Below are 122,402 nucleotides of genomic sequence, written 5' to 3' on the forward strand. Positions count from 1 at the left end.
TAATAAAGCCGTTTTCTTTTTCCTCTCCCTTTGTGGGAGGTCTTTGGGGTTGGACAAAGATTTTGCTTCAGCCATTTCTACCCTCTCCCACAGAGAGGACAAGGATGACCTGTCCAAGGTCTGCAGGAGGCCAGAGGTGGGGGAGGGAGGGAGAGTACTAAGGGGAGGGCAGCAGTCCCCCCACCAAGGTCACCCCCTGCTGGATAAGGAGCCTGGGTGTCACTGGGATGAAGCAGCTCAATCCATCCCAGACCTGCTATGCAGCAGCTGTTGGCCACTGCAGCCCCAGCTGGTGACACCCCAGCCTGCCTTCCTCCCACGGCTCTCACCCTGACCTCGCCTGCTCCTCCTTCTGCATCAATTGTTCACCTTCTTTTGTTTCCCCTTGGGGACTCCTTGCCTGCTCTGCATATAGAGCCTGTGTCATCCACCCACTGTGGAGGTTTGTGGATTCCATTTTCTGTCCCCTAAGTTCCCTTTGTCCACACAGTGAACCTCATTCATCTGAACCCCATTTGTGACACTTTCAAAAATCACTCTTCTAGGCAAAGACTTTGCTTTTTCCCTATGAAGAAAGATTCTGTCAAGTAAATTTGTCAACAAATTGAATTGACTGATTTTTTTTTTTTTTTTTTTGGTTGTGCTGGGGATTAAACCCAGGGCCTTGTGCTTGACAACCAAGCACTCTACCAACTGAGCTGTATCCCCAGCCCAAATTGGCTGATTCTTTTTGAGTAGTTAGCATCTCCACATGCTGGGTTGGTGAATGAGGATTGTTGTTTCTCTCCTCCTTCCTCATCCTGCTGCTCAAGGTGAATCCACAGAGGCCAGGCCCACCATGCCCCGCGCTCCGCTCTGCTTGGGCCAGGGCTGGCTGACTGCCTAGGGGGCAGGCTTGCAGATGCAATTTGATTTAAGGCTCTGGACTTTAATTTTCAACACTGATACTCTTAGAATCACCCGGGGAGCTTTAAAAAGGCTACATGCTGATGTGCAGTTCCCCCATCCAGAGTCCCCACCTTCTCTGATGCACAGGGGTGGCAGGGCTGCATCTGTCTTCAAAACCCCCAGCAGTTCTAAGGCATTGAAGGTGAGAGCCTCTGTCACCTCTGTCAGGGGCTCCCTGTGAATTCAGGGTCCTCCAAGTGGGGGCTGCAATGTCAAGGCTGCTGTACCCAGCCTTCTCATTATAGTACTTGGTGATCTTTAAAAAAAAAAAAAAATCATCCATTCTGATTTTATTGGGCTGGGCTGAGACCTGGACACCGGGAGCCTGTAAAGCAAGACTGTGTGAGGTTCACTGGGATGTGGAAGAGCCCTGACTACCCAGGATTCAAATTGGACCTGGGTAAATTTGAACAGGTTAATTGACCTCTCTGAGCCTCTGCATTCTCATTTACAATACTGGAATGGTTTTACCCACCTTGAAGGGTTGAGTGCAGTTGGCATCTCCTACCAGAACAGCCTGGTTAAAAATGTGCAAATTAGCCATCAGTAATTAACTATGTTACCAACAAAAATTCAGTTCTTAATAATGAAAAGGGGTCATGGAATCAATGATGCCAGAGCTGGCCTGTCCTCCATGCTTCTCTGACAAGTACCCTCACTGCAGCTCTTTCCCTCGTCTCACAAATTCCTGTTTTGGAAGGCTGGCTCCTTTGAATCAAATCGTAGTTAATTAAACCCTCCCTGAAACTCACTAGGGGAACTCTGGGCATAGATTTAAAGTTCTGCATGCTAGACCTGATTGTAAAGAAATGAGTTCTTTTCCGTTAGAAATAATCACACTTGTGTTGTGGTACGAAGCAACTAAGCTTAATGCAGTATGAAGAAACTGCATCTCAATGTCAGATCACACAGATTCAAGGTCATTTGTGAGCATTTGACCGATATCTTTCACCTCTTCCAGGCTCTGGGTGCTCAACTAAACTTCAGATCATGATGCCAAAAGATGGGTGGGTGGCAATGGCTTTGTGGCCACAGCTCAAGCCTGCGACCAATCTCAGCAGGCAGAAGGATGCAGTTTCCCAGCAGTGAGAGGAGAGGGATTCATGAAAAGAACATCCTTTTCCCAAGTGGGCCTTCCCATCACACTTTCTGCACCTGCTGTTGGTGCAGCACTCTGCCACAAGGTAAAGATAAGACAGATAGGGATTCCTCCCCACCTGCCTGCCCTCAAGGACTGGGGCTGGGAAGTTTGGGTAAGTGTGTGACTCTAACATGCACTAGAGATGCAGATGTCCATCTGGGGGTCAGGAAGGCTTACTAGAGAAAGTAGCATGTTTCCCTGTGCATGGAGAAAGAATTTGGGTAATGGGACATGAAATGCCCTTCCAATATCAAGGATGCCGAGGAAGCAGGCAGGAGGCAGTTCCTGGAGAACTTGGATTAATTTTAGGATATTCCTAAAAGCTAAGTTACAGCTGAGAGTTGTGCATATGATAAGGCCTTTGGTAGACATTGCTCACATGTCTATCAAAAAATGCTCCAGTGTACACTTTACCAGGTAGTTAGATGCCCACAGCCTTGATTTGCAAATGTGAAAGTGGGAGGAGCAAGCACTGCTGAGTTGGAGCATTTACCGGTCCTGGGCTGAAGTGGGCTGTGGAGATGAAGCACACATTCCTGCTGTTGGGAAGCCCAATCTGCTGGGATAGACAGTCCATAGCCCAGAGGTGTGGGCAGCCCCAGGGCTCCCCTGAAAGTTACAAGCAAGGTTTTTAGCAGGACAATCTGTTCTTTCTCTCTCTCTCTGAGAACTCATTCACCCCCATGGAATTATTCACAAGTTTCCACCTGGTCTCTTTAAATTCCCTGAGTCTCCAAAGAGCAACTAAATGTCCTGGCTGTACATTGGTGACTGCGCCGTCTGTCATGTTCTTGTCCCAGCCACTTTTTTTTTTAGAATTGGAGAAATTTTCAGGGTGTGTGGTGACCTGCCCAGTCCCTAGCTCCCAGCAAGTGGCTTAGGCCTACTTTGGCAGGCCCTAGGGGGGAAAGCCATTCCTGGGAGTCCCATGGGGACCCCTTGTAGTGAACATTCAAAGCCTTAAAACATGTGATAAGCTGTTGATGAGCTTTAGAGACGATCCTTAGGAAATGAGCATGAATATTTGCAGGAAATAAGCATGAATAATCTACAAGATTGTGCATCAGAGCTTTGAGAGGAAAGCAGAAGATCATGGAGAATGATCTAAATTCTCAACCCTAGGGATTGGTTAAATAATATATGGCATATTCATACGATGCAGGCGTTACGAGTTACATCGGGGAAGAATATTTAGTGACATGAAAAGAAACTTGAGACAACTGCAACGTAATATGTACTCTATGATCCTATTTCTGGTAGGAAAAAAATATGTATACAGAGAGATAAGGAGATGAGAGAAAAGGTGTGAATCGAAACATAAAAGATTCATGATTTTAGGGTAGAGGAATTACAAGAAATTTGAATGATCTTCTCTGGATGTTTTCTACAAGAAAAGTTCATTGCTCATCTGTCAGAGTAAAAGATACTTTATTTTTCACAGCAACACCTCCCAGGCACAGGACAATGATTCCCACCTAAGACATGAATAGGTAAGGACTCGGGGTGGGGGCCACATGCCAGCAGCAAGCCTCCTCCAGGAGAGAGCAGCTCCTGGCTGCTGGGACAGGCTGGTCACCCTCCTCCTCAGGGTGCCACGCAGCAACCCCAGTCCTTATGTAACTGCACTGCAGGAGAGATGCCCTTGGCAGCCCCAGCTCTGGGCAGACGGATCTTCCAACTCCTCAGCTCCATTACAGACCATAATGGGACAAACCAGAATTCAGGCCCGATGGTTGCATAAAAGCAGGAAGGATGATTTTTTTTCCCCTGGCTGCTGCGTTCCACTCAGCTGAGCAGGCACATTGGAATTCCTTCCCTGCTGACTTCTCAGCCTGTGCAAAACAGGCCCTGTCTCGTGCTTCCAAAGCTCCCACTCTGATGAATAATTAACACTTGCACAGAGTTTTACTTGTAACAACCCAAATGGGGTGCTACTGTAATGCTCCTGTTACCAGTGAGGAGATAGAGGCAGAGCTCAGGCAGCACACCCAATGTCACCTGCTAACCAACAGCAGAGCCAGGATTCGACCCAGGCAGTGCAGCCCTGCAGCCTGCCCTTAGAGACATCATGCCATGCAGCCCCTCTCTGGCTGACAATTTCCATTACAGTCAGGTTACCATGGTGATTTCAAGTTTGACCTGAAAGACTGTGAATTTGTCCAGGGTACGAATTATGTCCTTCACATTTATGGGACCACACAGGACCTTCCCAGGGACTTGAACCCTGGGTACCCACAGTCCATCTTCTTTATTGCTCCAATAGCAGGGGAAGTAAGTGAATCCTGTTGTAAAGGAGCTACTAGAAAGAAGCTCTTCTGCAGGTGATGTTGAGACTGGGGAAGCCTCTGGATGTGTTAGGTCAGCTTTCTGGAGGGCTCAGGGCTTCTTGATGCTTCTCCAGAGCATCTTTCCAAATGTCTATTGAGCCCTGGTTCCTGGATCCAGCTCTACAAAGGATCCAACAGGCAAGGGAGACCAGGTGGGAGAAAGAGCATGCGGCAAGAGGGGGAGGCTGCTACAGTTGACTTCTTGGCTGTTATTCTTCCCTTGGAGCTTCCAGGCTGGATTCCAACCCAGGATGGGAGAGGCTGTTACCAAGTCTGGGTAAATCAGTGCAGACATATAAACAGGGGTTATCTCAGCGTGGTGGAACTAGAGATGACTTTGTTCGTGGCTTTGCTTCTCTGCCTTTTCTAATTTTCTGCAATGAAAATGATTATTTGGGCAAATTAATTAAAGGAAGGAAAAAGTCACAATTCTTGGGCTGTCTTTGCAGGACTTTTTTTCCAACCTGGGTAGCCCACTAAGCTCCAAGGTGCCCTCTATTGCATGCACCTTCCTCAGAGCCCCACTTGATCTCCACACCAGCAAATTCCCATCCCCATTCTCTTCTTTACTTCCCTCTACTGCAGACTAACTGCTCAGAACCTTGCAGATTACAGAGTGTTCCATGGGTCCAAGTCTGCTGGCCCTGACCACCCTGTTTTAAGAGGAACCATCTTTCTTGTTTTTACAGAAGATTCCTGGAAACCATACTTCATCCTTGGTAAGGCACCTGGACTTCAGCCCCATTAACTGCAGAACATCTGCAATCAGAAGTTCTAAACAACCATGTTCCCAACAAACATCTTTGTCTTTCCTTTTCCTGTCCCCTCCACATTTAGCCACCCCCTTAACTCTCTGTCTTACCAGCAGCACTAGCATTGAGTTCTCGGGGGAAAGTTAATGGCAGTATGACTGGGCTTTCCTCTGCAGCTGATCATTCAGCTGTCAGGACGGATGCTTTCTTCAAAATGCATTTTTCAAAAGGCATTTAGAGTCTGTTTTCTCTTGCTATAACTAAACACAGAGACTGGGTAATTTATACAGAATAAAGGTTTATTCAGCCAATGGTTCTGGCAGCTGAGGATCTGCATCTGATGAGGGCCTTTTGACTGGTAGGGACAGTGCAGAGTTCCAGGGTAGTGCAGGGCAGCAAATGTCAGAAAGTCACTTACAAGTGATGGAGTCAAACTGGCTTTTGTAACAATGTGTTCTCAAGACAATGAATTAACCCAGTAATCTGCTGATCAACTCATGAATAGACGGAGCCATTCGTGAGGGCAGAGACTTCATGATCTAATCATCTCTTGACTGTCCACCAGATCCCATCCTCCCAATGGGGATTAAGTTTTGGCTTTAATTTTGGTGGGGGCATTCAGCCGTGACAGGATCTCTTTTTCCTCTGTCTCCCCTCTGCCCCTCTAAAAACTGCTTGGCCCACAGCTGAGGCCAGGACTATATTCCCCTTGTTTTTGCACCTCTAGGATCTGGCATAGTACCAGCACATAGAGTACTCTTGATGTATGCTTCTTGGTTCAGTGAATGAATATTAAACAAATGGGTGGAGAAATTATTCTTTATAATTTATCATCTTGATTTTAGTTTTACCCCTGGCAAAGTATTTGATACTTCTCTCCAGTTGACTCTTCCAAAATGGTGACCTGACCTTTGCTCTTTTCGGCTTGACAACTCAGCCTGCAGTGCTGATGCTTTCTGTTGGCTTGGGTTTTTTTCTGAGTGTGGTGGGCATCTTCTTCTGTGACTGATTATGGTCAGGGGCCCACTCTGTTCATGCCTTCCTGCTATTGAGTGGTCTCCTGTCACGGTAACCCTGGACTTGATCATGACTCATCTTGGTCAATGGGAAATTGCAGACATAATGGTGGCAGAGACTTAAAAACTGCTTACACGTTGGGATTTTTTTTTTTTTTTTTTTTTTTTTTTTTTTGCTGATCTTTGGAACCCAATACCTGTCACCATGGAAACAAACCCAGGCTAGCCCAGTTACCCTCATCATCTCAGCTGACTGCCAGCCAACCACCAGACATATGAATAAGGCCATATTGCTGACCTATAAAATTATGAGCTAAATAAATGATCACTGCCTCAAGATTTGGGGCTAGTTGGTGATATAGCTCATGATTCTTCAAGACTGTGTTTGCTGCCTGGAGAAAGATGCTATGCAGACCAACTTCTAAAACTTCCCAGGTCCAGTTTTGGACATCCTGATATGGGTATAAAAAACATTTATTAAAAATTTCAGTTTATTTTGTATTATTTTGTTTAAGAAGGCTCATAGTAGGGGTGGGGGAAGGGTGGGGAAGGAGACAAGAAAAAAGACCAGAGGAAAGGGGAGAAGGCATCACAACATTACATAACCAGCACAGATCCCTCTTGGGGAACTCCCCCAGAGCCCAGCCAGGAGAGCAGCCAGCCTGAAGCACCAGCCTTGTCCAAGGGTCCACCTGGTTCCCTCCCCTTCTTGTTCCCTTACAAATGCACAAATACCCCACAGCAAGACTGGCCAGGACCAGGGAGTGGACTGGAACTGTTGTGTCCTAAAGATGAGGCACTGGCTGTCTCGTTTTCCCAATGCCCACCAACCCTAGCAGTTAATCAACCTGTGGAACTAATGCACAGCCAACCTGACTGACATGCCCAGAGGTCAACCCCCAGCCCCTGCCTCCTCAGCTAGCCCTGAACCCTGGGCACCAAGTGAACTAACTCAGCCCAAGGGAGAAGTGAGCAAAGTCTTGTGCTTGGGGAGCTTTGTTTTCATCACTGAGCCCTTAGAAAGGGGGATCTCTGGAATCCTCGTCCATCCTTGTCTGCCAAGAAGGCCTATTGGAATCTCATAGCCTGCACCAGAATCAGTCAAGTAAAGCAAAATGAAGTGAAAGTCAGTTTTTTAGATTGTTGATTAAATACAATGGATCCTTTGTTAATGAACAAAGCCTTCAGGCAGAACTGGAGAAAACTGAGAAACAGGAGACCCAGGAGTGGTGAGTGCTCACCAAGAGGGGTGTGGCCTTCTGGAGGCCAGCTGACTCCTGACGGGCTGTCTGTCCATCTGGACAGCTGGCTGGCCTGGCTCCCTGGCCCCGTGCTACCTGTCAAGTGGCAGCCTTTATCATGACTGTCAGAAGCTCATTAACACAAAGTTCCTGTCGTATTTTGCTGGGTGTTTATTTTATAGATTTTTATTGAGGACTTACTATGTGCCAGGCGCTACTAAAAGCTAAAAATACAAACATTCACTCAAAGCTTCATTCAGTAGTTTATAGAGCCCATGAAGGCCCTGCACTGGGACCAGACAGGCATGGTTCTCACCCTTGGGGAACTCACGTTCTTATGAATGAGCTAAAAAAGGAAATAAATTAGATCCTGGAACAGAAAAATGGATATTAGGAAAACACTGAAGGATCCTAAATAAAGTATGGACTCCACTTAATAATAATGTACCAATATTGGCTCATTAATTGGGACAAATGTACCATACTAATGGGAGATGCTAATCAGAGAAACTGGGGCAGGTATATGAGAACTCTCTATGCTATCTGTATATACTATCTTAATAACTTTTCTTATACAGATAGTATACTTATCTGTATACTATCTTTATAACTTTTCTTAAAGTTTAAAATATTCTAAAAATAAACATTTTTTTAAAAAGATAACAGGGTGTTGTGGTGTACACCTGTAGTCCCAGACACTTTGGAGGCTAAGGGGGTAGGATCACTTGAACCCAGGAGTTTGAGATTGGCCTGGGCAACATGGCAAGTCCCTGTATTTTTTTAATTTCTGTTTTTAGTTGTAGATGGACATATCTTTATTTTTATTTGTTTATTTTTACATGGTGCTGGGGATTGAATCCAGGGCCTCATGCGTGTGAGGCAAGTACTCTACCACTGTGCTACAATCCCAGCCCACAAGTCCTCATCTTTAAAAAACAAACAAAAAGAAGAAGAAGAAGAAGAAGAAGAAGAAGAAGAAGAAGAAGAAGAAGAAGAAGAAGAGAAGAAGAAAACAGGATAAATTAGTAATTATAATTGATTGGTCAATTATAGCCTTTACTTGGTGTTATGTAGAATAAACGGAGTACTCTAATAGCTGATAACAGGGAGAACATCTGTCATTAGCAGACAGAACTCAGACCATTCCTGCATCGTGCACCTGACAGATGTCTATGGAGCACCTGCTTTGCATCAGGTACCATGTCAAACTGGTAATAGTAAGATGAATGAGATATGGTCTTTGCTCTTGAGGAGCTGTCCCCTAATAGGCTACATAGATACCAAAAGAGCCAATCCTGCAGAAACACACACACACACACACACACACACACACACATCTTAATTTTGGAAAATCCAGACCCACTATTTGACTGAATTATCTAGCTACTTTTTAGTCCTGTTGGTAAGCCAGTGTAGACCCCACCTTGGTGTGGGTCAAATGGTATATTTCTTACATAAGCTGCTGTTTGAGGTTACCTAAATTAAAATCTTCACCTGCCTTTCTTCTACTTTTATAGGTAATCACCTGTCACTCCACAAAGCCTGGGGATCTCTGAGGTGACCTTCAGACTCTGGTGCACCTTATGGCTGATGCCCATAACTCTCCATTGTTATTGGCTCAGAAGGGCAGAAGTCACTTCCACTGAGAATGGTGGCAGCTAGGAATATTTTTTGGTATCTGGATAAGCAAAATATTATGTGAAATGAAGTCAGGCTTGGTGAGAAAAGTGTAGACTCTGACCAAGCTCTACCCCTAACTGTTGGTGCCATCCCTTGACCACTTGGAATCTCAGGGTCACATAGGTAACATCAAAATAAGATGTGGGTAGATCAAATGAGATCATGATAAGTGCTTTGAAAAATAAAAAGAATTATTCAAATTCAAAGTGCTGAATTACTTTTGTAAAATTTGTGAAGGTTGTCAGCAAAAAGAATTTCAAAGTTTTGCTGCTTAATATTTTAAGTCAAGTTGATCAGAAGTGCCATAATACATCAGAGTTGAGTAGAACAAGCACATTTTTTTTGTATTCAATGATAGATAACAGAGACCAGGCACAGTGGGGACTTGAAAGTCTGATATAATTCTGTCAGTTGGAAGTCAAGAGGTAGATCTGGGTGAGACTCTCTGAAAACTTCTTTGGGACTTCCAATAAAACACGAGGGCAGGAGGGGCATGACATCCCTCTATCCACTCTCTCCTGTGAAAATGTCCCCTTTTCCCCTTTTCCTATCTTTTTGGGAGGGTACAGAGATTGAACTCAGGGGCACTCAACCATTGAGCCACATACCCAGCCCTATTTTGTATATTATTTATAGACAGGGTCTCACTGAGTTGCTTAGCGCCTCACTTTTGCAGAGGCTGGCTTTGAACTTGCCATCCTCCTGTCTCAGCCTTCCAACCTCTGGGATCAAATGCGTGTGCCACTGCACCTAGTTTCCTATCCCTTTTGATAAAATAATGCTGGCTAGTCTGAGCAACATATTTGAAGTCTTTCTAGCATGATCACAAGAACCAGTAACTGAGGGTGGCTGCCTCAGCTCTGAGCTGGCCCTTGCTCCATAACACCCAAGAGCCATGTCTCTCACTCTAACAAATGCGGGGAACCCCTCTCCACTGTCACTGGTTCATAACTGCATCACTTCCTGACAGGTGTTAAGGGATCACCCATTACACATCAGGCATTGTAAGACCAGGACCTCCCTTGATCCACCTCAGCCTCAGGAGAAGAATTCTGGTCTAAATCAGCCATGACGATCATGCCAATGATAGACTGCTCTACAAGGGGGTATATGTCCCAGTTCTGGCCAATGAGAAATCAGGAAAAGTCTGACTTTCCTGCCCTGACTTAAAGAACTTCAAGAAGAGAAAACTTACTGCCTCTGCCTTGCCTTTTCTACTGGTGTGAGGACATGAGGCTGCAAGGGTAGCATCCCTCTTGCAATTGTGAGGCCACAAATGCAAGGACACAAGGGAAACAAGATCAGAAGGAGGAAGATTCTTGATGATGCCACTGTGCTATATACCCACCCACCTCCTGACTCCTGGGGAGAAGAGATAACCAAATGCTGTTAATGCTTAAACCACTGTTACTTGCAGACAATTGCATATGCAAATTGGGGCAATCACTAAGGAATGTAACTTGGCAATATATTTCTATTTTGAATGTGTGTACCTTTTGACTAGATAATTCTACTTATCAGAATTTCTCCCACAGATATACTCACATAATGTTGTAATTAATATATTTAAATATACTTACTTGAGCACTGTGTATGTAACAATATGGTTAAATAGATTATGTTGCATCCCTAAAATGGAATAATACTGACTTCAAAAAGGTAGGCACAGGTCTATGAATACTGGTAAGAAATTATATTCTAGATACATTATGGGAAAGAAGTAAGATTAATAATGGTTGAAGCTGGATGATGGGCACGCGGAGATTTGTTATGCCATTTTTCTTATAAATGTATTATGGAGATTTGAAAATTTCCAATATAAAAAAAACAACTAAAGATAAGGGGCAGAAACAGTAGTAGGAATAGAATAGAATGACATCATTTGTGTAGTTTTTTTTTTTTTAAAGCAAATACATATATACAACTGGGTGAGAGAGATTTTGTAGTTCATTATCTACAGCTTACTTTTCTGTATGTTTAAACTTTTCATTTAAAAATATGTTTGAAAAATGAAATACTTGTAGTAAGCACTGGGCTATGAACTGGGAAGACAGCAGTGAACTAGGAAGACCCCCCACTTCATGGAACAATCTTTGGGGAACTTGTTTCTATTAGGGAGTCTCAAATGCAATAGGACTGTTGCCTCCAGGACCTGTGGGATCCTGTCTCTCCTGTACCCTGCACATCATTGCATATGCAAATTGCACATAATCACTACCCTACCAATGGCCTTGAATTTAGAGGAATTCCCAAACAGTGGTACACTAACTAACTTATGTCAAAAATTAGCTGTGTGGTGGGTGAAGCCTTGAGGTTCAGTTCAGCAAAATTTTCTGGGTACTCAGTGTGTGAATGGCATTGTAAAGGTGCCAGGACTTCAGAAGTGATGATCAATTCCTGTCCTCCACTTATGACCAAGCAGAGGAGATGGAAAGGGAACCCAGCCGGCCAGGGGGAAGGGAGTGGGCAGGAAAAAAAAAAAAAAAAAACCAGGACAGGCCTCTTCAATGATGGAGAGAAAGCCCAGCCATAAGGGGAGATTCTGCAGGGAAAAGGGATGGAGAAGCAATCAGGTGATACAGAGGCTGGTGCAAACAAAAGTCTGGAGGAGCCACCCATGTTGGATGTGTGGTCCCTAGTTAGGGGTTGACAAACTTCTTCTTTGAAGGTTTCAAATGGCAAACATTTTAGGTTTCAGAAAACCAAAAGGCAAAATCCAGGATATTTTTCTCTCTTACAGAAGAGAAAAAAAAGCTCCACAATTTTTGTTGGCAATTTTTGAAACAATTTCCTAATGTCAGAACTACTATTCTTCCCCCCACAGACCACCACCAACCATTCCTAGCTCAAGTGCTGTAGGCGTGATCGCGTGGTCATTCACATCTTCCCATCTACCGTGATCAGGGGTTCTTAGCCGGATGGTTTGCTCTCAGCGCTCTCTGCTGTGGAAACAGCATGGGCCTGGTCCGTTTGTTTGCACCTGAGTCCCTGGCTCATCTCTACTCCTTACCAGATGAGAGTTTTAAAGGACGTCACTAACCTCTCTGGACCTGGTTCCTCACCCTGAAGCCCTAGGACGACACCAGTCTACTCACAGGCTGCTGTGAGGAAAACATGGCCACGTTTGGAGCACCCTTCTTGGTAATCAGGAATACTTCTCTGAGGATGGAGGCTCTTGGTGCGTTCAGAGCATCCCCAAGACCTCAGTGTCTGAGCTATTCGGAGCATGGAACTACTACGTGTAGTCTTGGAAGCAGACTCCTCATGCCTACAGGACGTGAGGTTCCCGGGATGCCAACTGAATCCAACCAGACCTGCGCCAAGGAACCGGGTTCTGTGCGCGCCACAGCAGGAGTGGGCGAGGTCAGCACTCCCTCCCCAGATTCCGAGTAGGGACGCTGGCTACACCGCGGGCCGCTCCCTCTAACCCCGGGAGTGAAGTGTCGTCGGGGCTGAGAGCCGGGGGGAACAGGGGCCCGCGGAAGTCCAGCTCACCCCGCCGATGGCTGCTGGGGTCCTTGCGGTCTGCAAGACTAGCGGGGACGCAGCCCCAGCCCCCAACCTGCTCCAGAGAGCCACCCCTCCCGGGAGCATTCTAGCTGCTAGAAAAAGACGGTCCCAAAAGACTGATCCTTGCGCCACAGGAGCTTCTGGCGGGACTTCGAGGATTTCTCATTCCTGACAACTGCCCCCAAACTTTCAGGACACATCCGAGGGTGCCCGTGGTGTCAGGCGCAGCCGAGGGTCGCCCTCGAGGTCCGGTAAAGCGCGCACCGAGGCCGGGAGCTCGCAGCCGCCGGGCCTTAGCTGCCCCGTGGGGCGGGGCGGGAACTGGCACTCGGGGTGCGCCAGGGCCTGCGGGGCAATTGCGCAAGTTGTGCTGGGGCAGCTATAAGAGAGGCGGGCAGGCATGGAGCCCCGCAGGAATCCCCGGCGCCAGCAGCTGCGAGGTAAGGCCCCCGATGTACTCCTTTCTCCTCCACTGGTCTTTCTTGGCAGACCCCAGCACCACTCTGGACACCCGGGAAACTGAGGCAGGCAGGAGGCAGGACGGATGGCTTGGTTCTGGACTACATAGCTCTACACCGAGTTTTAGCCAGAATAAAGGTGGCTGGGAGCTGGGGAGGGCTGGATTCGGTGGTGAGTTGTACCGGTGCCCACAAGGCAGGAATCTGTCCTTGCATAGTTAGCAGAGCCAAGAAACCATGAGCAGATCCTCTAAGGTCAGGGCGCCCTATCTCTATCTGAAAGTAACAAAGTTGCGGGTAAAGACTTTCGATTTCTGAACTCTGCAGGTAAGAATTTGGGCCTCAGGGCTGGCGGTGTAGTTCAGTGGTCCAGGGTTGCCTAGCATGCACAGCATGGGTTGGGGGAGAGAGAAAGAGAGAAGATAGGGCCTTATTTTCCAGAAAGCGTCCTGACTTCTGAATGGGAGGGGTTGCATGAGGCCTGGTTTAGGACTAGAACTAGGCAGAATAAAGGGGGATAGAAAAACTATCCCAAACAACGCAAATTTTCAGAGAAATTGTGTCAGGTCTCACTGCATCTGTTTTCAAAGCCATGCAAATTCCTTTCTTCACGGTGGATACGATGAGGGGTACCTGGAGGTCGGAACAGCAGGTCCTGGAAAAGGCCTGTCACCTGCAAATTTTTCACTGTTAAACATTGCTAGCCAGAAAAGGTAAATACACACGATTGACAGGCAGGCTCCAGGGGAGGCCCACCAGGTCCACCCACAGCCTTCCTCCCCTTTAGGCTTGATTTAGACTTCACCATGGGTGTGGTTGCCTTTGCACTCCGGTTTCTGTGGCTTAGAGATGGTGGTGCATTGGAAAAGTGACTCTTTAAATACAGTTAGAGCCAAGGAGACCAGTGGCCTGTTTGTCATGTGTGAATAGCTGCTTTGGAGAGGACAAGATGATTCATTGTTGTTGGGAAGATGGTCTTCAGGGCAGGGGGCAGAGGCAGGGACTTGGCTGTACCATTCCTGGAGAGTGAGCTCTCTGAGTACCCTTTGCAGGGTAGGATTGCCATCTGGCAGCTCCAGTTGTGTTTGTTTTGTTGAGTTCTGAGGTGGCAGCAGTCAGCTGGGATTGGGATAGTATTCCCAACCTAATTCCCACCAGCAAGGTCTGTGGAACCAAACTTCAATGAGGGAGGTTTCTAATAACGTTGTTGTTCCCATTGGAACACCCTTAGAAACAAAAAAGCAATATTGATCATTTATCGCATTAGGCAGGGAGAAAAGGCAAGGAAAAAAAAAAGATGCTTTTCAGCTTTCTTTTTCAAACAACTGAAGACATTAGGCTGAGGGGAACATTTCCATGTTGGCCAAAGGAGCATCCTTCTCATATTTTGTACATTTTATACCCAAAATAACTCTTCTTGGTATCTGGGGAAAATATTTTCCTCCCCCTCTGTTCTAGGAAATAGCTCCAAGTGCCAAGGACAGAGCCAGGGAGGTTGCAATGAATTCCTGCCATCAGCCCCAGGCAGATGCCTTGCATGCTGGGTGGTGTGACATGTGAGGCACAGAGGTGCCACCTAGGAGAACACTCCACACAGAGCCCAGGTCTTTGTCCAGCCCTAGCTTGGATGCCCCAGGGGAGCATGGGAGCCAGGAAGGGAGAAGAGGCTCCAGGGAGATGAAGTTCCTGTGGGGTGTATATCCCTGAGCAACATCTGTGTGATTTAAAGGAAAATCTCTGGCAGCCAGTAGGTCAGCAGACCCCCTCCCTACAGGGAGAAGATACTAGCTGTCCCAGCTCCAGTCGTCAGAGAGCCTTAAAATTCTTCTCGGTTCATATGGTTGTCTCAGAGAAACAGAAAGAGAGGTTATTTCTGCTTTAAAATGGCTCACCCAGTGTCCAGATCCACAGAATCCTTTGCTTGTGTGACAACAGATGCTCCTTGCTCCTCAGCAAATTGATGTTCCCCTCTCTCCTGCTCAGTTTGTTAGCTCTCTGGAAATGAATCTATAATCAGTGCCCATGCTGACATTTCACCCACACCACAGAAGATTTAGTCCCCATCTGTGCACACATTGTGTTTGTGCTCTGGTGTACCACAGAGCTCCGCAGGGAAGCCACAGAGAAGACAGGAGGGCAGAACAGAGGTCTCTGGCAAGGGCAGAACGCCCAGAGTGCAGGGGCGGGAGCCAGGTGGTGCACAAGTCTGCGGCTGGGAGCGCTGAGGTACTACAGTCCAGGTGGAATAGAACTGAGGAAGCTGAAAGACATCAGGACCTATATGGGTCTGCGAAACATGTAGGAGGTGCAGGAAGCAGACCAAGGTGTCTGAGAAAGGGAGACCTGGACACTGAAGCATCTGTCTTTATTTAGAAGGTGTTTCTGCTGGGCAAAAGTGAATTCTAATATGGGAGCAGGTGAGCTTTCATGGAGGCAGGCTAACCTGGTTACCCAACCAAGATCAGGGAGCGGAAACATTTCATTTATTCATTCAACAAATATTTAACAACACCTGCTCCATGCCGGGCCCTTGGTGGATGCTGGAACAAGTGCAGGCGTCACTAATTGATCATGGCACCCTCTTTCTATGACTCTGGCAGGAGCTTCAGATTCCCCTCTTACAGTGCTCCAGGGAGCCACCAAAAATTGATCAGAGTTGACACAGAAGTTAAATCCCATTTTCTATCTCTGATGGGATCAGATCTAAGGGTAGCTCCTGATGTACGGGAATAATATAACCCCCTCATCCATACCCTAGCTACTGGTTAAGTATGTTAGCATGATTCCTCAAATGAAGCCTTTGGTTGCAAGAAGAGAAAATTGCTCTTGCTAGCTCAGTGATTTTTCAAATTGCATATTGTGGCCAATATTTGAAAAATAAACTGAAATGCTCAAGAGTTTGTCACCCAGAGTAAGGGAAAATTTTATTTTTTGACACTGATTTCATATATATTTATATGTCTCCTAAGTGAAAAATATATTCAGAAAAGTTGAAAGCTACTCAAATGTGTTAGCCCACTTTTATTACTACAACAAAATACCTGAGACTAGGTAACTTTGTGAAGAAAAGAGATTTATTTATCTCAGTTTTGGAAACTCTAGGGCATGGCACTGGCATAAGCTCAGCACCAGTGAGGGCCCTCTTGGCTGTGTCACATCATGGTGGATGGCAATGGCAGAAGCATGTGCAAAAAGAAGAGATCACATCTCAAAACAGAAAGTCAGAGATAGACTGGGTTCCCACAATTTCTTCCAAGAGTGTGCACTTAATTGACCTAAGGACTTCCCAACAGACCCCATCTCTTAGAGGTTCTACACCACCTCCCAGTACCATTACTTTGAGGACCAAGCTCTCGACATATGAACCTTAAAGGACAAACTACGTCCATACCATAGTATCACCCCCAAGTATACATGGAAAAGAGTGTCTTACACTGGAGCCTAAGGGCAGAGAGGGCCACCAAGCCTCATAAGGATCCAGAACCAAAATTGTCAGGAACCAAAAAGAAAAATCAGAAGGTATCCATACAGTGACTCTAGTTCACCTCTCAGTAGAGTGTAGACTCTGCTCTTTCTCAGCTCCTCCATGTCCCTGAGTCCAAATGTGACTCCCCTAGGACTTCTGAGCCCTCAACAGAGACAAACTGAGCTCTCTGAAGCCCTCTAAATTTCTGGGAGAGAAACTGCTCAGCCTGATCATGGGTTGGAGGAGAAGGATGAGGAAAGTGGGGAGAGAAGAGCTTCTTAGTCTCTTGCCTCCCATTGGTCAGGCAGTTGTAGCCACTGGGACTGCAGTGTAAATGCAAACACGGCACCTGGGATCGGATCGTGTGCGAGCACGTGTGCGCATGTGTGTTTTCTCAGGTAATTCAGATCCCCAGCAGAACCCCACTACATGTGGAATCAAGCCCCCAAAGTCTAACTCTTCAACTTCACACATTCCACCCTTCTAGCAATTCTTCCAAACCCACCATGATTTTCCTGAAGTCTTCAATGTGGTCTGCTATGCCCCTGTTTTAGACAGTTTTTTTTTTTTTCCTGCTGTGACCAAGAGACCTGACATAAATAATTAGAGGAGGAAAAGTTTATTTTGGGGCTCACAGTTTCAAAGGTCTCCATCCATAGACAGCTGGTTTCATTGCTCTGGGCCTGGCAAACGGCATAGCAGAGGAAAGCAGCTCAGGATGTGGCATCAGAACACAGAGAAAGAGAGACTCCCCTCACCTTGAACAAAATATACATCCCAAAGGCATGTCCTCAATGACCCACCTCCTCCAGCTGCACCTTACCCACCTACAATTACCACCCGTTAATCCCTACCAGAGGATTAATGCACTGACCAGGTTAAGGCTCTCAATACCCAATCCTTTCACATATCAGCTTTCTTGCTTTGTCTCACACATGAACTTCTCGGGGACATCTCCTATCTAAACCATAACAACCTCTCCTCTTTCCTCTGAGAACTCCCTGTCCTTCAGGTAACTCTGTTCACGTGTTGCCTTCTTTGCAAAGTTCTCCTCACTCCTCCCACCAGGAGTCACCTCTTCCCCTCTCTGCCTCATACTCTGTGCTCCTTGCCTCATAACCTCCACCAGGTTGTTACCATGAGTCATCCAAGCCTCTGTCTGTCTGTTCCACTGGACTCTGGACAACTTGAAGGACCCAAATCCAATCTCTCTGTCCTTTGTCTTTTCCCCATCCTCAACTCCCTTCCAAATTGGAGTTATGAAGAAAGGGTAGAAGGAAGGGTGGGAGGGAAGAATAAAAGAAGGACCCACAAGGAAATTTTGTACAGGGGAAGGCTTAGAGGAGCCAAAGGTTTTTCCTCATAATTCACAGCAAATGCTGAATTAGTATTTAGTATTTCTAATTATTTATAACACATTTGTAACAAAGTAATTGTATGTATTTATGAGTGCAGTGACATTTCAACTCATACATAATGTACAATGATCAGGTCAGGGTAACTGACAAATCTGTCACCTCAGACCCCTCTCTATCAATTCTTTGTGTGGACAACATTCAGTATGTTCAATATTGATTATTAGGTACTTTAAAGTATTTAACTAATTATGGTTATAGTTATCCTATTGAGCATATGAACATAGAACATTAGAAGTCATTCCTCCTTTCCATTTGTATCTCTGGACTCATTAACCATCCTTTATCCCCCTCACCACATCCTTCCCAGGGTCTGGAAACCATTATTCCATTCTCTACTTCTTTGAGATTAACTTAGTATAATGTCCTCCAGTAGCTTCCATGTTGACACTATTCACAGAATTCCATTCTTTTTTTTTTTTTTTTTACTAAATAACATTCCACTATGTATATATACCACATATTTTTTCACATTTTTATGGTACATTATATTTTTATATATGATGGGATTTTCTGTTACATATTTGTTCATGCACAAAACATAACAATATGATTTGGCCATTATCACTCCCAGCACTTCCTCTTCACCACATTTTCTTTATCTATTCATCCATCAATAGTCACATAGATTGAATCCATGTATTGGCTGTTGTGAATAGTACTGCAATAAACATGGGAGTGCAGATGTCTCCTTTACACACTGATTTCATTCTCTTTGGATATACACTCAGTAGCAGGATGGCTAGGGCATAAGGTGATTCTATTTCTAGTTTTTTAAAAAAAATTTTTAGTTCTCAATGGATCTTTATTTATATATATATGCGGTGCTAAGAATCAAACCCTGTGCCTCACACATGCCAGGCAAGTGCTCTACCATTGAGCTACAACCCCAGCCCTATTTCTAGTTTTTTGAGGAGCCTTCATGCTGTGTTACATAATAGCTGTATTAATTTACCTTTCCACCATTTTCTTTTCTCTGCATTCTCCCCAGAATTAGGTGAGGTTTTGTTTGTTTGGTTTTTTTTTGTCTTTTTGGCAATAACCATTCTTACTGGGATGAGATGGTAGCTCCTTATGGTTTTCATTTGGTTTCCCTGGTGATCAGCCATGTTGAACACTTTTTCATATATTTGTTGGTCAAGCAATATCTGAATTTAATTCACACTAGCATGCAAAAGACTATCTGAGAGAAGGGTGCAAAAACTCTGATGGCTGGAGAAGACTATGCTGGACCCTGGCTAATCTCTGGCACTTTAAACAGGAGAGATAGGCAAAAGAGTCTGGAGAACTCAAGGCTGGCAGCCTCCACCAGCGAATGTCTCTGACCCAGTGCTCCCTTTTCCCCTGCTGCTGTCATCAGAAGGTGGTGGGAAGACCTGACCTTGGCTCAGATGACCCTTCTGCCCGGAACCAGAGAAGCAGCCCAACTCTGCCACCCCTCCCCACCTTGACATGGAGGCCCCTATTGGGTCTGCCTCAGCCCCTGGGATGGAGGGAAGATAAGGAAGCACACCATCTGGAGGTCACCAACCTCTTATTTGCAGAGAGTGGGGTGGAGGGTGGCTGGAGCCCTGTAGAACTGCTCTGGGGGGATGGGAAAGGGAGGCACTCAAAGAGGAGTAGGCAACCCAGGACCCTGGGAAAGTCAGAAAGGGGAAACTGGTGGGCTGATGGTGTGGTCATGAGCCCCTCCTGCTGGCCACTAGCCTGTTGACTGTGCTCACATTTCATCTTCTGGTGCTGTCTCTGGGGCTGTTTTCTTCTCCGGTGCACCATGAAGGGCAAGGTGGTAGAGATAATGGGAGTCGCAGGGCCTTAATGGAAGGAGAAGGAAGGCAGTCTGCAGGAAAGCTAGCTAGTGAGAAGGCTGGGTATGACAGAGGAGTGGGTGGTGAGGGAGAGGCAGAGAGGAGGACCGTATCTGAGAACAGGCCCATCGCCCACCCTGGCCTATCTACTCCCTGCCCTCCTGGGAACGGCTCCCTCTTTTCTCCAGAATTCTCAAACTAGAAGAGCACAGGTCCTGCTTTAACTGTCCCCAGAAGTAAACAGTCAGAGCGCTATATTTCAACATTTCAGAAGTTCATCTTTCATCTCTTATAATATGACAGCTCCAGAATGTTCAAGCCTACTTTGGAAACTTCTAGAGGGCCCATAGTTGACCTTTCTCCCTGCCCACCGAATCCCTCAGCTCCCTCCCTCCACACATTCCTGTGCAGCTCCTGTGGTTACACCCACAGCCATTCTAAGCTTAGATGTTGGGTTCCAACGGGCTGCTGTGGAGGCTACCTGATGTCCCAGCAGTATCAGCAGATCAACATGTCCCAGATCTCCTCTTTCCCAAACTTCTCCATGTGTCCCTCCCACTTTCTATCTGGTACCATCTTTCTAGTCACTGGGGCTGAAACATTTGTTTCTCAGTTCTGGGGAGGAAAGAGCAACCTTCCTGCTTGGCTCTCACCCCCTTCCCAATCCCAGACCACTCTGCCCCCTCCTCCCTGGCACCCTCTGGAGCCAGCTGGGGACACCCATTTCTTAGCCGCCCCCCTGCCTGGTGTTTTTCAGTCTCTGCCAGGACTGTCTCTCTCCTTCATCTTCACAAACCCAGTTCCACCTATTCTCAGGGCCCTTAGCAAATGGCACTTCTTCCCCAAGACCTCACAATTCCTTCTGAAATAGCAATGATAATAGCTAACATATATTGGGTTTGGCTACATGCCAGGCACAGAGTTAGCACTTTATATGCATTATCTCATGTCAGCCACATTACAGCCACAGGGGGAATTATGATTGATGCCATCCCCATTTTATAACTAAAGAGACTGAATCTCAGAGAGATGAGCTAACTTTCTGCAAAATCTATATATTCTGACTCAAAAGTAGTTTTGAACTGTAGATTTATAAATTTCAGTTCTTCTTTGCATTGCAACTAATTATTCAAATTCTCAAACCAGAAGAGCACAGTTTTGTTTTTAAAATTGTTAATCAAAAATATATGAAAGTAGTTGGCAAAGTCAAAAGTGTGATAACTACCTATGGTGTGATACACTACCTGGGCTTCCTGAGCACTGTTACATGACACTTCTACTTATATTTATTGGCCAGAATTTAGCTTCATAGCCATGGCTACTGGGGGAAGCCAGGAAGTATAGGATTTATTCTTATGTTTACACTCTAAGACTTTGTAGATTCTACAACTGGCAAAGAAGGAAAACTAGACACTGGGGACAACCAGCAGCCTCCACTGCAAGGTTATGTGTGCTGTGTGTTGTGCACAACACGAGTGCTTGCCACCACTCTGATCTCAATGACCTGTTATCACTTGCTCTGCAGCCCCCTGGCTGTTCCCGAGCCTGTTCCCCATCTTAGGCAGACTCCTCAGCAACAGCTCCTCCTCTCCATTCAAGGAAAACTGCAGTTTATTCTCAGCATCCACTGAAGCATATTACCAGTGGTGATTAGGGAGGCTTGTAACCTGTTTTCCATTCAGGTATGAGAGGGTGGCCATCATGTGAGAATGGCTGTGATGTGACCAGGGTTAATCTGGTAATAAATTTACTCAGGAAGGAGGTGTCATCAACACAGGAATCTTAGAAAAGAATGCACCTCAATCTTGTGCTACAGGGGGGAACCCTGAAATAGTAGGTCCCCTGTTGAGATGGGCCACATGCTTGATTCAGAGTTGGCTACAGGTGCTATTGCCCTAGCAGTTCAAGCCCTGTCCCGGAATTACAATCATTTTGGGGCAGTTGACATTTCCTGCCCCATCCCAAGTCAGACACACACCGTGTGCAGGGGCATCACTGGCTCATCTCTTTTACCCTTCTGAGCCAGGTGGTGAAGTTAACTCCATTTTCTGTCAGAAGCAGTTGCTTTGGGATGTTACATTTCTCACCTGGAGACACACAACGAATAGTGGAGGAGTGGGCTGTTGAAACCTGGAGGCCTGACTCCACTATAGCCTCCTCCTTTTGCGAGGGTGTTAAGGATTAGCACTATCACAGTCCCCCACTTACCTGTGGGGGTTATGTTCCAAGACTCCCATTAGTTACCTGAATCTGCAGACAATACTAAGTTTTTCTCTATATGCCCTGCAGCACTGCCACACAGTTCCAGAGTTTATTTGTCCTTCCATATTTTTTTTGCCTCCTTGGCATACTACTTTTACTATTTGGGTTTTTATTAAATTAAATTATGGTTAAACATTTGTGACACTATGGCAGTTGATCTGATAATTGAGACCACTACTAAATGACTAATGGGTGGGTAACATATACAGTGTGAGTACACTGGACAAAGGGATGATTCACATCCCAGGTGGGTTGGAGGAGGTAATGCAAAATTTCACCACACCACTCAGAATGGCACAATTAAAAGCTTATGAATTGTTCATTTCTGGAATTTGCCATTTAATATTTTTGGACCATGGTTCATTGTGGTTAACTTAAACCTTGGAAAGCAAAATCATGGGTAAGGGGCACGTATTTAACTCTGTTCCATAAACATCCTGGCTCTGCCACTAACCAATGTGGCTTTGGGCAGGTTGTCTTGTCTTCCTGAACCTCATTTTTTTTCTCTTCTGTAAAATTCAGATTTGGAAAAAAATACACATATTTGAGCATTATAGATAATATATAAAGACTGTTTTTATTATATTGCTAGAAAATGAATTATACTAATATTGCCACCTATGGACAGAAAATGCATTACTTGTTTTCATCAAGACCCCAATGAGAAAGAATGCACAGAGCAGAGATTAATGTTTCCAGAATCTTTATCCTAATTTTAACTTACATTTTATTAGTATTTCAGGCTCATACACACATACTTAGCATGGATCATTGACTATAAACTTGCATGCATTTAACTTGATTACGTTTTGCCTCATGTATCCCATTAAAACTCTGCTGCTTGATCAAGGACCTGCATATTATTAATTTTAGAATTAATAGTTCCATGGCTTTGAAAGTTTCAAGCATTCTGGGTAAAGGAGCCATATTCTATTCTATCCTGCCCCTGTCTTTACTCAGATGAGCTCCTGGCCACCTGTGACCATTACGTTATACTCTTATGCCTTCTCAGTCTTTAATACTCAGCCCAAGGCAACACCCCTCCCAAGGAGGACCCTTTGGGCTCCTGACATTTTTTTTTTTTGCTCCCCTTTCAAAGCTCTGTACTCCTGTACTGGAATGGCCTGTAGACTTTTTGTCTCTTCTATTAAACTATGAAACACTGCAGGGCAGAGGGCATTGGTGGTTCACCTGATTCCTTGGTGCCTCGCCCTGCATCTGACTTGTTAGTACATGGCAAAGCGGTGCTGGGTGGATTCCCAGGCTCCCAGTAGGAGAGAAAGGAAGTAATAAAGCTTGCAATAAAGGCCATTGCAGATGACAGCAGGCTGCTGTGAGAGTAATAGGGAGGACAAGGCAGTAACATCATCTCTAATAATAGGGTAGTGAAAAAGTGCGCCTCACAACCACTTCCAGCTCTTTCACATGCATTATCTAATTTGATCCTCATAAAAACCTGGAAATAGGTATTTTATAGGGATGAAGGTAGAGTTTTGAGTGGTTAGACCGTGTGCCTAAAGTTATACAGTGAGTAAAGGACTGGATTCAAACCAGAACTTAACAGTCTGTTCTCGTCCCCTTAAAGCTCCACATCCATTGGATCACAGCCGGGCTCTCTGCTTGTGGTCTTCAGGACACGTCATTGTGGTTTTATTGACTAGGCAATAATCGTCTTCCCAAGGGGATGCATGTCATTAATAAAGGTCTAGATAATGAATTGTCTTTGACTTTGACGGTAGCCAGGGCAGAAAGTAAATCTCATTTTCACCCACATCCGGCAATGTGGTTGGGAGCAGGGCAGGTGCGTGTGTTCTGAGACACCCGCTCTAGCAATGTGTGGTTCTCTGTTTGCAGGCCCAAGAAGCACATCCTGGGGAGGAAAATGCGCTGTGGACGCCTGTGCCAGTTCCTGTGGCTTTGGCCCTATCTGTCTTATGTTCAAGCTGTGCCCATCCGAAAAGTCCAGGATGACACCAAAACCCTCATCAAGACTATTGTCACCAGGATCAATGACATTTCACACACGGTAGGGAAGGGTAGGGGGGACAAAGAAGAACTGTGGTCAGCCCAGAGCTGGCTCCTACTGGGACTGGAACCAGATAGTTCAAGAAACATTTGTTGAGCATCTTCTAAATGCCAGACACCTACTAGAAGTTAGGAAGATTTGAAAGCTCAGGATGCCCATTCTTTCTGGTTGTTTCTCTTGGCCCCTCTGCCTGCTGGGATTCAGGGATGAGTGGTTCTAATTCTAAACCACTTTAAGAGCATTTAACTTTGCCCTGTGGTTTCATTAAAAAATTATAGGATTCTCTGGTACTAAGAGGTCACCTGGGTTTATTTTCACTGTAACATGGGGGAATCCCAGACCTCAGACTTTGGCAGTGATAGCCTTAATTCCTCCCTCCCTCTTCCTCTCCTCTCTGCATCTGTTTCTGCAGCCCTCCCTCTCCTTCTTTCTTGACTCCCTTTCTTTGAATCCTAGTGCCCAGGACCAGAGGAACTCATAAATGTCCTTGTATCTTGTTGACAGGGACCAGACACTAGCAGCATCCCTGTGGGGCCTTGCCCCTTCTCCAGATGTGCTTATCACTAGGGTTCTTAGAGTTTCAGTTGCAGCCTCTCCCCATCTGCTTTCAAGGCCACATGAGGTGGGATTTTGGTTGTTCACCTTCAGCCCTCTATGTAATTGTCAACAGCTGTCACTGTCCACCTTGGTCTTTTCTCTGGGGTCCAACAGACTAGGCCTTCAGCTGTTTCCCAGATGAGTCTGTATCGGAATAGGAAGACTAAGTGTGAATCTTCACATATCTGTCCTCCATCTGCAAGACCCTAAGTGAGTTCCTTGGTGTCTTTCATCATCTGTACAATAGGAACCTCATGCAGTCACCTCCAGGTTGTTGTAAGACTCAAACTAGTTAAGGAAAGTGCAAGCACCCCTGTCTGGAGCCATTTGGAGGTTTCCATATCTTTTGGCCATGGTGGGTGTTTAACAGTGGCCTTGGTAGTCAGGGAGAAGTGGCTTCTGGCAGTTAGGCCAGAAGCAGAGATAGCTCAGAATTAGACAGAGTCTTGGTCATTTCATAGAGAAAATCCCTTAAGTCTCCTTCTTTCAAAATAGTCAATTAGCAAGGTTGCACATGAGAGGTGAAGAGTGTCCCAACTTGGGTGGTGTCTAGAGCAAGTTGTGGGTCACCAGGATGGGGAGAGCCCTTCCTCGAAGCTAGAATCACTGACACAAAGGAGAAGAATGGGTTGTAACCTTGACTCCTAAGAAGGGGGAACCTGAACAAGAGGGAGCAATCTGCTGGGGTGAAAGAGAATGAGGGCAGCAGGGAAAGGAGTACTTATAGAGGACCTATGATGTCTAGGAAGAAACCCAACTAAATAAAAAATAGGAAGGCATGGCTGGTCTTCACAGAACCTATTTGGAGAAAAGAATGACCTGAGAAGATAAGTCAGAAGTAGAAGGTAGGGTGATTGGATATGAGTCCAGGAAACTGGCTTAGAGACTCACTGTCACCTGGGCCCGGGAAATAAATGCCTGGATCAGGAAGGTGAGGAAGGGGGAAAGGAGGCAACCCAGAGAATGAGCCTCCACTTTCCTGGGGCAGTGGAGGGTGGTGCAGAATGGTTGTTCCGCCCTCTTACTGAGCACTTGCCCTCCCTCTTCCTCCTACACAGCAGTCGGTGTCCTCCAAGCAGAGGGTCACTGGTTTGGACTTCATTCCTGGGCTTCACCCTGTCCTGAGTTTGTCCAAAATGGACCAGACATTGGCAGTCTACCAACAGATCCTCACCAGTCTGCCTTCCCAAAATGTGATGCAAATATCTAATGACCTGGAGAACCTCCGGGACCTTCTCCGCCTGCTGGCTTCCTCCAAGAGCTGCCCTCTGCCCCAGACCAGTGGTCTGGAGACTCTAGAGAGCCTGGATGGTGTCCTGGAAGCCTCTCTCTATTCCACGGAGGTAGTGGCTCTGAGCAGGCTGCAAGGGTCTCTACAGGGGATGCTGAGGCAGCTGGACTTCAGCCCCAGATGCTGAAGCCTTGAGCGCTGCTCTTCCCCCAAGGAGCATGGAGAAGGAAGAAACCTTGGCTTCCAGGTGACTGGAGGAGAAGAGAGCTTTGTATGGACATCCTTTATCCAGGACTCTGTCCATGTCTCTCACTCCTCTAATCCACCCTTCCAAAGGCGAAGACTCCACGTTGCTTGAAACCAAAGATATATATACATATGATTCCTCGCTCACTGAAAGGGGGTCCATCCAGCAGAATGGATTGTTGCTGTGATTCTCGCCAAATTCTTCAGCCATCGACCAGAGTCATCCTGTCCTCTCCCCATTCCATCTCCCTCTCTGCTTGCTTCAGGGCAACCCAGGGTGATTTTAGGAGTGGGGTGGGCAGAGCCTCTGGATCTTTTCAGAACAAGTTTCTATTTGAGAATTCTAGGGAGCACCATGAAGGCTACGTCCACACACAGCTAGAAACTCCCAAGCAACACACGTTGGAAGAACTTATTTATTGATTATGTATTTTACTCTGAATGGATGTAAAGCAAAGCACCAGCTTTTCCATGCTTTGGGGTCAGCAGGGGCTGCAGATACCCCTGGGATGTTGTTTCCAATCCCATCCATGAGTCTGGCTGAGGCAAACCCACTTTGAGTGACTAGAAGGTTGGGATTGTCTAAGCAAGAGTCAGCCGGGTGGTTCTCAAGTTAGTTCTGTAGTGACTGCTTTTGTTTCTATTGTGAATGACTTTATAGTATAGTGTTTGCAATGACATAGCCCTAAGGGCTGGGTTATTTTAAAAAGAAGATGAATTTCATCAAGTGTAATGTGAATCGTATGTACCCCAGGGTGGGGGATGTGTTAGGAACAGGGTAGGATCCAGATGTATTTTCTGAATAACATTTGTGTGGTAGGCTTTTGGGAAAGGGTAAAGTTATCTTGTTTTCTACAACCACCTAAGGTGGTTTCAATGCAAAGAACAAAGGAGATGACTTCTAAAGGGGGATTGTGAGGTTTTCTAGGCACCCATGGAGGAGGGTGCTGAAGGAGAAGGCCATTTGTTGGGGTAGTGATGAGCTCAGGGAGTGAGGGTCCCACACTTATGACAGTGTGTCACTGGTGTGGCCCTTTAAGTATTCCAGGGTTGATCCCACACTGGATTTATAACATGGCAGTGTCCTTATTGTGGGTTGCATATCAAATTGTGGTTCTCATCTGATTGGTTCATCCAAAGCAAGGCCATGTTTTCCACCCATTCTGTGGGGATTTTTAGTCCAGTGGGAAAGTAAAATCCTTTAGCAGATGGTCCTAAGCCCTGGGACTTCTGAGTTAGTGCCAGGGCCCCTGGCCAGACTGTAGGACTGCCCTTCAGCTGGAGGTCACGTTCAGGCAGATGAACAAGGAGGCTTGGGTTTTTCCACCACCCTGCCACAGTGTCACCGTCACATTGTTAGTAGTGATTCTGCCCAAGGAAACTTGAATCAAAGCAATACACTTTAGACTGAGTGCCTGCTTGGTGCTCAGTTCTGACTGGTGCTGTGGGCTAGAGAGCTCACCAAATAAACGTAAAAATCAGGGACTTGCATCCCCATGCTAAAACCCCACTCACCATGTGCCAAGGTGGATGCCTCACCAAGGTGGCACCCAACAGCTGAAAGCACAGTGCTGCCTTCAGCAGGTGGAAGTGGCATGAGCTGAGGGTTACAGTGCTCAGGAAACCCTGTTCGCACTCTGTAGCATTTATATACTTTTTAGATCGCGTTAGCCTCTATTGCTGCATAGTACATTCTGTTAATGCAGGATAACTAAAACTGCAAAAATAAGAAAATACAGGTTGAGTATCCCTTATCCAAAATGCTTGGTGCCAGAAGTGTTTGGATTTTGGATTTTTTTTCTCATTATTGGAATATCCGCATATACATGATGAGTTATCTTGGGTATGGGAACCAAATGTACACATATAATTCATTTCTATTTCATAAATACCTTATACACACAGTTTGAAGGTAATTTATCCCATATTTTTAATAATCATGTGCATGAAATGAAGTTTCATGCTGTGGAATTTTCCACTCATGGCAACATGTCATCATTCAAGACATTTTGGAGTTTGGAGCATTTCAGCTCTTGGATTTTCAGATAAGGGATGCTTACCCTGTACCCAAGACTATCACAGCCAACATGCAGAAGACCAGGCCTAGAGCCCAGCCTCTGATTCCTAGTGTACCTCAAGCCAGGTACGCTCTGTGGAGATGAACTGGAGCAAAGGGAGACCACTAGTTCTCCCTGGAAGAGAGGGACTTGGGGGTGGATTTTGAAGGAGATGAGGAATGTGAATTACCTGTCAGAGGAAGCTGTTTGTTGGAAGTTTGGTGGGTGGAGATGCAGAGGTGAAAGTGTGAGCTTCGAGTGAAAGCAAAAGGCAGAGAAAGAAGAGATGGGAGGGAAAAGGACACGTTGAGTAGGCCCTGAGGAGCACAGGAGTTGGGTATTAGAGCCGAGTTTCGGGTTCTGGAGCAGATGCTGTGTGGTGGCCAGGGTCAGTCCTGCTCTGAGGATGGTGGCAGGTCACCTCACCCACCTCATCAGGATGTCTTGAGGCTTGCTCACAAACCTGGCACAGTGGCTTCCAGAACGCGAAACTTCCCAAATGCAAATGGTTGTCTTTTTTTCTTTTTAACAATAAAATTTTTGTTTTGTTTTAAAGTTTTTTTTTCAAATAAATTAACTTTGCCCCCTGGCCTTTGTTTTCTGTTGCCTGTAGTGGAGGGGCTTCGGGAGAGCTGTTTGTGTGTGACAGGGCAAGGCCTGGCTGGCGTCCAGCCATCACTGGGGTCAGCTCCACCCGGGCTTGGCCACAGTCAGCCGCCAGTTATTCAGGCGAAAGGATTACCCTGAAGCCCAGAGCTGGCAAATGAGCACATTCTGCACCAGAAGCAGTGCAGTTCTCCAAACCAGCCCTGGGAAACAGTTAATTGTTAAAAAAAAAAAAAAAAAAAAAAACAGAACAATAAAAATCTAAGCAAACAATTTTTTAAAAAATGCAGACAAATGACAGACACATCCAGGAGTAGAAAACGTGAACATGGGCACATGGCAGGCACAGAGCAGTCATCCCTGCTGCTAATGCAGGACCTGATAGGTTCCATCCAATTCCTGGGGGGGGGGTGTTGGGGGGCTGGCCTGTCAAAGGCAGTCATCATGGGCAATTTAAAGACCACTCCTGGGGCCAAAAACTGTTGCTGGTATCTCTGGGGCTTAAATGAGATAATGACCCAGTATCGGATCCAGATTTAAGTGAAATTTCTTTCCTTTTCCATCACAATTAGCAACAGGTTTAACTGTCAGTGTGCCTACCAGGAAGAACATGGATGTCAACTTCCCTACCGTAAGCAGACCACAGCTATCTTAATCAGCTTAGGCTGCTGAAACTAAATTCCACTGACTGGAGGGTGTGAACGACAGACATTTCTTTCTCATAGTTCTGGAGGCTGGAAATCCAAATTAGGGTTCCAGCACAGTTGGGTTCTGGTGAGGGCCCTCTGCTGAACAGCAGGCTGAATCCCCACACAGAAGAAAGAGAGTAAGAGGGCTTCTGGGGGTGGGGGCTTCCCTATTATAAAGGTCTAATCCCACTGATAGGGCTCCACTCCCAGAGACCCCAACCTCCTAATGCCATCACTTTGGGGGTTAGAATCTCAACATATGAGTTTTAGGGGGACACAAACATTCAGTCAATTGTACCTATACTATACCTTGAAGGGAGAAGGAAGAGAGGCCCAAGCTCCTGAGAGAGGAGAGAACACAGAAAGAGATCGTCACATGAGGTCACTTGGCAGTTCAAAGAAGTGGCTGCACTTCACTCTTCCTTGGGCATTCCCTCCCTCCTGTGTGATGGCAAAGTTAGCCCCCAGCATCTCCAGGTTTTGGGGATCCTCAGTGCCCAGGATCATGAGAGAAGAGCCTCTCTTTCTCAGTCAGTAGTGCCAGTGAACATTGTAAGGAGGGTTCTTTCTAGCCAGACCTGCGTTATCCCCACCCGTGTTGTCCAGGACAGGGCAATCCTGTGGGACTCTCACTGGCTGAGAATGGGCAAGCAAGGGTCTCTCCATGAGATACCCAGAAAAACTGATAATAAAACAAAATTTCAAAAAACAAATGAAACCCATCATAACATCTCATGCTCCCTATAGTCCCATGACATGACTTTGCTTGGGAAGACCTTGAGACCCATCTCCCATTCCTGGGAGTCCCTGTTGCTGCCGACCTAGGTTAGTCCCCTCTGGGCCATAGGCTAGCCCAGGAGGCACTGGGACTCACACCCTGGTAGACTGGTTCAACAGCCAGGTCCTGAGCCATTGCCACAAGTAAGTTTCTGGATCTGTGTTCTTGTCCTGGAAGGGAAGGCCACTGGAGAATGGGCTTTTATGGTTCTTCTATCCTGTGAAGAGATTAGAGATGTCCCAGAGGTGGCATCTCAGGGAGAAAGGCATCTGGATGCCAAAATATCGAAGAGTGCAGTGGCACTATCTAAGGGTGAGGAGCTGAGCTAAGTCTTCATCATCTCAAGGGACCTAGAAATGTGCAGGTGTCATGATCTGCCCACCTTTGCCTATCTGAGGTAGGTTCAGGGATTGGGGACCATGTGTCTGCCCTTGGAAAAACACTTAGGAAAGGCCAAACCAGCTTTTTCTAAGCAGTCACAAGCCTGAGTGGTCCCACCGAGAATGACTCAGGAAGCCACCCTCAGTAAGGGGCCCCCAGAACAGAGGCCTGGGAGTATTGTCCTAGCTTCTGTGGCAGGAACAGTTCAGGCTCAAAATGGAGGGCCTGTTCTTCCAATTCTCCTTCCAGATCCTTTTCCAACCTTGGGCTTTCTCTCTGTTTCCCCCTCGGGCAGCAGGTCACATCTGCCAAATAGCTGACAGAGTCTGAAGGCAGCACCTGGCCATGTTTAAACTTCAAAGGAATAACTTTGCTTTTGCAGAGCCTAGTGAGAAAAAAGCCAGTCAACCCAGCAGGACCTTTTCAGTAGATCCCACCCCAGAAGCTTCCTGCATAAGAAGGGAAGGCCACTGGAGAACGGGCTGTTATGGTTCTTGCTCAAATGTCTTTCCCACACAATCAGTGGTAGAAGCAACCAACCAACCAAGAAAGGTGCATCCCATTAGAGTAATTTGCTCCAGACTTTTAATGTCACAATCTGAGTCTAGTAACGTCAGACCCACATAATTGTCCTGGGGTGAGTCCACTGGTATACTGTTGTTATCAGCCCACAGCGTCCAATTAAGAGTGCAAAGAAGGATGACAGAGTCCCCCAGGCCCAGGCCTCACCTCAAACACAGCTCCACAACTCTCACCAGAGTACTTGATGCTTAGGCCTCATTTTGTCATCTGCACAATGGGACAGATCTCTAGATTGGATGATGTTTGGGAAACTATTAGCCTGATGACTGGTATACAGAAAGCACTCAATAAAGCATGTGATTGTTTTTATTATTAACAAATCAGGGAAGTAAAGGGCATGGGAATCACTGTAGCAGAAGCTTTGGATGCCCTGGTTAACCTAGGGCACTTAGCAGCTGTGACCCTCTGTTCCTCTTCATAGCCCTCCTGTAGCATCAAACCACCTACCCTACCATGCAGTCTGAAAGGTGGGAACAGGTATCACTGAGTGGGGAATGGGGGGTCTGTGGGTAAATGCTCAGTGTCCCACTCTTCACAGGGGCAGTCATGAGGGTGCCATCTGCATAGGACTGAGGCCCTGGAGCCCACCCCAGGAACCAGATCAATGAGGCACTTTTTACCGGCTCTTCCCCCTTCCTGCCTCACTCTCCCGGGTCCTCATTCCTGCTTCTTAGGGACACCTCCCAGACAAACCTCCTGCCCTTGTTTCAAGTTCTGTTCTTGGAGGAGCCCAAAGTCAGGCAACTGAAAAGAAGGTGGATACTCACAGAATTGCAAAGCAAGGCTCCAGAGAAATTTAGGAGCTTCAGACTGAGCTCAGTAAAAGTCCCCTGGACCATTCCCAGGAACAAGACTAAGAGAGAAAGGTAAAAGCGTCCTTAGGAAGAAGAGACTTCCACCACTTCAGAGAGGCACCTCTGACCCAGAAAAAAAGCAAGGATAAGGACAGGATCTACAGAGAGGAAGAGGTTTAAGGCTCATAAAGGAAGAGGGGTAGAGTTAAACAGAGAGTTAAACACCACCTCATGACAACCAGTTGGGTAGAGTCCAACACAGTCCAGGCCCTCCCTCCATCTTGATTTGGTGACCAAAAGAATTAAGAATTGTCTAACATGCCTGTAATTTAGCATGAAAGCAAATTCTGCAAGAAGCCTGAGAATGATCCGAAGGTTAAACTTCTTATTTGAATTCTTCTCACTGTTAACTTCCTTAGCAAACCTCTTCATTTTGAGATCACAAGTATAGGTCCAAACAAGCTGCAAAATGTTGACAACTTTGAGTCAATGAGGAAAATCTGGATGTGAATTCCATTTTAGATGATGATAAGGAATTATTATTATTTTTTACTTTATTAATATTATTATCATTTTTGTACCAGGGATTGAACCTGGGGCATGTAACCATTGAGCCACATCCCCATCACCCCCCACCTTTTAAAAAAAATTTTCATAGTTGTAGATGGACAGAATGCCTTTATTTTATTTATTTTTATCTGGTGTTAAGAACTGAACCCACTGTCTCACACATGCTAGGCAAGTGCTCTGCCACTATACTACAGCCTCAGCCCCCAATTCCATATATATGTATATAATTTAGACACAGGGTCTTGCTGAGTTGCTTAGCGCCTTGCTAACTTACTGAGGCTGGCTTTGAACTTGAGATCCTCCTGCCTCAGCCTCCCAAGCTGCTGGAATTACAGGTGTATGCCACCGTGCCCAGTAATAAGGAATTATTTTTCATTTTATTAGGTATGATGATAGCATAGTGGTTAATTATTTTTGTTTTCTTATTCATTATTGATGCAAACTAAAATACTTTAGAGTGAAATGGCATGATGTCTGGGGTTTAAATACTTCAAAAAAGTATATATTCTTAATAAATATAAGTTCTAAATATATATATATTCAAAAAATATATATATATAGTCTAAATATTATAAAATATATATATTTGTAGATATAGAAATTCAAGAGAGCAAGTGTTGATAATTGTTAAAGCTGGACAGTGGGTCCTGGAAGTCTATTATACAAGGCCCTACTTTTGTGTAAAGCTTTCAGAATAAACATTTTTTGGAGGGTTCAAGACAGTACAGCCCCTCCACTGCCTGGACATTCTGCATTCCTGGGAAGGAAGGGGGGTGGAGGGAAGAGGGAGAATGGGAATATGATGTGGAGCCGAGTTGTATTTAACTTCACATTTGATTTCACTGCCTGGCAGATGTCCCAGGGCCTTGGGGGGACGGCAGACTGTCAGTGTGGGTGTGAAACAGTGAACCAAAACAGAGATTTAGCAAACCAAACAATGAGAGAGTGGTAAGAGCCAGCTGCAAGATGCTGGGGAGGCAGGCCAGAAGCTCCTAGAAAAAAGCCAGGGGAGCAACTATGAGGGCCTGGAGCTCTGCCCCATCCCCTCTGGGCCTCAGGCCTCCTCCCAGTGCCCCATAGAAGCCAACTACCCACCCCAAGGGGGATCATGGGGCCCCTACTTTACAGCATGCCTCCCTGTTTATCCCTCCCTATTAAATCTGCTGCATAGGGAGAGAAGTCCTCAGACCATTTATGAAGGAAAATGGAATTCCTGTTTCCTTTTCTCTTAGGTTATTGAGGCACCTTAGCCCCACCTTCAAAACCTCACCCTTTATGATCTGGCTTAAATCTGGAACAAGCTGGTCCCCATTCCTCCCCTTGCTTTCTTCAGCCCCCTCCTAGTGCCAGAAGTGGGCCACTATTTTCACCTACACTCCACCCAATAAAGAGAACTCTCCAGAATTCTGGGGATTCACAAACTGTAGAATGAGATAGGCCAAGGGACCTAACCAGAAGGTGTGCAAAATATCCCACTTTGGGCTTCCCCCCAGTCAGCCTGTGCCAGACCCCTAGCACGGAAGGCTGCTGAGTCACAGGTGGTACCTCTCTGTCCAAGGTCAGTGTCATCTCAGACAAACATCCTCAAGAAATATCACAGATCAGAAAACCAACCCTGAAGTTGAGATGATTAACCTTCCTCTCTTCCTTCCGTCATTGTTTTCTTTTTTTGCATGATCCTCAGGACACCCCAACCCTCACAGCTTCACCTTTTCTGTGTATGAAATGTGTGTATTTTTCTAAGGGAGAACTATCAGGTGCAGCATGAGCCATAGGGTAATAAAGCCTCCCTACTGTGGGCTTGGACAGTCAAAGGAGGGGATGAACCTCTCTCTCCCATAAGCTTAGACTTTGTGTGACCCAAAGTCTGGAATGGATCAGCACTTATCTGAATCCAGCAATTATCTGAGAATTGTTGAGCAGTCCAGGAACCCCTGCATGCTTCAGGAAGGAGGTACTTATAATCCTTCTTACTCTTGGTGGAGCATGGCAGGGGTGTTATTATTCATCTTATTTATTGGATAATGGGATAGAGACTTGCAGGTCTCACAAGACATGCCCAAAACTCACATCTGAGGATTAGAACCTGAGCCCTCTGACTTGCCATACTCAGTTTATAAATAAATATATGCATAAATTTATATAGATAGATATGTATCAGTTTTTACCCACCCCATCCCTGCCCCAAACGCACTCACACTGATTTCTAGCTGTCTTCTGTTTGCCAGTCCCTCCCCACCTTTCTTATCAGAGGCAGAGCCATCAGGAAAAGCACGTGCTGGTCATGTTGAAGGCTAATGTTGAGGGCTGGGACACACACAATAAGTGGACACCTGAACCACTGTCTCTGGGGCTCGACCCCAGGTTTGCCTCCCTCCCCACTATCCCCCCAGTATTGCCCCCGCCACGCATCACCCAACCTGCTACCTCTCTTGGGCAAAGAGCTCTTTAAATCATAGTCATCACCTTACTCCTCATCCACCCTCCCTCATATCCATATATTTTACTTTCATATCTGTCTATTAATATTTCCCTCTCCCTCCCTACCTCACCCACCAGCATGTAGGCTCCCAGCGGGCACAGTTGTCTTTTTGGCCTGCTTTGTTCTCCTCCAGATCCACAGCATCTAGACCAGATCCTGGCACACAGTAGGTAAAAAATAAATATCTGTCAATTTGGATGGGTGTCTGACTTCAAAAGCAGAATGCCCATGTACCCTCCGCATTGGAGCTGTTAAGTTTAGAAGCAAAAGCAGCAGCATGAGAGGAGATAGGCCGTCTGTCCACTTAGATGATCCCAGGGCAGATACAGTTGCCAAAGCCTTGTCATGTGTACAAGATTGCAGGAGGTTTGGGAATCAACAGCAGAAGGCAAAGTCTGGCTTCATCTCTCAATTGGAGTTGCCCTGCGATGGAAGGGCTGGAGGTGGCCTGCCTCTGTGATGGCTCCCACACCTGAGCCATGACCCACCACCTTAGGTAGTCTCCTCCCACCCTGACTGTGGCTTGGCTCTGTGAAGCTTTGCCCAATGGACAATGGCAAACAATACATCAGCAAAGGCCAGAAAAGTGCTTCTGTGTGGAGGTTTGTCCTTTCTTGCTGCTGGGAAGGCTTCAGCCACCACATAAACAAGCCTAGGGTAGCCTCCAAGAGGATGAGCAGCCATATGAAGAGAGGCCCCAGCCATCCTGGCTGGGTTACTCATGTTTTAGTCCATATTTTCTGACGCTTTAGTGTCTTGCGACCTTCTTGACACGTGAGCTACTGAGCATCCTGGGGCAGGCCTTGGAGAGGTTAGCTGATTCCCAGAGACAGCAAAGAACTTAAAGGGAAACACACCTTTCAATGAAAATCAATCAATCCAGAGTCTACACAACCATCTCTCCTATTGGGCTTTTACACACAGGACCACTATCCCCTGTCCTAATTACCTCAGGGCCAGGTACCAGACAGCTAGAGACAGCTCCCCTGTGCCAGAGCCCACTAAAATTATTCACACAAGCCCATGGTACACCTTCTTGCCCTGACTTGTCTCTCCTACATGGTTAATCCAGGGCTCAAATCATGTCAACTAGGATCACCCTCTCAGTTTTACTCCCTTCAGCATTAGTTTTATTCTTAGGTGGTGGTAAAAGTAACCACCAAAGACTCCAGGCATATATCTTCCAGTTTGACAACTTTCCAGGAAAGAGAACCTCTCCTTCCTAATTGTGCCCATAAAAGTCCCAGAGCAGACTCTCATTGGCCTAGTTTGGATCACATGCCTCTTGCTGAACCAATCACTGTGGCCAGGAAAATGCAGTACTCTGGTCAGATTTTAGTCAAACCAGGGAAAATGTCAATCTCACTTGGAATGAGAATATGGATAAGTAATTTCCAAAAGGAAAAGATGCTTCTTTTACCAAGATGAAGGGAGATATGAGTTCAGTCTGGATTTCTTCCTGAGGCAGGGAGAAATTTCAACTCTTTCCTAGCATACTGAGAACCAAATCCAGCACTGATTGGCTCTAAACTTCAACCATACAGCATTAAATATAAAAATAATATTCGACCCTAAGCTTAGAAAAGGGTGGAGTGATTGTCCTTGGTTCCAACAACTGCTTCTGATGAGAATGAAGAATACTTTTGTTATTGGCTACACTGGAGTGGGCCCTGATATCAAATCAAATTGTCATTGTTCTTGGGGTTATTTTATTGATCTTTCTGCTTTGTCTAGGGTCACTCTTTTCCACTAGGAAAATTGGTTCTTTTTTTTCCTCCCTTATAATGGGGCTTGTGTTGCTGGCACTTTATGTTGTCAGGGATGGCTATTCTAGTTGCTTTACAATAGGCATGATGATTATAATGATCCCTTACAGAGGAACAGCACTTTGCCATCTATAAAGGACTTTCACTACATTATTATATTTGATCCCCACAATAATCAGGGTGGAGGAAAGCAAATAGTATTATACTCACTTTCTATAGATATGGGAGCAGACTCAGAGAGGTTAAGCAACTGGCTAAAGGTGACAGAGCTATGTTGCCTCGGGCAGCAGGAAGAACACTGGCAAATAATAAGCAGGCATTTATTCAAAGCTTTATTTATTTAACAAGATTAGGCTTTACTGCAAAACTGATTCAGTTTAACTCCCAGTTGCACTTCTTATTGTGGTACACAAACTACAGTAACCCAGAAAGACAAAACACAAACACTGGGCCACTAAACGCCATGACTAGAGTCCAGCTCAGCATGTCAGCACTTGGTAACCCAAGCAGGTCCAAGAGCTGCAGCCTCATCCTGGCCCCCTGGATAGCAGCAGTTCTAGCTTGTGACAAGCACCCAGGAGTCCACTCTGCAGGTCCAGACCTGCTGTGGCACTGCTTCACCCCCCCTCAGCTCCTTCTCTCCTACCCTTTGGGAGTGGGTCTGGGGCTTTGTCATGGGAGGGAGGGGATGAACCTGGTAAAGCCTGGAGGGCTGAGGAGATTTCAAGTCCCGAACAATATACTAGAGCTTCCCTCACAGGGATTCTCATCTCTCACCCACCTCCTCGCCTGTATCCTCTGTGTTCAGCTCCCACACTGAAAAGCCAGCTCAGGGAGATGGCTAGAGGCCTCCTTAGTTTCCACACCACTCATGTGATCTACTGTTACCAAGGAAAAGAAGAGAGCTGTGGTCGCCAGTGGAGACAATAGCTCCACCACAATAGCTCCTCTGGGAAAGTGGGAATCCCCTCCTCTTTCTTCACCATCCTAGAAACCTGCAGTCAGTCATCTCTCATCCAGACACCACCTGCGTCCTGAACAATCAAGTTAACAAGTTTAGTGGCACCCCACACACAAGGTTAGTGAGCCCCACACAGAGGAAAGAAGTCCCTGTTCTTCCAGCCCTGTCCCTAGGACCCTTTGTATTGGTCCTGGGTTCCCGCAGGATGGATTATCCAGCCCCAGAGCACTCTGGGAGCCCAGCTGAGTTGGCCCTAGCCCCCAAGCAGGCATTAGCAGGCCAGAGCTCCCTCCCAGCATTGTCTGAGGTGAATGACAGGCCCTGCTAAACCCCGCCCTTTCCAGCCCAGGCAGAGGCCTCCCTAGATGGTCAGGTTATATGTGGCTGGGAGGAGGCTTCTATTCTGGAAGTTGTCTCCAGGCAGTGGAGAAAAACAGAAGATGCCAGAAACTCATCCATCTGATAGGATTTGTTTTCTCCCCAGAGGAGAAAAACCAAATCATACCTTCTCCCAGTTGGAATAACTACAATTACCCCCCACCCCAGAAGTGGGAAAGGAATGCCAGGACTAATCAAATGACATCAGTCTGGAAACCCAGTGCATCCCAGCGCCAATCTTTTTTGAAAAGCCCCATATGGGAAGCTACAAATTCAATTTGTCTTGTCTAGGGGAAAAATGAGTTTTAAATATGTTGAATCAAAAATGATATCTTATGTACCAGACATTAGTGATCCAGAACAATTGCCTTGGGAGAAAAATTACCCTGAAAATGCTAAGTATTCAGGTTACCAAAGAACCGGGAATTTGGGCAGCAGTCCAAGCACAGAAAGTCCACACCGGACACTGCATGTCCCTGACTGGGCCCAGAAGGACCTGGTGCCTCAGACAGAGCCCTAGTTTCTGAGGGATAGTCTCAGCAGTTTCCCTCAGGGAATCCCCTGTTTGCCCCCAGAGGACCTGCAGCTTTGATATCCTTCTGCTGGACAGGGTTGTCACAACCTAAAGAATTTGGGTATTTCCTGGGGAGCTCACATAGCCACATGGGTGGAGTGTTGGTGAGCCAGAAAAGGGGCCAGATTCCACCAATTTCCAAAGCCTGGCAGACACCACTGTTGCTGAAAAGTTGGTTTACAAATCTTGGAGGGAACTGATTATTCTACTCCAAGACAAGTGGGGAAGGGGGTTCACAACCTGGGACTGAATGTAGGAAGGTCTGGGTTCAAATCCCAGCTCTACTAGTAGCTGGCTAGTGCCTCGGGTATTGACAAGTCCCTTCCTCTCGTTAGTCCTAATCCTTAGTTTATAAAAACAAGGAATTGAATTTAAATAGCTTCCATGGTCTCTTGAATCTGTAGAGCATGGTGATTAAAAGTACGGTCTTTCAAATCAGCCTGCATGGGTTTGAATCCCACCTCTGCCACTTTTAAACTCTGTGATCTTGAACAAGTAACTTGGCCTGTCTGCCTCCACTTTCTATTTTGTAGCATAAAGAGCATATTATCTATCTCATAGTCTTGTGGAAGGATAAGATAAATTAACATGAAAAAAGACTTTGAATAGCTCCCAGTACATGGCTATTATTATTTATTAAGCAACTACTTGATATAGTATATCAGGCCCTGTAGTAGGCACCATAGATTTCAAAAACATGATTCAGTTGGCTTGCATCTATAGTCCCAGCTACTGGGGAAGCTGAAGCAGGAGGATTGCTTGAGCAATCAAGGCCAGTCTGGGCAATATAAAGACGTTCTGTCAATAAAAAAAAAAAGAAAAAAGAAAAACAGAAATAATTTAGACAGCCATGTTATTGTCTCCTAGAAAAAAATGTGTCCCAGAAAGCCCCTCTTGTCTGGTCACATCCCCAAGGGTGGTGGGCTTCCTGGCCTTCGACCTCTGGTATGGGTCTGGGCATGGAGCAAGTCCCCCCCCCCCCCCCCCCGCAGAACTCGAGAAGCATACACCAGCTGCCTAATTTCTCTGTTGTTTTTTCCTTCTCTTCTTCTTTCCTGCTTTTCTCCTCCTGATTCCACTTGAAGTCTAACTTCAAAGAGAATAGAAATAAATAAAATCTTTGGCAAAAAGAGGCTTTCCTCCTCCTCCTTCACCCTTTTTTCTCTCTAATTTTCTCCTTGGTCTCCACTGCCTCATAATTGCATCACTCTGTCTCACCACCCCACTCCATTTGCCCTGTTTGGGGAGCTACAAGATCCCTTGGTGCCTCTCTGCCCTCCTAAGAACACACTCTGGCCTCACTCTTCCTAGAACCGGATGCAGCCATAATCTCCTTGGCTAGTGAGGACACTGGCTGCGGGAACATGCAGCTTTGTTTTCCCTGGGGGTGGGGTGGGGGCTGGAGAAATTGCTCAGTTTCTGTGCAGTCAGTGGGGAAGGTAATCGGGAGTTATCTGGGTGCTGCCACATCCAGATGTGTCCCCAGCCCAGGAGGGAAGACAAGCAGCTGCTGTTTCAGGGGCCAGCTGTGGCTGATGGGGGTCAGGGAGGGGGCTTGGGAGAGGAATGAGGCACTGGCACAGAATGGACAGCCCCCAAGGGGTTCTGAGCAGCCTCCTGGAGGTCTGAGGTTTCCCAGCCTAGACTGCCCAGGAGGGCTGGCTGACGGATGCCTCTAATAGACATGTTGAGGAGCTGGCAGGCCAAGTGTTTTTGCCCAAATGCACACTGGCTGTTTGAGGAATTCTCAGATCCCTTCCTGGGGCTTAGATTATGAAAAATACTTCTAGAGGAATCCGGGGGCCTCCCTTGCCACTATGCTCATCCTTGGGCATCCAGAGAATGAAGATGTGGGGCGGGGAGAATGGAAGCCCTGTGGCCAATCCTGGCAGGTCCTGGGTAGGGCTCATTAAAATAGCATATGTGAGGAACTGGGGTAAAGATTCTTGATTAGCATATTTCTTGAGTGCCTAGTATGTGCCATGTGTTATGCAAGGCAAAATTTTAGGCATCCTGACAAATAGAGGGAGGGAGAACTTGGAGGGTGGTACCTGATGTCCTGAGGTCAGGATACCTGGAGTGGGGCATCACCTACCTGGCCCAGCTCTCCTCAAGGGTGGGCTTCTGTGCTGCCTGGAGGATGTGAAACAGGGATGGGGACCTTGGGTCACCACTGGCCACACCTGCTTGTGCCAGCCTCTCTACCTTCATCCCTCCTCCCATACCTAGAGTGTGCTTGCTGCTGAGGTTGATAGGATCACTGTGCAAACAGCTGTTAAAATAAGATAACATTTCATGAGGTTAAACAGAAGACAAGGGACCTTTAATGTAGGGGGGCCAGTTGGGGTTTCTTTGTGCTTCTCACGTTTTTTGACCTCATGCCCCAAAGGGCCAAGCTTTGAAAAGGTAGTTTCAGAGCCATCTGAAATGGGCTAGATGGGAACCAGGACCTGGGCAGGAGAGGCTGTGGTTCTCTGGCGCACATTTGCCAGTCCTTTAAACTGACTTAACTTCGATTTGTGCCCAGCACCCGGTGGCTACCCAATCCAAGGGGGCCCATCCTTGGCTCCCTCTAACAGAACATGTGTAGGGCCACGGAACTTTACGACGCCCAAGGGCTTCCGCCGCCAGTGGGCGCTAGGACAAAAAGCCCTGCCTCATTTTCCAAGAGAGCGAACTGCGCTCGGTCCCGCTGTCGGACCACCTGGTTTCGGGACACCTGACGTTTCCCCCTCCCAGGGCGGCTGCAGGAGAGACTGCAAGCGAGGTCTGAGGCTCAACGAGTCAAGACTTTCCCGCTGAGCTCTGGGTGAGGAACACTTCGAAAGGGAGAGTTAACAAACCCCCCAAAAGAACGCCAGACACTAATGAATGATCTTGGTGAAATGTGTTCGTTTCTTTGGGCTTCTGATTTCCCCTCTTAAAAATCCACATCCTGCACTCCATGGCTTAGGTCTATTCTAGATTTACTATTCTGTGGTTCCATAAATAAACATGTCAAGTGGGAGATCACCTGATCAAGTTATCCAGCAGCCACGAAGATTTGCTTCTGAGCCCACATGGCAATGTAACGAGTTTGGAAAGCAAGTTTCATGCCAAGTGCCTACCCACTATTACCGGTCGTGGCTATAGGGAGTGCTGTGCTGAGCCTGAAGTCTTGTCAGGTAAAGGGTTAAAAGCTGGTATCCGAGGAAGCAGCCTGGGCTCTCTCACAGCAGGGGCTCAGCTGCTTAACAGCTGTATGACCTTAGGCAAGTGACTCAACCTCTCTGAGCTGGGGGTCAGTCCTGGGAATGGAAGCGATAATGCATGTAAAATCCTTTCATGGCTCCCCGACGCAAAGTCGGCTCCTCTGTGAGCGGTGTGTAGACAGGGCTGCTTGGGGTGGGGACGGGCGAAGGAGGGCCAGCTCCAGGACTTATCCATCCACGTTATTTTGTTCCTTGGAGCCCACCGATCATCCCAGCTGCCTGCCCAGTTTCTTCCAGAAAAGGGAAATAGGATTCCCACAAGGATAGATTCGAATCACAGGAAACACCTGACCCCCGAGTCATCACGAAGTCGCTGAGTGGCTTTCTGTCCTGGAAGGAATTTACCATTACAGGACGTGACTTTGTGCCCCACCCCCTATCCGGAGTCCCTTTCTTAGCCAAAGGGCGGGACAGGAGCCCGGGATGGCAGCCGCCTCTCTGGTACCGGTCTTCCACCCGGGATTCCTGCCCACAGCCTAGGCATGCAGGCAAGCACAGCCGCTGTCTATGCCAGGTCCTCCTGGCACCAAACCCCCAGCTGCCTTCCTGGGAATGGGGAGACAATTCCACCCTTTTAGCAAATTTCTCTTTATTGTTGTTGATTTTGTCAGTTGGCCTTTTCCCGCTTTCTCTTTTCTTTCTACCAAGTCAGCAATGAGAGCCCAGAGAAGCAGATGAATGGAAGATGTGTCCCCAGGTTCACTCGCTGGCGTCCCAATTTGCCTAGCAGTGGGGACCCCACTTCCGGGTCTCTTCTCTGCCAAGTAACATAAATTTCCACCAGAGGACAAGGTAAAAGGGCACTGGTGGGGGAGGGATGAGCTGTGGTGGTCACTAGGAACCCACCTTTCTACCTTTAGCCCTCCTCCTTTCAGAACCCCAGCTCACTGTACCTGGATGACTCCGGCCCCTTTGACAAGTGCTTTACATTTAGCTCATTTCATTCTCACTACCATTCTGTGAGTAGGTCCTATTATTATCCTACACTATTATTAGAAGTCAAACCAAGCAATACTAATATAATAACAATAAAAGTATAGCAAACCAGTAATTTTTTAACAGAGCATTAAGATTTGAAGGGAATATTTGGAAGGTCTCTGCCCACAAAAATATCACCCTACACTCAGGTCTTCAAAATCCACCAGTCATGATTTCTTCCTTTGAATTAATTGCTGTTTTAGTTAACTTTGCATCCTTGTGACCAAAATACCTGACAATAATAACTTAGAGGAGGAAAAGTTTATTTGAGGCTCTTGGTTTCAGAGGTTTCAGTCCATAGAAGGCCAAGTCTATTGCTCTAGACCCAATATAAGGCAGCATATCACCAGGGGAGGGCCAGTGGAGGAAAGCTGTTTAACTTCAAGTATCCAAGAAGCAGAAGAGGGGGAAGGAGCCACAGGGAATAAGCACCTGTCCAGGAAACACCCCCATAACCCACCTCCTTTAGCCTTGTGACATCTGCCTTCAGTTACCACCCAGTCAGTCCATTCAAACTATAATGGACTGATTAGATTGCACTCCCAGCAATCCAATCATTTTACCTCTGAACATTCCTGCATTAACACATGAGCTTTTGGGAGATACCTCATATTCAAACCATAACAATCAGTGCTCTCTGTCAGACTTGAACAGACAAGTCTAACTGCCTGGACTTAAATAAAAGTATTACCATGCAATATTAGCAATATACTTGTACTAAAATTTTATTTGTTATTTATCTGGGTCATACTTGTACTAAAAATGAAAATTATTCTTTACCTGACATTCAGATTTAATTTGGTGACCTCTTTATTTGCTAATTCTATTAATCCTGGCCCTGTGGTCCCCACACTGAGTTTCATCAGTGGCCTGGAGTTCAGACTACTCAGAGGGACCCAAGGGGACAGATCCAGGAGGTACCAGCAGGCCTTGGTCCACCAGGGCCTTGGGAATAAACAGTTGCCCTGAGAAGGCTACCAAGGAGACGACACAGAGGAAAACCCCAGTATGTGAGAGACAAGGAAATAAGAATAAGAAATCAGGAGCCAATCAGAAGAGAAGGGGAGCTTCAGCGGGGAACGTCTGGAGAGCATGGCAGGAGGAGCTATTGGAACACCACTGGGGATCAGGCAGATAGGATTCAGGAGAGGCAAGGCACCACCGGAGAGCCTGAAGAGGAAACCTCCTGCACTGTTGGCTGGACTGAAGAGAGATGGGAGTGGATTGAGGAGGGGAAGTAGAGTAGGGGAAGGCAGAAATTGATTTTTGGAACAAGTTTGTGAAAGGAGAGAAGTGATTCAGGGTAGAAGCTGACAGGGAGATGGGACTGAGGGCTGGAGGGAAAGAAATTTGTTTCAATTCTGAGAGCCTAGAGAGAAGAAGGATGACCATTGAGCTGAGGCTTCTAAGGAAGTGGGTGGAGCCAAAATCCAGAGCACCATTTGCCTGGCCTCAGGAAGGAGAAGGGATGGGGGCCTTCCTTTGTAGCCAGAGAGAAAAGGAAAAGATTGGGCTGAGGCCAGTGGATGCTGGGTTTGTAGACTCAAAGATGAGGAAAAGGAATTCTCATGTGGCTCCTATTTTGTCACTGAAGCATGGCACACGGTCAAATACTAAGGCTGTAGGCAGAACTGGAGAGACTGACCAAGCATATGTCAAAACCTGCCCAAAGAACCAGTTGCTACATTTCCAAAAATTTGGTGAACCAGTTGTTAAACATAGCTATTAAAAATTAAATTAACACCAGGCATGGCAGCCTGTAATCTCAGTGACTTGGGAGGCTGAGGCAGGAGAATCAAAAGCTTGAGGCTAGCCTCAGCAATTTAGCAAGACCCTGCTAAAAAAAAAAAAAGAAAGAAAGAAACAGTTCAATCCCCAGTACCAAAATAAATAAATAAATAAATAAATAAATTTTAAAAATTAAATTAAAATTAGCTGTGAGGGTTAGTGCTTTTAATTACACCTATTTGAAAAGCTGAAGCAGGAGAATCACAAGTTCAAGGCTATCTGAGGCAACTTAGTGAGAGTCTATCATAAATATTTTTTTTAAATGTTTTTAAAGGACTGTGGATGTAATTAATGGTAAAGCCTCCCTGGATTCAGTCCCCAGTACCAGGGGGGAAAAGTTAGAACATATGTGACTGAGTTGTGACAATAATACAAAAATAATTTAATAAAAAAATGATAGCCTTTTAAACAAATGGTGGTAGAAAAATTGTACATCACCAAAATTAAAAAGTTTTGCTCTGTGAAAGACATTGTTTAAAGAATAAGAAGACAAGCTACAGACTGGGAGAAAATATATGCAAACCACAAATCTAACAAAAGACTAGTAGCTATAAAATATCAAGAACTCCTAAAACCCAGCAGTGAAAAATGAACAACCCAATTAGAAAATGGGCAAAAGACATGAATAGACTTTTCACTGAAGAAGATAGGCAGATGGCAAGTAGCACATGAAAAGATGTTCAACATCCTTAGTCATTAGGAAAATACGTAGTGAGACATCACCACACACCTATGTATATGACTGAAATAAAAGGCAATGACAAAAAGAAATACTGAGGAGGATACAGAAAAACAGGATCACTCATACATTGCTAATGACAATGCAAAATGTTTGAAATGGTTAGGTCATTCTGGAAAAAAGTATGGCAGTCTTTTATAAAGTCAAACATGTGCTTATGACCTAGACATTTATCCAAGAGAGTAAAAATTTATGTTCACACAAAAACCTATACATGAGTGGTAATAGCAGCTTTATTTGTAATATCAACAATTGGAAAAAATCAGATATTCTTCAGTGGGTAAATGGTTAAATTGTGATCCATCCACACTATGAAAAACAACTCAGTCAGTAAAAATAAATGAATGAATAAATGAATGAATGAACTAAATACTGATAAGTGCACCTATTTGAATGATTCTCCAGGGCATTGTGCTGAGTGAAAAAAAATCAATCCTAAAAGATCACATACTGTATGATTTCATTTATATAACACCCTTGAAGTGGCACGATTATAGAAGTAGAGAACAGCTAAGTGGTTGCTAGCATTAGGGATGGAATGAGGAAAGAAGGTGGGTGTAGCTTTGAAAGTGCTCAGGAAGGATTCCTGTGGTGATGGAAATGTATCTTTTTTTACCCCCAAAGCTGTACATCAAACCCAGAGCCTCATGCATGCTAGGCAAACACTCTACCACTGAGCTACATCTCCAGCCCCCAGTGTTCTATGTCAGTGTCAATGTCTTGATTGCAGTACTGTACTACCAATGTACAAGACATTATCACTGGTTGAAACTGGACAGATGTATATAGTATCTCTGTATTATTTCTTATATATCCTTGTGAATTGACAATTCTCTCAAAATTAAAAGTTTAATAAAATATACATTCAGAAAAATCTATATTGTATAGTTCCATTTACAAAACGTTCTCAAAATATCAAAATTATAGAGGTAAACAGATTACTGGCTGTCAATAGGTAGAGGAGAAGTGGAGAGTAGTGGCTGCAGTTATAAAAGAACATCAGGAGGGATTCTTGTCATGGAACTATTCTGTATCTTGACTGAGATGGTCACATGAATCTACATATGTGATAAGAATGCTTAAAATTAAAGATATACACACAGAAAGACATGCACAAATCTCTACATGTAAAGCTGATAAAATCTGAGCAATGAGATGAAGTGCATCAATGTCAATTTCTGGTTGTGATATGGTACCCTAAGATATAATGATTGGATGAAGGGTAAAAGAATCTCTGTATTGGGCTGGGGCTTAGCTCAGTGGCTGAACACATGCCTAGCATGTGCAAGGCACTGGGTTTGATCCTCAGCACCACATAAAAATAAACAAATAAAATAAAGGCATTTTGGCCATCTACAACTACAAAAAATTTTTTTTAAAGAATCTCTGTATTATTTCTTACAAATGCATATGAATATACAATTAGAACAAAAGCTAAATCACATAAAATTACAAAATTTACAGTTAAAAATTAACAGTAAAAAAATAATTTCTTCATAACTTAATTGTTTCACTACAACCTATGCTTTTTTTTTTGTACTGGGAATTTAACCCAGGGGCACTTTATCACTGAGCTTCATCCCCAGCTCTTATTTTATTTTTTATTTTAAGACAGGTCTCGCTAAGTTGCTGAGGCTGGCCTTGAACTTGCAGCCCTCCTGCCTCAGTTTCCCAAGTCACTGGGATTATAGGCACAAACTGATATCTTGGTAGTCTAAAGTAGACCACAGAGTATCTATATCATTAGAATGGACAAACACTACAAATCAGAAATTTCCTCACCTCCTCAGAGCTTCTTGTTAACCATCTTCCAGCATACCACTGGCTGGCCCACTAGTTAGAGTCTGAAATCTTTGAGGACAAAAGCAAGAGCTAAAGCAGGAATAAGGGGTGGAGACCTTGACTTTATAGGACTAGTCTGCCTAGTATTATGGAAAACCACTGGTGTTTTTTGAGAATTGGAATTTTTCCAGGTGCCTATGAGGGAAAACCAATGGGGAAGAAGAGCTTAGGATGTAAGAGTTAATGCTTAAAACTGGAACATAGAATTTGAGCTGGGAGGAACACAGAGGCAGTGGGATCTGAGGGATGAAAACAGTATGTAGGAGTTCATGGGCTGAAATCCCAAAGAGCTTGAGAATGGTGTGTCATGGGTATTGAGCTAGCAAGGCAAAAGGTCTTCTATAAGGAGCACCAGCACTGAATGTGTTATTTTGGCAGGTGAGGGTGTGCTCCGCTGATCCAAGTCTCCAAGATGGCCTTGGAAATGGGTTGAAATGGATGCAAGAAAAGGGCCCTAAAGATGAGGATTCAAGGATGCCAGTCAGGAACCAGGAGGCAGATGGGCCATTTCCAGGGAGGCTGATATCTCCTGGGGTTGTGTCAGCACTTGGTAGAACCTCAGTTCTACTTGGGGTAGAGAGAACTGGAAAGGGGAAAAGGGAGAATGGAGGAGGGGAAGAGGGAGGGAGAGAGAGGGACCAAGGAAAAAAAGTAAGAAAAGCATTTATTTTTATCAGAGACAAGAAAGGGAAACTAATGCATAAAGCTGGAGAGAGTTTGGGGGCATCACCTGGTGATATTAAATGTCTCTATTTTAATCAAAAAGGCTTAAAAGACTCAATTGAGAATCTAAAAAACCTCAGGGACCAGACTACATTCCTGTCTTTGCAATTCTTAAACCATCAAAAGAGTCTGAAATTATCGAACTTTCGAAGAATATATCCCAAACCACAGGATAAAGGTTACACAAGAAAATGAAGAGTGGCCAGGACGGTCCTCTCAGTTCATAGGGATCAATCTTGATGACAGTCCTCCACAGCTACCAGACCAGAGTGGCTAATTCCTGGGCTAGTCAGAGAAAGGAGGCTTCACAGGCAATGGGGGCGTCAACCAGAGGCAGCAGGGGAACCAGATCTCAACTAGAAAAGTCTGATTTTTCCTCCAAGGACCTGAATGAGGATCCAGGAAATTCCCTCACTCACACCCCAGGGAGCAAAAAGATAGTTGACCTTTTTTCCAGTTGCAGAAGCTGGATCTTTTCTTAATCCAATGTGATTTTGCTCTGTGTCTCACATATAGTAGATGCTCAGTAAATGTTTATAGAATTAAATGGAATTGATGAGAAAAAAGAAGGAAGAAGTGAAAGAGAGGGAAAGAAAAAGAAAAATGATTTTGATTTAATCAATAGGTTGGGAACTTGATGTTTTCCTTGAAGTCAGATTCTAAACTTGAAGATAGAAAAGGAAGGGATATTTGTACAATTAACTAATAGTGGGCTTTCTGGGCTCAGCAAATGGTGTTCTGATCTCTTGGTGGAGAATAAGTGGGAAGGGCCTTCCTTTGCTCCTCAAAGGATCCCAGCATCTACCTCCACCTGGCTGGGCAGGTGGATAGAGCCACCTTGCATACAGCCATCCTCAGTTGCCTCAGAACCTCATGAGCATTTTCTAACAAGATGTTTTTGTTTCGACCAACACAGCCTTTGAAGGTAGAGATTATGGTTGTGTCCAGTGTAAAACTCAGCACCTTTGGGATCAGAGAAGCCCCAGGGTGACCCCCCTGGAGGTGGACCTGGGCCCATCGCCTCACAGCAGCCCATTGCAAAGCCTAGACTCAATTCACAATGCATCACCCTCTTCATCTCATCTACCTGACATTTTGCAGCCACTGATCCCTTTGGACAAACACCTACCCTGTCTGGTCACAAAAGTAGTGCCAAATCACTTCCTTGTTCTGTAGGTAGAGGCGGGCATGGAAAAATCCTAGACTCCACTTTGAAAAGAACTTCAATTTGGGGGCAAAGGAGGGGTGGAGGAAGGAGAGATGTATAGGAAATGATTCAGAAACAGCTGAACTTTGAAAAATGGAAGAAAAATTTCTCAGGCGCTGCAGAATAGCACATTTTTTAAATGAAGCTGTGCCAAGGGACTGAAAAATTGCTTATGAGTGGAGGACATCGGCTCAGGGAGCAGGAAACTGACAGGACAGACAGAAGAACTGCTGGGAGGACAGTTTGTTCAGAGGCGGCAAAGGAAAACCAGAGCACATTCTTAATCACTGAATTGCAGGAGGTCACTAAATTCCATGGCTACTAACTAATATAACCACTAAATATGACCGTTCCAAATATGACAGCTACTGAAAACTCTGGCCACTAAACACCACTGCAACTAAATACTATGGTCACTAAATACTACAGATACTAAATATTACAGGCACTAAATACTAGAGACAGGAAATACTGCAGCCATTAATACTGTAGCAACTTAACCCTACACCTCAGACATTAAAATACTAGTATTATTACTTCAGTAGACCATGTCTAAGGAAAATCAATAATGTTTATTAACAGAATAGCAGTCTTGGGTCCCTGAATTTTCCTCTTGTGCCCATTGTCTGGGTAGCCAGAGGAGAATGACAGGAGCCTGGCAGCCAATTGGGGCAGGAAGGAGAGGGAAAAGGAAAGCAATATTAATTTCACTTCCTTGAGAGACCAGAGCCTCCCTCTCCTTCCTGGGCCTAGGGAGGTTCAGAAATGCTTCCTCTGATCATAAGTCTACATATAACGGGCCTGGCAGCCAGATCACAACTCCCCAGCCCCAGGGTTGGGACTGGGCCAAAATGATCTTGTTCTAATCCCCACCCCAATCTTTCTTGAAGAGGGATGAAATTCCTTTTGACTGTTTCTTTGGCTTACAAAACCTGATAGCAATGGATCCCCAGGGAGGCAGCCAGTCCAGTGTGGGAAATGGATGTTGGAGATAGAAATGAGAAAGGATTCCAGAAAGAGGTGATTTCTAAGGTAAGAACCAGCCAGGAGAAGGAAGAAGAAAGCAGACATTCTGAAGAGAAGGCAAGAAAGGGAGAAACAACATGTGAGTAGCAAAAACTATAAGAGTTTTCTGTTGCTGAGGCCTGAAGTTTTGAGTTAGAGAGGTGGGCAAAGTTTGGACATAAGGGAGGCTCTCAGTATATGGGGCTAAAGCTGAGCCTTTACCCTGTAGTAGATGGGAGCTACCCAGAAGATTAAGAATAGGAGGGGGTGACATGCATTAGGAAGATAATCCTGGTCGTAGATGGAGTTTGAGAATGCCAGTGTAGATAATCATGGCACCTGCCCAGGGCAAGGAGATTGCAGCTCTGACAAATGGGTAGTGGCAACAGGCAGGGTGAAGAGGGGAGTTATTAATTTGTATTAATTTATTAATAATCCTCAGAAATTATTTAGTAGGTAAAATTGGCAGGGCTTTGTAAGTAACATGTTGTAGAAGTGAGGGTAAAGGAGAAGTCTATGGCAAGCTTGTAAGTATCTAGACTGGATGACTTGGTAGATTATGGTGCCACAAACTGGGACAGATGATTCAGGAAAGAAATCACTTCACTTATCTCTATTCCTGATAAAAAACCCTCCCTAAAATATGGCCTTAAACAAAAAATTATTATTTCTTCTGACTCTATGAACCAAGAACTGGGCAGGGCTCAGGTGATTCTGCTCCACAAGGCTTGGCCTCAGGATCATTTGCTTGGTTACTATACAGTTACTGGCTGGGTTGGAAGGTCCCTGTTTCACAAGCCTACCACCTTGGTACTCCTTCACATGGTCCTTTCTCTCCATGTTCTCCCACCATGTTGGTCTTAAGATAGATGAACTTCACTGGGGTGAAAGAGCATGTATTCTAAAAATCAAAGGCGAGATTCTATCTTCCAAGTCCCAGCTTCAGAAATTACACAAAGTCACTTCTGCCACATTCTTGGCTAAAAGAAATCCCAGAGCCAGCCATATTTGAGAAAAGGGGAAACAGGTGCCGTTTCTGAATGGAAAGAGTAGAAAAGAATTTGTGGCCATCTTCAACCCAAGACAGCAGGTGTAATCACTGAATGTTGTGGTGTGCCACCCAGAGTCCCCTTCAAGATGGAGGCATGCATTTCTCTGACAGTGTTGGCAACTCATAGATGGGTCTCTCTCCCCTAAGTTAATACCCCTCTCTAAGGGCTGCCCCCATCCAATGACTGGTGAACATGGAGCTGTTCCAGAGCCCACAAGCCCTTATTGACATAATCGTCATGACAATTCATGACAACTCTGAAGGGCCATCCCAGCTCTGGAGCTCTGGGCTTGGCTGATGGAAGGTTGCAACTGCATTGCAGTGCCATTTCTCCTACTTTGCCGGTACCACTGCCGACACTGCTCCCAAGAGTCCTTCCTACTCACCTGCACTCACAGCTCTGCCTTGAAGTGTTTCCCAGAACATGACTTCAGCCAAGGGGCTGAGCTCTGATGAGCCATGGAGTGGCTAAGGTGGCACCAGAAACAGAATTGAGGCCTTCTGCAAGTAGCAGGATTTGTAAGCTGAAGTTCAAGGGCAAGGTCTGGGCCTTGTTGCGGTAGAAAGAATGGGAGGGTTAGGAAACTGAGCTGACACCCACATGAACATTTCCTTAACTATTCCATTAATGTTAATCATGAGGTTGTCTCCAGTTTTCATTGTTTTAAATACAAATATTGCAATGCCTATCTTGACTTTTTTTTTAATCCATAGTTCTGACTGCTTTTTTTTAGGATAGATTTTGAGCAGTGAAATGATGAATTAAAGAATAGGACCCTTCTTGAAGATATCAGAATGTTCCAAGTCCCCATTTTACAACACAGTTTACACAGCATTCTCCATCAGCCAAATTCCCTCAATTTATAAGAGGCCTGATTTAGGTAAGGTCATTGATTCAGCCGAAGAGTTAATTATTCATTTGAATTGGTTTGTGCAAAAGGCTCCAGAGAGCCTACAAGAATAAATTGAAAAGCTATTAGAACTAACAGGCGAATTTAATAAAGTGGCTGGATGCAAAATTCAATAGCTTCCTTATCAACTAGCAATAACCAATTAGAAAATATAATGGGGGTGAGTGGATGGAGGACCTGAGATAGCAAAAACAGCAACAAAAATACTAGGATTCACTGTATGAACAAGGTAGAAACCTATATCTTTAAAAAAAATTTCAATGTTGGAAACCCATGAAATAATTAGATGGAAAAGCATGCCATGTTCCTAAATGGGACGATGGAATATGCTGCAGAGCTACTTGTAGACTGAGCACAGTCCAATTAAAAGAACAAGAGATTTGCTGTCTTGTTGTTAATCACGTCACAATTATTTTAAAGTTTACTCAGAAGAAATGTTATACCAGAATAGCTGAAAATAAATTCAAAGATAAATAAGGAGAAACTTTATTTTATCAGATATTAAATATACAACGAAGCAAAATAATGACAATAGTGTAGCTGTGATACAGTAATTGGCAGACATGTCAGTCATACTTACCAGCAGAAATTAGTGCACAAGCATCTGGTGGCCAATGAAGAGAGAATTAAAATCCTGTGAGATGAGATGGCATTATTTGATAAATGGAGTAGAAATACTTGGTTAACAATTTGGAGGGAGAATTATACCTTCTCTCAACACATCCAAATACATAAATTCCAGGTGGATAAGAGATAAATGTTGTCATGGGTTGGATTGTGTCCCTCCAAAAACAAACAAACAAAAAGATATGTTGAAGTCCTAACCCAGCACCTCAGAATAGTAATTAATTAAGCTAAAATGTGGTCATCCTCCCTAATCCAGTATATCTAGTGTCTTTTAAAAGATGATGTATGAAGACAGAGGCAGAGACTGAAGTTATCCTCTGTCAAAAACAAGCTGAGAAGACTGGAGTTGTGGCTCGGTGGTACAGCGCTCACTGGCACGTGTAAGGCCCTGGGTTCGATCCTCAGCACCACATAAAAATAAATAAATAGAGTCAAGGTATTGCATCCAACTACAACTAAAAATTAAAATTAAACAAAAAAAAAAGATTTAGGGCTGGGGTTGTGGCTCAGAGGTAGACCACTCGCCTACCATGCATGAGACACTGGGTTTGATTCTCAGCACCATATAAAAATAAAATAAAGATATTATTATAACTAAAAATAAACAAAAAAGAAAATCTTTTTAAAAAAGTTTAAAACAACAACAGCAACAAAATAAATACATAAATAAATAAACAAGCTGAGAAACATCTGGGGCCATTAGAAGCTGGAGAAGGCAAGGAAGAATCCTTCCCTGCAGGTTTCAGAAGAAACAGTCCTGCTCATAGGAAACTTCTGATCTCCAGAACTGTAGACAGTTTCTGTTGTTGCAAGCCATTCAATTTGTGGCATTTAAATATAGCAGCCTTAGAAAACTAATATAAATATAATAACTTTAGAACCATCTTAAAAATTCAAAGAAAATATAGGTGAAAAAGATATATACTTTCAAAAGCAGTAAGTGTTTTATAAGCATAAAAGTAATGAAAAATTCAAAGGGAAAAATAAATACTTTTTATATGAAAAACATTTCAAAATAGCTTTACCATACTGAAAAGGTAAACATTAGACTGGGAAGTTTAAATGGCATAAAATGACAGGTCACTATTCCTATACAAGGAGAACTTTAAAACCTCAACAAAAAATTCAGTGAGAACACAATCTGACAATTTACAGAATATACATGGCAACAAACATAAAAAGTATTCAACCTCACTAGTGATTAAATTCATATGAATAAAAGGTGATAATTTTTGCCTTTCCCATGAGAATATTTTATGAAATAGTTCTTAATCCTGACCAGGGTGCAGTAAAAGTTGTAAACTGCCTCCCATGGTCCTGTTCAAAGTATAAATTTCTACATTGTTTTAAATAAATATATTTTTCAGTTTTTGATGGACATTTATTTATTTAGGTATGTGTTTATTTATTTATTTGTAGTGCTGAGGATTGAACTCAGTGCCTCACACATGCTAGGCAAATGCTATACCACTGAGTCACAACCCCAGCCCCAAATTTCTACTTTTTAAAGAATATAGTCAGATACTTTGAACAGAGACTAAATAATCTATAACACTGACTCAATAATTCTCCTTCTAAGAATCTATTTTAAGGAAACAATAAGAAATTTAAGCAAATATTTATCTACAAAGATGTTCCTCATTGTATTATTTTTTAAATGATAAATTACAGCTCAATGTCCAGCAATAGAGAAATCAGTATATTTACCTAATGTGAGGTTATACAAAAATTGAAGGTAGTGATTTCAATGTATTTAACAACAGGGAAAATATCCACAATAAAAATGTAAAATTAGAGTTCATTATTATATGCAAATTATTATAAAATTCTTATACAATACATACCTTCAGGAGAAGGAAGGGTTAAAATAAGCCAAGGTATTTATATTTTTCTCTGGATAGCAGAGGGGTTTTAATTATTTTTATTCTGATAAAATTCATATAACAACCTGCCATTTTAACAATTTAAGTATATAATTTAGTAATATTATGTACATTCACAATATTGTAAAATCATCACTAGCATGATTTTTCAGAAAATTTTAATCTTCCAGAATTTTTCATCTTTCCATAAGGAAACTCCATATCCATTAACCAATAACTCCCCATTTCTCTTTATCCTTGATTTCTGATTACCTCTGCTATACTTTCTATCACTATGAATTTGTCTATTCTAGCTATTTTGTATGATTAGAATCATCCAATATTTTCCTTTTGTGTATGGCTTATTTCACTTAGCATAGTGTTTTCAAGATTTGTCCATATTGTGGCATGTATCAGAATTTTACTCCTTTTTTATGACTGAATAATATTCCATTGCTTATAATTACATGCCACATTTTATTTATCCATTCATCTATTGATGCACAATTGGGGCTATTGTGAATCATGCCATAAACATTAGTGTACAAGTATGTTCAAATCCCTGCTTTCCGTTCCTTGGGGTATATACCAAGGTTGAAAATTGCTGGATCATATAAAAATTCTATGCTTTAATTTTTTGCAAATAGTTGGTTTTAATTTTTAAAATTTTTCTTTTGCATTTTTAAGTTTTCTCTGTTGAGCATGTATAATTATAATTTTTGTGTGTGGTATTGGCGATTATAGCTAGGGACACTGTTTGAGACAGGGTCTTGTTAAGTTGCCCAGGCTGGCCTTGAATTTGATACTCCTGCCTCAGTCTCCTAAGTTGCTGAGATTACAGGCACATGCTACTATAATACCCAGCTATTATTTCTACAATCAGAAAAAAATGAATATATATATTTTCAAATGCTTCCCATTGTTTTTCTTTCTTCTTTCTACATAGAAGCAGTATTCCCTCAGAGCCAAATAAAGGATCACTCAGTATTTTCCCTCTAACTGAGAGCAAGGGCTGCACGTGCAGAAAATGACTATTTTTAAATGTACCTGGGATTTATTCTAATCAGGTACAGCAAGATGGCGGACACAGAGACAATCGAGTCTCTTAAAAGAAGAATTTATTCCTTATGGATCAAGAAGAGGGGACATGCCATGTCATGCAGGGCCACACCTGGAAGCACTAGGGCTGGTCTAGATGGAGTGAGGGAAAGCACCAACCAGCCTTCACTGTGGTTTCCACGAGCCAGTGTCAACAGACTGTAGATTGACTAGTCTGTATAATTACAGCAGGGTCTGGGTGACCAGGTAGTCCCTGCTGCCCAGTACCTACCCCTGGAGTGATTCAGGTCTGGAAAAATATTAGCTTGGTATGAGAGAGTGAGATAAAAGAGGTGGTTGAGGATATGGGCTCTGTATTGATTGGTTTGCATAGAAATTAACTAGTCCTGAGAGGGGCAGTCTCCCAGGATCAGAAAGATCCCAGGATAGCAAAGCATCATAAATAACAACACAAATACATGATTGGAATAATGACACATATACACTTTTCCTTTCCAGCAGTTTGTAATAACAAAGGTTGGAAATCAGTGGAATTTCTACCTTATAAGAAGCTGGTTAACTAAATGATGGTAACTTGATACAATTTATCAAGTTATGCAGCCACGGAAAAGGATGAAGTCCAAGAAATGTTGTAAAAAGGGAAAAACATGAAGTCACATATCCTCCGCTATCTGCACTTCTGTGTGTGTGAATGCCATGACTACTTCTGTAAGGACAAACAAGAAACCCTAATAGGGCACTTCCAGAGAAGAGAGCCCAGGTGAGGAGGGAGATAATTTCTGTATCTTTTCAATTTCATGCCATGTAAATGTATTGCCTATTTCCAAAAGAATTATATTAAGATTTTTTTTTAAAGGAAAGGAAAAATAAAGAAGATCAGAAGCCCTGTTATGGGTTGAATTGTGTCCCCCAAAGACATGTATCGAAGTCTTAACTTTCGGTACCTAGGAATGTGATCTGATTTGGAAACAGGATCTTTGCAGGTGTAATCAAGTTAAGATGAGGTCATTAGGGTGGCCTTGGTGACCTTATTAAGAGAATAATTTGGAAATGAACAGGGAGAACATCATGTGAAACACAGACACGGAGAGAAGACAATCACGTGTCAGATTAGGCAGAGACTGGACTGATGCAACCACAAGCCAAGCAATGCTAAGAACTTCTGGCAGAGGCTGGGAGTGGTGCCATGTTCCTGCAGTTCCATACTTGAGAAGTTGAGGCAGGAGGATCACCTGATCCCAGGACTTTGGGTCAACCTGGGCAACATAGCAAGACCCCGTCTCAAAAGGGAGGTGGGCTTCTGGAGGCAAGAGCATGTGCCTAGCATGTGTGAGGCCCTGGGTTTTATCCATAGCAACACACACACACACACACAAATTGCTTGCAAAACCCAGACATTAGAAAAGGCAAAGAACAGATTCTTCCTCATAGCACTAGGAAGGACCACTTTGTGACTGGGTACAGTGACACATGCCTGTAATCCCATATGCTCAGGAGGCTGAGGCAGGAAGATTGAGTTCAAAGCCAGCCTCAGCAACTTAGTGAAACCCTAAGAAACTCAACGAGATCCTGTCTTTAAACAAAATATAAAAAAGAGGCTGAGGATATGGCTCAGTGGTTGAGCACCACTAGGTTCAATCCCTGGTACCAAAACAAACAAACAAAAACACAGAAGGACCTCATTGTTACCTATGTCATAGCAAAATAATATAGGTGCTTTCTTAGCTTTCCTTACAAGCCCTGTTTTCTTCTTGTAACCCTGGTAGAGGCTTCTGAAGTACATTTGATGTCTCCTCTCTTCTACGACTGGTTTTCATAATGAAGTTCAAGCTGGAGACAGTCTGTGCAGATGAACCCTAAGGACCACACAGCCCCTTCCAACTAGAAGCTCCAGTCTGTGTGTTCATCCCTACCTCTCCTCCAAGGGCTCTGGGCAGGGCAGGGTTAGAACTAGACATGAGCCAAATGTAGGGGTGAGTCGGCACTTCGTTGCTGGAATGTGAACTCCAAGACAGCAGGACAGATTCTGTTCTGTGCTCTGCAACTCCCAGAGGAGCACTGGCACGAGGAGGTGCTTAGTTCATACTGGCAAGTGAACAAAGGAATGGTCTGTCTTGAGTCTGACTTTTTTTCTTCTTCTTTTTTTTTGTAATGCTAGGGAATGAATCCAGGGTTTTGCACATTTGCATGTGCTAGACAAGTGCTCCACCACTGAGCTACACTCCCAGTCTGAGCCCATATGGACAGCACCTACCTTCTGCCCTATAGTAAGGATTCAGAGTATTAACACCCCTGAGCCCTTCCACGATGCCTAGAACCCAGTGTGAATCCACCAAGTGGCAGTGGTTAATACTGTGTCCTGTTTTGGCAGAGAAGGCTGTTTCCTTATAGCAAAATTGGCAAGTGGGCTTCATTTCACATGCCAACTCTGGCTGTGTTGAAGGACTGCCAAGGTCCCGGCTGGGCTGGGTGGCAGAGAGTGTCATGATTAATTAGCAATGTTTGCCCTGGCAAGGAGAAAGGAGGATGACTGGGGGGCCAGCACCTTATAACACCTCACCCCAAGGGCCTGCTTGCATGGCCCAGCTGTTTCTCATGGAAATAACAAACATGGAGAAATGACATGCTCTCCTCTCCCTGCAGTGGCCCTGGGAGCAGAGCCTCAAGCCATATGTTCCTGGTCTCCTGTAAAGGCTGAAGATAGGGCCACCCTTGTCTCTGGCTGTTTCTCCCCAAGGGTGGGTTTTCTCAGCATGGGCAGAAGAGGGTAGAAATCAGCCAATCATCCTGCAGTGGTCAGTCATTCTCTCTCGCCTTTCCTGTAATTCACTCAGGGCACTGGGGGCGAATGTCATCAGAGACCTTTCTTTCCATACTCCCCAGATACTCTGGTCCCCACAACCTGTTTTCCAGGTTCTTTTACAGTGGTTACTTCACTTGGTGCTTGCTAACAATTTTGTGATGTAGGCTTAATGGCCTCTATTTCACAGATGAATGAAGAAGACTAGCAGGGCCGAATGATTGGTCCAAGGTTACACCCTGACTCTTACACCCTGACTTTTACCTATGTCCCTGGAGATGTGGGCTGTGAAGATGCATAGAGGATGAGTCTCCATTCCACTGGCAGCCCCCTCCCTGCCTATCCTACCAGCTTTAAAAAACCTGGCTGTCTTCTTCCCCTACAGAACTTGAGATCTCTTGGGGGAGCCTTGGCCTTTCTCTTATTTTCCCACTTTTCTTGCTTATACTTCAGAAGCCGCTCAGATATACTTACTGTCCCCTAGGAAAGGATAGGGATCCCTGCCAAGAGCAGTGTCAGCTGGACGCAGTAGCACATGCCTGTAATCCTAGCTGCTCAGGAGGCTGAGGCAGTAGGATCATGAGTTCAAAGTCAGCCTCAGCAACTTAATGAGGCCCTAAGCAACTCAGAGAGACCCTGTCTCTAAATAAAATATTTTAAAAGCTGGGGTTGTGGCTCAGTGGTTAAGCACCCCTGGGTTCAATTCCTGGTACAAAAAATAATGAACTAAATAAAATAGCCAGGGTCACCAAATGACTCAAAAAGCTAGAAACTCTAAGGCAGGTCCCTGGGAACCATGGGGGCCCTACCTTGGGTCTGGCCCAGTATGCAGCACCCCAACCTGAACATTTAGGCAAAATGACTGGGTGCTCAGCCCCCTACTGGAGCTTCCCCTGGAGACCACTCTCACTGCATTAGTTTTAAGTGCCTGCTACCTAACCAAGTATGATGGGGTCGGGGGAGAGTGAAGGGAAGACCTCCTACAGGAAAGACAGGTCCAGAAACAGACTTCAAATGGCTCTGCTAAAGGACCTTAGCCTATTATTATCCCTAGTCCCTGGACACGTCCATGTTCCAGATGTGGGAAAATGTGTAATGTGCCAGGGCAAGACAGGCAGTGAGTTGCCTGTCACTAAAGGTCTGCAAATAGAGGGAAAAAGACCTCTGGCATTTTCAGAGATTTCCTTCTGTGCTCTTCATCTGGCCTCTGGACATGGGATAGAGATAAGCATTTTATTTATTGAGATAATCTATAGCATATGCCTGACACACAGTAAGCAGAGTAATTAGTTAGTGGATACTACTAAATATTTTTGAATTTATAACAACCATCTTCTTGAATGTGGAAAGAGAGCAGAGACAAGCAGTTCTTCCAAGAACCTGTCCCCTTCCTTGGGACTTACTCCAGTGACTGGTTGCCAGCAGCACCCACATGCAGCTGGGTCAGGCAGGAGGGCCAGGGTCCAACTGGTCAGTGCTGGCAGCTGTCCTGCAGACAGGATGAAGGGTATGTGATTCCCTGAGCAGCCACTTCAATCCTAATGTCCCTTTAATAGCCCTTGTCAAATTGCCATGGCTCTCCCTAGAGATTTTCCTGACTATGGAAAACAGCCATTATATGACCTCCAGGGGAATGGAAATGTCTGCAGATTTTGGATTCCGGGAAAGGCAGTTATAGAAGCAAGTGAGGCCAAGTCACCCCTGCCATGTCCTAGCAAGTCTGTCGCAAAGAAAATCTCAAAATAAATGTATTCAGGGCTCAAATTCTCTTTTGACCTATATGTATGTATATGAGTGCATTTGACTTTTGGTAGCACAGGAGAAAGAGAGAGGGAAAAAACTCTGAAAATGTGTGACTGGTTTCTTTTGCCCTAGGGGAGAGGGGAAAGGAGCTGGCCAAGCAAAATGTTTAATTTTAAGTTAATAATTTGTCATAAAAACCTTGCACTGTGGGGGTTGTAGCTCCATGGCAGAATGCTTGCCTAGCACTGGGTTCAATCCTTAGCACCACATAAAATAAACAAATATAATAGAGACGTGCTGTCAAAAAAGAAAGAGCCAGGCACAGTGGCACACACCTATAATCCAGCAGCTCGGGAGGCTGAGGCGGGAGAATTGTTGAGTTCAAAGCCAGCCTCAACAACTTAGCGAGGCCCTAAGGAACTCAGTGAGACCCTGACTCTAAATAAAATACGAAATATGGCTAGGGATGTGGCTCAGTGTTCCAGTGGCCCTGAGTTCAATCAAGAAGAAGAAGGAAGAAACGAAGGAAACACTTATAATCTTAAAAAAACAAAAACAAAAACTTTGCATTATTACATGAGGGAAATTTTCAAAGATTTCACCATCCAAAGACTGTGAGAATGAAATGCTCTTTTTCTCCCTACCTAATTTGAAAAAGAGAAACCATTTCTTTACCCTAAAAACACTTGGGGTACCTAGCAAAAGTGTTTTCCAATACAAGCTATTCCTTAAATAACCCCAGGGAACAGCATGCCAAGCCAGGCAGGAGCCCTTTTCTGGTCCTAACTCATAAGGGCAAGGGATTCTGGGAGAGATTCTAGACTTTCCTGCATCCTATTAAATTGGCTCTAACATGGATAGGTTGTGTTTGCCCCTCAATGACTTTTGCTAGGTTTGATGTAAAGCTCACGGAGATAAAAGATATTCAAAGGGCTTATTATTTATATTTCTTGTTTTTCAGTGCTTGGGATAGACCCCCAGGGCCTCACACATGCTAGGCAATGCTCTACCACTGAGCAACAGAACAATTTTGAAGGGACGGTAAGAAAGTCTGGAAGATTGAGTAGAACACTACTTGGGTGACTTAAAAAGAGAAATGGGAACAGTCCATAGCAGTGAGCTGGCTATTCCCAGAATCAGTGTGAGCAGGAGAAAAAAAGGTTTTACAGCACTAGTGTGCTGACTATTTAACAATAGGCTCTCTAGAATAAAATATGTTTGCGTGTCATTGATAAAAAGGATGTGTGAGGATGAGGCAAGAGGATCAATCACAAGCTTGAGGCCTGCCTCAGCAACTTAGCAAGACCCTGTCTCAAAATAAGAAAGGAGTAGCTCAGTGGTAGAGTACCCCTGAGTTCAATTCCCACTACCAAAAATAAATACATACATACATACATACTCAATAGAGAAAATTTGAAAATGCAGAAAAAATTTAAAAATTAAAAAACCAACCACTGCACAAAAAATTAAACACAGAAATACCATACGCAATGTTCTTTATTGTAATTATAGAATAATAATACACTCAATTGTTTGGAATTACTTTTGTTGATTATATATGTGCCAACTCTTGTATCCGTAGGGAACCTGTAGCTGCAATTCAACGTGACTTAACATAGACTACAGATAAATTTTGTATTACTATTGGATTCTGCACCCACCCAAGTCTCATTAAATGGAAATGAGTTGTTAATCAGCTGTAGGACATGTGGAATGGTCTGAGTTAAATCACCTTCTGACAGAAGCTTCCAACCCATCGATAGGCTCAGAACCAGGAGTACCATCCAGATGGACTCAGCTACTATCCTGAGAAATGTGAGCCTACAGGGTCCTTGCTAACATTGGGAGGTTTCTCCTCTCACTGGTGAGGAAGGCCACTTTGGGCCTTCAGAAGCATACTGTTGGGGCCAAAGCACTCTGCCTCACAGAGCTGTTCTTCACTTTATTTGTGTTGCCTACCTCTGAAGTAACACAAGCCTGCTCTGTTTCCCAGACCCCTGCTGCCAACACCCTGCTGTGATGTCCTTGGGCTAGACCAGAGTGCCCTTAAAAGTATCTTATTAGAAAAGTGTATCTTGGCTGGGGTTATGGCTCAGTGGTAGAGTACTTGCCTTGTATGCATGGGGCACTGGGTTTGATCCTTAGCACCACATAAATAAATAAAATAAAGGTATTTAAAAAACAAATAAATATATTGTGTCCACAATAAATATTAAAAAAAAAAAAGAAAGGTGCATCTTAATCCCATCCTCTTATAAATAGCATAGGAAGATAGGATCTTCCACACTAAGGACCAGAATATAAAGATAACATGTTTCCTGCAGGGGCATCTAAAGGGAAAGCTTTATCGAAAACATGACTTGTGAGTCTTTTCAACTATAAAGTACATGCAGACAATGGAGTGTAAGACCCAGGGGAGAGGAAAAAGAGAAGGAAGAGTTGGGAAGACAGGCTAAGAGAGGGACACTTGAGTCAGTTTCTTACCGCTGTTTCCTGCATTCAGCCTCCACCATCCAGCCCTGTGCATAAGGGCTGGGAGTCTCTTGATGGCAAAAGGACAGGAAGGGGAGTTCTAGCCACCAAGGCAGATTAAACAACATGTGAGGGAGTTACTGGTGGATTAAGGCCCAGACAATAGTGAAGGAGAGAAGAGAAAATGGTACAGGAGAGTGAGAGAACTGATATTTTTTATGTATCTAATATAAAATGAATGAGACTGAGCAAGAAAGAAAAGAGAAAGAGAAAATACATAAAATAAGGACAGGTTGGGGAGCAATCACTGCAACAGATGAGTGGGGACATCATTTACCTTTATTATCTTCAATAACCAATCACTAAGGACCATGTGCCAGGCCCTGGAGCTGAACTACAGGGAGAAAATTCTTACCATCAAGGGGTTCACAATCTCCCTAGGAAGGCAAGACCTAGAGATATGACAAAATCATACCAAAGTTGAAGTATAGCCATATGCCACAGTAGCCTACATTGTCAAGCGAGAGGAAGCCAACCAGTAAGTATGCCAGCAACTTAGAGGGATCACAATGCCCTAGGATGCTTGAGATCCCCAGGGAAGATGAATGATGGATGGCATTTGAGTAGAGAGCAGAGGCAAAGAAATTGTTAAGACTGGCATAGACGAGGCATAGCAGAAAGGATATAGATCTATATTCAAGGTACTGTGACCGGCAATTTATTATTATTATTCACTTTTTATTGGCCTTCACTGTATCATCTCAGGAGATGACTCCATTGCCCTTCATAAGCCCAGCTAAGCCCTAGAACAGACAGTCTTTAGAGAGTTCAGCAGTATTACACGAACTACTACTATGGGTAAATCAATGTTGAGTGTTGCAGGGTATATAGCAAAGCATAAAATATAGATCCTGCCCTCAAACACAGAAAGGACTTTCCTTCTATCAATTGTTCAGTGAAAGAGACTCTGGGGCAGCTTTGCAGCAGTATAGGCTCATTTCTGATAAAAAGGCAGTGGACTCTGGGCACATCCTCTGTTTGGGGATGGTCCAATAAGTCTTTTAGTAACTCAGCAGTTTTCTTCTCAGAATTGGTTCCAGGCTGGGTCCAATCATCTTCTTATTGTACTCCTTCATGAATAGAGAAGCTTGTCTGCAGCCAATTACCAGTTCAGAATCAGAAGCCAATGTAACCACACACTACACCTATGTCACCCCATGTTTGGGCTGCTGAATAACACCCCATTTAACAAGGGATCTCAGACTTTGCAAACAATTCTGGAAAGAAAAGGTAGCAAAACAAGAAAAGAATCAAAACAAGGCAACACATGTAGACAACTTCCAAATTGGTCAACTTTGGGCAAAGGGAAATTTGGAAATCTCTATTTGGCCTGAGAGAAATCTCATCCTGGCCCTTAAAGTACCAGTTAGAAGTGAGTTGAAAATCAGAGTTGAGCATCACCAGAGGCAAAATGAAATACAAACTTTGTCTTAGCACCCCAAAGTCCAACAATATGGCCATCTCCATGAAGAAGCAGTTTTTGGAAAAGTTACAGGGACTTTCAAAGTTATCTGGGATGAGTTGCTCTTTAGATGACAGAACTGGCAGGTGATGTCAATCATTGTACAAATAGTGGGATATTAAGCAGAGAACTGGCTACTTAGGTTAGCTGGAGAGCTGAAACTGCAGATTCTGGAGAGTCAGTACTCGCTGTCGTGACTCCCTGCCTCTTCAGGCAATGGAAGGCCAAATGTATAATAAAAAGAGGATCTCCGGAGCCTTCAAAGTTTTTGACTCTGAATTACTTCTCTCTCCTTCCCTTCATCCTGCCCTCCATCCTTTCTTTTCTTTTTTATGCAGTACTACAGGGGATTGAACTCAAGGGTACTCTACCACTGAGAGAGATCCCCAGCCTTTTTTATTTTGAGACAGGGTCTAAGTTGCCAGTTTGACCTTGAACTAATTACAATCCTCCTGCCTCAGTCTCCCAATATCTGGGATTACACTTCTTTTCAAGACAAAATAATACCAAAGTTGAAGTATAGCCATATGCCACATAATGATGGACTGCACATACAATAGTAGTACCATAAGACCATATCATTGAGGGCTGGGGTTGTGGCTCAGTGGTAGAGTTTTCACCTAGAATGTGTGAGGTACTGGGTTCACTCCTCAATACCACATAAAAATAAATAAATAAAACAAAGGTATTATGTCTACAACTAAAAAAAAGAAAAAAAAAAGACTGCATTATCTAGTAACATTATGGCCATCTTAGTCTGTTGAGTACACTCTGTGATGTTTGCATAATGATAAAATTGACTAACTAAGCAGGTCTTGGAATGTGTCCCAGTTTTTCAGTGACACCTGACTGTATTTCAAAGAAATAATCACATGCTCTAACTTTGTTACAGAGGACACCACAATTCTCATTCTACAACAGTTGAAGCACATTCCTTGCCCCAGGCCCAACTCCAAAAGAAGAATAAAGCAGATTCCTCAAGAACTACCAACTAATCAAGGTTGGGGAAGGAGGACAAGGCAAAGAAATAGCTGCACACTATCTTAAGATTCTTTATTTGGAAGTCTTATCTCTGAGCCAAGCTACTGTATAATTAAGCAGGGAAATACCACCAAAACTTGATCATTTTGACTGATGGCCTTAATCTTCAAAATGAACAAAAATGTTTACTGTTATTAGTAACCAAGTAGTCTATAACTCAACGTATATGTTAGTTCAGAAAACCCCATTCCTAGGCTGGGGCCATAGCTCAGTGGCAGAGCACTTGCCTATAGCACGTGTGAGGCAGTGGGTTTGATCCTCAGCACCACATAAAAATAAATAAATAAAATAAAGGCATTGTGTCCATCTACAATTAAAAAAAAATAATGAAAACCCCATTTCCTGAAACATCAGGCTCCGAAGTGAAGTAGAAGTGAATTCAAATCTCAAGGGGTCAATGGCTAACCAAAGAATCCATGGGAAGGTGTCTCAAAGGAGGACACCATATATGAAGCCCAGTTGTTGAGAAACCAGACGATTTATCCTCATATCTCTCTTGAAAGAATTGTGCAATAATAACTTTCCAAGCAACTGACTGATGCTCTAACACACTGAGTTGCTAAAGCTGTTAGAAGAAATATCTGGATCTAACTAAATCTGGCAATGTTACCTGAAAGAATGCCATTTTTTTCTATTCTAAATGTTAAGATATATTATATTTAAATGTTAGGGATATTTGTACAGTGGGGAGAAAGTGTCTAGCAAACAGAGTTACTGAAAAGAGATCAAATGATAGGCAGGTTGTGGCTACTTTCATAGCCTTAATAAAAAGTACCTTACTTCTTCCCACATCTAGGACAGGTATGTTGACAGGCTACTGCAAGAATGTTCAAATCTCCCCCAGTCACAATGTCTAAAGGTAACTCTGGAGATAGCACCTGTCCTTCTAGTTTCTCCAAAAGGTCTAAATATTTTTCAAGGCCTTTTTCATCTATCTCTAAATGAACCAAATGAATTTAGAGTATTCATTATTTTCCCAAGATACTGCCTTGAAACAGCCCTATCCCTAGTTCAGCAATAGTTCTGTGAAAGCATCATTTATGGCACTGGATTGGACTAGGGAATCAAAAACTCTGGCTTATGTTCCCAACTTTTTCTCTTCTCTTGTGAGTACCATTTCTTTCTTTCCTGATTTTTTTTTTCAATTAATAAACACTTCTTGATACCTAATAAATGCCAGCGTCAGGACTAGGTGCTGTTTCTGTAGGTGCTGTCTCTCTAGAAGCAAATAAGATAAACTCCCTCTCACAAAGTTAATATTCTAATTGGGGAGAAAAAAGTTTTCCAGTTAGAGGGAACACAGACACAAAGGCTCTGAGGTGGCTGAGTCAAGAGAACTGAAGGCAGGCCTGTGTGGCCAAAAATAAACCGAAGGGAGAAGGAAGAATAAACAAAGATAAGGTAGGAGAGGGAATAGAGCTGTATTGCCTGTTATCACTCTAATCAAAGTAAGATGAGAAACTACAGCAGAGTTTTAAACAGGGGCTAAGCCACTTCAAGGACCAGAGTTAATGAGGACTGAGTATATGCAAAACACTGGGCAGAGAAGAATGTCAGATAGTCTCTAGAAAAAAGGCCTCAGGCACCAGGGCCATATTTTCAGGTCATCTTGGGGTCAAATATCAATGATCTGACCAGTCCTTACCATCTCCTTTAGCATAACTCTGGCAATGCAGTCCCCAGACAGTATCCTAGACATACCACATCTATATCTGGACTGGATGGATTCACACACCTGACAGCTATGTAAAAAAATTCTTCCTCATGCTGAGCCAAAATCTGATTTTTTGTGGCTTTCACTCATCTGCTTCTATATACCCTTCTTGGTTTTCCTCATTCTATCATCCCCCAAGAATTTTCTTCTCAGGCAGGCCAATATACTTTCCTTTATCAACTCATTCATTGTCTTTTTTGACTTTTTACTATGAAAAATTTCAAAATGTTTATACAAGCAGAAAGAATAGTGTAACAAATCTCCATTTACCCATGACCAGCTTCAACAACAATTAACTCATGACCATTTCTGCTTCCATGTGGCATTCTGGTTTCTTTCACCTACTTGGTCATTACATTTGTCCTGCATGTATGAACTGGCCAGCTCAGAGTACTAGCAGCTCCTTCACCTGAGACCTTACATGTTTACTATTAAGACAGCCCAATGGTCCCTTTGCACACGTCAGGGCCAGACTGCTGCTTTCTAACATGAATTCAATTGACTCCCACCCTCTCACCAGAAGTTATGCAATGGGATTTTAGACCCCAGCTCAGTTTGTCTCCAGTGATTTTCATCTTTCAGACTCAGCCCACTACTCATGCCATCAGGATCCTTGTGGACCTTGACTCTAATATTTCAGCCCCCAGCCCCTACCCTTTCTTTAGAAAAGAGAGAGAAGGAATATGAATATTATAAGAATGAAACAGAGGGCTGGGGATGTGGCTCAAGCGGTAGCACGCTAGTCTGGCATGCGCACAGCGCTGTGTTTGATCCTCAGCACCACATAAAATAAAGATGTTGTGTCCACCAAAAACTAAAAAATAAATATTAAAAAATTCTCTCACTTTCTTCTCTCTCTCTCTCTCTCTTAAAAAAAAATGAAATAGAGGGGCTGGAGTTGTAGCTCAGTGGTAAAGCGCCTACTTCACACGTGTGAGGCACTGGGTTCGATTCTCAGCACTATATAAAAATAAGTAAATAAAATAAAGGTCCATCAACAACTAAAAATAAAAAAAAATTAAGAATGAAGGAAGAATTTAGAGCAGCAAAGGATCAGAGAGAATAGTTAGTTAAACCCTTATTCTACAGGTGAAGAAACTAAGACCCCCCAAAGAATCCACAGGGTGATGGTACTTAGCCTTAGAGGGACCTGGGCTTCATGTTCACTGTTTTTTCTACCACAGCTACTAGCTCTGAGTCCCCAGCAAGAGCTTCATGACAGAAATGCAGGTCATCACTGGCCAAGCGAGTGTCTCTAGCCACAGCAAACTGATCTCTAATCAGCTATCAGCCATTACCCTTTCATAATAGTAGACACTTAGCAGGTGCTGCTCTGTGCCTGGCCCATTGCCCTCAACTGCTTTCCAATTCAAGTGTCTCCACCTTGCATCGATTACATCAACAATTTTATTTTTTTCTGTTTTTACTTAGTCAACTCCTGCAGCATACAGTTCTATAGAGCTGAACTAGTTAGGAATGTCAAAAATGTTAATAAATAATAAAGGTTTAATATTAGAAATGAGACATAGTCTGTTATTCAAAGAATCACACAATATTTCATTTAGAGGATGTTAACAAATTATACATTTTAAAAACTCAGTGCTCCAGAATGCTTTTTTACAATTGATTCCATTTGAGAAGTAGAATAAAAATGGACAATAATAGACACAACTTCACACAATAATCTGGCTAATATTGCAAGAATCATCATGATGTTTTTCAGATATTTCTTTGTGGCTAACTAGCCACACACTGGAGGATGAACCAAAGTTCAGATGTGCACAGTCCAGGGAGCCTCCTAACAGAGTGGGTGCTCTCAGGGGTCTTCTTTCCCTCAGTGAAAGACATGGGCATGGGCCTAGGGTTTACCAGAAAGGTACATGCCTGACTTCTTACCCAGTCTGCTAGCAGCATCAACTGTCAAACCATTTGCTCCTTTTTGCAAGAGGTGCTCCTGTAGAAGGTCCCAATAATTTCCGCTTATACTGTTCAACCAACTGGTTAAAGTGGACTTCTGTCTTATTTTCCTTAGCTTTTTTCCTAGGTACCTACAAAGTAAAGGAAAGAAGACATAAGATAATCAGTTTCAAACACTAAATATCACCTTACCTTTAAGTCAACGAAGAGAGAAAATAAGGTGCTATAGAGATCACACCCCTCCAAGAAGAGACAGACCTTCAGAGAGAGACCCTTAAAGAGAAAAGCTCAAAAGGAATCATCCATTGGTCCATCCATCAGAGCAACAGCACATGGGAGCAGAGCTTGCTGAAAGTCTTGGAGCCTCTCCCATTCTAGCTCCCATTCACTCACTTTAACCTCAACACATTTCAGAGTATGGACACTCTTGCTTGCTCCAGTCCTCACCAAGAATACCACCTGGGCTGGAGTTGTGGCTCAGTGATAAAGTGCTTGCCTCGTATGTGTGAGGCACTGGGTTTGATTCTCAACAGCACATATAAATAAATAAGTAAAATAAAGATCCATCAACAACTAAAAAAAATATATTAAAAAAAAAAAGAATACACCACTTAAGGATTTTCAGAAATAGATCTCTAATATCATGTGATATAGCCAGAAATTTCCCAGAAACAGATTTCTTAGGTAGGATGGGAAATTAATGCTTCCTTTACCTTAAAAGAAATGGAATAGGGAAGGTAGAAAAAAAATTTTGACCTCAAATGTTCAAGAACACAGGATGAGTATTTTCTACTAAAAGGAATTAAGGCTCCTTAGAAAAATGGCTAATGCCAGGACTAGGAAAAAGCATATAAGACATATAAGGTCATGTCAGATGGACTCAGAAGCCAATATGAAGGGGCTTCTTTTGGCCTATGACAGGACAAGCATGATAATAGCATTGGACTGAAACACATCAAATAAATGGAAACCAAGAATTCCAAAATACTAAAAAATTCTTATTGGTTGCCATAGGAAGTTGGTAGGGCAACAGCTTATTACTCTGCAAACCAATACACAGAGAAAATTAAAAAGTGAGCATTTACCCTGCCTTTCTCATACAAACGGTATTTGGTGGTAACCCCCAAATTTTTTTGCCTACAATTTGCAATGCAAAAGGGTTGAATGAACTATAAAATCATTTTTCTGCAACCCATAATGAAATAATGGGTCTAAATAGCACTCAGCTAAAACCATAGATAAAAGGTTGTTGGGAGGGCTGGAAATGTGGCTCAAGTGGTAGTGCACTTGCCTAGCATGCGTGAGGCACTGGGTTCGATTCTCAGCACCACATAAATGTAAAATAAAGATATTGTGTCCACCTAAAAAAACTAAAAAAAGAATATTGAAAAAAAAAAAAAAGGTTGGTGGGAAACTTTCTAAATCGAGGTAGATAATTTTTACATCTACTGACCAAGATCCACATCACTAAAAAAGGGCAACCAAGTATGATGTCTGTGATGCAAGGAAGCATACAGCACCACCCATGAAATACCCTTGTCAAGAAAACTGAACTTGAGCTCTTGGGTTTCCTCAGCAGAAGGGAGATGACAAAGGGAATGTCATCATTTGGCAAGGGCAATAATACACACATTGTGCCACCACTGGAGCTCTAAGGCCTGCCACCTTTAGAAGTCAACCTGTTGCAAATGTAGCTATCCTGCCAAGAGCAAGAGAAAGTATAACTGGCGTGCCAAGACCAAAAGATAAAACAGCACCAGGACTGGTCTAATGAGGCACCTAAGAATTTTATACCACAGATTCAGGCATGGATTCTGTGAAGGAACAACTCCTAAACCCAAGAGGTCAGCTGTTGTAGCATCCAGTTCATTTTGAGAGTTTCAACAATTAACCATCCAATAAATGTTCTGTTTTGTTTTTTTTTTTTTTAAAAAAAGAAAACTGAATTTGAGCTACTATTCCTATCAATTGAAAGGCAATATGTGGTGTCATAGGGACAAGTTCAGTGATATCACAAAGTGGCTAAACTCAAAATCAATTATATTTTAGGGCAAATGACCTAGATTCTCCAAAAAATTAACAGCATGGAAAAAAAGGGCATGGAAAGAAAGAAGGCTACTATAGAATAAAAGAAGACTGAAGAAATACAAAACCCAAAGGTAATATATGAACTTTGATGGATCCTGACCAAGGCTATCCAAGCATTAAAAAATATTTTTGAGACAATTAGGGAAATTTTGATATGGGCTATGCATTAAATGATATTAAGAAGTTTTTATTAATTTCAGTAGATGTGACAGTGCTGTAGTCCTATGCAATTGCAATCCAGAATACATTTGCTCAACTAACCCCGGTATGAGAGCGCTGCCAGCCTGGGAGACTCATCAAAAAGTGTGTACCCTGAAGAACTCACCTGCTTGGAAGATAACTGCTTTTTCTCTTGCTTCCACTGGTTTTTCTGAGTCTTTGGCTTCTTGGGAGGGAGGGACTTCACTTTACCTTTGTCCCGCAACCTGAAATAAGACGTCCAATTAAATATCACCCTGAGTCCTTCCTCTAATTGGTATTCCTGGGCTCTCTTGAGTCCCAGAGATAAATTCCTTTTTTATTCAAACTCTTTCTAGGCCCAGGATAAGTTGAATCACTCTAAAATGGGATTCTGGAACAGATGATCCTAAGGATCAACATTTGTGTACTTATCAGGTTTTGTTGTTGTTTAAATCCTGGGAATGACAAAGACCTTCATTACTTACTAAATATTTTATAAAAATCTACATTTACACATAGCACTAATCTGGCACCCCAAACAGAAGTTACAGGTGAGCTTCAAGTATATGGCTTCAGCTGACAGAACTAGCCATCTGGACAGGAGGAAGCTCTTCAAAAGAGAAAAATGGCATAAAAGCCTGCCCTGGAAGGCTCCTCTGAGGCTCTCTCTGCCATTTGATCCAAGAGTAACTTCTCTGCTGGTGTAGAAAAACTTGTGTGTTAATCCCATGTGGAACCAGCATAGCACTAAAAATCCCTTTCATCCAAACAAATGTCACAGAAGGGAAAAGAGCTGCACAAAAACAAATGTGCCCAGAGTTGCCCTGTTCCATGCCACCCTCCTGCATCTCACCTAATTTTGGGGCCTCGGTGCGAGGGAAGCACCAGGACCTTTCTTCTCTTCTTTCCATCAGGCAGCTCCACCTGCTCCACTTCAGCCTTGGTCTGGAACCCTGACCATGAGGTAGAGCCTGACTTTCCCTTCTGGGCTGGGGGTTTCTTGCTTCGTTCCTGTGTGTGAGTCTGGGCTGCCTTCTGTTGCTTGTCTTTTCCAGGCTCTTTTGGCTCCTTTTGGGGCTTATTGGTTGCAGGCTTCAAACTCATTTTTTGCTGCATAAAACAAGAAACTGCCATCTGGTTTCTGGATAAGGTTTGTTCGCTGGAAATACTCAGCAGAAGTGGAGCTTTATGTGATTTTGGTGAAAGAAGGGGAATTCTTTCCCCACACAGTTGGAGACTATAGAAAAATAAATACAAGCAGTTCACAAGCCCTACTATAGTAATAGATAGTTACTGGATGGGGGACACAAAACAACCATTACCCTTCCCATAACACAGAAACAGGCATAGAGTAACTTGCCCAAGACTCAAAAGCCAGTGATGAGTACAAAATGGGTAACACACATGAAAGAGGAATACCAAGAGAAGAAAGCAAGCAACAAAAGAAATATTTTAAGTAGTAAAGGCTAAGGATTTTTAAAAAGTAAGAACAGACATAAAACCACAGATTTAGGAGCTAAGAAAAAAACAAATACCCCAAAACCCATACCTAGGCATATCATAGTCAAATTGTAAAAAACTGAAGACAAGACCTTGAAAGAAACAAAAAGAAAAAAATCTTATCTCTAGAGGAATAAGGGTAGATTACACTAAACACTGAATTTCTCTCCAGAAATCATGTAAACAAGAAAAGAGTAAAGTGGGGTATTCAAAATTCTGAGGGAAAATAATCACCAACCTAGAATTATGTATCTAACAAAATAATCTTTAGAAGTGAAGGAGAAATAAAGACTTTCTGAGGAAATTTGTTACCGGGAGACCTACCTTGTAAGAAACGCTAAACAAATTTCTTCAGAGAGAAGGAAAATGACACAAGTCAGAAACTCAGATCTAGATAAAGGAAGAGCATTAGAGAAGACATAAAGGAAGTGAAGAAGAAAAAAGATGCTATGGCTTCAAAGGAAGACATAAGGAATGTTACAGATTTATTTGTAATTAAGTCAAAGAAAAAGAAGATTCAAGAAAAATAATGTAACAATAGGAGTTTGCTATTATGCCCTTTCACCTTAAAATATCCAGATAAGTACAGTTACAACCAACACTGATTATATGCCAGTCTATTTCTAAATAGTGAAGCTATAGATATAACAAAATAAATGGAGATTAGAGACGCATACACAAATAAAGCAAAGTAAAAAACAAAGTCATTTAAGAAAGTTAAAGTAATGAGGACTTATCTGAGAGGTGGAAGAACATAACTCATTTGATCTGAATATGGAAATAAAAAGTATCTGTTTTGAGTTAAGGCTGAAAGGGGCATTTTTACACAGAAAGAGTAGTATGAACATAAGGGCAAAGAACAATGTGAAAAAACAAAGCCAGCAGCTTAAGAGTCATTAATCAAGCAATGGCTAAAGGCATTAAATAATTCTATCATGTGTAATAACAAAATTAACCTGAACAATAGCCAGATCCCAAGTTCTCCAACCCAGAGTCACTGTCTTAACCACTAAAATTGCTCATCTCTTAGTCATGCTCTTGGTAGAACCACAAAGACTATGAATATTCACTATATATACAAGTTAAGGTATGATACTGATAAGAGCTATAAGAGGAAGATGGGCAGGAGAATGACAATGCAGTAAGGTAGGCAATGACAAGTGTCATCTCATTTAATCCTCACAGCCAAGTAAGGCAGATATTGTCAACCCATTTTACAAAATGAGATTCTGAGTGATAATAACTTACCAAGGAATATATAGTAAGAAAGAAGCAAATCTCTATCTTTCATTTACCATGCTAGATTAAAAATAGTTCTAAAGAGACTGGGGTATAGCTCAGTTAGTAGAGTACTTGCCTCATATGCACAAGGCCCTGAGTTCAATCCCTAGCACCACAAAAAAAAAAAAAAAAAAAAAAAAGTTCTAAAACCAGCAGGCATCATGTTTTTGGAGCTATCTAAGAAAAAAGAATTCTAGAAGGGACACTGAAACCTACATTAATGTAAAACCATAACAACATCCATTACGTTTGACATGTCCCACACAAACCTATACACAAACTATTGACTGCTTCCTCCATCCTCCCTTTATCTATGGAGCTATTACAAGACAGCCAGCAGAGGAGAAAATGGCCTAAAGAGCCTTAGGGAACTGAAACTGAAGGGTGAATAACCTTAATTGGGCTGAGAATTGCTCTAAGGGAGCAGAAACACAAACTGAAGAAATTTTAAGTTTAAATAACTGTCCTTATAAAAAATATTAAGTTTTTTTTTACCAGACTGCGCTGGATCCTTAGTTCCTTTATTTTAAGTTTCCTTCGATCTTCCAAAGAGAACTCCACTATTGGTCTCTGTGACAGAAAGAGATAAGAACAACATTCATTAAACTTTTTTGGGGGGGTGGGGTGGGTGGAGTGGGGTGCTGGGGATTGAACCCAGTGCAAATTTAGACTTTGATCTGTGAGTAAGTACCCCCACAAACCAGAGATTACTACTCACTTGCTCTACTTAAAGGTAAGGAGCCAGTCTGCAAGCAGTCTATCCAGTTTAGAGCTCCTTATAATCATTTTACTACCTGGAATAACCACTCATATCTCCTCCTCCACCCCATCCACTAGCTATTCTTTTCCACAGGTGGCTCCAAGGAAACAAGTCTCTCTGAAGAATGAGGCTTACCTTTTGAGTCCCAAAGATTTCTGGATTGTTGTTGATGTGGCGGAGGGCTCTCAGAGCATGCTCGTGCTCCTGGAACTCTGCAAAGGCATAGCCCAGGGACTGGCCCTTCGTTTTTCCATGAACTCCTTTAAGGTCTCGCATCACTCTACACTATGAGTAGAATGAGAAAAAGAAACTGCAATTACTTAATGATAAGCCTTGCCTGACATAAACTGCTTTAACAAAATCAATAAGAAATGAGCTTATGGCCTGGGAATATGGATCAGTACAGTGCTTGTTTAGCATGAAGGCAGAGTTTCCCCAGCAAAACACACAAAAAAGAAGAAAATCAGTTTATAAAAAGAGAATCTTCATTTATGCCTCCATCACAAAAAACATACTAAAATAATATTTCTAAGTGTCCATCTAATTAGAATACACCCACTGAGAGCAGATTATTTTCCTGCTTACTAAGAATTTATAGACATCAACACAGACCCACAAATAAGCACATAAATACAATAAAACTTGCCAAGGCAAGTTTATAGCAGTTAACTATTCACAATATATACAAGCTGAGAGGCATATGACACTCTACACTGAATAACAATTTATCACTGTGGATGGAAAACTGTCCATTGATCTCATCACTAAAGCAAGGCCCAGGAAGGGACTTATTGAAAGAAGGAGGGAAGGCCAGTGGCTTTGGGTGAGAAAGACATTTCTGGTATGAGAGCAAGCCTTCCAACTTCTAGACTCAGAAACACAGAAAGAAGTTTCAGCTCTCTGCTCAAAATCAGATCCTCTCTGGCATGATTTTTCCCTAAATTCTTAAGCAAGATGTGGTAAGTACTGGACCACTGAGGTATGGTAGGATATAATGAGAAAACTGATCATTTATATTCAATTACTCCTGAAAGCTGTCATTCCCTTTCAACAGAGAAGTCTAAGTATTGGGAACACATGGAGTCTATATTTGATTTTTGTTCAGTATCCACTGTGTGTCAAGATACTACTGTGTGCACCAGTGGGGAATCAAGAGAAGTATACAATGAGTTCCTGTCCTTAAGATGCTTAATGTCTTACTGAGTCACTATACTTATATAAACCAAAGAATAAAGAGAAAAATCCAATATAATGCACACATTATAGAATACAGAGATTTTGCTACGTTCTCACAGGTTTTAAATATATAGACACTAAGTATTGTGGAAGTTGATGTGAGGTTACTGGCATGGACTCTAAACCAGTAACACTTCTAGCAGTTTTACTAGGAATGTTGGTGAGATATATGCTGATATATTCACACTTTCTCACATCATTTCCCAATATCAACAAACATTTTAAAGAGGATTTCAGTGCTTAAAACAGTTTATGGTGATAAAACAGAGCAAAGCAAACCCCAAATATTGGCTGTGGTACTTTTAAAATAAATACTAATGAAAAATTATTATGTGCTATACCAAGGATTGGGGATAATAACAGTAGCTCTCGAAGAGTTCAGTCTGGTTTTTCAGGCCAGTGTTAACAGTAAGTCCTATGAAAGAGACACAGAGGAGAGGATTCAGCACTCATGTGGAGTTGAACCAAGACCTAGCATGAACTATTGAAGACATGCATGGCCCCTCTGCTCAACATGGGGTACTAGGGGCTCTTTTCATTGAGTAAGACCCTAAGTAGAAATAAAATGCTCTTCTAAAGAGCAAAGCACAAAAATTATTTTCTCTGCAAGAAAATTCACATTACAGCACCCAGTATAATGCTGAGTACATAGCAGGCATTTAATAAATGCTTGCTAAATTAATTCAAGAGGATAGAGACTTCCTCACATTCTGCTGTAATTTGGTCAGATGGAAGACAGTTCTCATAAGACAGACAAAACAAAAATGACTGCTGAATCCAGTGTTACATGCTGACACTATGTTAAAAAGAAAATCTGTTAATATGTCAGAATCCTAGCCAGAAATACACAGTTAATAAACCCAGGATGAGAATGGAAGTTCTGAATGCATGGGGCAACTCTCACCTCCTTGATGCGCACCCCCTTCTCCCCTCTAGTGGCATTCAGCAGCAGTTTCCTGAGCCATTTGTCATCCACAGCCTTTGGGAGATTGTGCAGGCAAAGCCTGGTCCGGGAAACAAAGATATTCTGGTCCTTGAGTTTCTGATGTTTCAGTAGTTCAAACTAAAAAAATTACAAATTGTTAACAGTAGAACCCATCCTTTAAAAAGGCAGACATAAATTCTATAGATGGAAAGAACCATGATCCTCATCCCAAAATCACATATAGAAAAAGAAAGAAAACTAACAACCTTAAAGCCTTTTAATAACCAACACAAGAAAAGAAAGGTTTAAGGAGGTTAGACAGTGGGTAGGTAGTGGAAAGATCATGGGCTCTGGAATCAGATCTGAACTAGAAAGCTGTCCAACTGCAGAAAAAACATGAAATTTTTCAAGACTCAATTTTTCATTCACAAAATGGAACTGCAGATAAAATATAGTCTGTCACTCGGCACTAACATGAGACCAAAATTAGATTACTTACACACACACATACAAATCCCTGTTTCAAAATATTGCCCAGAGCAAAAAGAATGAATATTGTGGCTAATGTCTATGCCTAGTGCTCATCTACCCACTAACTCAAACTAATTATCTGGAGCTTCCTTCCAAAAAGAAATAGGACTCATTTAAAGCATAGAAGAGTATCTTGACTCAACTCTGCCACTCTGAGGCAAAGACACATCCACGACCACAAAATCAAATTCTGCTCTAGCGGCAATTCCCTCAACTACACTGCCAGAAACAGCGGTTCCCTGGGTGACCTGCCTATGAAACAAAATGAAGGATGACATTTTTCTTCTAATTTGTTTTTTTAAACTAGGTTAATAGGATAAAAAGCTCTCGTTAATTTTTTCTCTTTTATCAAGTCTTCTCAGTCCTGCTGCTCCTTGTTTGGTAAAGGTATATACAAATTGCAAAATAAACAAATACTCTGAAAATGAATACTAAAGGGACATCTGAAGAGGCTATCATGTCTAAGTTCAACAGACTATTTTTCTCCCAGGAAAAGCTGTGCCTGCTGTGAATTTATAATTACTACACATAATCCAGTGAACTTTTCACTGGATTTAGAGCTAATTTTCAAAATTAGCTCTAAAATTCAATATGTCATTATTGCATTTTAGTCAGAAAAGGGCACACCATGTTCCCTCAAATACCAAGATTTCTTGATGTTCACTACAAAAGAAACTGAACACTAGTATAAAACCTGTGCACACTGCAAAAAAAAAAAAAAAAAAAAAAAAAAAAAACAATGTTTCTGGTTGTCATTATATCCTTACCTCTGTTCATTATTTCCCAAACTTTAAGGTTTCACAGTTAATGCTGTTAACGGTTATGCTTTTTCTTGGGGGGGGCGCAGTTTATAGGAGATTGAACCTAGAGGCTCTAAACCACATCCCCAGCCCTTTTTTGAGATGGGATATTGCTAAATTGCTAGGGCTGGCCTTGAACTTGTGATCCTCCTGCCTTAGCCTCCGGAGCTTCTGGAATGACAGGCATGTGCCATAACATCAGCTATCAGTTAACAGTGGAAACTTCTATAATATAGAATTTTACTACAACAATTTTATAAACTGGAGTTATCACCCCTTCCCTACTGACATCTTAGCCGCTCCTTCCAAACCCACATCTCCTCCCTATCCTAATACTCTAACCTATATAGCTCTTCCTTTCTGAAGCTACTCTACATTTACAATTATACAGAGTCCTAGCCTTTACATGTCTACTGCATGATCCAGCAGTGTGCTTCTTAGCAGATGCTTACTGATGAAAAACTAGGAAAACAAAAATAAGATTCAGTTATTATAGTGGCATATAATACTGCATCTAATAATTGTTTTTGACCAACTTTAAACCATGGAGCCTTAAAAGTAGGCTGGTGCCTAATCTGCTTACCCGTTCTCGTTTGGCCATATCAGCAGCACTCACACCCTCAGCTGCCTTCGTCCCAGCACGGATCACTGCAGAAAGAGGAAAAAAGGCCAAGATATCACCAAGGGAATTTTCACTGAGCAACAGGAGGAATGTGATTTGAATGATGCAAACTCTGTACAGGGCCCAGAGGACTGTGCTGGCCAGAACATGTTATCATTTGGTCAGGTCCAAAAATAGGCTACAGGGCTAAGTTCTGGACTTAGAGCTACTCTTAAGGACTAAAACTCTCAATATTTGTGACTTTGTTCTCTTCCTTTTCTCCCTTCAAAGAAGTTTCATATATAGGCACAATACTAACTGAAAAACCTGGAGAAAGTCCTGAAAATAAGTACAATGTAAGGACTATGAATGTACCACCTGTAACCAGCCCCTTAAACTTAGCTGCCTCTCATGTACCAGGGGCCATCACTCAGCACTGAGATAAGTCAGACTAGAGAACACACCCATTGTTACAGAGGTCTAGGATCAAAGGCTAAGAGCCTAACATTACTAGTTGAGACTATGCAGGAAGCAGGCTGATAAATACCATGTGACCTAGAAAAAAGGACTTTTTTTTAACTTATGCTAATTTCTGGTTACCTTCCTGACATTAAGGAAAGGTACTAGATGCCCACTTTAAATCCATGAATAATCCAAAAGAGCAATTAGTCAAAATTTTCAACACCTCTTGTTAAAAATGATGATAAGGGGGGCTGGGGATGTGGCTCAAGCGGTAGCACACTAGCCTGGCATGTGCGGGGCGCTGGGTTCGATCCTCAGCACCACATAAAAAAATAAAAAGATGTTGTGTCCACCGAAAACTAAAAAATAAATATTAAAAAAAAAATTCTCTCTCTTTCTCTCTCAAAAGCAATGATGACAAGGGGTTAGGGATATAGCTCACTGGCACAGTGCTTGCCTAGCATGTGTAAGACTCAATTCCTGGGTTCAATTCCTAACATCTAAAAAAATAAAAGAAATGATGTCAAGAATCAAAGATAGTTTTAAGTTTTTCCTCCCTCTTTGCCTTGCCAATCTTCCATCAAGAAAGTCTAAAGGCCAGGTGCAGTGGTGCACATGTATAATCCCAGTGGTCTGGAGGCTGAGGCAGGAGGATCGTGAGTTCAAAGCCTGCCCAGCAAAAGCGAGACACCAAGAAATTCAGTGAGACCCTGTCTCTAAATAAAATACAAAATAGGAGTGGGGATGTGGCTCAGTGGTTGAGTATCCCTGAGTTCAATCCCCAGTACAAAAAAAAAACAAACCCATCTAAAGGCAATCAGGCAGAAAAAAGAATGGGATCAGTTAATTTAAAAATTGGGTGAAGTTTTTCTATCAGAAAGCCACAACTAGTAAGGTGGAATGACAATACAATTAAGAAGAATTTTTTTTTTTTTTTAATGTGCACTAAAATACAATTGTTGGATTATGTCATGGCATGGAGCCAGCTACTCAGAAGCCTAGTTCACATCTCCTTTCCACTACTCACAGCCTTCTCGGGCCAAGTAGAGGTTCCGGGTTCCAGTTGGCTTCTTCACCTTCTTTGTCTGAAGCTTTGCAGCCTCATCACGGGTCACAGCCAAGTCAACCTTGAGCTGCCGGCCATCCAGCTTAAGGCCACCACCCTGTAAAAGATTGTAACCCTCTCTTCAAATATACAACAAGCAGAAACTAAGCACCTGACAAGGAACACCAAAGAAAGGGAATCAGAAAACCCCAATTATATTGTGGAAATCAAGTCCCAGGATGTTTCATCCCAGCTGTCCACAAGTGGATCCCTGACTCTCATATCTAGTATATTTAGTATAATATACTAATATTTAGTATACCTAAATATTTAGTATAGCTAAGCAAAAGGTCATGTGTGTATTAAGGGCAGTCAACAGTAATGGATTTACTTTAGGGGAGATGATTAATTCCAAAGTAGGCCAAAATAGAGTAAAATGATCTGCAATCAGGTTAATTTTTAGTATTCTAAAGAAAGTTAGTAAAATGGTAGTAACTAGAAAATATAAGGGATAACGGCAATACAGGATAACTTTATCTCAAAACAATATATACTTGGTTACATAACACAGAGAAAACTGTCAATCATCCACACACTTTCTCAAATATGTATTCCACTTCACAGATTGTCTTAATATCTTCATGTCACATCATGTCATCAGCCTAGGATAGAGGCCACATAGACAGCAATTGATAAACATTAGAGAAATTATTATACCTGTTTCCTTGCCCAAGAAATAGGGATAATATTCCTATTTACCTCATGGGGCTGACACAATGATTAAATAAGGTAATGCATGTAAAGTTCAGTGCCTAACACGCACCAAGTGCTAGTTTATCAGCAGCAACATCATTAACAAAAATAATGAAACTTTGTGTAAACACCAGATCTTACCCCTAGGAGTCACTCTCTCCTACATTATGGGGTAAAAGAAAAGCTTTCCTTACCTCAGTCTCTGGAGAAGCAGCTGCAAGGCATTTCTGAGCTGCTTCTTGAGTCATGAACTGGGCAAATGCACAACCTGCACAAAGACACAAAATTAAATGAAATCACAAACTCCCATAGCCCACCAGTAAACCAAAGACAATAATGCAAATGGCCACAGCCTGGCACAAAAAGGAAGGAAGTAGTAGCATCCATTTATTAAGTACCAAGAGGCAGTGAAGGTCAAAATCGAATGAGAGCACATCTACTCCTCTCAATAAAATTTTATTACTCCCTTCATCTTCTTTAACGTATCTTAGAACTTTAGTCTCAACACTTTTCTCCTTAATAATATCCACATAAAATAATAGAGAAATTTCAGGCAAATATTTAACTCAGCTGTACTTACTGAGAGCCTATCAGAGGACTAAAAGATGAAGCAGGAACCACTTAGCCCTGAAATTAATTACATCTCACTGTCTCAGTCACTTGAGAGGCATCAGATCTACCTCCTGGGGTGAAAAAGGCCTCCATTACATGAATATCCCAAGAAACCAGAATCCAGAAGCTCAATTCTTGGTTTATGCTCTAGAATCACCATAAAGTACTTTCATTGGATAGACGAAGGGTCATCAGCCCAAATTTCTACTATTGACACAAAGCAGCTTTTTATAAGCAAAGAAAGAAAAAGAAAAAGAAGAGATATAGTTGTTATATTTTGTTAGCACTTTTTAAACTTTAAATATTCTCCATATATGAAAACACTCCCATATTTCCTAGAACTACTGGGGCATTATCTTCTGCCTGTGACAGGAATAAATGGTAGCAAACTAACTGAAAGGACACAAATGGCAAGCCAACTCAAGGGTCACCATTCATTGAGGCTGTCTGCCTGCTCCAGACAAGGCTGATTGCTCCTACTTCTGTGTCCCCACCCGCTCCTGTCCTCCACTCATCTCTCTCTTACAGCATTGGTCAGGTGGTATCTTCCCAAACACAGTGAACATCTCAGGACTAAGAACCACCACCATAGTGTAGGTATGAATAAATACCCAACAAAATAACAAACACAGTTGGACCTCTGCATCACGAGTTCCACATCAGTGGAGTCAACTGACCAAGAAACGAAAATATTTGGGGGGAAAAATGTCTATACTGAACACAGACTTTTTTGCTTGCTGTTCCCTAAATAATAAAGTTTAACAACTATTCACATTATATTAGGTATTACAACTAAACTATAGATAATTTACAAAATACAGAGGATGCAAATACTACAATATACAGATTGTATGCAAAGACTACATCATTTTTTTTAGAGCGAGAGAAAGAGAATTTTTTAATATTTATTTTTTAGTTTTTGGTGGACACAACATCTTTATTTTATTTTTATGTGGTGCTGAGGATCAAACCCAGTGCCCCGCGCATGCCAGGCGAGCGCGCTACCACTTGAGCCACATCCCCAGCCCCAATGTCATTTTTTTAATAAGAAACTTAAGTAGCTACAGATTCTGGTATACGCCATGGTCCTAAAACTAATCCCCCATGGGTACTATAGAACAAGTATAATAAAAGAAAGAAATACAGAGGGAAAGATTTGTAACAGGCATATTGACCTAACCAACCAATTTAAAGAAAATGAGTATTTTCTCTCTCTCTCTCTCTCTCTCACTTAACCACTGGCCACATCATCAGCCACCCCCACCCTTTTTTTATATTTTGAGACAGAGTCTCATTAAGTTGCTCAGGGCCTTGCTAAGTTGCTGAAGCTGGCTTTGAATGTGCAATCCTCAGCTTTCCAAGCCACTGGGATTACAAGTGTGTGTCACTACACCTGACAGTACTTCTCTCTTTAAAAAAATTTTTTTTGTAGTTATAGATAGACAGAATGCCTTTACTTTTACGTTTATTTTTATGTGGTGCTAAAGATTGAAGCCAGTACCTCACACATCGTAGGCAAGCACTATGCCACTGAGCTATAGACCCAGCCCAGTACTTCTCCCTTAATAAGGATTTTATCATTAAAATTTCCTGGGTCAGTTCTGGGTTCAGTCTTAACATTTCAGATAATATTTACAGATAATAATATTTAGCTCTTCTAGGCAATGAAATGGCATGCTGAGGGGGATACACTGCAGGAGGAGCACAAGTTTGCCTGAGTAGGCAAAACAGATGTCAGAAAAATTTAATGAGAGTTAAGAAAAGATAATACATTACGAAAAAAAATTAAAATTATGCTTTTAAGATCATTAATCCTGTTAACTTTAATAGCCCATGCCGCAGTCTGGCTGGGCACAAAATAACCGAGCCGCCACACAACCTTGTAGTTTCAAAACAGGAACTCCTTTATTCTCCGCACTCCCACAAACACCACGCATGCGGCCTTCTCCCGGGACACACCACACACACACACACACACACACACACACACACACACCACACCAACCGGAAATCCCTCCTCAGGCACTTCCCCAACCAATGAGAACTCTCTGGGAATCCCCAGGAGAACTCCAAAGTAGCAGGGCAAGGTGGACAGCAGGGGTCTAATATACAACTGAATATACAGCTTAACATAACCATTATCATCTCAATGGCATGCTGGCATCACCTCTCAACCACTCCCTCACAATCTCAACCACTACTTCTGGCAAAAATGCCATGGCTCTCAGCATCTCCCCCCTTCTGTTTAATTAAACACCAAGCTGTGGCTTAGGGACCGTGCCTGTTAGGCTTTCCAATACTACATATGGTTCTTACCGGTCATCGGATGAGCTGATCTCAAGACGTCAGCCTCCTGTCTTAGGTTGGTACCACTGCAATTGGATCTTACCCGTCACTGACTACCGGTCCAGCATATAGCCATACTTGTGGATAGGCCTATGCACCAGTGGGGGGATGAGGTTCTTTGCCTCACCTCTGTTGGCCCCCAAATTTTAGACCATCACTAGCAGAAGGGAGGAGGATGCAGAACGCCACGACACCAAGCCAAATGACAGCTCCTTTGGAAAAATTGTACCACCGGTGACACCATCAGCAAAGATACTCCAGCACTACCACAATTCGCTGCACCAACAGATAGTTCACAATGCATACTATGTGCTTCCTTCAGAGTACTATGGTCCTTTGAAAACTTTGCTGCTAAAATCACTAGATGTTCAGCCAATATCTGCCTCAGCTGCTTACATTTTGGGTGAAATACATCGAGATAAAAATGATGCAGTTTTGCCTCTTGTACGATTGCTGCTGCACCATCATAATCTTGTTCCTTTTGTCACAGCAGTGGTGGAATTAAACTTGAAGGATATCCAAGATGCAAACACAGTTTTTAGAGGAAACTCTGGCTACCCGATGTCTGGATGAGATGATGAAAATAGTGGGAGGGCACTACCTGAAAGTAATCTTAAAATCTACTCTAGATGAGATATGTGAATCCTCAAAATCCTGTGAAATTGATCCTATTAAATTGAAAGAGGGAGATAATGTAGAAAACAATAAGGAAAATCTGCGTTACTATGTGGACAAGTTATTTAGTACAATTATAAGATCAAGTATGAGCTGCCCCACTGTAATGTGTGATCTTTTATTCTCTAGGGCAAAAGGCTACTCAGAGATTTCCTAATGACCCTCATGTTCAGTACTCTGCAGTGAGCAGCTTTGTATTTCTTCGTTTCTTTGCTGTAGCTGTAGTATCACCTCATACTTTTCATTTGCGACCTCGTCATCCAGATGCACAGACAATTAGGACATTAACTCTCATCTCAAAAACCATTCAAACTTTGGGAAGCTGGGGGAGCCTTTCCAAAAGCAAGTCAAGTTTCGAAGAGACATTCATGTGTGAATTTTTCAAAATGTTTCAAGAAGAAGGATATATTATAGCAGTTAAAAAGTTCTTGGATGAAATTTCATCGACTGAAATTAAAGAGTCCAGTGGTACAAGCGAGCGTGTGCACCTGAAAAAAGATGAAATGAATAAAAGAGCTCACAAAGAACTCAAAAAAGAATTTCAAGAAACGGTGGTTCTGCTTAACCAGCAGGGAGCTCACCTACCACAAACAGCCAGGCAAAAATGCTTTGTGTCATTCCAACTCGGCTATGGCTCTCAGCACGCCCAAAAGACATATAGTAAATCAAATGTAAACTACATTCTGAAAATATCAACCCAATATACTAGTGCACTCAAGAAGGGGTAAAAGATATTGAATATCATAAAAGTAAAGCAATATCATACCCATATTTGGAATATTCTAAGTAACTCTAGCTGCCCATTTTTAGAAAAACACTGGCAATGAAGAAGGTCCAAGAAGAATAACTGAATATTAGGCAGAAGACACCTAAGTGGTTATTATAGTTGAACCCATTCATTTTACAGATTAAAAGAAAAAAATAAAGCCCACAGTAGTTAAATGATTTGCCCAAAATCACCCAGATTGGATGGGGGTAAGGGGCAGGAATCACCCAACTCATCTGTGGCATGGTTGGGATTATATTCCTAATCTCCAGAAGGCTGTTTAGTTCTGACATATTTATATTTCTTTTTCTGAGTAAAAGTTTAAAAAATGATAGTCTTATCAATTTGGAAAATAAGGTTTAGACTACATATTCTTAATCTATGGATAATTTCTAAAGAGCCCACACCCTCAGAAGTAGCATTTTTCTGGAGAGTTTCTATCTTTTGCTAGATCTCAAAGGAATCCAGTGCTTTAGAAGAACAAATGCAATCCAAGAAGACAAAGATCAGAATGGGATGAAAATTCTTATTTAACAGTGATATACTACAATAAGAGGTTTAACCTTTGGAGCACAACATAATTTCAGGGGAAAAAAAAAATCTCAGGCAGCACTCCTGCTACATAGTTTTCTTTCTGACTGTTGCCATGCAACAAAGTTTCTCTGTCAGCTTCCATTTCTAACAAAAGAAGGGGCGCTGTACTTTCAAGCAATGTGGAATGATAAATACCTATGAGATGTTATCATTTTTGAAATTCAAAGGAGAACAACAAATGGAATTCATTACCCTAAAGTAAATAAGCAAGGGCTTAAAAAGCTTATATAAAATTATGGCTGGCAGCACCATTAAAGCTACTGTTTGACATCATGGAAGATAACTTCAGAACATCCCTGGGCTTAAGGAAGCCAGAGGCAGAACAGACTGTGGACACCTCAGAATGGTACACATAATGCCTTCATGTGACCAGTCAACATCCATGGCAATGGCCAGCTGGTGGCAAATACCTTTAGAATGTTCTGTGTCTGGATGCAAGACAATGCGGACATATTTAAGATCTCCAAATTGCTGGAGGAGCTCTCCAAGTTCTTCTTCCTCTGAGTCAAAGGACAGGTTTCTATGAAGACAACCAGAAGGTCACAAGAAAGGTCAATTACAAAGTGAGATCTGTGTTCCACTACAAAGTAAATGAATTAGACATTTATAGGGGGAAAGAGGGAGGGAGAGAAGGAGGGGGTGGGGAGAGAGGAGCAGAGAAGGGGAGAAGGTCTGGGCCCTTGCCTCTAGTGCCGCTCTGGCAGTTTCCTCACTTGTGTGAATGAGAGGCTCAGAGAATTGCTTTTGTCCATGGGGAAAAAAAAAAAATGAACACAACTGCTCACAACCACTCTTCCTTGTTCAGAAATAGCACCAATACAGAAGGGGTGGACTCCAATAATCAGGCTTCTGCAATATGACTCTGCCCTTGGTCCCAAGGGACTTTCTTATATCAATCAGATTCTCTAGCAGAGTATGAAACTTAAATAGACATATACAAAGACTTGAATTCTATTCAAAATAGCAGTATCCCAACGAAGACTTCCAAGGTACTAGAAATCTTCTACAAAGTGACCTAGGTGGTGGTTGTACAAATATATACATGTGAAAATTTTCACTTACTAGTAATGTACTTTACATAACATGTTATACGTATTCAAAAAAAAAAAAAAAAAGGCAGGGTTGCTATAGAAAAGACCCATAGACGCCAGCAGCAGGGTCCTAGAATTACCCAGATTCTCATCAGCTTCTTGAGGTCCACTCTTTGACAACTTTGATTCTATAAGCCACCTTGTGTTTATCCCACAAACTCTCTTTTTCACTCAGGATGGCCAAAATGAGTTTCTCTTACTACAACCAAAGTTTCTCTTACTACAGCAGTCTAGTGAGAAAAAGTTCTGTCCCTCTCACCCCAGATTAGACAGTTTTTTTCTTTTGTGTTTCTATAAAATCTAGGTTTCTATTAAAATTCTATAAAAGTCAAAAATCCTTCATAATAACAGAAACAGAAATATAATAAAGTGTACTAGCTAAGTGCAAAAAAATAAATAATTACATGTTTAGCATCTCTAACCCAAATACCAATTAACTTTCTGAGCACTGACATGATGCTCAAAAACTTCTGGACTCTGAATTTTGGACTTTTGGATTAGAGACAGACACTAAACTGGTAAAATGTATGCAAATATTCTAAAATCTGAAAAACTCAAATCTTTTTTAACACTTCTGGTTCTGTGCATTTTAGATGAGGAATACTCAACCTGTACTTATTTCTTCTGATGGAATTACAAATGCTGGAAGATTCTGTTCTCCTAAATTTTGATATACTATAAAGATTCCTCATCTCTCCAGCTATGCACATCCTTCCAGGGTTATGAAAAATAGCTCCTAGTAATTGCAACAATTTTACTTTGCTTATACTCAATAAATAACCCCATAACTAATTCTAGTTTATGGGATAATCAGATAAATAGAAGTTTTCTATAATAAGACATATAGAGGATATATCTATATTATTTCTTCTAATTTGCTTCATCATGTATATCCAACCCTTTACATCCTATTTCACCCCTTTATTTCCCTAAGTTATTAACTAAAACACATACAGAAAAGTAACGGAATCCTTGGTATTGAGGTCACAGGCTTCTGAATGTAACTTTTCTCCTTTCTGTAATACAAAATTATTTACATGGAAGTTCCAAATTTTGCAGTTTAAAAAAATGGAAAAACTATGGAAAGATATAATAGTAACATAAGTTACTATTAAACAAGAAATGGGAAATAGCCTGTTTTGGCCAAACTCATCTTTGTAAAAATATTTATGTGGGCATCTGTAGGGATGATTTCTGAGTAGTGATTAAGGTTTAATTTTCTTTTCTACCTGCTCATGTATTTGCCAAATATTCTACAATGAACATATAAGTTACCTATATAACAAAAACAATATTAAAATACTATACAGGAGAATAAAATACATACTTCTAAAAATAGACCCAAATGAGCCTAGTGCACCAGAACTAAGGAAAGGACTAAAAGACATGCTTGAGGTGAACTGAAGATATCCTGAACTATAAAAACATCAATCTACTGTTGGTAGGGCTGAAATAGCAACAACAAATGTGCAATAAGACCAAATTCTACCCTCATCCCACACCACCACGTTTTCTTGGAAACAGCATGTCTTACTTACTCTGGACACTGCTTTAAAAGGTAAGGTAGTATGGAGAGAAAAATCATTTGTGACAGGTGTGTCACCCCAGTACTCCCTCTAAAACAAAGGCCAGAACCAAGATGTTCCTAACAGTTGAGATGCTAATTTGTTCCAAATAATGCCACCCAAATTACAAAGAATGAAATCTAAAGAGGACAAAATATCCGGACCCCTGCCACTCCTTACTTTCTGCTTTATAGTTCTGATTCTCCTGTATGTCCCATTGTTTGGACATTCCCAGAATCAGATGTGATGTGCTAATGGTCTTACAGCATGTAACTTTCTGGGCTTGGTAACATGAATACTGCCCAAAGGAAGCAAGCACAGGAGGGAGCAGGATGGGAGGGAAAGATGGAATGGAGGAGAAAGAAAAAAGAGAGGTAAAAAGAAGAAGTGGGGAGAAGAGTTGGGTAAGTGGGAGAAGAGAGAGGGAAAAAAAGGAAGAGAGGAAATCTGTCAAGGCAATGAAAACAACAGTTCTCTAGGTAGAAAGCATACCTGATAAAAACAGTTTTGCCTTCACTCACATCAGAGGGTAATTTCCTCTTCTTTTTCTTTGAGACATGTATATCTAAGGTAAAAAGAAAAATGAGTAGTGATTAAGGTTTAATTTTAAAAGACTATACAGGTGCAAGCCATATAAAAAAGGGCTAACTTCTTAAATATGCAAAGATCTTGCATAAATTAATAAAAAAATTTAAAGGTGAACAAAAGATATGCAGCTAAATATATGAAAAGATGCTCAAACTCAAAATTAAGGAAAAATATAGCAAAGGGGCAGGGATGTAGCTCAATGGTAGAGCATGTGTTTAGCATGTACAATGCCCTGGGTTTAATCTCCAACACAAGAAAAGAGAAGAGAAACTGCACAAGAAATGAAAGACTACTTTCACCCACAGATTGGCAAAACCAAAAAGACATGGAATCCATTGTAGTGCAGATGTGAGAAAAATACATTCCTATATAAGGCTGTGATAATGTACATTTTCTGGAAATATAAAACATGTAGGATCTTTTTCTTTTTTAAAATAATTTTTAGATGTTGATGTACCTTTATTATTTATTTATTTATATGTGGTGCTGAGGATAGAACTCAGTGCCTCACACATGCTAGGCAAGTGTGCTCTGCCAGTGAGCCACAACCCCAGTCCCAAACATGTAGGATCTTTAAGGAGAAAACATACACATAAACATGTTATATTTTGTGTGTGTGTGTGTGTGTGTGTGTGTGTGTGTGTGAGAGAGAGAGAGAGAGAGAGAGAGAGAGAGAGAGAGAGAGAGAATGTACGTGTTTTTGCTTATAACTATGTTAAAATGTTCTCTAGATCCATAAGAAACATAACACTGGTTGTCTCGGGGGGTGTACCCTGAGAGGCTGGGGATCTAGATATAAGGGATATTCAATACTTATTTTGAAGAATAAACATATATACTTGTGTGTACACAGGAAATTTCCAGACAATTCTACAACAACAGTTGTTACTTTGGAGAATTATTAGGAGGACTGATGAAGAACTTTACTTTCCACATTATACTCTTCTATACTGTATTTTCTGGCTTGCTCTCATTATCATAGGTTAGTCCTGTAAGTTTTTCAGGTGAAAGAATGGTCAGAGACAGCTGAATCTGGGATGTAGGACGCAGAGTCTCATGGTCCTTTCAGTGTTAAAGTTTCAATTCTAAAGAGGCTACCATTCCAACCTCATAGAAAATCTTGTTTCCTCTGATTTCTCATATGGTCAAATCAATATGGAAGTCAAAGAGCTGAATAAAAATGTCCAACTAGACAAGCCAAAGGTCCAGTTCTTGGTCATTTCTTTTTCTATAATGACTTGCCTTCCTCAATAAATGAGTTAACTCTCAATCAAGGTAGCAATAGAGATTTGTAACAGTTTTATAAAATGCTTGCAGAGGTCCTTAACATGTACTGAACTGTGCCCCTCCAAAATTCATACACTGAAGCCCTAATACCCAATGTGATTGTATTGGGAAATAGGGACTTTGGGGAGTTGATTAAAGCTAAGTGAGGACATTCAATAGATTTAATGTCCTTATAAGAAGTGGAAGAAAGACCAGAACTCATTTTCTCTCTCCCCACATTTAAGCACACAGGGAAAGGCTATATGAGGCCACAGTGAGATGGCAGCACTTTACAAGCCAGGAAGAGAACCTCTCCGGGGACTAAATCAGTCAGAACCTTGATCTGGAACTTGTGAGAAAATAAATCTCATGTTTAAGCTTCCCAGTCTATGGTACTTTGTCATGGCAGCCTGAGTTCATTACTCAATCATTTATCCCATCTCAACTCAAAAAAAGGTTGTTTGACACCACTTTGGTATTGACATGCAATATATCCTATTTATCCAGTTATTTATTCAATTTGGACAATGAAGACTTTAGTATCTCAGTATTAAACTAGGTTTTAAATTGCCCAGGAAAGAGTCTTAATCCTCAAACACCACTTTAAATTCATTTTAAAAACAAACAAAAATTAAATGTCAAGCAAAAAAAAACCTTAAAAAGAAAGGAACATAAAGGTTTCCTTTTCCGCATTTAAACATAAATTTGGTTGAACAACTTAGGGTCCTATTTAAAGAGACCGGGGCAGAAATTAACTAAATTAATTAAATAACTTATTATTTATGAAGATCCAAGCAAACCTTCATCCTCTTTTTCTTCAGCACTGCTATCACTCTGTGCCAATCCCTCTCCACCATCAATGCTATCTCTTTCCTCCAGGTCACTGTCCTCATCAGAGTGGTCTTCCTCACTACTTTCTTCGGGAGCTGCTCTCTTGACTGCTCTGCAATGACATAGTTCAGACCTAAGGATCTGAGTTGTTTCATGGCTATTCCACTTCATTATGCACGTCAATTTTAGGAAGACAGGAAAATTCTCCCTCTCAGGGACAATCCTGTATCTTCCTCTATTGTCTCAGAACAGGCTCACTGCTTACCTCTTCTGAATTTGCACATGATTGGTCATTTTTGATTCTTTATTCTCCTCCTCCTCCTCCTCTTCTTCTTCTTCTTCCTCATCATCATTATCATCATCATTATTGTCATTGTCTTCATCATCGTCGTTGTCGTCATCATCATGATCATCATCTTCTTCTTCTTCCTCTTCCACCTTGCTATTCTTTTTTTTAGTTGATTCCTGACATTTAGGTTTATGACTCTTCTCCTCATCTATGGAGGAAGGTAAATAAAGTTAGGAGTTTCTCTAATAGCCAAAACAAGGTTGTTTTAACTGGAGCAACGAATACTCCAAGTTCCTAGTTCTTTGGTTTTTCAGAATTTCATAGATTTTTCTTGACTGTATGGTAGGCCATTCATAACTACTGGTTCCACATTCAACTAAACATAGATCAAAACTATACTTTTTTTCTCTGTAATCATTCTCAAAACAATTCAGTATAACATCTATTTACATAGCACTACACTGTACTGAGTATTAAAAGTAGTCTGGAAATTATTTATAATACATGGGAGGATACTGTAGAATCCATGCAAACCTACACCATTTTATAAAAGAAACTTCAACATCCCAGAATTTTGGTATCTGAGGGGGATCCTGGAACCAATCCCCCATAGGTACCAAGAGACAATTATATATAAGAAGTGAAGCTATGAGGAAGGAAAAAAAGAAAAAGAAAAACAAAACACTCATCAACCAGATTTCTCTAGAGTTTGTCTCATCTTCAGAAGCCTGAAGGTTAACCTGCCCTAGAATTAGAGAACAGCAGTTCAGCCTCTCCGTAAAGCCCACTACTTATACGCTATACCCAGCACAACGATCACTCAGAGGACCAAGCATAAACTTCAATCTCAGTGAGATCTATTCTGAGACCCTGGTGGCTCAAAACCCAACTATTCTCTAAATGAAATTCAAGTTTCAAGTTTCTCTATTCTGAACGTTTCATCATTCCCATGAAAAGTTGGGAAAAGAGAGCAAGTACAGGGAACAATAAACTTGGGCCCTTCCTCACCCATGTCCATACCCCATGAGTGGGCTTAGAACTAAAAAGATCTTATTTTGGTATCAAATCACCAGATGGTCTGATATGAAGTGACACAAAGCCCTGGGCTCATTTCTGAGCCTAAGGAACTCAGAGTTTTTCCTGAATGCTCTGTTTTGGTTTTTGTTTTTGTTTTTTTGTTTTTTTTTTGCCTACTCTTGTGCTTTTGATGTCTCCAGCCCAATATTCTCACTCTGACAAGCAGTTTCCTTTATATTTTTAGCATAAACACAAGAGTTTTTTTCACAATCTCATCCAGGATATCCAACCCTCCTATCCAATGCCTTACCTGGGGCAGAAACAGTCTTTGTATCTTTATATTTATCTTTTGCCACGGCCCAGTCCACTGCCACTGTCCGCCCTGTCAAATAGGAAAGTGGCATCAGCAAGGCTTTCCTCCTCCTTAATATCCCTACTCCTGTATGTGACTTTCAACCCATGAAAGACAGTAATGGAACCAGTGGAGACAAGGAAACACCAATTCAGAAATGACTGAACTTTAGCTGCTCTTTTTAATTCTTAAAACATTTAACAATTACAAATTTTGCCTATCACAGGTACCACACCTTAGTAAAGATGAAGGAGAAAAAAAATGAAGAATTAGAACGTTGTTTCCAGTTAAATCAGCAAGTAGCAAAACAGGCATTCTGGACTAATGGGCACCTTACTCAAAAGCTAGAAAATCTCTTAGGCACAGTACCTGAGTAGCCTCAGTGAGTTTAATAGCCCATGAATGCTGAATAGTAGTCACAACCAAGAGGAGGAATCTAGATACCAACCTGCATCTATCAGTGATTATTTCCAGGATATTCTTCATTAAAAATTTAAGAGGGTACTCACACCAAATAAAGACAAGAATCCTAGCATATATTCTGTCAAGTTTAACCTCAAGATCAAGCACTAGAAATATTTTACCAAAACAGCTAGTAGTGACTCTCCACAGTGCAAACATCTTTTAAAAAACTGTTGAAAGTGGGTTACTGTGCTAATTCACCCAAATACCAGAAATATCTGGGTCATGGTATGGTTATAGAAAACTTACCTTTTATCTCTTTCATGTTCATTCCTTTGAGAGCTTTTCCTGCTTCTAGGAGATTTCTGAACTGAACAAAAGCAAAACCACGCATCTTTCCATCTATATAAAATGTACAAAAAATTTAGAGGCAGCAGTGCGGAGCCACAAAGCACTAAGGAGATCAGAGCAACCTGGGCTGACAAAATGGCCCAAATCCCAACAACCAGACAGGTAGACCCTTCCCAAAGGCAATAATTTATATTCTCTTGTTAAGTGAACCCTGACTCATGCTTGAGGAGAGCCAAGAAGTCAAAAGCAAAAGTAACTAATCTTCTAAAATTAATCCTAATCTAATTAAAAACCATAGAGGGACTAGCACTATTACTTGGGTTTTCATTACTTGCCAAGTCCTGTGTCAGACATTTCATAAATAGCCTAATCATCATATTCAATTCCCAGTACCACCAAAAAAAGGAAAAAAATACAAAATAAAAAGGGTTTAGCAAATTAGTAAGATCTTATCTCAAAATAAAAAATAAAAAGGGCAGAGGATCTAACTCAGTATAGAGGACCCCTAGGTTCAATCCCCAATACCATTTAAAAAAAAAGAAAAAGAAAAAGTATAGAGGACCCATGATATACATCTAGGATTGATAAAGAGTAAGACATGAAGCTTGTATTTCTGGTTCAAGGCAATATGGAAAAAGACATCAGATGAAGATTGATATTAGTACCTGGCTTCCTTGGGATATTTACTTCCAGAACAGCTCCAAATTGAGCAAATATTGTTTTCAAGTCATCTTCTGAACACTATAGCAAAAAGTGAAGAAAGAAAAATAAGAAATTTATCTCATCAAATAAACATGAAGCTGTCGGGAGCCATTCTCACACGTGACTGGGTAACTCCCGGTTAGGGTCTGAGGTGCTCTGGCTGTGTCGGAGCTTTCCCGGCCCTCTCCTGTTGAGAGAACCTGTCCATGTGGGGGTGTGACTGACCACTGACCCCGGAGGCCCAATCACTGACCCTGACCTTGGAGTGCCGCCCCCCCTTCAACCTTCATTGGATGGAATTATCCCCTGAATTTCTTGTTCCCCAATAAAAGACTACTCCCTGGCGTGCTCACTCTCTCTCTCTCTCTCCTGCTAGCCCTGAGTAATCCTTGCTGCCCTGCCGGGCGGTTAGAGATGGAAACCAGAGAGGGGAGCTGTCTTGGACCTGGTCATAGAAAAAGGTAACTGAGTCTGTGTGTTTATTTCGATCTCACTAGCTAACTTTTATGCCAAGAGCCTCATTAATGAAACCATTGCACTGGCCGCATGGTGGATGAAGCATTGACTACAAAGATCATTCATTAAGAATAATATCAATATTTTTATTTTATTTCTTTTTCACTTCTGAAACTAGGTTATCAAAATAATTCTGAATTGATGACATCTTACTTTGTATCCAAGGGGCCAAAAAGGCAGATGTCAGAGAATTTTTCCACTCTCCTTCATAGCAGATTTCCCAAAAAGGAGGGCATCTTACCATTCAATGTCCTTAAAAGTTATTGTTAATACAGGCCTATTTTTTCAAGTTAGTAGGCTAAGGTTCATTCCCAGGAGGAATTAAGCCAAATTATACCATCCTGTAAGGAGCTCTACCAGTGAGCATGCCTTGGCTCCAACTGCCTCCAGAACACATACAGCAACCCACTTTCTACATTTTCAGAAGGTATTTGCACTAAGTTAAGTTCTTTATCACTTACCTTAAAACTCAGGTTCCGAATAATTAATCTGGCTTTCTTATCTGCCACTCTGGCTTTCTTAGGCTTCAGTTCCTTCTTTGGGGACTCCGAATTTTCTAAAAATATAAAAGGCATGGAATAACTCTAAGCTCCAAAACTAATCACTTCTAGGTTAGACATCACAGGGCAAAAGCTATTAGTAACAGATGGCATTTACCACAATGTTAAGCATGATATTAACCAGGAACACCAGATTTTCCAAGCTGAGGGGGAAGCAAAGGACTCAAATGAATATCAAAATACACCAGGTGATTCTGGATATCAAAAATAAATTCAAGGAGCTCTAAGTTCTAAAGACTACCCAAGGTTGCTATGCCTCTTTCATTTTCATAGTGCTGCTCTCCAACCTGGGGGAAACTCCAGAAATTACCAGAATTACTAGAAATTCACCATTTTTCTTCTTTTCCTTGGACTTATTCCTTAGTTTTTTCTTGGCAACAGTCACATTGATCTTGCAACCTTCAAACATAGTAATCTCCTTGAGGGCCCTCTGAACATCTTCTGGCATGGAAAAAGTGACATAGCCAAAGCCTCGACACACTTTACTCCCTGGAACAAGAAAAAAAGTGAGTAGGGTGAATAGGACAGAAAATCATAAGCCAAGAACATTAATAAGTAAATCCTCAAAGGCTTAAGCTACTCCATCTGTGTACAATATGTCAAAATGCATTCTACTGTCAGTATAACTAATTAGAAACAAATTTTTAAAAATAATAAATTGCAGTTAACATACCAAAAAAAAAAAAAAAAGGCTTACACTAGCAGAAACCTTGTGATCAGTTTACCAAATGTCTCAGGAAAGAAAGATACAAGGCTGGCATCTATGAGTCCTTCCCCACTTTCTCAGAAACTGTTAGGTTTCTTCTTCTTTTCTAAGTTGGTATCTTGCCATTAGTTCCTGTTTTCCCCCTTTCCTGATAATCTTAAGAGTATGAAAGATCTGCTGGGCATGGTGGCACATGCCTGTAATCCCAGCTACTCAGGAGTCTGAGGAAGGATGACTACAAGTTCAAGGATTGACTCAAAATACAAAATAAAGAGGCTGGGGATATAGCTCAGTTGGTAGAGTGCTTGCCTAGCATGTACAAGGCCCTGGGTTCGATCCCCAGAACCATCAAAAAATTAATTAATTAATTTAAAGGGCTTAGCAAGACCTTGTCTCAAAATACAAAATAAAAACGGCTGGGGATCTAACACAGTGTAGAGGACCCTTGGGTTCAATCCCCAGTAGTATTAAAAAAAAAAAAAAAAAAAGATTTGGAGGACCCATGATATACATTAGGTCCCCAAAGAACTCAATATCAAATAGGAAGAAAGATCACCAAGGAAGGTAGGAAATGTAAGTACGGTAACTTTGAAAATCAGAATATAAGACTGCAGTCCCTGTTTAGAATAAGTCAGCAACAGGGCCAGGGATGTAGCTCAGTAGTAAAGTGCATGCCTAGAATAGATGAACAACAAATGCCTAAGGCCCTGACAAAAGAACCTCAAACAATAAACACTGCTCTGCAGATATTATTACCATTATTACAAATGCCTTAGCTATTCAGTATCAAATAAAACCTTTAATGCAAATTAGGTTCAGCAAGTTCCTTTTCCCAAAGAATAATCTGAGACAGAGGAAAGCATTCATTTTAAAAAAAATTCCAGTCAAACCTACACAAGACCCACTAATGAATAATAATCTGCAGTTTAAGAAACATTAATATATAGCACTCTCATTCTCTTATTCACTTATATCAATCTTAGATTAACAAAAGAACCAGGCAGTTGCCATGACTTTGAACAACAATTAGAGCCATGTTGACAATCATAACTATAATTTCTGTTATTAACAGAACAGAAGTTAAAGTATTACATATTTTGGGTAACACAGGATGCCTATCTCAGTGTTCCTTGTCAGTCTAAGAGAGAGAAAGGAATGTTCCTATAATTAAAACCCTTATAATTCTCATTCTAATACATGCCATCCATGCACCTAGGAGACATCAAACAGAAGATGAAGTATACAGCAACATTCCACAAGTCAGTAAATCTCTTCAGTGGCTCAAGTCAAAAACCTTGGAGTCAGATCTAACTTCCTGACTCCTTTTTCTCATACTCCATATATTATCCATCAGCAAATCCTTTCAGTCTTTCCTTCAAAAATGTCCATATTCCAACCACCTATTCTCACCTCCACTATTACCATCTAAGTCCAACATCATGATCTTTCACCTTGATTATTCCAAGAGCCTACTAATGGTCTCTTTGCTTCTGTCCTATTCTCCAATAGTCTATTTGCAACACAGTAGTCAGAAGAATATTTCAAAATGTAAACCAGATCAGTTTCTGCTCTCTGCTTAAAACCAATGGCTTCCCATAGCACAGCAAAAGCCAAAATCCTTGCAATGACCTAAAAGGTCCTATATGACCTGGTATTCTGTATTTCATCTCCTAATCCTTTTGCTTCAATTATTTCAGTCACCCTGCCCTCCTTGCTACTTCTCCCATATACCAGGCACACTCCTGCTTCAGTATGCTTGAGCTTGCTGTTTTTTCTTCTTTGGAATATTCTTCCCCAAAAGACATAAAGCTCACTCTCTTCACCCTGTCTATATGGGCTCTTCTCCCCTGAAACCCCCTGATTGTACACAGACTCCCTGTCCCACTTCTCTTAGTTTTCTTCTTAGCATTTACCCCCACATCACAATATAGTTGGATTATTTGTTTTTTGGATGTCTTCCACACTATAAAGATATAAGAACAAGGACTTCTGGTTTGTTGTGCACTGCTGTACCCCCAGAACCTATAATACTGCCCTAGCAACAGTAGCTATTCAATAAGCACTTGATGAATAAAGGCAAAAATAACTATCATACTGACTAAAAGCTCAAAGTCTGATGATCAAATTCTGGGTCTACTATTTATTAGATGTATGAACTTAAACCAAAGTTAGTATATTTCCTAAGTCCTATTCCTGTATGTAAAACAGGAATAAAATTCTTCACCCACTAAGATTTTTGAGAAAATTAAACGAGAACATGTATCAAACTCAGCACTGTCACTTGGCAATCAGTCTTTACTTTTACTTTACTGGGGACTGAACCCAGGGGCATTTTACCATAGAACTACAACCACAGCTTTTTTGTTTATTTATTTATTTTATTTTGAGTTGCTTAGTGCCTTATAAGTTGCTGAGGCTGGCCTAAAACTTGTGATCCTCCTGCCCCAGCCTCCCCAGTCGCTGGGATTACAGGTCTGTGCCACTGCACCCTGCAAAAACAGTGTTTTTAATAAAGCATGGGCAAGGCTTAAAAGTCCACTGACTGCCACCGGGTGTGGTGGTGCTTGCCTGTAATCCCAGGGTTTCAGGAGGCTGAGGCAGAAGTTTAATAAATTCGAAGGTAGCCTCAGTAACTTAAAGAAACTGGGGGGGGGGGGGGGGGGGAGGGTTAAAAGGCTGAGAATATAGCTCAGTGGTAAAGCGTCCCTGGGTTCAATCCAAAGTACCAAAAGGGGAAAAAAAAGTTTGCTATTTTCATTATTACCAAATAAGATCACGAACATAAATGTGCATAATATAAACTGAAAGCGCTACAGAAACCTAAAACGAGGCTCTGACTTTCATAAACCGATCCTATAGGCCCGTCTAAAGCCCATTCAGTTTGAAAAAGAAACTCAATTCCTAGTGCATTCTCTCAGGGGCGTATAAAGAATAATTTAGCTCCCCGAAATTTGAAAAGGTGTCCTCGAAGAGATCGCGTCCCCAGGAAAACCCCAGCCCTCTCCTAGACCGTCCCGCCCCCTACCTTTCTCAGTCACCACGAAGCACTGCTTCACCGGGCCCACCTGACTGAACAGTTCTTCCAGCTGCTCGCTGCGGGCTGAGGGCGGGAGGCGACCCACAAACAAGGTCAGCCCGGCCATGAGACCGGGAAAACTAGGGTCGTGAGGCCAAGAGCGAACACGGCCACAGTACTCCGGTGGTAAAGACCGGCTGGAGTACGACAACCACGCCGACTTGCCAGGCGATCCCGGAAGTGCTCTTCACTCAAATGACTCCGGCGCGGAAAGCCTAGTGGGACGGGGAAGAAACGTTCCGGAATGAAAAAATAGTGACGCCCCGGGGGTGGAGATTTTGAGCGAGGCTCCACCCTCTGTCTCAATACCGATCCCTCCACCGTTGGAAAACTTATCAATAGTTTACTCTTTCTGAAAATCTCACCTCCCGAAAATCTATCCCAATTCATCAAGATAGGCAAGAAAGGCAGGTTTGCTCTAGGCCTTATCCGGGATCTATCATATAACGAATGTTTTAAAATATTTTCTGAAGAGTCTCCACAGATTTCCAGTTTACGCGCTTAAACTGCAGGCAGAACGCACACAGATGTACACCATTCGGACAATTCTCAAATTCTCAGAGAATATGAGACTAATATCATCTCGGCTTCACTGACAAAGTGTAGCTACTAAAGTATGCATACATACAGATGGTTTATGATTTGGACCTGGAATGTGACCCAAATGCTCATGTGTTGAAGGCATGAAGGCTTGGTCGCCAGTGAAGCAATGTTCCGAGGTCGGATTTTGGGGCAGTAATTGAATAATGTGGGCTCTGACATCATCAGTGGATTAATGCATTGATGTATTCATAATTTGAATGGACTTTTGGGGAGTGGTGGAAACTGAAGGAGGTGGAACCTAGTTGGAGGTAGTGGATATAGTCCTTGGGGGACTATATATTGTCCCCACCTTCCCTCCTTTCCCTTCCTCTTCCTTTATCTTCTTTTCCTCTGCCATGATGTTCTGATGTACCTCATCCCCAAACAATTAAGCCTAACGACCACAGACTGACATCTCTGAAACTTGAAACTATGAGCCAAAAATAAATTTTCTCCTCTAAGTTGTTTTTCTCAAGTACTTTGTCACAGTGACAAAAAGCTAACTAACACAGTACACAATTATGCTTTCAATAAATACTGAGCTCCCACTATGTGCCAGGCATTAGGGATAAAGTCAGGGAGTTAAAAAAAAAAAAAAAAAAAAAAAAAAAAAACAAGGTCCCTGCCCTATAGAAAATAATCTAGTGAGAGAGACAGATATTACTCAAAAAATCTTACAAATATATGACAGCATGTACAGTGCAAGATCATATCAGAACAAACCCAAAGCAAACAAAGCACCTGACTTATGTGTACAGATTTAGAACTCAGTTCCAATCAGAGACAGGGGATTTTCCCCCAGGTCAGTTTATCAGACAGATCTAAGTTTGAGAGATCTAACTGTGCAGGAGAAGATCTGGATGCTCCTGGGTCCTGAAACACAAAGAGTATTTGCCATACACTAGGCTCAGGAACTGACCTGTATGCAAGACCACGGCATCTGCAGAACACTTAGCTGCAAAAAATACCAAAGCACTTTCTAAATCATTGCTTTTAAATTATGGTAGCATAATAGGTAGAAAATGCAGAAAGGATAAAAGGTAGAGCGAAAAGTAAGTTTCCTTTTCTCTTCAAGCCCTATCTACTCTCAATACATTTAAGGATGGATGTATGACTGGTTGGTAGTGTGAGGGGAAAGGGAAATTCTGAATATCAGATTTATGAAGCCCTAGCTCCAAGTAAGTATTATGTGCTTAAAAAAAAAAAAAAAACACAACAGAGTTCTTTTTAGACACATAACTCAGGAGAGGGAGCACTGAAATACAAAACAGATTGTTAAGGTTACTAGGTTAATCCTACCTAGGATAAAGAGAGCCAAATAGATGAGGGAAATGAACTGGATTGCTTGCACAATGTTGTTTTGAGATTCCACATTCCTACCTGTTCTTTCTCTTTCCCTTCTGCACCCTTCACCTTAAAACCACAATTCCATCACCAAGGACTAAAATGCAAGCTTCAGGGCCCCAGCTGTGGTGAGGCCTTCCTAGTCTTGGCCGCAATATGTACAGAGGAAAAGGTTGTTCCAATATCTCTGCAATATTCTCTACTAATACTATTTGAAATACTTTGGATCCAAGTTTTTCTTAAAGAACGAAAACAAACCGTTTCCCTATGCCCATCAGGGGGCAGCAGCTACCCACAGTGTAGGGTTCTGTGCCCCTCAGAGAGGACAACTGTGTAGTTGACCCTTTCTACCCTCCCAGTAGTTCAGACCTGTGTCCCATCTATTTTCTCACTTCCCTCGTATCCATTCATATAAGGGAGGGCACATTGTTCTTCAATCAGAAATATTTGCTCATCCATCTCCTCAGGACACACGCAGCGTTCTTTATTAAATAGTAAGAGTCTTGGAACCCTGCAACGTGGCTTCCAGGGGAAATAAACTGCCGGCCTGCCCCTCATCCATCACTGTGCAGGAACCTGGAAAGGAGGTAAGAGAGGCTGGGCTCTTCTCAGCCTCTCCCAAGCCCCATCCCTCTGATTCTGCTACTCCTTGTAAACCAAACCTTCTGTAGTGCCAAGTCATTCTTGTTCTTCACAGTTAACACAACAGTAATTAATTACTGCTGCTTTTTTGATTATTTATGTGATTAGTTGTTCACTGTCTCTTTCTTCAAAAGAACTGCAACTTCATAAAATCAGGGCTGGTGTCCTCCTCATTCACTTCTCTATCCTCAGCACCTATCATATTTTAAACATTCAATAAATGTTTTAAGAGAATGAATGGAGGTGAATTTGTCTCTCAGTCTTCCTCAGTACCAAGATTTGGAACTGCAGATGTATGCACTGGGATTTACCTGGACTCCTGAGAAACCTGTTTTGGGTATGGGATAAGGCATGAGACAAAAGGGAAGAGCTGTCTAACCAAAGTCTTGGCCTCTTTTTGAACTCAAAGGGCTCGGGTAACTCTTACTGAGGAAAATCAACAGTGTTGGAGCTGGTGAGCACCAAGCTGTACTCCCTCCCCAACTCCTTCCCCACCAGCCCCATTCAGTTTCTGGACAGAAAAGAAATGTGTGTGCGGGGTGGGGGACAGAGAGATTGGAGTTATCCAGGGCTTGACTACTCTGTTGGTGTGTGTGTGCATGAACCCAAGGGCCCTCAATAGGGAGGGTCAGAAAGAGCAGCTGGCAAGGATTAGAATGAGGAAGAGATGGCAAAAAGAAACTGCATGTGAGCAGAGGCAGATAGAAGGGAAAGTGGAGAAGAAAAGGAGCAATTGCTCAGAGCAGCAAGCACTCCTTGCATGACACAATGCAGCACTGATGCTGAGCCTGCTACAGCCACTATGACACCAGTGAGAAATGCCTGTAATTAGGAGCCTGGCAGTTCTCTGGGCTTCAGCCCAGAGTGACGATGCAGCAAGAATTTCTGAGCCATGCTGAGCCAGGTGATGGAGGAGACATGGTCAGAACCATTCCAGGCCCATCCCTCAGCCTTGCCTGTACCATCCACCTCCCATTTCTCTTCGCTACCCTCTCTCCCCCCAGACATCGCTGGCTCCCTTCCTTCCTCTGAGATCTGAGGCCCTGGATGCTTCTCTCAACCAAGACAGATCATCATCTGCAAGGAGAGCAGTACTTGAATTCCCCCACTAGTGCTTGGGACTTGGTCTGGCCAAGGGCCCCAGCTGCCCTGGGCTTCCCTGCCTGCTTCTCTTTTGGCTCCTAGCCTCCCATCTCTAAGCCTCAGCAGCTGATGGTAAGAATTGGAAGGAAAACCACTGGAGTTCCTGTTTTACCACTTTGAGCCTGTGTGTGCCCCTACAGGTCTCCCTGCGATGGCAGGACATCTGCCAAAACACTGTCAGATTTTCATTTTGAAACCTAATCCAACACTCTGCTTTTGTGCCATTCTAAATCACTGAATTTTAGCCAAATGACAAATGTACACTATCTAGAGCTCCCAGCCAAATGCTCCAGGCAAGGGAGGGATTACTGAGGACCTGGTGGGCGGATGTGTTTGTGGCTCTCTGCACTGTGAATTCTGCTTTGGGTGCTGGGCTGGGGCTGAGGCAGGGGAAGAGGCAGGCAGTGGAAGACAGGCTTTTTCCGGGGAGAATCTGTGCCTATAGGGGATGACAGATCTGCAGGGGAGTGGGTAAGGTGGTTGTGAGCCCAGTTTCAAAGAAGCCCTCTTGGTGGGTAAAGAAGGCAGTTTTCTCTTTGTGAATCCCAGGCTGTTTGACAGTGGTTGGGGGACTGCTGGGGATTCTGGCTGGGGGTGATCAGGCCCTTTTACATGTGTATCAATGTTTCCATGAAGGACTTTATCCCTAGTCCCTAGCCAGTAGTTCACTAAGCCCCAAAGCCAGGCTCCTAGGAATCCAGGCATTTCCACCAAGACTGAGAGTTCCTCCCCAACCTCTGAGGACTACATTTTTATCCCTATGAAAAACCACTTCTCAGAGAGTCAGAAGGATCTTCAAGGGACAGCTCCCAGGACCCCCACTCATCCCAGCCATGGGATAAAATTCTTTTTTCTTACGTGAAGGTGCCTGGTTCTGAGGCAGACGCACCTCACTTCCACTTCTGGTAGAACCACTGCTTCTGTAGTGCCATTTAAGTTTTTCCAAGAAGGTCAGAACTTTCTCCTCTGAAAATATTTTATTGATAAATTAACTCTGAAAGTGTTTATCTCCCACCAAACTGCTATAAGGTCTCCAGGATGGGCCATGGACCCTTCTGTGAGGAAGGGTCTGATGGAGAACAGGGAGTCTCACTCTCCACAGAGATGGGGTTTCTGGGCATGGCAAAGGAGGGTATGGGGCAGAGGCAGGGCCCCAGGTTTTCTGAGGACAGTTCCTCTCACTCAGCACCAGAGTGGGAAGTAGTGGTCAGAGGTGGAGCACCTTGGAGCTTTATTGCTGGCACAGGCCAAGGATAGTGAGATTCCTGCTGGCCTAAAATTACAGCTGAGGGCATCTGAGCCCATGGCTCCAGAGAAGATGGCACTGAGTCCCAATCAACAGAGCCTGGCTGCTGACCCACCCACCCCCTGGAGGAGGAAGGAAGCAGGGGAGCTATCTGACCCAGGCAGGATTGGGGAAAAGGTTACAGTGTGCAGGTCTTGGCCACAACAGGCACCACAAAGGGGCCCATGGGCAGGGCGGCGAAGTGGCTGCCCCTTCACAGGTCTATGGTGTCGCTCCCCACGCTCAGCTCGTCGATCTGTCGGCAGGCATCCAGGAACTGTTCTTGCAGTAAAACCTCCTCGGCCTGCAGCTCAGGAGCAGGCTCTGGGGAGTCGCGGGAGGGTGGGGACAAGGCCTGGTAGGATCCGGAAGCAGGGAGACTGGGGCTGCTTCCTGAGGGCCGCGGAGGACTGAGGACGCAAACCAGTGGGCAGCGCAGGGGCCTATCGGGGCTGGAACATAGCAGCATGGACGAGCTGTCCCGGGAGAGTCCACACAGAGAACCCGAGGAGGCGCTGCTGCCGGCGGGCCAGGCCCCAGGAGAGGGGAGCTCCGGAGGCGCCGGGGAACTGGGGGTCTCCTCCGACTTTCCACTGGGCCCGGTCCCTATCTTGGTCCCTAGCGAGGCTGTGCGATAGAGGCCGAGCCCAGGCAGAGCTTCCCCGAAGGCAGGGCCCTGGAAGAGACCGGGAGCCAGCAGCGCCTCGCTGCAGAGGGCCTCCTCGATGCTGCGCCGCAGGTTGATTGGGGAGGGCGGGCGGAAGTCTACGGTGCAATCGCTGCAAGGGGAAGAGGCGGGGGACTGGGCCGAGTTGGCCGCGGTGCCTTTGAAGCCCCGGCAGCCACCTCCCTGGAGTAAGAGGTCTGGGCCTGGCCCTGCCAGGGCGCACAACTGAAGCAACTCGGCGTCACCACGTGCGATGGCGCTACCCAGAGGCTCCTTGTCTGGGGGCCCAGTGACCCAGCCCCCCGGCAGGAGCGGAGCCGCATGGCCCGGGGACAATCGGAAGAGCTTAGCCCAGCAGCGCGGAGGCACGCGGGGACTGCAGAGCGCGGGGTAAAGTCCCAGCAGCGCCAGCGGGAGTGCGACACCCACCTCGCCCAGGCGCAGGCCTAGCTGGAAGGCCCACCAGGGCCAAGGCCCCTCTAGGCCAGGTTGGCCTCCATAACCTAGGGCGTGAAGAACCTCGTAGCCTTGCAGGGCTCCGCTCAACAGCCCGAAAGTGCCAGCCACCGGGGCAGTGCGCGCCGCGCGCCGCCAGGACTCACGGGGGGCGAAAGGGCTGCGCGCCTGCGGGACAGGGGTAGATCCCTTGAAGCCAGATCCTCCCAGGGGCGCTCCAGCCCGCCGCCGCCGACCTCGCCAGCAGGAGAGCGCCAGCAGGAGCCCTGAAAGGAGCGCGGCAAGGAAGGCGTGCAGCCCGCGCGAGGCGAGCCGCAGGGGCCGCAGCGGGCGATGCGCGGCGCTGCCCAGCGCGGCGGCGGCCGACAGCCCCAGCCCCAGAAGCAACAGCGCGGCCAATCCGGCGGGGCACCGCGGCGGGCGAGGCCGAGCCAGAAGCAGGCAGGCCAGCCCCAAGCCAGCTGCCAGGCAGGGCAGAGGAAGGTCCTGCAGCAGCAGCCAGGCCAGCGCAGGCAGCCGGTCCCGGTGCCCATAGGCGTCGTAGAAGAGTGGAAAAGCCCGCGTGGTCCCCGCAGAGAACAGCAGCAGGTCCAGCAACGCCAGGCAGGGGGCGCCAGGCGGGCAGCGCCAAGGCAAGAGGGCCAAAGCCAGTAGTGCTAGCAAGGCCACCAGGCCAAAGAGAGCGCCTGCCCCATACACATGGGCCTCCCAGGCCAGCCCCCAGTGAGCCCTGGCTTCTGTCCAGTCGGCCTCCAGGGTCAGGAAGAAGAGAGGCAGCGGGGAGGCAGGAGGCTGCATCTTGTGATCAGGTAACTCTCCCACACTGCAGGACTCTGGCCCACATTCTGGCTGCACTGAAGGGTTCCCAAGGCTGGCAGGAGATGGGTCATCAGAGGTGGGGATGGTGGGGTCTGTGGGCAAAGAACGTTTTTCTGAGGCAATTGTATAGTCCCACCCTCCACCCACAGACCTCAACCAGATGCCTGAATACCAGTTCAAGAGTCCATCAAAACACCCAGGATGCCATCTTGTATAACAGATTAGAATAAACAAGTAATTTAAAAAACACCCCGGATATCCTTGTTCTATAGAGGAGACTCTAGGACTTCTTGGTCTCACATCCTCCCCTCCCCCATTCCAACCCCTCAGGCTGAAGCTTCCTCATCCTTTCCCCTTTCCCTCTCTTTTGTTTATTTTCCTCCAACAATCTTTGATTCTACTGGGGGAAAAAAAGTGTTTGTTTGTTTCTTTAAGAAGTTACAGAACTTTACTACAACTGGAAGGAATAGTGGATGCCCCCTCTAGTACAAATCCCCCATCAGAAAGGAAATTTTATGATAACAAAGATTTTTTTTTTGTTCCCTGTGCTCACATCTGAATCTACATGCCTAAATGGTTTGTGGCATCTATTTGACAGTGGGCAGATATCCATTGAATAAATGAATTCTCATTTGCCAGATAAAGATACTGAGGTTCTGTAGAGAGATAAAATGATTTGTCCAAGGTCAAAGAATGGCAATGACAAAAGAGATGATGTACTACTAGAATCCAGACCTGAGCACCAATCTGAGCCCCTTTCCACTCCAAAGCCTCTTCATAATTCTTGTCTGCTTATCTCTTGTTTTGCACCCCTTACTCCTAATTCCTACCTTGGTGGTAGGAGATACTTCTGACCTTTTCAGGTATTCTCCCATGTTCTCATTTCAAGGAACCTACACACATACACACACAGAGCAGGGGAAGAGAAAAGACTCTCTTGTCCCCAGCACCTTGAGGAAAACACTATTCTTATTACTACCCTTCCTGCCAACTATACCTCAATCCTCAGCCTACCCATGGCTGTGGCCCCACAAAGCCATTGGTCTAAGACTCAATATAGATGGCCCTTTGGTTCTCTGCCTTTTATAGAAGGTGACATTGAGTTGGACTACCCTGGGTCTCAAACTCCCAGAAAGGAGCAACTGGGGAGTTGATAGCAGGATAAGATGCCATCTGAATAAGTGAATTCCTCTGGGTCCAACATCTTCCCACATCTCTCAACAGACAGAAAGTCAACTAAGCTGGGAGAAGAAAGACCCTGGTTCTACCACTCTCTTAGTGCAAGAGAGGAACTCAAAAGAGTTAGATCCAGGGATTCTTGCCACGGCCAGGTCACAAGGAAGATGCTGGAAGTGACCCCTCCCTATCACTATCTCACAGGCTTGAAGCAACTACATATTCAGGTTAAAATGAAGGAAGAAAAGATGGTAGTGAAGGATGGGGACAGCCTGGTGGTGAAGGGAAAGAAGACTGGGCACAGATGGGAAGTGAGGGAGGAGTGTCTTCTATGGCTCACACTCCTGCCTCAACTGTTTGACCAGGTCCCAGCTGAACAACACAGGAAAATCCTGGCTTTCACTGGGGACATGAAAGGCACACAAGTTCTAAGAACAAGGAAAAGGAGTAGGGGGCCAGAGGGGAGGGGAAGATGGAATTGGTCAACTAGAGAGACAGAGAAGGTACAGCCAGAAAACTAAATATAGCAAATGGCAGCATACACCCTGATTCCCATTTGATCACATTTCTCAAATAAGAAATAGGTAAGAGTGCCACTACATAAGATAGTTACAATGACAAAAGAGATGATGTATGTAATATTCTTAGGAGTGCCTGGCATGAAATAATGTTCAATACAAGCTGGTGGTCCATATCATTATTACTGGCTAATGTTCATCACTGATCAATCATCAGTTTGTATTTGCGTGAATGTGACCATTCCTGGCCTCACACTAATTCTTGATTTACCTAATTAAAAACTGTTGTTTTTAACATCCTTCGCATATCCTAAGCTTGCTTAGAAAGACAACAATTAGTCGAGTGAAGATCAACATACTGTCTCAGTTTATGAACTCTATTTGAGTTAATGACTTGACCATCCCAGAACACTCAGGAAGACCGTGGCCATCAGTTAAATGAGAAACCACCCAGCTAGGAACAGATAGCTTGGTAATCAGGAGAGGGCATCAGTCTGGCATTGGCAGGATCAAATAAACATTCCCTTCTCCCTCATTCCCTGGTCCCCTCTGATGTTCTGGCCCAATGCACTGCTTCTGGTCTTAGTCACTTTGCAGTGACTGAGGTCCTACAGCAGCAGCCAGGCCAGTGCTGGTAGCCTTTCCTTAGTGGGCTCTACAAAGAGGAAGGGAGGTTCTGCCCCAGCCTGTCACCCCTCACCCTCTCCTCATTGCTCACTACACAGACAAATGCAGCTCTCAGAGGTCAGCTCCACTTCAGACTCTTCCATCTTCACCTTTTCCCCCTTGTGGGCCACAGGAAACCCCATCTCCCATCTTTGTCCTCAAGCACTATGGCAACTAGAGCAAATTTCAACATTTGTAACAATCCAGGGAAGGAATAAAAGCCAGAAAATAGGCAAAGTATGGGGACTGCTCAAGTGTCTGAGAGTGAGTTCTGAATTAGGAGCATTGTTTCCAGGGGTCAGAGCATTCTTAGTACATTCTAAGTGGGCCAGGCAAGGGTGGGGACAGGTAGGAGAAAATCCAACTTCTACCTTTGAAGGGTCCACTTAACCTCATTTTCTGTCTCCCCATTTGTGGCTTCCCCAGAAAGAGCCTTCAGTTTCCCCCCAGAAGATAGTAACCTTCTGATTCCCCCTTCCCTGGATCCTGCTCCTAAACAGGGCACTCCTCCAGGGAGACCCCAATGTGACCTGTAGCCCCTCTTTGCCTCAGGGGTGAGGGAGGAGATGGGATGTCAACGTGAGTAATCCATGAGGCAGGAGCTGACTGGAGAGGGGGGAGGGGAGGGACAAGCTCATTCATGGAAGAGTCAGGCCTGATTATCCACCAGCTGCCCAGATCAAAGGGCTGGGGAATTGCATCTCCATCCTGGATGCTGTAGCTCATTTAGTGGCCTGGCCTCATCCTTCTCCCACACCCACCCCCAGGGTCCTGGAGAACTGATAAACATTGTAGCACTGATACTCTCGAAATATTTAACAACTAGGATGGAGAAAATGCTGGCTGCGCAGAACAGAGACCCACCAGGGTACTCTGGGAGTAAAGGCAAGCACTCAGGGAACTGAGGACAGGAGGGACTTATCAAATAGTCTAAAAATCCTTCCATATGTTAGGACCTATACAACTGTTGGGTTGTGTATGGGCTAAATACAACTCAGTTTAAGGTGAAGGAATCTAGTACAAGGAAGACATAGGAGTCCAAGGTGCAAGGTTGATGACACCTAGTTAAGAAAGATCTTAGAGGAGACACGGAAAGACTCCCTTTGTTCCCTGTTTGACAGTGCTACATATATATGCACGTGGATTTTCACACATGCATGCACACACTCCCACGTGAGTGAAACCCATTGGTCTTCTCTCCAGGAGGCCCTCTTGGGTTTATCCAGGAGGAGCAGCCAGGAAGAGGCCAGGTTCCTGCAGCCACCAGTGAGGAAGGGGGTGAGGGTGGGGCTGCCAGCCTGCTGGGTGAGGCTGCCTCTGATACTGTCCAGACTCATTAAACCTGCCTGGCCAGCACTGTCACCCAGGCTGACAGACTGCCAGCCAGCATCCTTCCCCTGGGGCACAGAGTTGCCCCCCTCCCACAACAGTTCCTATTGTTGCTGTACACTGGCTAGACAGGGGAGAAGTCAGTTCCTCACCCACCACTTAGGGAGTACTGTGACAATGACTGGAGGGAACCAGAAATTGGGGTTTGATGTTAAGTCTGGGGCTGGCAGAAACTGGAAGACCAGAGGTATCCATGGCTGAGCCTAGTATGGGGTGGCTGAGGGGCTTCACAGGCACAGTAACCCTTTGCAGAGCCCTCCCCGGGGCTCCTGTGACTTCATCTTCCCAAGCACCTGGGCCATCTGCCCAGTGAGTTTATGTGTGATTCCACAATAGCTTGGGGCCAGGGCTGTGGTATCTTCTGCAAGGTAGGGTCTGGAAATATATGTGGGGTACAGAAGCAAGGTTAATAGCTATAACTATATGAACTTCTACTTTGTGCCCAGCAGCATGCCAAGAGTTTATGTTATCTGGACACTTTACAATATCTTGGCAAAATGAGTACTATTACTAAACCTTAGATAAATGAGAGAAGTTAGGCTCAAAGGGGTAAACTAACCTGCCCAAGGCCAACCAGCTAGTTTTAAGTAAGTAAAGGGATTCAAAGCCAGGTCTCAAGATGTCAGAGTCTGTGGTTCCTCCTCAGTATCACATACCTGTCTAGATGCATGTTCTGAAAGGCTCCCTTGATCAAAGGTGGCATCTGTCTACTCACAGTCTCCTCTTCAATGTCTTCCCAATGAAGGGCCCAGCTCTGCCCATATCTGACAGCATGTCATGTCAGATCAGACAGCAGAGGAGACAGCCCAAAGTTGGTGTTGAGAGGGGATGCGGAAGTAGGCCAGGCCACCCAGAGTGGAGGGTGGGGTAAGTGGCAGTGCAGTAGAAATCATGAAGGAGTTCCTATACTGTTTGGCCTGACCCATCTGTCTCCATCTGATTCTGCCTATGACTACAAACCTTTCAGAACATTGTAACTTAACTCCATGTGGGATCTTCCCTGGTAACACTTGTTCTCAGACAATTTGTGTAGATTTCTCCATGATGATGATGAAAAGAATGATGATTATGGTTACAATAACAATGAAATAAAAGGATCTGAGAACACTGAGAGTGACTAGCATGTAGTGACACTGAATAAATAACTGTTAAGTTCAAATGAATTGTATACTTACCATGTTGCATCAGTGTTGTTTCAGTTGAAGCAGAGCTTAGGGAAGTAGCTGGGTCCAGCAGACTTGGGCTTGAGAGCTTCCTTTCCAAGGTAGGTAGGGGTGGGGACAGAGTACTGCCAAAGAACCCTGCAACAGGAACACATAAGGCCTACCTACACCAAAGGCTGTGGCCTTTGATGCTTGAGAAAAAATCCTGTCCTTCTGAGGATCTTGCCCTAAGGAAGTCACGATCCTAGGAATTGTAGCCACATACTAAGCTGATGTACAATTTGAACTAAACTACAAGTGCCAAACCAGAGTCAATCTGGCAAAGAATATGTTTCCTTGTGGAGCAGTAGTCCTTGTCCTAAGACCTGGGAGAAGCATTACAGGCCTCCCCTGGGCAAAGAAAAGGAGGTATTGGACAGGCCCCTAACATAGCACCTGGCATGTAAAGGGTCCTATAAATGTATGTTGAAAATAAATGAACACTCACCTGGAGAATCTGACACTTTAGAAGCAGAGCTTGGGGATATTGATGTGCCTGGGGGGTTCAAGCCTGAGAAGTTTCGGAGTGGGGACAGAGTAGTTCCAAAAAACCCTGCAAAAGGAGTGCAAGCTGAATCTGCGTCTTACTTACCAGGGGGACCCAACAGAGACTCTCCTCAGATGGGAGGGTGCTTACCAAAGGGTCCCAAGCGCCCAGCAATCTCTGCCAGGCTGGCTCGAAGGCTGGGCAGCAGGGGTAATGTTCGATGCCCAAGTGTTGGGGCTGCACCCGCTCTCAGTGCCACATCAAACTTCAGCTCCAGCTCGCTCTGGTGGGGCCTGGGAATACTGGATGGAGGTGCTGTCGCCGTCAAAGCAGTCGCCCAAGTCACAGTGCCCATCCTGGGCTGATAGGGAGCAGTGGGCCGGTCGGTGGGCCCAGAAAGTGGTGATGTGGACTCAAGAGTCAAGGAGGAGGCCCAGGGCACAGAACTGCCTTCAGCAGAGCCCCACTCTGGGGGAGAGTTCCTGGGGGAGCCCACCAGCAGTTCCCAAATGGGGTCAGTCCTCAGCACACTGGCAACCTCTTCTGGTTCCTGGCCTGGCCCAGGAGACAGAGGCTGGGTCTCTGTGACAGGGCTCCCCCAGACAGCAGCTGGTCCCCGAAGATGAAATTTGAAGTTAAGTCCCAGGTTGAGGGACAGCATAGAGGCCTCACTTTGAGGTGGCGGGGTCAAAGTGGTTAGAGAGGCACCTGGGACGGAGGAGGCAGGTTGGGGGCCCACAGGAACAGCAAGCAGGACCCAGCAGAACAGGCCCAGCCCAAGGCAGCCATGCCCTGCCATGGCCCCACCTGACCCCCTGGGGTGGCCTGAGTAGCAAGGGGCTCAATTCTTCAGCACCTTTTGAGTACGAAGGTCCTAGAGGGAGGAGAGGCCTTGTGAGCCCTGGCTGCTGCCACCCTCTCCGTCTCCCAGGATCAGATATCCCAGACAGAGGCTTCTGATCACAAAAAAGCAGGTGGGGTGGGGCGCAGGATGCAAAGTATTCTGCCTAAGTAGAGAGACATGATGGCTCTTCTTGCCAGCTCTTTCCTGTACCTTCAGGCCCTATCACAAATCTCTCCTCTGCCATCCCCCACCCCCACCCCAACCCTACACATTGAGAATTGGGTTCCTCATCATAGTCAGAGGATGGGCTTAGGCTTCCAGATGCAGACTCTTACCCTTCTTCCCCGACCCTTTTGTGGAGCCTTCTTACCTCCTTCAAAAATTCAGAAGCCTACTGTGCACCAAGCCCCCTGCTGAAAATACAGCTGTGAGCAAGCAAACCCTCATTCTGGGTTAGTTCTGACCCCCACCTCTGGCCTGATCTGAGATACCACAGAAACACTGGGCCCCCAGAGGGGCACAGGCCTGCTGGATCTGGCAGTGGCAAAGGCTGCTGGGCTCTGCCAGAGTCTCTAGTCGAGCAGAAGCTCCCTCCTCTCACAACCCTTTCCCCTTCCTGGGGCCTGCCTGCTCCCTTCCCCAAGACCCTAGAAGTATTTGGGGGGAAGGGTAGCTTGGCCATTACTGGCTCCCTAGGGGAGAAGGCCAGGCAAGCAACCTGGGTAAGGGGCAGCAGCAATAGATTCCCAGTCCCTCCCCAGGACTCTCCCCACCCGAACACACATCTGGTGGGGGGAGGGAGGGTGAACCAGGGACACACGTGCACCCGGCTCCCTTCCATCACGCACACATAGCCACACCTAGCACCCGACACACTCACCCACTCACCCTTCACACACCCCTGCACACATGCACACACATTCCATCCTGCCGAGCCCCCTGTCTCCTACATGGGTTCAGATCCAAGCGCTGTAAGCTCCTACCTCCCCTGTCTAGCTCTCTCCCTCTCTCACACACACAACATATACAGTCAGAGAGGCACACACGCCCCTAACACACATTGGCACTGTACATACACACATCACACGCCGTCATCCCCCCACGCCCCTACACACCCACTACCCCTCGAAGGCACACATGTACACACACGGCGCGCACACACACGTACACACTCTCCAGTCTGGACCGACCTGCTCCTGTCGCTCGCTCCCTTAGGCAGTCTCCTCCGCCTAGCCCCCCAAGAAAGGGCGGTCGCGGCGACCCCGGCGCACCCTACTGGGCAACGCTCCGCGGAGTCTCGCGCCTTCTCTCCGTAGAGCCCGGGGCCAGGACTGGAAATCGGGTCCCCAGCTCCCCGACGCCCCCTCGGCTTGTCCAAGTGACCGCAGCTTCGCCGACCCGCTGTCCCCTGTCTGCCCCCGGCCGGGCCCGCAGCGCTCTCACCAGGCGGGCGGCCGGGCTCCGGCTCCGGCTCCGCACTCCTCGCGCTCCGCGCTCCCTCCCCACGGCACCGCCTCCTGGCTGCGAGCCCGGCTCCCCGGCCCAGCCGCCCGCGCCGGGCTCCGCGGCAGCAGCGCTCTGACGGCCCTCCCTCCTGGCTCCCGCGCCCTCCCCTCCCCTCCTCCCACCCGGCCCGCCGCCCGCGGTCCACCCCCCACCCTGGCCGGCAGGCGAGCGAGCGCGCACAGCAGAGCCGAGCCTCGTCCGCGTCGGGACCGGGGCCCCACGCGCGCTCATTCACCCAGCGCCGCCAATCAACCGCGGTGAGCGCGGGCGCCTCGTTCTCAGCTTGCAGCTGGCAGTCACACACTCCCAGGGCAGCCCAGCGCACACATCTACACGCAAGCCATTCCCAGGAAACACACCCGCCGGCCAGGGCGCGCGCGCGCACGCACACACATACACACACACACACACACACACACACAGAGGCATGCACACAAGCGCGCGCGCGCACACACACACACACACACACAAACACGGCACACAGCAGCCTGCCCCCACGATGGCACTTCACGCACTAAAAGTCATTCTATTACGTCATTACTGTGAGTGAAAGTATACTTCCACATCCTCACAAATCCCTGTTACTGTTCCCATTTTACAGCCAGGTAAATTAAGAACCAGAACATCACCGCTACACACCGCTATACAGAGACTTGAACTCGGTCCCTCTGCTGCCCTCCTCACCATCTTATGGTTGGCAACAGTTGTACTGCTACAGAGGAGCATCTCCTACACTTGGCAGGCCTATTGCCAAATGTCAATCTCTACACAACATCTCTTTTTGCTAAAATGGATCTTTCAAAAATACTTAGAGTTTCAGAAATGTCTGTAGAAAAAAAAAAAATGGTGAGTTGAACTGCTTGTGAGAATTGGATTACAACTTGTTTCCCATAAGAGGTGAGAGGAGAATGGTAAAATCAAAGAGCATCCAGCCTCCAGAGAATACAAAAGAAACCAAGCAGAGGCAGCCTTGAGGATGACCCAGCACTGAGTAGCCACCATGGATGCTTCTGGCAGCGCACCCTGCTAGGCTGCAGTTGTGACTGATTTAAGTAGTACTTGCTCATTTATGTTACTCTATAACAAATACTCTATAGCAAATACTTCCAAAAATGCTAGTATTTAAAATATCAGGAGAACATAAAACCCCTGAGGCTCCCTGTACCATTCAAAGCTTTCTCTCAAAATTCAGACATTCAATTTACTGAGTGCTGAGCACCAAGGTGAATGCTCCTAAGAATCTCCTCCCTTATTCCTCATCACAGGCCACAGAGAGAGAAAAATTATTGTCACCATGTTACAGCCGTGGATGTGACTCCAAACCTTCTTTCCAAGAACCCCTCTTCTGTTCTGCAAGGCTAGGACAGGGCGTGTTGCTTAAACAATTACCTAGGTAGTTGCACACCTGTAATCCCAGCTACTGGTGAGGTTAAGGCAGGAGGATGACAAGTTAGAAGTTAACCTGGATAACTTAGCAAGATCCTCCATTTCAAAAAAAGAAAAAAGAAAACAAAACTATCAAGGGCAGTTTCTGCTTCAGAGAGCTAGCATAGCACTTTACCCATGGTAGATGTTCAATAACTACTTGATAAGTAACAAATGACTCTGGGGCCCATGTGAGCCATAGGCTACATTTCAGAAAGGCATCCAGGACTCCCTCCCCCATACACCCCATCCCCAACTGATGTAAAATCAAATCAGGTCACCAACTGTGCTCTTCTCAGGATCAGTTAATGATGAAATCTGGGATTTATTCTGAGTTCCTAAATAAAACAGGCAAAGGGTATCCCCTATTGCACCCTGCCAGAGGAGTTACCAACTGGTTCCTCTTCCCTCCCCCAGTCCATTAGCGGTTGTCTTGAGGTAGCATACTAGGATTCACTTTCTGGTTTTCTTTCATACACATACTAAAAGTTTCCCACTGGAGACATTTTCTTTGAATCCTCCTCATAGAAAGGCTCATTTCCTGCTAATCATGTTCACTTAAAGACTTCTGGATGGAAGGACAGAGATAAACATACCCCAGTTCATTAAAATACCTGTCCTCCATGACCAAGTAAGGTTATTCCCAGGAACTATATTTTTAAAAGATATTGGAAAGGGAAATTGGGGGATTAAGATGGTGACTGAATGCATACATCCAATCTCACTCCCTCCCAAAACCCCACTAAAACTTCAATAGAGAGATTTTAAAATCAAGAGATAAACTTGCAAGGAGGAAAAGACCAGGGAAAAAAGACAACAGCAACAGAATTTTTGAGACAGGATACGAGATAGTCATGCAGTTACGGATTTACCAGTTCCAAGGAAAAAAAGACATCTCCAACTAGCAGTGAGGAGGGAAACAGAGTCAGGAAACAGAGTCAACTTGATTTACATTGCACGGTTCTCTGAAAGCACAGAAATTGGCAGTTCTAAGGAGCCTCTGGAACTCTGGAAGAGATGACTAAAGTAAAGACCAAGGTGAAATGCAATTAGGTCCCTAGGTCTCTTCCTGAACTCCAAAACACTAAGCAATAGTTCATCTCATATCTCAGCCAGATCTGGAAGATTTTCCTCTGAAGGAGGGAAGATAGAAGGTAACTAGACTGGAGAAACTTCAGGCACAGCTGTGACCCCCAGAGATAGCATACTGAAAACAAGATATTAAGTGACATGTCACACAGAAAGAATGCTGAATGCAAGTACCTGAGGCTTCTCTCACAACCACATTCCCAAAGTGGTGGGAGCAGGGCATTTGCTTGCCAGACTGGAGACTGGAAAACTCTACCCTAGGGCATTTCACAAACCCAAGAGTAAAAGTCTCAATGAAACTGATATAGGGCTTTCTGCAGAAACAGCCTAGCTGGCTGGGGGTGCAGCTCAGAATGCTTGCCTAGCATGTGTGAGGCCCTGGATTCAATCTGTAGGGCTTTAAAAACAAAACTAAACAGCCCAGATCATCCTATAGTGCCAAATTCAACCTATGAGCTTGGAATTTCTAACCAGCCTTTTGCCTCCACCCTGCAACTTTAATCATGACCACAGATTATTAGACATTCAGAAAAATTCTAACACAGAAGAGGGAGACATAATCATCATCATCATCATCATCATCATCATCATCATCATCATCTTGGATGAAATAGGTTATACAAAAAGAACAGGCAACAAAAAGACTGTTGTTAATATCCACAGAGAGATAAGATACCGTATCCATGATGCTGTACAAAGAGATTATACATTCAGAGAATGACAGTAGCAACAGTGATATCTTAGAAAATAAAATCAGAAACAATAACTTTAATGGAAAGGTTGGAAGATAAAATTAATGAAATTTCCCTAAGAAGTTAAGCAAACAGAAAAATATGGAAGAGAAACGAGAAGAACATTTGAGGACAATTTCAAAACCACATCCCCAGCCCTATTTTGTATTTTATTTAGAGACAGCGTCTCACAGAGTTGCTTAGTACCTTACTTTTTGCTGAGCCTGGCTTTGATCTCTCAATCCTCCTGCCACAGCCTCCCGAGCCACTGGGATTACAGGCATGCACCCCCATGCCCAGCCCTGATTCATTTTTCAATAAAAGTATGAATATAATTTTCAATGAATGCATTAATATAATTTACTACATCAATAGGACAACTAAGAAAAATATATAATCATTTTAATAGATATTTTTAAAACATTCAAAAATTAATAATGGAGAAATATTTCCTTAATTCATAAAGATTCTGAGCAGTTGAATATATAGAAGGGTTTCATTTCAGTAAGAAATGGAAATTTCTCCATTTCTGTTGCCAAAGCTGACATTTAACTGTGTCAGCAAATTGTAGCTGATGCAATAACATCAGAAGTAAAAGGAAGAGGAGGATAAAGAGAATAGGAGGCAGAGAAGAAGGAGATGTAAGCCCCCTTCTGATCACAAAGCCCAAGAATAAGAAGCTCCAATGCCTAAGAACAGGAGAAGATAAATGTTTCTCTCCTGCACTGATCTGCTTTCCCCACCTGCAGTCTTTTCTGGAGATATAGATATATATATATATATATATATATATATAACATTTTATATATATATAACATTTTATATATATATAAAACATTTTATATATATAAAATACATTTTATATGTATACATACATACATATATATATTTATTTAACAGAAATTAAACCCAGTAATACTAACCATTTAGCCACATCCCCAGCTCTTTTTATTTTTTTATTTTGAGACTGGGTCTTGTGAAGTTTCTTAGGCCTCCCTAAATTGCTGAGGCTGGCCTTGAACTTATGATCCTCCTGCCTCAGCCTCTGAAGTTGCTGAGATTACAGATGTGCACCATCATGCCCAGCTTTCCTGGTAATTTTATCCATGTAGGAGATTCTAACTCAGACCATTCAACTGGCACTTAAAGAATAGGACATTAAGCCAGACATTATTTTCACTGTCAAATTGGCAGGTTACTTCCTGTTTTAATAGTACTCAATGCTAGTGAATGTGTGGTGAAATGGTCATTTTCATATATAGCTGGGGCAGTTTAAAACAGTGTAAATACATGACTATTAAGCTGGCACTACAGAATTTACTTAAAGAAATAAAAAACAAATCGCAGAGCTCACAAATGAAAAAAAATCTCATTTGACATATAGCTAAGCAAATGAGAAACAGGACCAAATTAAACACAGAAATAAATCAAAATGACAGAAATTAATAAAAATCTCTCTATAATAATGTTGCATGTAAATGGTCTCAACTCTTCAATTAAAAGACATAGACTGACAGAATGAATTTAAAAATAAGACCCAACTACATGTTGTTTGCTAGAGACTCACAGTACAGTCAAAAACGTCCACAGGTTGAAAGTGAAAGGATGGAAATTGATACACCATGCAAATGGAGCTTGAAAACAAGCAGAAGAAGCTACGTCATATCTGACAGGGAGAGTTTAAGACAAAATTAATCAAAGGGGAGATCACCTCATAGTGGTAAAGGGAAAACTCCAACAAGAAGATATAACAAAGTAAATATTTATGGTCCAAACTTGGGTGCAACTAACTTAAGAGACACTATTTGAATTAAAACCTCAGAAAGACCCCAGTACAGGGCTGGGGATGTAGCTCAAGCGGTAGCGCACTCGCCTGGAATGCATGCGGCCCGGGTTCGATCCTCAGCACCACATACAAACAAAGATGTTGTGTCCACCGAAAACTAAAAAAAAAATAAATATTAAAATTCTCTCTCTCTCTCTCTCTCTCTCTCTCTCTCAAATAAAAACAAATATCCAGAAAGACCCCAGTACAATAAGACTGGGTGATTTCAATACACCTCTCTCACCAACAGATAAATCATCTAGATATAAACTCTTTGGACCCGAAAAATATTATAAGTCAGATGAACTTAACAAATATCTATAGAATATTTCATCCAAAAACAGCTGATATATTTTATTTTCAGCAGTTCATGGAATATCCTCCAAAATAGACCATATATTTTAGGTCACAAAACATTATTAGCAAATACAAAATTTGATATAATTGCTTGCATCTTATGACCATAATGGAATGATACTAGAAATCAATACCAAAAAAAAACCCTACAGAAACTATGTAAATACTAATATATTGAACAATACTTTTTTGAATGATGAATGGGTAACAGAAGAAATCAGGAGAGAAACTAAAAACTTTTTAGAATAAAATGAGAATAGTAATACAACCTCTGCAGTTCTAAGAGGAAAGTTTATAGCTATGAGTGTCTACTTAAGGAAATCAGAAAGATCCAAAATAAGCAACCATTGGAACTGATTGTAAGTGTGCTTGTTCCAGAGTACAGAAGTACAAAGACAGGCATCACAGAAGTGTGTTCTTTGTTTCGGAACAGATGAGTGGAGACAACAGATCATTTCTTGCTGTTTGTGAAATAATTTAAGAAAAGGTCTGGTGGAGAAGAAGTAGGTGATCTGCCTTTCTCCTTTTGAATTTAGGCTACATACTTGATAGGGGGGTAATACTATTCAGTTGGGGTAGTGGGATAAGCATAAGGACGGTATAGAGTATATACCCAACTTAGAAAACACATCAACTATAGATCATATTTGGAACAGTCATTATCTTAGCCATGACCTTGACCTTTATGATACAAGTGAGAAGCCAGGCTAAAGAAATTAAATCCTGACTTACATTTTAGTTATTGTTTTCAGAACACAAAATAAAACATTTCATTATTCTTGTATATTGGCAATAGTGTATTAGTGGTTGGCTGAAAATGTTGGTTTCTCTGTCAAGTAGACATCAATCTCACAGTAAGATACTTCTATTTTTTCTTAAAGTGACAATTTCAAGCCTCCTAGATATTTACAAAAGTTTTTCTTATTAGGAAAGAAAGGCTAAGCTTGGCCACTGTTGTCAGCTTATAGATTACACATATCCCCTGAAATATTTCACACTTGAAAATGAAATTCATTTAAATATCATTGTAATAAAGTCTTCAGTGCACCAGTTTTTCTTATTTCTTATTCTGTAAACCTTTTTCATGAAAATATTTCCAGAAATATTTGGAAGTTTTTTCACATAATTAATTTCATGTTAAGTCCACTTATTAAGGATTTAGTCTTATACATAACTACTAACCAAAATATGTGAACAAATTTATACCTGAATATGAGATTAAGTAATTTGATAGTACCAAAGGATATTCAATGAAAATGAATTTTCTTCTCATTTCCCTAATCCCTGGTCCTTTAGGTAACCACTGATAGCAGTTTCTTAAGTATTCTTCCAGAGGTAATCTATGCACATGTAACAATATGTCTTTCTCTTTCAAAAACATAATGGTAACTAACGTACTTGCTGGTTTGCACCTTGCTTTTTTGCTTAATATATCTAGATGTGACAACTGTTAACAGTATAAAAACTATATAAAACCTTTAATAATCTAATGTGCAAATTTTTGCATTTACCTTTAAATATCTAATGGTTTATTTTTGTAATTTTTGTGTTTATACTATTTGCAAGCAGTATGTGTCAATAGAATTTACTATTAATAAAAAGCCAATTTGGATAGAAAAAAAATAAGCAACCTAATGATGCACCTCAAGGTCCTTGAAAAAGAAGAACAACCCAATTCCAAAGCCAATAGGAGGAAATTAACAATTAAGATCAGAACCAAAATCAATGAAATTGAGAATAAAAAAAATGCAAAGAATGAATGAAATGAAGAATTGGCTCTTTGAAAATATAAACAAGATGGTGATAACCCTTAGACAAACTAATCGTAAGAAAAAGAAAGAAGACCCAAATTAATAAAATTAGAGATGAGAAAGGAGAAATCACTATAGACATCATAGAAATTCAGAGAATCATTAAGGACCACTTTGCAAACTATAGTCCAATAAATTGAAAAACCTAGAAGAAATTAATATATTTCTAGACACCGACAACCTGTCAAAAGTGAATCAAGAGGACACAGAAAACCTAAATAGACCAATAGCTAGCAATGAGATAGAAGCAGTAATAAAAAGTCCTTCCATCAAAGAAAAGCCCAGGACCAGATGGATTCTCAGCTGCATTCTACTATGCCTCTTAAAAAAAAAAAACCTAATGCCAATTCTCCTCAAATTATTCCATGAAATAGAAAAGGATGGAACAGGGCTGGGTTGTGGCTCAGTGGTAGAGCGCTAGCCTCACATGTTCGAGACCCTGGGTTTGATCCTCAGCACCACCTAAAAATAAATAAGTGAAATAAAGGTATTGTGTCCAACTAGAACTAAAAAATAGATTTTTTTTTAAAAAAGTATGGAACGCTTCAAAAGTCATTCTATGAAGTCAGTATCACTGTCATACCAAAACCAGAGAAGAAAGAAAACTACAGACCATTACCCTGATGAACTAGATGCAAAAATACTTAATAAAATATTAGCAAATCATATTCAACAAAATATTAAAATTTATATCATGACCTAGTTGGTTTTATCCCAGGGATGCAAGAATGGTTTAACACATGCATATCAATAAATGCAATCCATTACATAAAAAGAATTAAGGACACAAATCACTTAATCATCTCAATAGATGAAGAGAAAGCCTTTGACAAAATTCAGCACCCATTCATGATAAAAACACTGAAGAATCTAGGGATAGAATGAACTACCTCAACATCATAAAGACTATATATGATAAACCCAAAGCCAACTGTCATAATGAATGGGGAAAATCTGAAAGCATTTTCTTTAAAATT

The 122,402-nt window shown here is 43.3% G+C and overlaps 3 protein-coding genes and 2 pseudogenes across 7 annotated transcripts; 3 read left to right on the forward strand and 2 right to left on the reverse strand.

Moving 5' to 3' along the window:
• Window positions 1–13,010: 13,010 nt before the first annotated feature.
• Window positions 13,011–28,800, forward strand: Lep (leptin). Of its 2 annotated transcripts, none has more exons than XM_076862199.1 (3): window positions 13,011–13,055; window positions 23,879–24,050; window positions 25,706–28,800. In XM_076862199.1, exons 2-3 carry the CDS (start codon window positions 23,907–23,909, stop codon window positions 26,063–26,065), a joined length of 504 nt encoding a protein of 167 aa, XP_076718314.1. In that variant the 5' UTR covers window positions 13,011–13,055; window positions 23,879–23,906; the 3' UTR covers window positions 26,066–28,800. The 2 variants fall into 2 exon arrangements, with proteins under 2 accessions (XP_076718314.1, XP_076718323.1); XM_076862208.1 differs by having other exon boundaries at window positions 25,709–28,800.
• Window positions 28,801–59,862: 31,062 nt separating this feature from the next.
• Window positions 59,863–99,641, reverse strand: Rbm28 (RNA binding motif protein 28). 3 transcript variants are annotated; one of them, XM_076834333.2, is made up of 20 exons: window positions 99,411–99,641; window positions 96,010–96,168; window positions 95,581–95,675; window positions 94,567–94,642; window positions 93,860–93,952; window positions 93,107–93,178; window positions 91,756–91,987; window positions 91,460–91,602; window positions 89,298–89,370; window positions 86,560–86,669; window positions 81,351–81,424; window positions 80,386–80,521; window positions 78,879–78,943; window positions 76,944–77,102; window positions 74,939–75,088; window positions 74,539–74,613; window positions 72,116–72,372; window positions 71,408–71,507; window positions 68,974–69,125; window positions 59,863–60,074 (listed from the first exon to the last, which is right to left on the reverse strand). In XM_076834333.2, the coding sequence occupies exons 1-19, from the start codon at window positions 99,526–99,528 to the stop codon at window positions 68,991–68,993; spliced, it is 2,322 nt and encodes a 773-aa protein (XP_076690448.1). In that variant the 5' UTR covers window positions 99,529–99,641; the 3' UTR covers window positions 59,863–60,074; window positions 68,974–68,990. The 3 variants fall into 3 exon arrangements, with proteins under 3 accessions (XP_076690448.1, XP_076690446.1, XP_076690437.1); XM_076834331.2 differs by lacking the exon at window positions 59,863–60,074 and adding an exon at window positions 61,849–64,077; XM_076834322.2 differs by lacking the exon at window positions 59,863–60,074 and having other exon boundaries at window positions 68,564–69,125.
• LOC143411772 (large ribosomal subunit protein eL37-like) lies at window positions 70,581–70,869 on the forward strand (annotated as a pseudogene).
• Window positions 84,692–85,464, forward strand: LOC143411775 (ras GTPase-activating protein 2 pseudogene; annotated as a pseudogene).
• A 4,530-nt stretch (window positions 99,642–104,171) lies between the features above and the next one.
• Window positions 104,172–112,636, reverse strand: Prrt4 (proline rich transmembrane protein 4). Of its 2 annotated transcripts, XM_076862225.2 has the most exons (5): window positions 111,988–112,636; window positions 111,799–111,903; window positions 111,324–111,449; window positions 106,271–106,491; window positions 104,808–105,236 (listed from the first exon to the last, which is right to left on the reverse strand). In XM_076862225.2, exons 1-5 carry the CDS (start codon window positions 112,634–112,636, stop codon window positions 104,901–104,903), a joined length of 1,437 nt encoding a protein of 478 aa, XP_076718340.1. In that variant the 3' UTR covers window positions 104,808–104,900. The 2 variants fall into 2 exon arrangements, with proteins under 2 accessions (XP_076718333.1, XP_076718340.1); XM_076862218.2 differs by having other exon boundaries at window positions 104,172–106,491.
• Between the last annotated feature and the right edge of the window lie 9,766 nt (window positions 112,637–122,402).

The sequence above is a fragment of the Callospermophilus lateralis genome, chromosome 1 (genome assembly GCF_048772815.1).
Source record: "Callospermophilus lateralis isolate mCalLat2 chromosome 1, mCalLat2.hap1, whole genome shotgun sequence".
In the NCBI taxonomy this organism is placed as follows: domain Eukaryota; kingdom Metazoa; phylum Chordata; class Mammalia; order Rodentia; family Sciuridae; genus Callospermophilus; species Callospermophilus lateralis.

Bases quoted from the DNA above. Each gene is read 5' to 3' on its own strand.
- Rbm28 (XM_076834333.2), bottom strand. From the start codon at position 99,528: ATGGCCGGGCTGACCTTGTTTGTGGGTCGCCTCCCGCCCTCAGCCCGC. The intron at 94,643-95,580 runs GTAAGTGATAAA...TTTTTGCTATAG, and splicing joins TTCGGAACCTGAGTTTTAAG to TGTTCAGAAGATGACTTGAA. The intron at 86,670-89,297 runs GTATGCTTTCTA...TTGTCTTCATAG, and splicing joins GGCAAAACTGTTTTTATCAG to AAACCTGTCCTTTGACTCAG.
- Lep (XM_076862199.1), top strand. From the start codon at position 23,907: ATGCGCTGTGGACGCCTGTGCCAGTTCCTGTGGCTTTGGCCCTATCTG. The intron at 24,051-25,705 runs GTAGGGAAGGGT...CCTCCTACACAG, and splicing joins TCAATGACATTTCACACACG to CAGTCGGTGTCCTCCAAGCA.
- Prrt4 (XM_076862218.2), bottom strand. From the start codon at position 112,636: ATGGCAGGGCATGGCTGCCTTGGGCTGGGCCTGTTCTGCTGGGTCCTG. The intron at 111,904-111,987 runs GTAAGCACCCTC...CTCCTTTTGCAG, and splicing joins TGGGCGCTTGGGACCCTTTG to GGTTTTTTGGAACTACTCTG. The intron at 111,450-111,798 runs GTGAGTGTTCAT...TTCCTGTTGCAG, and splicing joins TAAAGTGTCAGATTCTCCAG to GGTTCTTTGGCAGTACTCTG.